Source organism: Mytilus edulis, chromosome 13 (assembly GCF_963676685.1).
Source record: "Mytilus edulis chromosome 13, xbMytEdul2.2, whole genome shotgun sequence".
Taxonomy (NCBI): domain Eukaryota; kingdom Metazoa; phylum Mollusca; class Bivalvia; order Mytilida; family Mytilidae; genus Mytilus; species Mytilus edulis.
The window spans coordinates 64243684-64366000 of record NC_092356.1 but is presented as its reverse complement, the minus strand read 5'-3'; the positions used below and the strand labels follow the sequence as shown (position 1 = coordinate 64366000).

Here is a 122317-nt window from a genome sequence, read left to right as displayed (position 1 = left end):
TCCTGTGATGATATTTTACCTTGAAAGTTTGAAAATGACTAAGACTTGACGTTTGACATAAGAATGACAACTTTTGTCAGAGCTAAACAGAAAGTAACAATTTAAACCTTAAACTTTTTTTCAAACTGGAAATTCACAGAACTGAAAAATATGACAAGAAAGAAACAGCGCTTTTATCAATGTTCTTAATTTCAAAGAAATCATGAGTTCCTCAACACTGAGCAACAATAATTCCCACACTGCAAGTTAGAGACAGCCCTTAGCAGTGGTTTGAGCAATATTTTATGCAAACAGACGATCATACCACAACTGCAGAGAATTGAAAAACAAAGCAGGTGTGTAAAATCAATCAACTTTGGTCTCTTGTAGAGAGATTCTCATTGGCAATCATACCACATCTTCTTTTCTATAATCACACAGATGCGTGCAAAACAAACCTAATATTTAGACAACTATAGGGGACATCGAGATATGTATAAGATAACAATAGATGATTATACTATAACCAAAGAACTGGCTAATTGGGAGCGTTCCTCATTTTAGTATTTTTTGGATTGTTATCTCGTGTAAAAATTAAAACCATAAAAGTATAGAACTCCGAGGAAAATTCAAATCGGAAATTCCGTTAACAAATGGCAAAATCAAAAGCTCAAACCTAAACATACACAGGGTCCAGTTTTAATGTACATCGTATTTGTATATCGATAATATATGTAGTAGTTAATAAGCAAAACCAGAAGAGTAGTTTTTCATTTCAATTTTATATATACGTCAAGAGAACTCCTGAGAATGAATTCATGTTCCATTCTGCACTACCATAAAGCGTGAACCCAGCGTACTTGTCGTGTGTACGAACCCAAACTCTGTCTCCCTGTTTCAGAACTAAAGGCAGGGTCTGTGTCATTGCTGAATCATTTGTACCAGCTCCATCAGCAAATATTGAAATCACTTTCTTTCCATTCAGAACTAAATCTAAACCTATTCTCTGAAGATCATTCATAGATTCCCAAAGAGTAACAGAAATTAAATACAGGCCTCTTGCAGGTGCAATGAAAATTCCTTGGGTTGCATCGTAACCATTTCCCTCGTTTGTTATTATGTCATTGTATTTGATTAATTGGTGTGCAGCAACGTGTGGGATTGTTGTGTTCAAGCTTGCAGCAAAAGCAAGATAATCTGGTAACGCTGAAATATAGAACTATATTCAACACATTGTCGTGTTTGTATTCATACTATACCAAATGCTGCCTTGTTTCAAGTTATGTGGGTATATTGTTTCAAATAAGTAAGACACCTAATCGACAACTTCCGGAATATTTCAACACAATTGTCAAACAATACCTGTAAACAAGGCCCTGAAAACATTGTAAAATTCATTTTTTTTATTCTGAGATATTGCTCAGTCTTTAGTTGTCTACGTTTTGTTTTGTGTACTATATATTGTTTGTATTTTTGTCTGTTTCTTATTTGTTTGTTTTCGATTTGTTGGATTTAATATCTCTCTTTTATATCTTTCTCCTCCCTTGTGTTGGCAAAATTGTTAAACTCCCGAAGTCGAAAGGTTAATAAAAAAGACTTACATGATGAAAGTAATCTTTTCGAATTTACATTGGAATGAATTTGGTAACGACCATTGGTCGATGCTGATGTATCTTCTATGGCCTCTTCAGTGGCAAGATTGGATATCTTGTCTATTTTGGCAGACAAACGTGCTATTAGTTGGTGCATATCTCTGTTTTCCTCTTTGAGCGCAGCATTTTCTTGTCTTAGTTCCTTCACATTCTTTTCAGTGTCTCCTGTAGAATATGAATAAGTGCATGAAATGAGATTCCATGAAGATAATTGTGCTAAGTGATGTATCATTAGAATAACTGATATGATTTCAAAAAAGTATTAATGTGTCAGGCTGCTAACAGTTAAACAATTCCACTTTAATGCTGCGTCTCCGATATGACATAGAGGGGATTAATCTCACTTCTTGAAACAAAATCATGATGCGTTATGAGAACACATTTTATCCACGAAATGCAATAAGAGATCTAGACCTCTTGAATTACTCAATTAAAAAAGGTTTTTGGGTAGGGTTTCCCTGATCCACACTAACCGGTTCTTTTCGGAAATATGTCGAAAACAACCGTCGCGTTTGAATAGTATCGTGATTTGCTTGAGGTTAGGAGATCACGGAGTCGATCTGACAATAGACCAGACTAAAGAATTGAATAATTATAAATTGCTCTTTGCTGCTTCTTTTCTACGTATGCAACATTTTAAAGTACTCGCAGAGGTGATATTTTTGTAGCGCACGGCTAGTGTACAAAATTTGAATGTTGCGTATCTGTGATTAGTTAATTTGTTAACCCGGATTTGAAATGATGTGTATTGGTAAAGTAGCATGTCATTCATTTATACATGCATACCACTTCAAAAACTGGGGGTAGTTCCGAACATCTAACTGTTCCGACGACTACATCTGGAATGCAATTTCTTTCTGATCATTGTCACGTTCTAGTTTTGATTCAAAAATCCAACGATATCGGTTACTTAGTCTTTAAACTTCGTACTTGTGTTTACGAATCGCAGTTTTTACATGAACATAAAGCGGACTTAAGGTAGATAGAGTGTCTTTTTTCATCTTGGATTTGGAAATACCAGAAAACAAGGTCTAGATCTTTAATAGAATGTGCAAATTTTTAGAGTAGTAGGTAATTCATGTGTTAAAACTTCCAATCCGATATAGAAAAACTCATGGTTGTACTTAATTTTTTTTCCCAACTTTGCCACATAAGGGGAGGCAACTCAAATACAAGGGCAGATAATTCAGATTAAGTTACTTTTACAATAGAATGTGTTAGGAATTTACCTATTATATAATTGAGCAAGAAAACGGGTCCGGTGACCCCATTGTTTCTTTTTTCTTAACACAAGTATACTATTAAAGCTGCATTGAAGACCTGTTGGTGACCTTCTGTTCTTGTCTGCTTGTCTGTTGTCTCTTTGACACATTCCCCATTTCCATTCTCAATTTTATTAAAGCCATATTCTCATATGTTATCTCAAAATTCTATGGTGTAGATTACGCTTTATTTCAGAAAATTAGGTTTTCCATGCATAATCTATACGAAACACTAAGAATTTTCTTATCCATGGCATAGATTACCTTAGCCGTATTTGGCACAACTTTGATATGAGCGTCATTGATGAGTCTCATGTAGACAAAACGCGCGTCTGGTGTACTAAATTATAATTCTGGTACCTTTGATAACTTATACAAAATTAGTCAATTTTGAACACCGTGTAGCGAGAAAATAAGCCCAGTGACCCATTCTTTTTATCATTTTTTTTAAAAAGTATGATATAAACTACATTTTGGCAAATTATTAAAAAATTCTATAAATTATAATTTAGACACCCCATCTATTAGTATAAGCTTGATAAACACAATTTACCTAGTCTTAGAAGAATATCTTTGTCACCAAATGCTGTTACACACAACGAAGTCACCACAAGTACAAGAAATCGGAGATATTTAGCCATGTTATATCGTAAATATTGTAGATAAGGAATTATAAACTATGTCCTTATCAAACCGTTAAGCAAAAATACGTGTTGATTGAAATGTCATTACATTGTTCTACTTAGATGAAGTACGCTACTTTCATGGCAATAGTTATCAAAGGTACCAGGATTATAATTTAATACGCCATACGCGCGTTTCGTCTACATAAGACTCATCAGTGACGCTCATTTCAAAATATTTATAAAGCCAAACGAGAACAAAGTTGAAGAGCATTGAGGATCTAAAATTCCTAAAAGTTGTGCCAATACGGCTAAGGTATTCTATGCCTGGGAAAAGAAAATCAGTAGTTTTTCGAACAATTCAACGTTTTGTAAACAGGAAATTTATAAAAATGACCACACTATTGATATTCATGTCCACACCGAAGTGTTGACTACTGGGCTGGTGATACCCTCGGGGACGAAACGTCCACCAAGAGTGGCATCGACCCAGTGGTGTAAATAGTTATCAAAGGTACTAGATTTATAATTTAGTACGCCATACGCGCGTTTCGTCTACATAAGACTCATCAGTGACGCTTATATCAAAATATTTATAAAGCCAAACAAGAACAAAGTTGAAGAGCATTGAGGATCTAAAATTCCTAAAAGTTGTGCCAAATACGGCTACGGTCATCTATGCCTGGGATAAGAAAATCCTTAGTTTTTCGAAAAATTCAAAGGTTTGTAAAGTTGTTACTGAAATAAGTAAGGAAGATATATGGACATTATTCTATCAAATATTATGCTGATGATTTGGTTACAGAAATCTTATGGGAATTCACTTTTTAATATACATTTACAAACTTCGTATCTTCTTCATCTGTCTGGATTTTATTACATAAACATTTGAGTGGAATACAAAAAATGCGGTTCATTTCAACGAATGAACGGTAGCTTCAACAACGCAATAAAAGACAACAGCAATCAAAACCTAGAAGTAAACAAAGACTCATAAAACCAAAAGACATTTACATCAACAGTTACAAATAAGAAATAAGAAACAACACGAACTCCACTAAAAAATGGGAGTGAAATCAGGTGCTCCGGAAGGGTAGGCATTTCCTGCACCGTATACGGCCCCCGCCGTGTTATTTATGTGATCAGTGCGGTAATGATGGAAGGTTATTATGAATCAGGAAGAATATCAGATATGATTTCTGACACACTTTTGTCATAATGGCCAATCAGCTCATAATGGCGACCGTGAAATTTCTTAAATGATGAACTTAATTTGATTGATGCATTACCCTGTCTTAGCAACTTTTGAGATAGCAGTATTCCTCGTTCAACAAAATCAACGTCCTTTAAGCTAGCTTTATAGTAACGTATCAATTGAGACACAAATAATCCATATGATGTTGCCGCTATGATGTTGCGACACAGAAATGGAAAGTTGACTATAGGGAAATTAAAATCATCGAAAAGATCACAGAAAAAAGCAATAATAGTACTTGTATCGAGTGTAAAAGAGGGACGAAAGATACCACGTGATATTCAAACTAATAGATCGAAAACAAGCTGACAACGCCATGACTAAACAAAAACAGGCAAACACACATATGATAGTACACATGATATAACATAGAAAACTAAAGACTTAGCAACACGAACCCTATCAATACCTGTAACACAAGCTCATTTTTACCAACAATTTATAAGGGCATTATCCATGATTAGATGTGAAACTTTAGTTATTAAAAAAAGGTAAAACAAACATATCGATCTCCAATGTATGTTCCAGAAAAGAAGGTTCGTAAAATCTGATAAAACGTTATCAACAAACGGAAAGAATGAGAAATAACTTTCCTAGAAAAGCAACAGTAGTATACTGGTGTTCAAAAGTCATAAATCGATTAAGAGAAATTTGATCCAAGTTACAAACTAAAACCGAGAAAAACATATCAACAATCAGATAAAAATAAAGAAACAACAGAAACACTTTACTCTGAGTAAAATTCAATACGTCCCTAATCAAATGGCAAAATCAATAGCTCAAAGACATCAAACGAATGGATAACAACTATCATATTCCTGACTTGGTCATTGAATTTGCTGATTTTGAAAATAATGATTGGTTAAAAATACAACCGACAGATAAAAAACATGAATCAGTCGTAGTTCATGCATAACATATTTCCGTAAAAGTGCAAACTATTTTGAGGTAGAAAATAGAAAATAAATTTAAAATAAAGATCGTATAGATAAAAATGTAATTTCAACGTTAAATTATGGGTTTAAGTTTAAAGTCATGAATTTATTATTATTCAAAATCAAACTGACTATTTGAGATATTTTTAAGATAAAATACTACAAAGATAGACTAACTTCAAAGTTGACAATTTGTCATATTAGGTGTCCTTTATATCTTTACAAAACCATTTTCTACAACAACCGGCCCAGGTGTGTGACATAGTAGTCTCCAACTGGCATTTTTTTAAATTTTCATTTCAATTAAGTTAAAGTACTTTGAATAAGAAATGTGAATAAAATATGCAACAGACTCAAAAGTAATTAAAAAGACATTACAGTGAGTTGACTGTTAGTGTTGTTCTCCACCAATTGCAACTCATTCAAAATTTTGACCAAATTGCAATTTGTTTTATTAAACCAAATTGTTCAACTGGTCAGAAATTTGAACCAACTGCGGTAGAAAACCACAGTCAAGTCGTGAAAGTGCAAGGTGATAAAATAAAACATACTTACAATCCTATAAGACTTTAACTCTCACTTTATTGATGGTATTACTAAAACAGTCTATCAATCTGTATAGTTATAGTATAGCCATTACCATACTAAAGGTGAACTGTTTTATTTTTAATTGCTATAAAAATGTCCAAACTAAGCTTTTATATAGTTTTTCTTTCGAAAAGTATTCTATATTCATAAGAATCACACATTATGTGAATAAAAAAATTTCATATTCAGTAAAATATTTGTGAAATTGCAATATGTTTGTAGCAAGGGGAGATAATCTTTTTTGGTTTCAAAAAATCTTTATTCAAAAGAATAGTATTTTAGGTTATCTCCCCAAGGAAACTTATCAATAGCATATTGTTATTTCACACGTATTTTACTGAATATATGATGTATTATTTTAAATGATATATGATTCTTATAAATATAAAATCCTTTTCGAAAGAAAAACTATATAAAAGTCTTATAGGATTGTAAGTATATTTTATTTTATCACCTTGCACTTTCACATTCTGACTGGACAATTTCTTCAATATTCTGAATATTTGAACAATTTGATTTTATAAAACAAATTGCAATTTGGTCAAAATTTTGAATGAGTTGCAATTGGTGGATATCAACACTAACAGTCAAGTCACTGTAAATTGTCCAAACTAAGCTTTCATATAGTTTTTTTTCTAAAAGTATTCTATATTTATAAGAATCAGACATTATGTGAATTAAAACATTTCATATTCAGTAAAATATGTGTAAAATTGCAATATATGTTTGTAGGAAGTTTCCATGGGGGAGATAATAACTTTTCTTTCAAAAAGTCTTTATTCAAAAGAATAATATTTTAGGTTATCTCCCCTGAAAACTTATCAATAGCATATTGTTATTTCACACATATTTTACTGAATATATTATGTTTTATTTAAAATGATATCTGATTCTAATAAATATAGAATACTTTTAGAAAGAAAAACTATATGAAAGCTTAGTTTGGACAATTTAATAGCAATTCAAAATAAACAGTTCCCCTTCAGCATGGAAATGAATTTAATATAACTATACAAACTGATAAACTTATTTTTGTCACAACATCATTAAAATGGAGTTAAAGTCTTATAGGATTGTAAGTATATTTTATTTTATCACCTTGCACTTACACATTTTGACTGAACAATTTGTTCAATATTCTGACCAGTTGAACAGTTTGGTTTAATAAAACAAATTGCAATTTGGTCAAAATTTTGAATGAGTTGCAATTGGTGGAGAGCAACACTAACAGTCAACTCACTGTAACAATAAAAAAAAGTCAAGAAATTTAACCATTCTTTGTTATTGTAAAATTTATTGAAGATATTTTTAAATCGAAAATGAAACTAGTTTGTGTAATGAAATAACATCGTTAAGTGAACATTGGCATCATTACATGTTTTCAAAGTAACATTACTAGAATACCTGCCAACTGTCACTATTTGCGGGGGATTTTCCCCATAAAAGCTCCCAAATGGAAATTTTGATTTGTTTGTTTTTCTGCGTGTGAAGCATCCATATCAGGGATGAATTTCCTTTTTCGTCTCTGCTGATTTTTTCGACGCATACAGTTGAGTAGCCATCTGTATGCTCTGTTCGGAGTTCTTGTGGCGTTATGTTGTCAGATATTTATTACATTGTCTAGTTGCATCTAGTGACGTTAGAATGGTAGGAGGTGACACTGACTTTGGTGTTATTTTCTGGCATAGGTGTATTCATGACAAATGTTAAAGGAGGTATTTATGGCAAGGTTTTTTTTATTTGCCTTGGAATTCAGTATTTTCTGCTAAGTATTTTTGGTATACTTTTTTACAGTGATGTTTGCTTGAGGTCTTACTGTATTGAAATTAATATCAGTATTAAACCATAGGTCTTATCCATTCTTTTGATGTGTTTGAGCTTTTGATTTTGAAATTTGATTATGGACTTTCCTTTTTTTAGTTTTCCTAAGAGTTCAGTGTGTCTGTGATATTACCTTTCAACTGCCTTCAACATTGTTTGAAATTATGTGTGGTGACCTCTAAATATTCATTGCAGTTACCTTGTTCTGGTCGTTCATCAAATCACGTCTTTTTTCAATTCCTGAGTTATAAGACCTTGAATTTAAATTTCAGGGCTAATCAAAATCAAGATTTATATATAAAACATTTTAATATTTCATTATAATATTTCAGTATATCATTACACTGGAATCATAATATTTTAAACAAATTGAATATACATTCATAGTTAAAAGATTAATGATGATAGAATCTGTATTACATAATTCTATCTTCAAAATTAAAACTCACTTTACAATATGCTACGGTCTGCTTTAAAGTTTAATCACAAAACTTAAGGCAACAATATATGCATCTCTCTGAATTGAATATTATGAATAAACTTTAATCCCAACTCTAATTCATCATCACTAAAAAGATTAAGATCTGCAAAAAAAGTCCTAAATATTATCAGCATTATCATCCATCAAAATGTATGATTGACTTTCCCTATCTATCTACTAGGATGTTCGACATTTAGATTCTAATATGGGCACATACCAAAAATATGTTAAAAGTGATAAGTTTCATGTTAAAATTGTTCACAATATAAATACACATACAAAATATGGCACATTGCAACGATCAATTTATATTTTATCTGCACTTATAATCTTACTTAACAACAGTTTTCTTATAACCTATTATTACTTTTGAAATCTACTGATCTATGATGACCAGTCTAAACAGGAGCTAAAACTTGAATAACAAGTAATATCTCTTTATATTATTTAAGTCACAGCATCAGTATAAGTGTGGATTAAAAGCAGTGATGTCATGATAGTCTTAAACAGATTATATCAAATTAACCATTATAAATATTAGCTATCTAAATACCAAAATACAAATTAATGAAAAAAAATTATCCCAAATAGTTGATGTGTTTTACATTACTTTTATCACTCTCTGCTATATCATGACACCAGTTTTCATTGGTGGAGAAAGACTCTCTGCTATATCATGACACCAGTTTTCATTGGTGGAGAAAGACCCTTAGAGAACCATAGGCCGTCAGTATGAAAACTGGCAAATATTAGTCTACAGCCTCTACCATAAGTAGCATTAGAAATCAATGCTGAAAGCCAAGTGATCAGTGTAAATAATTTAACTCAGACCACTCAGCCACTGGTCAAATATGGAAACGTTACTGACTGGCTTGTTCTAATCACAATAATACTGGCAAAATCATTTCTATAAAATTGTTGGATCACTCCTTAAAAAATTCTTTCCAACTGAAGATACAGTCCACATTTATAAAAAGTATAGTTAAATGATAAAATGAGGTCCAATTCCCCCTAATCTTGGTCCTTCACCTTTTTAGTCAAAATCCATTGCTTGGTATAAAATATACATATCACCTATAACATTTATCTGTACAAACTTAAACTTCTCAAGTATTTTTTTGTTTATAGTAACAAAACCAAATGTACTATGACTTTTGGATGATGATGATAACCTACAGATACCTAATCACTGAGCTCAGAATCTGAGAACTTTGTTTTCTGTGTAAACTTTTCAGGGCTGTAAGTCTCCATACAATATAAGGTGTTTATAAGGCTTTCTGTAACTGTGACATATAAAGGAATTTTATTTTAAGAACACTAATCACTCAAAACATAAAGCTTTCAACTCATTACTTACTGGCCTAAAAAGAGATTTTAAATATTGATTGGGCTCATAAAATAAAAAAAATATGCATAAATTACTGTACCAGAGAGGTTTTACTTCATACATAATAATTTTTTATGGACAAATCGAGATTAAAAGTAGAATATCATATTGGGTATAATTTGGAGAACATTAGCTGCATAAATTTTTCATAAATCCAAGTCTTAGGATAAAAATTGATTGTCCATTTGAGATATTTTCTAAAATTTGTGACAATTTGATATACTTAATTTCATCTTAACACAGTATCACTACACTGTTATTCAGGTGAATAACCACAGCTTCTTTTGAAAGGGAAGTAACTCCAATCAAAATAATAAAGAATTCTTAGCATGACAATGGAAAGAATTTACATTGTTGAAAAAACTAATAAGCAAATGTATGATACAAAATACATTACATAATGAATCTGATTGATAAATATGAGGTAAATAATATCAGTTATATCTGTCTTTTAAATACTTTTTTGTATTCACATAGTTTGACCATTTTTTTTTTTATTTTGAAAAACCAACTTAAAATTTGTTATGTAATTTTCCCACCATACCAATTCAGAACATTGCACTCAGCAATTTCCATTATTTTGAGAAAAAAAGATTATATCAATTTATCAGATTAACTACAATATATGTCCACTCTAGAAACTTTAAATTTTCATATATATAAATGCTTCCTTTGAGGTTTAAAAATTGAAAATATAATTGTCTATAGAGATAATTAATAATGTAATCATGGGGGTTACATGATAGAATCTCTATGTATTTACAAATAACAAAACCTCAAGTTATTCTTGCTTTAATTAAAATTATTAAACTTCAACCAAGTAATAGTCCTAAATAATTAATAGATGGCCTTTGGATACTTAAGAAAAGTTCTGTCATAAAAATACTAGAACAATGTCACAACCTGAACTGTACAAAATACAGCAGAATGATATATATTATGTACATAATCAAAATTAACAATAATTCAAATAAAATAATACCCATTATTCATATATTTAAAAAACAACTGTTGATCATTTTATATATAAATATAGCACATAAAATATCAATACTGTAATACTATGAATTTAAAAAATATAGAACAGCAAAACTTTGTACTTATTTATAAAGCATAATAAAGGAATTTGAATATAGACAGCTTTTTACCAACTCAGGTAGTTTTTAAGTAACACAAATATCGAACTTTTAGTGGTTGACCTATGTTGATATATGTCATATATATTTTCATAAATTGTTTCGTACATCAATCAGGCAAGACATTCAAAAGACAAAAGACTTGAAAGCCTGATTAGTACTAAAAACAACATCAGAAAACAATTATGACAGACAGCAATTAGCATGCAACAACCAATTGAAAAAAAATGCATCTATGAAAAGAGAAAAACATTCACAATGAGAAAAATTATCTTAAAATCAAAAAACCAATTTATCAATATCATATTTTATATCTTAAAATATTTCAGATTGGAACTTTTAACATTTATCATCTAGCATCACAGAAATTGACAGCTGAACTTGTCCTTCTGTGCTGAACGAGATGTAGTTCACGGTCATTGACTAGAACTTGTTGAATACATCCCATGAACCCTTGGTTATAATCTTCCGGTAATTCTATGTTCACACGAGTCTTCCCACCTGCAAAAAAATATTGGAAATTCAAAAATTATTGCAAGGCTTTATTTAATGCGAAAAAGAGAATATGCAAATAATGCAACTAGTTAAGTATCACAATAATAAGATCTAGCATTCTGCTTAATGATTCATATATAGGTATTCAGATTTTCCTGGAATAACAATATAAAATTTATTTTGTATATATAATTCTGTCCATTTTTTTTTAAATTGCAAAAATAAATGTAACCAATAATTTCTGAATTTACAGTACGATATAAATTATTAACATCAAATAACAAGTAGAAAGTCAGCACTGTAAGTCAAGGTCATGGTAACATTTCAATGTGTATATAGCTTTCATATATAATATTCTCTATAGATCTGTAGTGGGTGAGTATTGAACAATATAATAATTGCACACAGGACTTTTCCTGCCAAATTTTAAAAAAGATTGTGTCCATTGTACATGCATGCCCCACTGGCACTATTTTCTATGTTCATAGGTAGTTGGGGTCAAAACTATAATTTGGCATTAAAATTTGAAAGATTATGTCATAGGTAACATGTTTCAACTTGATTGGACTTCAACTTCATACAAACTATCTTTTTTTTTTTTTAATTTTACCCTGAAGCAGGACAGACTGAGGGAATGACAGATAAACAAATGGACACACAGACCAACAAGAATGTGTCCATACTACACGGATGCCCACTCGCATTATCATTTTCTATGTTCAGTAGACCGTGCAATTGGGGTCAAAACTCTAATTTGGCAATTAAATTAGAAAGATCATATCATAGGGAACATGTGTACTAAGTTTAAAGTTGATTGGACTTCAACTTCATCAAAAACTACCTTGACCAAAAACTTTAACCTGAACGAACGGACGGACAGACGGACAGATGGAAGGATGGACGGATGCACAGACCAGAAAACATAATGCCCCTCTACTATCGTAGGTGGGGCATAAAAATCATAATGCCCCTATAGCTAGGTGTGGCATAAAATTAAGCAATGAAATGCAATATCATTACTTGATGACGTTGTCATTAATAGTCGACAATGACATCATGATACTGACCCCCTATATATTGTTGAAGTAGGAGGTCGCCTCAGGTGTTGAACCAATCACAATATTACATGTACTAATTTACCAGAGTTGCAATAAATTCAATGTAAATGTAGTGCAGCTTATTTCAATTTTTTTTATATCATAATAATTAACTTTCATACTGACCTATTAGTAAGATACCATTTGTATCTAGTTGTGAAGCGCCCTCTGTTGAGGAATCTGTAATGAGTTTCTCATTGTCAACTTTTAATGTGCCTTCTCTCTCGTGCCTGTAAAAATAAAACAATTCATAGATCTTTGACAACATTCCATAAAGTAGAATTCAAGTATTATACAGGATTGCAAGCATGCATGTTCTATTCTATTACTTTGTACTTTGATGACTTGACCAGTCCAACAGTTTGATAAGATAAAACAAATTTCAATTAGCTCAGAATTTCGAATGAACTGCAATAATTAAATTAAACTTGCATAATTAAGTTACTGCAAAAGTAGGATAGAAAGGGCTTGATAAAGGCAAAATAAAGCATACCCAAAAATAAGTTGGTTTACTGTATACATATTCAGTAAAACTGTGAAGATACATTGCTCAGTAGACAGCCTGAATATTGTACATTAAGTTCCTGACTACACTCTATTTTAGGTTTCCAGTTAAATATAAAAAAGAAGATGTGGTATTATTGCCTATGAGACAACTGTCCACAAGAGACCAAAATGACACAGACATTAACAACTTTTTTTTCTAATATGCCATACCTGCCAACTTTCACGATTTAGGCGTGTTCTACACGATTTTGACCCTTAGTCACGATTGCACGATCGTGTTCCTGAAAAACCCTCTAAAACACGATTTGGTGAAAAACTACACGAAAAATATTGTTGTTCCCGATTTTGAACTGTGTCTAATGGAGGAAAATCGTGTTCAGCCAATCAAATTGTGTGTTTCTCATGATCAAATTAATCAGCCAATCAAAAACGTTTTCTCTCAAGATTGTTTTAACATGCTAGATATTGAACTTGTGTTGTATTCCACTGTTTGTTGATGTAAAAACGGGAACATGGCAAATGATTTTTCAACTGCAAGGAGGTTCTTACACAGAATAAGAATAAAAGCATGGCTGATTGACAAACTTCAATGATGCAGTACTGCCATAAATATAATAAATAGTAGTTTATTCACTAATTTATTGACATTACATATAGGCAGTGGCTATTTGAACGGCACCGGCTAAATAGCAAATTTGCTATTTAGCCGGTGCCGGTCAAATAGCCACTGCCTTACATATACACTTGCTGTAACATAATTTCATTTATGTATTCAATCATTTAAAGTATAATGCACTATTCATTATTTTTCACATGGACCCCCACACCCACATCAACATGAGGAATCCCTTAAATGAGGGACTACCCTTAGTCAAGGGGTCACTCTTGTAAAAAATGAAATAGAAAAATGTAGATTTATTAACTTTAAAATGGGAAATTCTGACATTATATTTGGAACAGCTTTTCTAAATGAAGAGTCCTATTATTTTGAATAATAAAGAAGATATAAGGCCAAGAACATATCAAAATTCTTGGACATGTGTTGACCCTATAATACCAGATAGGTCATAAGATGTATAGTTCTTTGGGAAAAGTTTCTTCAAATAATATGCACATGAATGTGTGCTCATTTGTACTTTAAAAGTGGTTTTTAATGTCCTAACATTGAGGGGGGATCCCTATGTGTTGTTCCCAACCTGATAAAGGTCCTTCTTTGTGTATAATTTTAAATTGGAAAAGTCAACAACTATTTAGTATCCTTACACATGAAAATAATTCCTGGTCTTACAGCTACATGTTCATATTTTCTGCTGATATAATAACTAGAATCATGCAAATAAACTTAAAAAAAAGGGATGTAAGCTCATCTTACAAATCATGCAAATATGACACTTTTTCTAGACTACAAAACAGCACGCGCAAAATAGTCGTCGCAAAGAATTTTAAACTTTGAAATTGTTGTCGCGCGCTAAAACCCCCATGGGCATTTTCAAAAGTTGGCAGGTATGATATGCATTATGGAATGGGAGAAATTTTGATCAATAAACTTGAGAATGAAAATAATGAATGTGTCATAGAGAAAACAAAACAACCGGACCAAAGAGCAGAAAACAGCCAAGACCACCAATAGGTCTTCAACACAGGGTGAAAATCCTGCACCTGGAGGCAGAATTTATATAAACTACCTACCTTTCAGCCAATATTTTATGCCATCCACCATCGTCAATATCAACAGCTGATCGAATAATATGTAAATCTTTCTCCGATTGTTTTCCTAGATTATAACTGAATTCTACTCTCCCACGAACAATAGCTATAGCTAAATAGTCACCTAAAACGTTACTTTTACCATTCTGATATAGTATTAATCCATTTGATTTTAATGTTCGAAATTTAATATAATATTTATTAGATCTCTGTGCTGCTGATCTGAAAAAGGAAAATGTTAAATCAAAAATAATAAGGTAAGAGTCATTGAGTGCACAGCTTCTTAATGATTTCTTTAAATTACAAAGTTTAACAGTTAATATGATGGAGTGGTCGCAAAAGCCAACTTTTCATAGTTTGTGATTGTGTTGTACTGTTATACCACTGTCCCAGGCTAGGAGGAGGGTTGGGATCCATCTTACATGTTTAACCCTACCACATTCTGTATGTATGTGCCTGTCCCAAGTCAGGAGCCTGTAATTCAGTGGTTGCCATTTGTTTTTGTGTTACATATTTGTTTTGGGTTCATTTTTTGTACATTAATAAGGCAGTTAGTCTTCTCCTTTGAATTGTTTTAGATTTATCATTTTAAGGGCCTTTTATAGCTGACCATGTGGTATGGGCTTTGCTTATTGTTGAAGATCGTATGGTGACCTATGTTTGTACACTTATGTGTCATTTGGTCTCTTGTGGAGAGTTGTCTCATTGGCAATCATACCAAATCTTCTTTTTTTATAATTATTCTTCTATTAATTAAACTAATCCTATGTTACTTCATAAAAGGAATTTATTTATTTATTATATTTTGATGAAATCAAATTTTCTTACATTGCATTCTCTGAATTGGCTAAATTTGTGAGGTCACAATAAAAAAGGACCATAACTCATAACATCTTTTAGATAAAACACATCTTATTTTGAACTGTATGAAATCTGAAGAATTTTTAATGTCCACAAAACATGTAGAAAGGCTAATAAAAATTACTTTAAAAACAGGCTTTTGATTTTTTTTTTTGTAATATTTGTCAAGGATGATTTTGCATTCGATTTCATGCTAACAACCTTTCACTAGCAACTGACTAAAATAATTTTTCAGTTGATCAGTTTGAAGTTAAAAATTCAAACTACTGCTGGGAAAAACCTATTGTAAATGAATAAAAAACATTTGGAATATGCACTATAAAAATATATGGAATGGGAGATAACTCTCTGACTGCATTACACTAAACAAAGTTCTACTTACTCTTCAGAAATCTCATTTGAATACTGTAAATAGGTTTCTCCATCAAATAATAAAGGTCTGTCTCTGTTGACAGAGTCTACTCCTGAACAAAACAAATAATCTTATCATAATTAACAATATATGAGGTGTAGATTAACTGAAATCACCCGTTTGTGGTGGGGTTCGTATTGCTTAGTCATAAATTTTCTATGTTGTGTCTTGTGAACTATTATTTGTCTGTTTTTCTTTTAACTTTTGAGCCATGGCATTGTCAGTTTATTTTCAGTCTATGAGTTTGACTGTCCCTCTGGTATCTTTCGCCCCTCTTTTAAGTCAAAATTATTGTATTTAAGGAACGACTGAAATATATTGGGACCTGCATAATTTAAATATAGGATTACCACAAAACTTTGAGGACCTTCTAAAGTATTTCAGGATACACTGAAATATTTCAGGAATACCACAAATAAATTAGTAAAACTTTATATTTAGGAAGTTCTTAAATATTAAAGTGACAGCAAAAAAAAAAAAAAGTTCAAGGAGAACTTCCATTTACAGCTTTAACTGAGTAAATTCAAAGGGAATGTCTATGATATTCACCAGAAAAATTTTCAAATCTAGATAATTCAAAATTAGAATGAAACTTACTTTTTTCACATTTTACTCCGATAAATTTGGCGGGACATTTACATTCCACCTGATCCATTTTGGGTATACAGACCCCGCCATTCAAACATGGATTTACATTACATGGAGCGCCTCGGTAGGGGAGAACATTTATCTTATCTTTGGCTGACAACATCAAATCATCATACAGTTTACCATTTATATACATCTGAAATAAAACATGTACACTAAACATAAGTCATGCCAGGACAAGTTATATAGCAGAATTGACCAAAACCATCTAATAAGCTAGTGCAAAAGATAAGCATTTCTATCATACAACCTTCTAGTCTTGAAGTCTTCATACCATTGTTTCAATATACTATCAACATTAAATTATACTGTACATATAGTTTCTACCATTGTATCAAGTGTGATACGATATTTATCCACTCAAGACAGGTAAATTTTCAAATTTAAAAGGAGCGGCTCACCATGCCTTTCAAATATTTTAAATTTAACTGTCGATAGTGGATAAATATTGTATTGAACAAGATTTGGCGTGGAATCTGTTTCTCTTATGATTTTAAGACGATCATGTAAACAATTTATTTAAAGCTATCTTTTCGAACGGCATGCAAAAAATATGTATTCTTTCTACGTGGGCTTCATAAGACATGATCCCCTTTTTTGTGACATTACGATAGAAATTAAAGACAAAAGCAAGAAAATATGACATCATAATTAAATTTTAACCAATGAAGATCTGGGATCAAATGAATTACACATTGATTAAATAAAATTCATCTACAGGTCGGGAAAATGATAAATTGAGTAAGAGTTAGAGAATACATAAATACAATATACAAACCCTTTGTATTACTCCTGTCAAATTATATGTTATATTAGAATCCACAGGGATATCAAATCTACTTTTAAATCCACCCAGGTATAGGATACTGTTGTCTAAATTTAATTCTGTTAAAAATCCCTGAAACAAAAACAGATAATTAGATTAATTCAAGTTAAATTCTTAGAAACTGGGAAAAATAAGATTTGTGTATTACTGCAATTTGACAAATCAGTGTCCTTATATTTTTACAGTTAGAGTTTTTGCTTGTGACATATTATATTAATGTTTTATTTCTGTGTAATTCTGTCTCTTGTGGAGAGTTGTCTCATTGGCAATCATACCACATCTTCTAATTTATATTATAAAATATAATTTCAAAGATTTGGCAACATATCTAACTTGTAACCAAGACAACATTAATATTAACTTAAGATACAAACAAACCTTCGACTCCCCTGTATAATTATACTGTAGATTTTTGTCGATCAGCAATATACCAAATTTCTTGGTTTTACATACCTTCGACTCCCCCGTATAATTATACTGTGGATTTTTGTCTATCAGCAATATACCAAATTTCTTGGTTTTATCAATCATCACTTCATGCCACGTATCAAGGGAAATAACTGCATCACTCCTACAATAAAAGTTGGAGTGAACTAAAAATTGATCTCTTATCACAGAGTCATTAATGACAGGAATTAGCAAATAGACTTTGGAAAGATACTTGTTATTTCATGGATCATTAAGAAATCAACACAAGGTCAAAATTAACTTTATTGTTGAAGGCTGGTTGCCATAATTGCTAACATCTACTTCATTTGAACTTTGGTGGATAGTTGTCTCATTGGCAATCATACATCTCCTTATTTTTATATGCGATGTAATAAGAATGTAAATGAACACTTATGATATAACAATAATACATTCTACGAGAAAACAATATAAATGCCTACTTACGATATAACAATAGTACCACTTCCCATGTTGAACCTGAATTCAACCCTTCTATCCACAATGTTTAGAGATATGAAATCTCCATTGCCTCCCGCATATGTACTGGCATAAAACAAAACTCCTGGAAAAATAACATACTTGTAGTCTATGATACAAAACAGAACTACAGGGAAAATAACAGTATACATTTATAACTTTAAACAAACCTCCTGGAAAAATAAAAACATGTTGTAGATTAAAAAACAACTTCTTGAAAAAAAAACCATAGTACATTTGTAGATCTTATTTGGTTTTTAAAGATTTCTATCTGTTATACTGCAGGTCTCAAAGTAATAGGTGGAAATGACAAAATTGGACGAAAGGTCATTCAAGGGCAATAACTCATATAAGTAGCCATGTTTGACAATATGGACAAAAACAAGTAGATCTTGACATTCATTTAAGACAATATACACAGCTTGCATTTTACTCTTTTGTTCTATTGCAAGTAATGTTTGTCTGTTCTTTGCTGGAATTATGTAGATGCATACAACTTACCGTTAGGTTTGGATGTCTTGAACCAGATAGTAAATGTCATGGCTGTACTCCCTATATCACCCAATGGTAGTGAAGATATATATAACTTACCGTTAGGTTTGGATGTCTTGAACCAGATAGTAAATGTCATGGCCGTACTCCCTATATCACATAATGGTAGTGAAGATATATATAACTTACCGTAAGGTTTGGATGTCTTGAATCAGATAGTAAATGTCATGGCTGTACTCCCTATATCACCCAATGGTAGTGAAGATATATATAACTTACCGTTAGGTTTGGACGTCTTGAACCAGATAGTAAATGTCATGGCCGTACTCCCTATATCACCCAATGGTAGTGAAGATATATATAACTTACCGTTAGGTTTGGACGTCTTGAACCAGATAGTAAATGTCATGGCTGTACTCCCTATATCACCCAATGGTAGTGAAGATATATATAACTTACCGTTAGGTTTGGATGTCTTGAACCAGATAGTAAATGTCATGGCTGTACTCCCTATATCACCCAATGGTAGTGAAGATATATATAACTTACCGTTAGGTTTGGACGTCTTGAACCAGATAGTAAATGTCATGGCCGTACTCCCTATATCACCCAATGGTAGTGAAGATATATATAACTTACCGTTAGGTTTGGACGTCTTGAACCAGATAGTAAATGTCATGGCTGTACTCCCTATATCACCCAATGGTAGTGAAGATATATATAACTTACCGTTAGGTTTGGATGTCTTGAACCAGATAGTAAATGTCATGGCTGTACTCCCTATGTCACCCAATGGTAGTGAAGATATATATAACTTACCGTTAGGTTTGGATGTCTTGAACCAGATAGTAAATGTCATGGCTGTACTCCCTATATCACCCAATGGTAGCTCAAGGAAAGAGTTTCCTGAAAACTCAGGGACATCTATTGGTTGTAATTTTTCTGAAAAAAAATTAAATTAGAACATTGTCAGTTGTTGTCAATTTGTTTTTATAGCAAGTTGTCTATTGAAATATTTGGTTTTGATGTCAGGTTTTCAGTGGTTTGTTGGAATTAAAACATAGTTGGTCTAGACTTTACACAATTAAGAGCTTGTTTTATAATATGAAGTAAATCAAGACTTTTGGTTGAATTTTAAATGTTTTTTTTATTGTATAGCTAGGCTAGGTTGCAGTCTCATTTGAATTAATACTTTTGTCATATCATCAATGTTGGTATTTTAGATACAGTAATTTAGAGCTTAACAAATGCTATACACTGTTCGAAATTGTTTCAGACATTTGGACTTATATCATCACAATATATATGTTAGACATTTCAAATTTATATCAGTCAAATAACTGAATAAAAGTTTTCAAGAACTCTTGGATAAGCTCTGCGATCTAGGTTTTTTTTTCTATCAGTCTGTGGCTATTTTCACTGTAAAAACTAACCAAATTCACAGAACTCTCCCTCCCTGTTAGAACTACAGATACATTTGTATGAGTTTCCATAGATCTGACAAGTAGAACTCTCATGACAGTTAGCCATCACACATGGATCCAATACTATCTCACAATCACGTCCTAAAATAACAATAATAAATAAATCAGATTATATGTAATTCAGCCAGAATTTCTTCAGGGAAAAATCTTATTCCTACTGGGTGTTAAAAAATTACTCTTTCACTCGTTTTTCTTTCTTTGTACAAGCAATTGCTCTAGTTCTTTGTTCTTATACATTGTACTATATAAGTATACTATACCTGCTATAGTAACAGTATTTTTAACACAAAATTTAAACATATAGTCGCCGTCAGCTGAAATTCGTAGCGGTTATCGGTAAAAATAATCTAAACTATCAATCGCGTTCACTCAAGATATAGTTTTTCACATTCCATTCATAAATCGCAAAAAGAAGAACCACTACTGACCTACCTTTTAAGTGATCGCACTGTAATAATCCTGACCTTCACATTTTCCAGAATGTTTTCCATTGTAATTCCGCCATCTTTGTTTCTATGAGGATTTTGTTTACATATGACATTCGTGACTTATGCAGTTTCCTGAACTGTTCTTTTCATTGATGATAAGGTTTCCCGCGCTTTATGCAAATTTTATGAAATTGAACTCCACAGAAACACTTCCGGTAAAAACAATGGCGGATTCCAACATTCAAAATTGTCTTGGAAAATGTGAAGGTCAGGATTATCACAGTGCAATCACTTAAAAGGTAGGTCAGTAGTGGTTTTTCTTTTGGCGATTTATGAATGGAATGTGAAAAACTATATCTTGAGTGAACGTGGTTGATAGTTTAGATTATTTTTACCGATAACCGCTACGAATTTCAGCTGACGGCGACTATAGTACAGTTTGCTTTCAGTATGCCATATACCTTGAAGATTCTGTCTTTTTCCAATTTCCTATAAATTTAAATCTATCCAACCACCTTTGTAGTCTCATGACAGTGTGTTCCCCTCCAGTGTGGGAGGTAATTTTGTATTTTTGTATTTAAGGACATTAAACAAGTAAGAGCAAAGACTGGTCAGAATCAGAGTCCAAATAATGTGTCTAGGTAGAATGACAAGTCTTTATGCGCTTAAAATTCTGGCTTGATCTGACTAGTACAATACAGAATGAATATTCATATCACACTGACATATTTTTTCCTCTGAAATATGCATTTAATTTGCCACTGGACATTAAACAGCCATACATCAATCCTTTTATATGTTACATAAAGAGGGACAGCCTTGGTAACTATCCCCTCTTTCTGACAAATGTAGTTCATTAAGGCATTTTTTTGTGAAAAATAAATTATGCTAACATTCTGAATTCAATACAAAGTTATTACATTTCTAAATTCTTTTTAACACTACATTGTATATATTGTGCACAAATACCTGTAAATCCATGTTTACACACACAGCTATAAACATCAGAATCTTTCGCCAGACAAGTCCCTCCATATTTACACGGTAAACTGTTACAAGAATTACTTCCACATTCAGCTGAAAACACATTTACAGAGTTATAGAAAATAAACAATCTACTGGTACAAATACATTGACAAAATCACAGTAAATTCATACTGTTCAACTTCTGAAAAATATTTCAATCTAAAATTGTAACATGATGCTTTTCTTTGTTTTAATTCCAAAAGTAAATGTGATGCACAATAGCTGATTATGCAGTATGGGCATTGCTCATTGTTAACGGCTGTACGGTGACCTATAGTTGTTAATTTCTGTGGAGAGTTGTATCATTGGCAATCATACCACATTATATATTATTTTTTATATACGTCTGTTCGTTATTCTTGTCATGAAAGAATGAAATCATTCTTAAAGAAAGTACACATGTATTATTACTTTTTTTATTTTGAGAAATAGTTGCTTTTCCTGAATATTTTTAGCTTCAATAACTAAAATTGGCTGTCTTTTTACTTGTCTCATAAGGCCATTTTGTGGTGAAGAAGTTCTAGAATTTTCTGTGAGAATCAAATTAATTCTTTTATATCATGCTCTAGCTAGCTATTCTCATGTAAATGCACAGTGAAACAATACTGATAAAATATAATGCCTTCTCTTGTTAAGGATATTTGCTCCTCTACCTTTTGAATTTCTAAACCCTCTGGTTTTATCCATGTATTAACATTAAAATAATTTGCCCACTAACCCCTACTTTTCTTTTCATATTTTCATTATGTATTATTTAAAAAGCCATATTTCAAAATCTTATGAAATCCTTGTTATTTTTTCATAGTTTTTTAAACAAAAAAGGTGCCAATGTTAAGTAAAAGAAAAATCTAGAGAGAATTATTTCCCGCCAAATTTTCAACAGCTTATATTGCGAAAAACAAGCACACTATTTCTGCTTTTTTAGTATTTTTATTTATATACATTTCAATTTATAACAGTCTCTTGTTATTTTTTAAACAGAGTAGCAAACATCCTTAAAATAAGAAGATGACCATACAGCTATGACCATTCATAGTTCTAAATTCTGTCTGTACTTATATTTTTGCATTGAACAAAATCCTGTGTTTCTTTGACAACTGTACACTAAATCCATCAGTTGCATATTGATTGATATTTAGTTAAGTTTTGGTTACATGATTCTTTTAATGGTTGTTATTGGCTTAGAAGTAGCTTTCAGTAATTGTTAGTACTCTAGATCTGAGATTAGTACTTTGTGTCATTACTTTTGTTTAGTGTTTTGTGTTTTTTTTGTTGATCTGATAAGTAAAGCCTTCTTCAACTAATTTTTGTAGTAATTGCTTGTTCAAAGTTAACAGCCACTAATAAATAAATGATGTTTTCCCATTCTACCTACCAATATCTAACCCTGACATAATATGATCTGATACTTGTGGGTAAGATAGATCATAAAGATGTGTTCTCAGTTTGTTCTTGACATGGAAAGTTTTAATACAGCCAACAAATCCCATTGGCAGTCTCTGTTTGAATTCCCTGAAAAATAAATGTGAAGTTATAAACATGCAATAGCTACTTCTTTGGCACTTATTCAGTTAGACACATGAGTTAAACAACTGTTTTCGCCAAATATGAAGACATGCTTCTCCATAGCATAGGAGAAATATGTAATAATTTTTCTTTTAATTTCGTTCAGCCAAACAGGGGCTATATATGTATCTGACACATCCAGAATTGTACACAAAGTACAACTCATTACTGTCAAGTTGGTAACCATTTATAAAGTCATTTTCTCACATCAGTTTCTGAGAACAGTGGTACGAAAATATGTTTGGAAAGAACAGGTAGACAGACAAAGGAATTGCCAAATTGCCAGACTAGGGGTAGAAAAAGTAGGTTTGAAGAATGAAACCATTTTTGCTGTTGTGTCTGTACTTAATTACTCTGATATTTCTTAAACATCTTATATCATTTGGTTTAAAATTAATCTATAAAGAGCTAAGGTTAAAACAAGAATGTGTGGATAGCACACTAATGCCCTTCTCACACTATCATTTTCTATGTTCAGTAGACCATAAAATTTGGGTCAAAACTCTAATTTAGCATTTAAATCAGTAAGATCACATCATAGGGAACATGTGTCCTAAGTTTCAAGTTGATTGGACTTCAACTTAATCAATAACTACCTCGACCAAAAACTTTTACCTGAAGTGGGACAGGCGGATGAAGGGACCAAAAACATAATGCCCCTAGGTGAGGTATATAAGTTAATACCTTCAACTAGTTTTTATAATGAATTTTTTTTTTAATACTCAAGATTTGACTATTAATGAAGTAATAAAATTGAGAATGGAAATGGGGAATATGTCAAAGAGACAACAACCCAACCATAGAAAAGACAACAATAGAAGGTCACCAACAGGTCTTCAATGTAGTGCATTTCGTTGGTGTAAGTAATTACGAAATTAAATTTTTAACCAATGACAAATTTCCAATAGGCTTGTATGCAAACTTCGGAAAATAAGTGAATCCACCGTGGTTAAATTCATCATTTGGTCTAAATACTCACTTATCTATTTCACTTTGTGGATTCCCTAAATAAAATGGTCTGTCTACTAAGTTGAGTGAGACCAGTGATCCTGGAGCTGTTCCTAACACTGGTGCTTCTTTGTCCACTGTCAGTGACCCGTCCTTACCGTCCCGACTGGCCGTCACATGGATAAATTGGTTCAGCTGTATCCTATGTCTGTTTCTCAGTATCATAGGACCACCACCTACGTCAAATCTTTAGAAATAATACAATCAAAAATATATATTTCACCATTTCCATGAATAATCAATTCTAAATCTAAATGATTTAATTAACCTTTTATGATTTCATTTTTTTTATCATGCATTATTTATTGAATGAGAACAGTAAACAATTTCAATAAAAATAGAATCAAGAATAAATAAGTTTATTGGTTATTGTACAAATCTCCTTGTAAGGTTTTCAACAAGTGGATGGGCAATAAAATATGAAAACTCATCACACAGTATATATTAACAACAATGTGTCCAAAGTACATGGATGCCCCACTCGCACAATCATTTTCCATGTTCAATGGACCGTGAAATCAGGTAAAAAATATAAATTTAATGCTAAATTTGATTTTTTTATTCCATACCATAGGGATCATGTGTACTAAGTTTTCAAGTTGATTGGACTTCAACTTCATCAAAAACTATCTTGACCAAAAACTTTAACCTGAAACTCCCACTTTCATTTTCTATGTTCAGTGGACCGTGAAATTGGGGTCAAAAGTTTAATTTGGCTTTAAAATTAGAAAGATCATATCATAAGCAATAAGTGTACTAAGTTTCAAGTTGATTGGAGTTCTGCATCTCCAAAAATTACCTTGACCAAAAACTTTAACCTGAAGCGGGACAGACGGAAAAACAAATGAACGAACGGACGCACAGACCAGAAAACATAATGCCCCTCTACTATCGTAGGTGGGCATAAAAAGAAGATGTGGTATGATTGCCAATGAGACAACTCTTCACAACAGCCCATATGACACGAAAATTAACAACTAAAGGTCATCATATGGCCTTCAACCATGAGCAAAGGCCATACCGTAAAGCATGCTCACATGAATCTTGATACCAAACTTCACAACGCCCTGATCTCTGTAGTTCATGAGAATAACTTTTAATACATGGTCATTATATGTAAGGAATTATAAAATACAGTAAATAGGAAAATGATGAACCATAAATCTGAAATGCACCACATCGTTAAGAATGCTCACATGAATCATGAAAACCTATTTTAAGAAAGATTATGTGATTAGTTGTTCTTGCACTGAAAATTTTATAGCGAGGAATGAATTCTTTGATTATCTGATCAAATTCTTTTTCTATTTTTATTTTTATTTTTCAGTAGTCAGGATTTTACATCACCCTTTAAGCACCTCCTGACTAAGGTTTTACAGAGTTTCAAGAATATACCAACAAAAGACTACCAGTATTGTTATTTAAAGATATAAACAAACTAAAATATAAATCATTTTCAGATCTCTTTTTGTCTCTCTGATTCTCTCCTTAATCTGATTACCTGAACTCTACATATGCATCTCTGAGTGACAGAGACAAGAAATCTCCAGACCCATTGGGGAACTGGCTGCTAAACAATAATAGTCCATCATAATTCAAGGCTTTAAAACTGATATCAATAATTATCTCATGGTCCGTTTGAATGTAGTGTCGTAATATTAACTGTGACATGCCAGAAAAGGATGGAGTGGTGATTCGTCCATCTGAAAAAAAGTTCATAATCAATGTTCTTGTCAATTATACGATGACCCAAAAATTAAATAGGACTTGATATAAAAGCAGTTCAATATTCACTCTCTCTTGATACTTCATTCAAATATGGAAAAGGTCCAATGTTTTCATTTGATATACATTATTGTCATAGCAATAGCTTTAAATTCAAGGATACAATTTGTGCAACATGATATGTTTATATATATCATTGATAAAGTAATACCTAGTAGCAGTCAAATCTTTAAAAAATAATCATTTATCAGATATTGCAGGTTATGAATTGCTTAGTTTTAAAATATAAAGGATTAACTGTAATTTCATGGTTTAGACCTAAAACTGAAATATTGTAACAGCTTTGATGTAATATTAGTTTTCGGGAAAATTGTCAAGACAACATATTATATGGTTAATACTTTTGAAATCATACTGGCTAGCTCAGCATGCATTGGATCCTGAAAAAGTGAATTTACACCAGTTTCATGTTTTAAAAGTCAGAAAAAAAACTTGTTGCCTAAAGAGACAAACAAAGAAATATTAGAAAAATGTTTAGCCAATTGGCTAAAAATATCAGTAAGTAATTAACAAATATCTATAGAAATATTACAGTCTTATGCTGCATAACAATCATTTTATACTTTCTTAGATGTATAGACAATGGTTAGATGTAAAACAAATCTATTTTGTTAGTATGACTTACTGTCTTTACAAATAGATCCAGATCGACCAATGGGGCATAGACACCTATAACCCAAGTCTTTGTCTAAGCGACATAAACCATTGTTACGACAAGGATTATTTATACAGGAATCGTCTGTTACATGTTCATCAGGTCGTAATGTTTCTACTTCTGCAAATATATAAAATTAAATACAATTAAACTCGTCTAATGCTGTGGGAGTAATTTTGAATAAAAATGTAAATGTAAACACTGTTCTGTAAACTGTATATTTGAACAAAGATTTAGCAACCTTGCACCGGATGCAATAAGCCAGGATGTACAAAATCATCATCCTTTATTTTGATTAGAGTAAATTAAGAATTTTCAGCATATTCCATTACATGAATCTACAGCACTCTATACAATTAGCAGTAGTGTGAACAAAAGAGACATTAACTTTATAGACCTCTTGTCTATTGATGAAGACAGTATGGTGACCTAAGGATATCTTTTGAGGATATTTGGCATTTAAAAAGTATCTTAGATAAAAGATTTTCTAATGTAATACCCTGATGAAAACGTACCATAAGGTGATATTGCATATATTTGAAATTTGATTCAGAAAATTCAGAAAACACAGCATAGATTTATGACATTATCAAGTGGCTTTTGAATGTGAAATGAAATCTGACCGTGTAAAACTGGTTAACACAGACTATATGGGAACTAAAGGTTTTTTGGCTTTTATTTGCAAGCAGTGTTAGAACAATTCTTAATAAACAATCAGCTTACCAACACATTCCTTCAGATCTGATGATGACATGTAACCTTGTTTACACTGACAGATTCCCTGTCGACATTGACTGTTACCAGCAGAACAATAGTCACCATTGAGACACCTGTCGAGTATCTTAACTGAAAAATAAACAGAACAATAGTCACCATTGAGACATCTGTCTAGTATTTTAACTGAAAATAAAACAGAAAGACAGAATTCAAATAAGGAAAGAAATCAAATATTCATTTTAAGCTTTTACTGTAAGATCTTTACATTTAAGTTTCACGATGAAATTTGAATTTTTGAACAAAGAATGCAAAACTTCAACAGTATATTTTGGAATTCATAAAAATATCTTCTTAAGAATTGCCATTAAGGGAATATAACACAATTTTTAGTTTCAACATAAAATATGAAGACCTGTTTGACCTTCAGGTTTTTCTGATAACCTTGTAATGTCTAACCTATAGGAGAAGATATAGGACCTGTATGACCTTGTAATGTCTTACCTATAGGAGAAGATATAGGACCTGTATGACCTTGTAATGTCTTACCTATAGGAGAAGATATAGGACCTGTATGACCTTGTAATGTCTAACCTATAGGAGAAGATATAGGACCTGTATGACCTTGTAATGTCTTACCTATAGGAGAAGATATAGGACCTGTATGACCTTGTAATGTCTTACCTATAGGAGAAGATCTAGGACCTGTTTGACCTTTAGGTTTTTCTGTTGACCTTGTTATGTCTTACCTATAGGAGAAGATCTAGGACCTGTTTGACCTTTAGGTTTTTCTGATGACCTTGTAATGTCTAACCTATAGGAGAAGATATAGGACCTGTATGACCTTGTAATGTCTTACCTATAGGAGAAGATATAGGACCTGTATGACCTTGTAATGTCTTACCTATAGGAGAAGATCTAGGACCTGTTTGACCTTTAGGTTTTTCTGTTGACCTTGTTATGTCTTACCTATAGGAGAAGATCTAGGACCTGTTTGACCTTAAGGTTTTTCTGTTGACCTTGAAATGTCTTACCTACAGAAGATCTAGGACCTGTTTGACCTTTAGGTTTTTCTGTTGACCTTGTTATGTCTTACCTATAGGAGAAGATCTAGGACCTGCTTGACCTTTGGGTTTTTCTGTTGACCTTGTAATGTGTCACCTATAGGAGATCTAGGACCTTTTTGACCTTTAGGTTTTTCTGTTGACCTTGTTATGTCTTACCTATAGAAGATCTAGGACCTGTTTGACCTTAAGGTTTTTCTGTTGACCTTGTTATGTCTTACCTATAGGAGAAGATCAAGGACCTGTTTGACCTTTGGGTTTTCTGTTGACCTTGTTATGTCTTACCTATAGGAAAAGATCTAGGACCTGTTTGACCTTTAGGTTTTTCTGTTGACCTTGTAATGTCTTACCTATAGGAGAAGATCTAGGACCTGTTTGACCTTTAAGTTTTTCTGTTGACCTTGTAATGTCTTACCTATAGGAGAAGATCTAGGACCTGTTTGACCTTAAGTATTTCTGTTGACCTTGTTATGTCTTACCTATAGAAAACCTAGGACCTGTTTGACCTTTAGGTTTTTCTGATGACCTTGTAATGTCTTACCTAGAGGAGAAGATCTGAGACCTGTTTGACATTCAGGTTTTTCTGTTGACCTGGTAAGACCTGTTTGACCTTTAGGTTTTTCTGTTAACCTTGTAATGTTTTACCTATAGGAGAAAATCTAGGACCTGTTTGACCTTTAGGTTTTTCTGTTGACCTTGTTATGTCTTACCTATAGGAGAAGACCTAGGACCTGTTTGACCTTTAGGTTTTTCTGATGACCTTGTAATGTCTTACCTATAGGGGAAGATCTGAGACCTGTTTGACCTTCAGGTTTTTCTGTTGACCTTGTAATGTCTTACCTATAGAAGATGTAGGAACTGTTTGACCTTTAGGTTTTTCTGTTGACCTTGTAATGTCTTACCTATAGGAGAAGATCTAGGACCTGTTTGACCTTTAGGTTTTTCTGTTGACCTTGTAACGTCAGCTTCTCCATCATCTGTGTGTTTTGTTGTTTTCCGAGAAAGTCTATTAGGATGCATAGGAGCTGTTGTTTTTCTGTTATCTGAAATGAAATTAAGAGCTAAAGGTAAACTCTAGTTAAGGTCTATTCATACTTAAAGCAAAATAAACGTACTTCATGCAGAATCATAACTGGAAACTTTCTTGTGAGTAAGCATTGATAACTAGAGGCTCTTAAGAGCCTGTGTCACTCACCTTGGTCTATATGCATATCAAACAAAGAAAACAGATCATCAGATGGATTCATGACAAAATTGTGTTTTGGTAATGGTGATGTGTTTGGAGATCTTGCTTTACTGAACATTCTTGCTACTTACAATTTTGTCTATCTATAACTAACTTGGCCCTTTAGTTCCAGAGGAATATATTTTGTAAAAACTAATGAAAATTGTTAAAAATTGACTATAAAGGGCAATAACTCCTTAAGAGGTCAACTGACCATTTTGGTTATGCTGACTTATTTGTAGATCTTACTTTGCTGAACATTATTGCAGTTTACAGTTTATCTCTATCTATAATAGTATTCAAGGTAATAGATATTGACTTGATAAACAATTTAAAACCTTGTCAGATTTGCTATAAAGCTTTGGTTTCAAAGTTATAAGCCAAAATCTACATTTTACCCCAATGTTCTATTTACAGCCATGGTGGCCATCTTGGTTAGTTGGCCGGGTTATCGGACACAAATTTTAAACTAGATACCCTAATGATGATTGTGGTTAAGTTTGGCCCAGTAGTTTCAGAGGAGAAGATTTTTGTAAAAGATCACAAAAATTTACGAAAAATTCGTAAAAATGACTATATAGTGCAATAACTCCTTCAGGGGTCAACTGACCATTTTAGTCACGTTGACTTATTTGTAGCTCTTACTTTGCTGAACATTATTGCTGTTAGCAGTTTATCTCTATCTATAAAAGATCTAGGACCTGTTTGAATATTCAAGGTAATAACCAAAAACAGTAAAATTTCCTTAAAATTACCAATTCAGGGGCAGCAACCCAACAATCGGTTGTCCGATTCATTTCAAAATTTCAAGGCAGATAGATTTTCACTTGATAAACAATTTTACCACATGTCAGATTTGCTCTAAATGCTATGGTTTTTGAGTTATCAACCAAAAACTGCATTTTACCCCAATGTTCTATTTTTAGCCATGGCGGCCATCTTGGCTGGATGGCCGGGTCACCGGACACATTTTTCAAACTAATTCTCTAAAGATGATTGTGGCCTAGTTTTGATTAATTTGGCCCAGTAGTTTCATAGGAGAAGATTTTGTAAAAGATTACTAAAATTTACGAAAAATGGTAAAAAATTGACTATAAAGGGCAATAGCTCCTAAAGGGGTCAACTGACCATTTCGGTCATGTCAACTTATTTGTTAATATTACTTTGCTGAACATAATTGCTTATAAACAGTTTATTTCTATCTATAATAATATTCAAGATAATAACCAAAAATAGTAAAATTTCCTTAAAATTACCAATTCAGGGCTAGCAACCCAACAACGGCTATCCGATTTATCTGAAAATTTCAGGGCAGATAGATCTTGACCAGATAAACAATTTTATCCTGTCAGATTTGCTCTAAATGCTTTGGTTTTTGATTTATAAGCCAAAAACTGCATTTTACCCCTATGTTCTATTTTTAGCCATGGCGGCCATCTTGGTTGGTTGGCCGGGTCACTGGACACATTTTTTAAACTAGATACCCCAATGATGATTGTGGCCAAGTTTGGATTAATTTGGCTGAGTAGTTTTAGGAGAAGATTTTTGTAAAAGTTAACGACGCCGGACAACGCTGGACGACAGACGCCGGACGCATAGTGATGGGAAAAGCTAACTTGGCCCTTTGGGCCAGGTGAGCTAAAAAGCAGTTTCTAAGGTTTGAAAAGGAAATACAGATGTTGCATAATATGAGACAGAATCTATAGGCAGAACAAATTTTAGTGAATGAAATTAATAATTTTTGACCTACCATTATGACATGGTGCTAGGTGGTGCATGTACAGATGTGTTTGTTGTTCACAGGAAGTTCTCTGTAGCTGACATTCTGACTGGTACGTTCTGCCGTCACTGCCACATACTACTGCTGAGTTTTTATGATCTTTTGGTAAACAAGGGAGATTACTGCAGTCACAATATGCCCGTCCATTTTGTTCTTTACACTCGCCACCAAATCCACAAACTAATTCCATGCAAGTACCTTGTATTGACACACCATCTGCCAAAAATAAAATTAATCAATATGATATCTTGACATGGGATAATTTAAACTTTAGTTTAGTTATTGTTAGATACTTTATGGAATTTGTGCCAATGATTCTTTGAAATTTACCCATAGCAAATTTTATTCATATCCTTATATGTTGTTTATTTGTGCTTCTTTGACCAATGATTGTGTGTTTATTTCCTAGTTTCTTCCAGGGTTTGTATAGTCTTTAGGAGATAATGTTGAACCACGTGTAGATATAACAGAGGGTATTTAGTATTTAGATTTACTGGAATTTTATTTTATTTCAAAGTGTAACTAAAAACATAAGCCAAAAATGACAAGATTTCTTAATTTTTTTCTGTGTTTTGAGGTTGCTGCTTCAATGATTTTTATACCTTTGCATTGTATCTAATATAAAGGAATACATACATATATCACATCCATTTATACCAATCTGTAGTCCATTAGTACACTTGTCACACTTCAGTCCGGTCATACCATGTCTACACTGGCATTGACCGGTACTCTGCTCACAATCAGTTCTTGTTGACCCATATCTATTACATTCACAACCTAAAATCATATTGTGTTTAAAACAAAATACTTTTCGAAAGATTGATCATTGAAACACTACAAACACCACATTAAAGTATAAAATACTGCATTGAAAAACTTTTTTTTTTTAAGAAAATAAAAAAAATTGTAAAGGGCAGGTGTCTTGCCTGTAATTACCTCAGATGTTAAAATTGGATAACAAAAAATATCTATCATATAATCTTGAATATTGTACTAACGTGAACATCCATTTATGCCCTTAAGATTCCAGTATCCAGGGAGACATAGATTACACTTAGCTCCTCCCACTCCATGTTTACATTCACATTTATTTGTATTTGGATGACATGTGTTGTCAATGGTGCCATAGCGATTACATGTACATACACCTGAAAAATAGGATTACTTTAAACAGTGGAGAAAAATTAGTTCTATGGTAACCGAAAGTTTGTTAGTACTTTGTCCAGAGTGTCTATATGCCATTTTGTTTTTCTGTGTTGTGATTAAAAACAATACACAATAACAAAACTTTTTGAAAATTTTATCTTTGATGGTGGTTTGTTTTGCTCAATAAAGGAATTATATGTGACTGTCATACAAGTGAGAGGTTTAGCTAGCTATAAAACACTGATAAAGGACTTTCTGCTTAATACTTTCCTTGGAGTTTGGTATTTCTGCTATTTTACCTTTCCCCCTTCTTTCAACAATATTTCAATATATCTAAAATGTTTAAATTTATATAATTCAATTTCATTTCAAAGAAGAGGGGTTCGCATAAAGTTTATATAAAAAAAATAGTTTTATCTCTCCAACTAGAAGGGTTAGTGTTATAAATGAGATCCTTTAAAATTACAAAATGTACAAAACAAAACAATACTGCATAGATAAATGAAGATTGGTGCCAATGAATTATAGCAACAACCTTTGACATTATTGCTTCTGAGAAAATACCATATGGAAAAATAAGGCTCTTTGCAAACATTACAGATTTGTATTGGAGAGATGAACAGACAGACTGAAATAGACTATTAATTACCCTTCCTTCTGAGTGGAAGTTTATTAAAAGTTATAAATGTAAATTATTGTTTCATACACACAACACTTTAAATCATTGTGGAATGGAAATATCTTTTGACCAATTCAAAGAATTGGTACTAACATGGGATCTAAAACAGCTCATGCCAGTACAGTGCATGCTAATAGTGCCTTACTATGCACTGTATGTAATAAATTATGTTGTTTTCATGACTTTTGTATGTGTGTATATATTTTATTATCCAGTCAATTTAAAAAGCTCACTTTAGCTTGTGTTTATTTAAGTAGACTTTAAATAAAACTTTGAATTGAATTGAATTGAATATATAGAAACCTAAGAACCTTAATAACGTGAAAAGAATATTTATTTCTCTATGTGCTAACAACAATATCATGTAATTATAAGCTCTCGTACCAATTATTTAAAACATTACAACAACACTAATGAAAGAAAGAAACACAACACACAAAGACAACATATAAAAACATTCAATAATACATAGATGTTTTCCCTGTAAAAATCAACACAATCATGGTTATTGTAAACAATCAGCATTGTTAATCGAAAACCAATTATTATATTGAGCACATTCTTAATACACAAATTACTTTAAAAAAATTTGGATCTCTTGACTTACATGTTAAAGAATAACAATATTCTGTCAAATTGACAATGAACTTTGAAGAATAATATTCCAACAACACCAGAAATTTGAGATGAGAAACTCGAAACTAATGCAAGTATAAAACTTGAATCTTTCTTATGATTGATTGGTATTTGCTTTACGCAGCATGAGCACAATAAGGCTACCGGTATATAACGGTAAGAATCTTTCTGATGTTCTGTCATGAGAAACTCAAAACTTGCCTATTTAAAATCTTGAATTTTTTTTATGTTTTGTCATGAGAGACTCGAAACTTGCTTTATATAAAATCTTGAATCTTTCTTTTGTTTTGTCAAGAAAAAAATAAGCGTCCATGGTTACTCACTAGTACATCCATCAAAGTTTGGTCCAGATGCTGCTGTAACTCCATCATCACAACATCCATACTGTGTCTCGCTACAATCTTCTATAACATCATTCTGAAATTCTTAAGTGTTTAAATAGCACAGGTGTAACATATAAACACTCAAACACACAAACAGTGTATTTACATGTAATATTCATAATGAAATGCATAATGAATTAAAAAGTTAATGAGTGAAACAAAGCTATTATCAGTAATATTTTATGACGTAGAGGAATTAGAAATAAATCATAACAAAGGATTCATCAATATAATTATGAAAATTTACAATGACATCAATCAAGTTCAACTTATTATGTATAATTTTAACTTCTAAAAATATAATTAAATCATTTCTAAATAAGAAAACAGACAATATTTTGTTCACCCGAAAGTGTCACAATGATACAAAAAGTAAGAAATTTGGACATGTAACAGAAAACGATAAACATCACACGAGAGATTAAAACATTAAATTGTAGAACATTTTTTTTTTAAATGTTGAAGTCCTTTCAGAAAATAATCAATTGATAATTTAAGTCATTTTATATTTTTGAAGAGAATTTTTCAGCACCTTGATATTCTTCATAGTGAACTAAAGGAGTAGGTAAGGACCGATTTTGGCCTCAAATTTCAGTTTCATCTGAAGAAAGATTTTGACCACTTTTTAAATACGTAAGTGTCTATTTCATTTGATTCAATTTTTTTTTTTGTGAAAGACTTTAACTCATTTGGTCATTAAAAACGATCTGATTCAAGCTAAAATATGAAAAATCTACCAAATATGCGAAAAAATGTCACTTTTCAGATGGTTTTTGTCAAAAATGAAAGTGGCCACATCCGTGTTCATCCTCAATCTTTATATATGTTATGTATTATCATCAAATACAACTTCCATTTCAATATTTTGGATGAACACGAATGTGGCCACTTTCGTTTTACACAGAAACCATCTAAAATTTAACTAAAATGATGGAATTGTTAAGATTTCAGTAATTTAGCATGATTTAATGGTGCTAGTACCGGATATATGTGCATTGTATTGTAAAAAAACAGCCCATATTTATGTAGCAGAACCATTCCTCTATCCAATAAATAACTAAAAGTTTACATTTTAACAATTTTGTAAAACTGCTATATTTTGGGGCCAAAAAGGGCTCTTACTGGACCTACTCCTTTTAATGTCCATTGGCAGATATTGCATGCATATCTGAACAAGAACAATTATAAGTGTACAGTAATATGAATATAAATCTAACTTCGAACTACTGGACTGATATTAAAGTAGAGCCCGATTTTTAACATAAGTGTTCACAAGCTTAAGGTAATAGTCCGAAGAAAGACATGTAGTTCTTCCTGGACACAGTAGTACTCTGACACCCAGTTGGTCAATCATGAAACTTATTCTAAATACTGCAAGCTTAGTCGAAAATCAGCAAATACCAATGATAAAGTCCATGATGTGACCCTTCTCTCGAGGCAAGCAAGCTATTAAAAGCCACTTAGGCAATTTTTGAAGAGATCGTTTCTAACACTTCATATTTTTAAATATCTTTAAGGAGTAAAAATCTAATAAGATGAATGGTAGATAATCAAATGATGATCTTTATGAGATAAATGTTTTCCTTTATCTTCTAAATTCTGTTTTTTATATGAGCATCCACTGATGAGTCTCATGTAGAAGAAACTCTTGTATGATGTACAGAATTATAAGCCTGGTATCTTTTATAACTTTTATGAAGAGATGACTTTGACTACTATATTCCATTTTGTCACATCCGTCATGTTTTCTAATGATATGTTCATACAGGATTTGATTATAAAAAAAAAAAATTAAAATGTAATGATGTTTGTGACCAAATTTGGTCTAGTTTGGCCCAAGTGGTTTTAGAGCACAGTTTTTTTTTCGGATTAAAGACAAAATATCACAATAACAAGCACCAATACATTGCATAGCTCACTTTAATATCAACTACAATAAGCACAAATTAATATTAAAAAATCCAGCACCATTTCTTAACTACTAAATATTTACAATAATATATACAGTACCTTCTTTGCAGCATTTATGGAAATTAAGATGACAGTAACTCTTTTCTGGGCAACTGTTCTCCTCTGTACAGTAATAGTCTAAATTGGTCACTGGATTAACCAATGGGGAAAACCCATCACAAGATGCTTCCTCCATTTCTTATAAAAAATAATCATTAAATTTTATATTCATTTGACAAGATAACATGAGGTTATCAACAGCAAAGCAGGTTTTACTTGCATTTAGAAGCTAAAATCTCATTGTTAAATTTTATGTTAATATGACGAGATAACATATATAAGGTTTCACTTGCATTTATTAGCTCAAATGTTATTAAGGTAATCAAGAGCCATAACTCCTGAAAAGCATAAGTTGGAAATCATTATAAGAATTGAAATTGCAGAGCTTGTGTTATCATGAATATTACATTTAATTTGAAACAAGCGCTAATTTCAGAATGACAAGAGACTGCTGTTAGCCAATCAAAATAACGTATTATAATGAAACATACATGTAATATAATTATTAAAAGTTAACCTATATTTCTTCTATTCATATTCTTTTTTCATGATTAAGTAACCGAGAGAGGCAAACCCAAACATACCATTACAGTTTTCTAAATCAATCTTGGCAATTTCTTTCTGTTGTGAACATGCCTCTTCTTCTAACTGACAAAGGCTGCCATAAGTCTTCCCATCAGATCCACAAACTGTTTGTCTACAAAACCGGAACTAAATTAACTACAATTTATTTCATGAGGATTTTCACTATTTGGACTTGTCTCTAGGACAATGTTAGAACTAAGAATCAGCCCAAAGTCTTAAAATTTAGTTCTTTTAAAACAAATTGGCTCCAGATCAGTGGCTCTTTTCATAAAAAGATCTTATGATTAAGGAGGCTCGAGGGTATGAAAATTTCAGAAAAAAATTAAACATTTGTTTTTCATTACAAATTTTATTTATTACCTTTTGTAGTTGTTACTTTATCATATGGTACACAAATCATTCAAACCAATCAATTCGTGTTGGCCCCAGATGACTTTTTAAATGTATACATCATTGAAAAAGTTTCAAATTATCTCCCTTTGGTGGAAAAATGCCATTTTTTGGCTTTAAAATTGAAATATCTTTTTTAACTCATCGGTGACCTATATTTTTTAATTTAATTTCCATATAAGCTGTACTTAAACTAAATTATTGTAAAATTTGAGCGATTTCTGTAATAAATTTCTCTTTTTATTTCGATATTATCTTTATTTCTTCTATTACTTCAACAGAAAAAAAAACACCTTTACACAAACGTATGCTTCTTTCGAAGGCAGATTGTGAGCACAAATGAACGGTGACCCCACTTTTTTATTTTATTTTTCTATTAACTATAAGACAAAGTTCATTTATAGAAAAATATAGAGAAATCCTATATAAAGGATTTAGACCCGCGAACCCCCTTAATATTGATTTTATGTTTTACTACAATGTTTTTTTTTAAATCAGTTGTAAGATAACAGCAAGTATATTTAAGAATCAGGGTTATCGATAATGCTAAAATATCAGAGGTAAAGAACATTTTTAATTGCACAATTTATTTCGAATCACTTTCTACTGCTAAGCTTCAAAAGTAAGTGGGAGTACTGATTACTGTCACAATAAAAATTTATACTGATGCTATTCACATTCAAACTTTCACCTTAAATATTTTTGACCAATGATATTCCCATTATAATACAGCTTATAACTAGTAAACATAAAGCTGAATGTTATGATCCATGGTGATAACACTGATTTATTATTATGGCAATCAGGGGCAAATCCAGGAAAGAGAGGGCCTAATTGTCAAAAATGGTAAAACAAAATTATTTTGGACAATTTCAAGCAAAACATTATATTTGTTCCGATCAAGGAGAGACATATATCCAATCAACACCTCCCCCTCTCCCTGAATCGGCCATTTGCAATTAACAATATTTCTTACCTGACAGCTTTACAGTTCTTGTTACAATCACATCTATAACCAAAGTGACCGTCTGCTACACATTTCCCGCCAAATCTACAGTTGACATTTTCCTCACAAATCAATAAGACTTCTTCATCACCAGAGCCTCCATCTGAGTTTTTGTTTTTATGATAAAAATTATATTTACAACATCAAAACAACATCAACATGCCGGGTTCTATAATATATGGTATTTACAAACATGCAACCAGTGACCTTAAATTACAAATTCACATGCAAATGAAGTTTCAATAATTTGTTACTTCTCATTTATAGGGAAGGATAAGTGATATAAGTATGTTGTTGAAGCATCTAAATAGAAATAAATTAAAATCTTTACAAATTCGGTCTTTTAATAGCTTTTTTACATCAAATTGTATGTATTTTCCTTACTGTTGAGAGCCGAACAATGACTGGCCCTGTACAAGTAGATAGTTTCACTATCTTATTCTTTCTTGCTTTTATTTTTGATTTTCTTAATGTCAACCATAGCACATCTATTAGTTGTTGTTTTGGGAACACATACTAATACAGAGGCCCTTTCCTAAAATTCTCAAGAAGAGCCCTAAGCCTCATGCAGTAAAATATTACCTCCAGACGTAGAGCCCTCTCGCTCATCTTCACATGAGCCTAAATCTACAATCTGTAGATTGGTGTTCAGTCTGCAGGCTTCCTTCTTCATTGTACATTCATTTATATAGGTCTTGCCATTGTTTGCACAAACCATTCTGACCGTCTCTGGACATTGAATACTTGGGTCACATGTTTCTGAAATAATAAACAGTATATGAAAATTTGACATCACAAAACATGCATGTTCACGTTATAACATCCAATGACACTTTTCCCCAAAATGACCTCAGGTCAACCTGGGCAGTTAATTCATAAAATCAAAATTGGAAAGTTGTCTATAAATTGACTATACCTTCACATCTGCCATTATGTTGTATTGTTAGATCTACCCTCTGTCTACACCCGTCTTTCATCATCTCACATTTGTTTCTGTACGTCTTTCCATTACTGCCACAGATAGGATCACCGTAGAGTGGACAGCTCCTAGAACACACACAATGGTCATTTCTACAGATCTCTCCAAACTTACACCGCCTTCTTCTACACATTGCTACAAAATAATATTAAATATTAGTAGAGTGGACAGCTCCTAGGACACACACAGTGGTCATTTCTACAGATCTCTACAAATTTAGACCGCCGTCTTCTACACATTGCTACAAAATAACATCTTTTATCGCTATTTTGTGCATTTTTCCTTTGATCTTTTTTTGCGATAATTTTTATATCATGCTACTCGTTTGAGATGGAAAATTATCGCTAGAAACTAAGCAGGCACGTGGCGTTGCTAACGAAATTGACATGAAATTGACAACGTCGTCATAAGTAAAATAGCGATGAACAGATTATCATTGATCATCTCAACTCGATTGCCTTTCTTGCTTTCGCCGTCCCGGCTCAAGCGAGAAAATCAATCTTGTTGAGATGATCAACGATAATCTATAAATATTAGTGTCAAATGTGTGATTACATATTGCATCACTACAATATCAAATAACATAAAATATCATTATCAAATGTGTGATAACATATTGCAACGATACGTTATAAAATAAATAACATTGTTAGTTTCAAAGGCATATTGTTTCCCTAATTTATAATTAACTGTACTGTATCTATATAATTAAAAATGCTACACAGTTTGCTAATTTGATATTTCAGATTCAGTTGCACTAAATTATATGTGGCCTTGATATAGCCTTTATGTGCTGATGTGGTGTTAAAGCAAATCAATCAATCAGTGAATTGCACATAATTTCAACAAAATATACCTGTTTTATGCATAGTTCTATTAAAACTTATTTTGGGTCTAATTCTTCCTCTTATTATTTGGTAATTGATATTTAATATCACATGAATGATTAATTGTTGGCGTTTAAACTCCGTTTTCAGAACTGTTGGCTATAATATGGCAGAGGGTTTTAATCCGTAGAAGAAGTAGGAGTACCGACATAGCCTCAACTTGCAATCAATATCTGAATCAAACATTGCCACAGTCAAAACTAACAAGCTCAGTGTTATCAGAATCACTACAGATAAACTACTAAGATTTTCTCATTGTGTTGACCCATTGGTGGCCTTCAGCTGTCATCTTCTCTTTGGTTGGGTTGTTGTCCCTTTGAAATATTCCCCATTTCCATTGTCAATTTTAAGACCACTCAGCCACCGAGAACCCTATACATACCTGTGTATCAATGAATTTACAGAATACCTACCATTGTAAGGATCCTTCACACATTCTCCATCCGAAGCCACAGTTATAAATGTAGAGTTCATACAGGAAGTTTTCCGTAATTTACACTCATTGTCATAAGTCCTTCCATCGGATCCACAAACCTTGGCTACTGTATTCTGCAAAACACAATAAAATTTTATCAATGAATTGCTTAACCATTTAATTACTCCCTTATCTTGTGTGAATTTTCTTTTATGATATAAAAAAATTAAAGACAAAAATTTAAGTACATATTCAAGCATTCTAAGGTTTGGTATAAAACCTTGATTATTGAATACTTTTATATCAAAAATAAAAAATAAAAAATTCTCTATACACATTTATTGTTACCAGAGTGATCACAGAGAGAGTAATGTCTTTCCAAATATTTTACAAAATACATACTTTTCCTCTTTATTCTTGGGACAAACTCATACAACACATAACTAGATCAATCTTGAGAGGACTTACAAAATGCATGTTATAGCTATTTGATACTAACCTCTTCACATGTTGGACAGACACATTTAGCACTGTTACCAGAACGATAACAGAAGGAATAATGTTCACATGTTTCTTGTTTCCCACAGCCATCTGAAAAAGTTTATAAAATGTAGTCAATAAATTATTAGCTTGAGAATTCTTTTTTTTTAGTTTCATTAATCACAAAAACTAAAGAAAAATGATAGCAGAACAAAACACTTGTTATGTTACCTTATTTCTGTTGGTTCAAATGGAAATAAAGATTGCTTTTTATTGCCTTATCATCCCTTTCCTCCATAGTGAAGCCTTTTGACGCCACCCACTTTACTCCATAATGACGCCTTTTGACGCCTGTGTAGTACCTCAGTTGAAAGGCTTTGACTACAAAGTGTCTGGAGTAGACTACCGGTAAATAAAATTTGTGTCCAATATGAAAAGGAATATCATAAGAATATCTGACTCAAATTTATTTGATGAAATATTTGTTTTTCGCAATGCATTAATACTTGAAAACATATTATCAGAGTTTTATTGAAAAATCCTATGCGAATCAAGTATGCAAAAAAAAAAATTCAATGGAGGAAAGGGTTAATAAAACTAAAAAAAACTGTACAAGCATTCACCAATTCTTCTTATGTCTGGTAATTTCAGGCTTTATTTTTATGAAAGCTACTAGCAATTTGTTTAGAAACTACTAGCTAGAGCTGAACTTAAGACCACTTCTACCCTTCATTGCTATTGTGTGATTTTTTTCCTTTAAACTTTCTTTGGGATAACTTTTCATATTAATCCCTTATCAATAGTCTTTTAAACTGGAAGTTGTTTCCCTGTAACATCTCATCTCAGACCTGTCACCTTTTGGTGAATAGAAGCTGAGAAGTACCCTTTGTTTAAAAAAAAACCATTGATAATCTACAATTATGTGACGTACTACAAAGTCCATCATGTTCCTTGATGATATTAGTTTTCTGGAGACAGTTGTATTCCTGGAGCCTACAGAAATTCTTGTATGTCTTCCCATCACTACCACATACCTGTCAAAATAAGAAAGATATATCAAATAAATTCCTTCATACTGATATTAAAAATTCATATACATGTATACATCACTGCCATGGAACTTTCATTCATATTTTCTGTTAATTAAAGGATGGTGCGGCTGCACAAATTCATTTTGATATCAAATTACAACCAAATGTGGCATCTGACTGTCATGTTTGCTACCAAATTACAACCAAATGTGGCATCTGACTGTCATGTTTGCTACCAAATTACAACCAAATGTGGCATCTGACTGTCATGTTTGCTACCAAATTACAACCAAAGGGGGCATCTGACTGTCATGTTTGCTACCAAATTACAACCAAATGTGGCATCTGACTGTCATGTTTGCTACCAAATTACAACTAAATGTGGCATCTGACTGTCATGTTTGCTACCAAATTACAACCAAATGGGGCATCTGACTGTCATGTTTGCTACCAAATTACAACCAAATGTGGCATCTGACTCATGTTTGCTACCAAATTACAACCAAATGTGGCATCTGACTGTCATGTTTGCTACCAAATTACAACCAAATGGGGCATCTGACTGTCATGTTTGCTACCAAATTACAACCAAATGTGGCATCACTGCTTCACAATCACAGATTAGTTGTATAATAAAGTGAGCTAAAAAGGCCTTAAAGAAGGATTATGGCAAATTAAAATAGAAAATAAATGGAATGTTTCCTCATTGACACAGATGATGCCAAGCTACCCAAATCTATACTTGATCTGAGTTCTGTGGAAATAAGTAGTGTGTATAGGTATCATTATGTTTGGTTGGGACAACTTAAGTTACAGAACGGAAACTAAAAATTTTGCAATTTTTCTATTTATAAATGGGCATAACTAGATAATGATTAAAGTAACACCATCAAAATTTAAACTTGATCTGTATTTTGTGGTAATCAGCATTGTGTATAAGTTTCATAACATTCCATTAAGGCAGACTCAAATTAGAGAATGGAAACCAATTTTGGGAGGTAAGTAAGTACATATAGATTGACAAGGGTAAAACTTTGTGCCCCTTCTCTACTGCTGGGGCATTAAAAAAAAGATTTGATAATACTGACTGGTTCAAAATATCCATCCTGGCACTTGTGTGGACAGACACATGTTTCTACACCATTTTGTTTTACACATCTGGCACCGTGCCCACATCGTGTTTTACAGTGTTCTCCACCTGCAACAGAAGATACAAGTCTACATTATAATGTATTAGACTTGTAGACAGAACAGCTTATACAAATCCTTACACTGTTTTTACTGATGTACAAAATAGCATGATAAATTATCTTAACTTTACATACTGATATAACATTTCCTATAAGGAAACAACCATTTAACTTCAAGGGAGGGTCTAGGTTTTTTCCTAAAAAAAATATTTTTAAATTCCAAAATTGATAAAAAATAAATGTTCTTTTCAAGCAGAGAACAAACAAAATATTCTGAATCCAGATTTTCCTCAACATGTTTTGGTGTATGCTTATGAAATCATCATCAAAAATGCATCAGGTTTTGAAAATAATTTTTTGGCTGATTCGGTTCAAAGTTTATAAACGAGCATATATCTTAGTTCTAACAGAAATATATCCTTTACCACATGCTCCTAAGTGCTTTATATCCACCACAGTTTTATTCTGGCATGCTCTTCTCCGTAGTTCACACTCGTTGTCATAGGTCACATCGTCAGTACCACACACTTTATTGATGACCAGCTGACAGGATGGTGGACATTCACAATGACCTTTGCCCTCATGGTCTATCCTACAGACCTCCCCGTAGTCACATTTGATCAGTTTACAAGGATTGTCCTCTGTAAGGGAGGTAACTCACATTTAGTATTAAAATAATGGACAAACTATAGAAATATATTTACAAGTATAAATGCAGAAGTATCAAAATTTTAGTTTTTATTCAAAAACTTAAAATTTACAGTATAACTTTAGAAAAAAAACCTCTGTAAGTGAGTAACTCATATTTAGTATTTAAGTAATGGAGAAGTAAATGTAGAAGTAGTATACCAATCTTAGCATTTATTTGAAAACTTTTATAACTTTAGAAAAAAAAACTAAACTTTGAAAGTTTAACTAGAGATATATCTAAATACATTTAGCATTGTTACTTTGAATTAGTTATACTTTTACTCATAAGGCCTACTGTAATACGAAATTTAATTAATCAAACTTAAGTTAAATTGTAAGCATTTTTTTTTACATGTATATATCTCTTGTTGAAGAAATATTTATGTGTTAATATTTGTAGACCATTTATGTTTTTGAGATATTTCTCGGTTGAGATATTTCTGTTGTTGAGATATTGCTGTTGTCTGCTCTTTGGTTGGGGTGACTGTCTATCTGACATATTCCCCATTTCCTTTCTCAATTCTATTAAACAGCTGAACAAAATCTTTGTTGTGAGATATTTATGTGTTAACAGCTGAACAAGCAACATTGTAGGCAGATCATTTCTGTTCAACGCATTTACACTTTTTTATATTAAGAAAGATTTACAGGTTTACAATATATGGTATTGTTATTTGTCTTATATTCAATCAAATGATATGTTGACCTCAGAATTATTTTTTTGTTATTGGTGTTCTAAGATTGCTGTCTAATTGGTGTATACTAACTTCACTTTTAAGCATGTTAAAATCAACTGTTCTGGTATTTGCAAAAAGTTTTACGTCTTGTATATATACTATTGTTAAAATGAATATTTTATGAACCTGATAATCAGTGGTTTTCATTTGTGGTTCATAAATGTTTCTCGTTTCTCATTTTTTTATATAGATTAGACCCTTCATAACCCTGTTTGAATGGTTTAACACTAGTCATGTTGTTACAGTTAATAAAGATATTTATGTGGGTTCGGTATTAATGTATTTCCAAGTTGACGATAATATAGAGTCCTGTCCATCGCTGAAAAAAAAACATGTGGGAGTAAATAATACTCAGGCAAGAAAACAAACTCTTAAAATACTGAATTAAATAATAATCTTCAGTAGTATTAAATGTAAGCGACAGAGAGTGACCACAGTTTTTTTTTTCTCATTTATATTTATCCCTAATATGTCTCAATTCATTATTATTTTAAAACCTGAACCTCAAGATAAAAATAAAATTGGAGGCAAAAATGGTAAGGCGGACATCAGATGATTTTCTAAACCCTTTAAAATGATAACATAACTCAATAAGAAGACAATGAGGTTAACATGGGAAAGATTTGAGAGGGGCTTATTGCAAAACTAATAATATCACAAAATCTTCCTGAATATAATTTTTTTTTAAATAATTATTAAAGCAGAATCAAAAGCAGGAAAATTTGTCAAAACAAATTTTTAAGAATAAGTTTGGCCCTTCAAATCGGTAAATGTAATCTCTGATGAAATCAGCCACTTTACAATATTATCCATTCACTCCTGAAATGATGATAAATTTAATACATCTTCAACAACTATAATTATACATTAAATGTTCTAAGCTATGATTAAAACAGATACACGTTCATGCAACCAAACACATTCTGTCTGTCTTTGTATCGATCTCAGACAGATCACATAGAAATCAACATGTTAAATGAATAATTAAAGAAAGATCAGATTTAAAGTCAGTGTAATGATCTTTGATGTGGCCATCTGTGAAGCTTTCTCATGTATGATGCATAACAGTATGAACTATCTTAACAATTATCCATTAAATGTATAGAAAATACAAAATAAGTCTTGAATCTTAATTCCCTGAAATTAAAAAATATCATTTAAAGTATTGTATTAAGGTTTTAAATGGTCATTCATATTATGATGTAATTTTAATGTTGCCAAGCAATATGTAAGTAATACCAACCCTTCCCATTACAAAATTAAAATAAACAAAAAATGTGTTCATAGTGTAACACGATGATGCCCAACTTAACTATTATATTCTATGTTCAGTGGACAGTGACATTGAGGTCAAAACTCTAATTTGGCATTAAAATCTTAATGATCATACCATAGGGAACATGTGTACTGTCAGAGTTTCAAGTTGGTTGACCTTCAACTTCATAAAACTACCTTGACAAAAAATTAAACCTCAAATCTGCTGCCAATTGCTTTTTTTTCTTCTTGTTATTAAAACAGTATAACTATGTTATTTTTTACTTGCAATGATGATCAAAAATAAATTTCAATAAAAAAAGGGCTAATACTATGGTATCATTATGCCAAGTTCTATTGGTATGTAAAGAATAAATGGAAACTAGTTAGCTCTATAATTCAAGCACTGTACAATGTGAGGAAAGCCTAAATTGTCTATAAATGAATTTCTGTGCAATGTTCTAGGATGTTATAAGCAAATCAAAACAGTGTTATTAACAACAAGTATTGTGTGCTAAAATAATCTTTTAAATTTAAACAAAATTAAGGTTAGAGTGATACAGCTAATTTGCCATGACTGCTCATGTTTTCTTGTGTAAAGCCATGTAGACCACTTAAGGAAAGTGCTTTATAACTCTTTAAGTGTGTATTTCTCTTCTTTAATAAAGTTTATAACATTATAGTATCAAACATTCATGTAGAAAAGCAACACAACAAAAATATAACATTTTGTGACCCAAAGGAAATACTGGATTTTTATCAGAATTTTGATGATGATGATTGAAAAAAATTCTGAAACTAACCTAACTGAATGAAATTTCCCCCCAGATGATGACTTTTAGAAGGGGTTCAAAACTAAAAAGCCATTTACACTCTTTATATTTACACTAATCATGCTCTTAAATATTTCTTCTATATGTCATTAATGGTAACTGCAATGTTTTTTTGTTCTCAATAGGATGAATAGACTCATTATGTGGCCTTTTATGCTTATTGTTGAAGGCCATACAATGACCTTTTGTTCTTAATTTGTGTCATTTTTGTCTCTAATGTGGAGAGTTGCCTCATTGGCAATTATACCACATTTTTTGTTTATATTCATTACACTCGGGGCCACAATTAAAAATATTTTGGTTTGCCCAAACCCTACCCAAAGGTTGAGACAGTGGGTAAGTAGGTAGGCATTTTCTTTTTTTTTCAAAAAGAGAAATTGAAGTATCGGGTGTTTATTAGTCTTCATGCCTATCTGATTAAAAAAAAACTTCTTCATATCAAAACAATAAAAGAATTTGAGTAGGCAGCTTTTTTCTGGGTAGGTAGCGTTTGGGCAAACAAACCTATTCTTTTTTATGGCCCCATGTATGTTTACCAGTATCTTTTGCGGATTCATTTATTTTAGTATTTCAATTTAAAGTGGATTTCGTGATTTGAGGTGAACCACAAATTTAAATGTTAAACAAAACAAATTTTCTAAAGGAATGTATGCAGACTTTGCAAAAAACTATAAAATTAATATCAACGAATATGCTAGTTTTCCTAAAACCACAAAATTGGTACCCACAAAAATAAATGAATCCACAGTACTCATTACAAATACACCTCACAATCATCAATTTGCATAAAATGTTATGTCTCATATCAAACTGTTGTTTGTCAGACAGATTTCCTTTTTTAAATATTTTTGGGAAATATAAATCTTAGTCAACGTGTATATCTGCACATACAATCTTAAATTTGACCTTCAATTCTCTAAAGTAAAACTATTCTGAGCTCATCCTGTCATCACAAACATTTTCTGAGCTCATCCTGTCATCACAAACATTAACAGTCTAAACTGGTGATATTTTATTTAAAATTGAAATATAGAATCTGATATTTGAAGAGTTTACAGTATTAAATGACTAGAAAATAACTATAATTTCTTCTAACAAAAAAGAATGCAAATAAAATTTGGGTTAAGTTTATATTATACTTTACCCTTACAATGGATGATTTCACTAAGGCACCAATATTTAAGTATACTATAACTGACTGACAACACTAATATTAAGATAATGTGTATAGGGTATATTGGTGTTTGGTTTAACTGTGAAATCTTATACAATTTTTCTTAACTAAAATCTTCAAGGCTAAAATTTAACTAAATTCAATAAATATAAATATCAAATCAATTTCAATATGGGCTGTATATTATACTACAAATCAATATAGTATATCATTTCACTCAATATCAAAATACCCTAAAACTATCTTTATCATTGAACATTCCTATGCCTAAAAATAAATCTTTCTTCCTAAAAATTTTTAAAATGTCTGCCATCTTTTGCTTTTACCAATTACAAAAAAGATTAATACATTATTCAATCAAAAATGCAAGATAAAGATAACATTACAAAAAAAACATTTAAAAGACAGAAAACAGAGTCCAAAAGGCTGACAATTTATCTTATAATGACTATTCCAATCAGACAAGAAAACAAAACAATTAAAAGAAACAAACTTGCTCATAACAACTCTTGGTTTATCTTGAATGAATTATAGATTCAAGGTAAAAAATAAAATTATTTCAGGATAAAAACCTTAAATTTGATTTAAAATGGTCAATATGACAATTACAGAAACAATAAAATAGTTACTAAATGTTGGGAAGATTTACATATTTGTGTTCAATGTGTACATTTCCATAAGGTCAAGTAGAAATTTTGAGTCTAGGAAGAACCTGAATTGCTAACCTGATAAATTTACCTCTTTTTAAAATTTCTCAAAGAGTAGACAACTTCTTATAATGAGGGTGTTTTTTTTCTTATAAATCACAAACACTTAACTTTCTTCTTTCAGATGCAAAGATTTTTTAAGTAGAAAACAGAATCAAAGATTGCCTCAGGAGGCCATGTTTACCAACCTAAAAAGATTTTTTTTCAGACCTGGCATGTTTTATTTCTGAAAAATATTAAATATAGAATGAACCACAACTGCAAGATAGAAAGAGCAGGAAGATTAGAAACAGTTAAAGTTGTTAGTGAAGTTAGAAGTGTCATGTCAAAGTGAAATGTTGTGTGGAGAAGAAACATAACAAGTGAAAAAGTAGATGTTTTAAGAAAAAGGGAGATAACCTGTATAAGATTTAAGTGAAAGGGAGATAACTTGTATATTTAAGTGAAAGGGAGATAACTCGTATAAGATTTAAGTGAAAGGGAGATAACTTATATAAGATTTTGGTGAAAGGGAGATAACTTGTATAATATTTAAGTGAAAGCGAGATAGCTTGTGGGTGCTATAAACAGTTTCGTATAAAAAACTAGGGGTTATTCCCCAACTAAAAATAACCATGGAGGGAAACAACCCCTGTTTATTTACTCAATTGGTGAAAAAGTATCATGTTTTTTGTATTTGATTGTAAAAATTAGTTAATTAGCTTTGAATTAAAACAGGTTGAATGATTGAAATAATTTTAAAAATTATATTAACTTTACATGTTTTGAGGGGAGACAACACTGTAAACAACCTGTTTTTTTGGCAGTGAAAATTGAAAACTTATTTGCAGCCACTGTAGCTCTTTTTGGAGCAGGAAACTGTACCCTGAAACAAGATTTTTTTGAAAGGCCAGGTAAAAACCTACAAATTTCATACAGTTTTTGATTATGTAAAAGGTTCATGGATCATGTCTTCATGGGTGTGCACATGACCAGGTTTCAAGTTTTTTATGTTCAAATTAGACCTTTTTTCCCCCATGTTCATTTGATGGGATATTTTTAATATATTAAAAGTACACATTTTTTTTTATTTCATTATAAACTAGAGAACATTCTGATTCCAGTGATATCTAGTTTTATACAAGTATCTTTATTAATCAGTCCACCACTAAGGGTCACTTATGCATGGTCCCTCAAAATGTGACGTCATAGAAAAAAACTGTTGATTGCACCCTGTATAAGATTTTGGTGAAAGGAAGATATGTATAAGATTTCAGTGAAAGGGAGATAACTTGTATAAGAAATAAGTGAAGGGGAGATAACTTGTATAAGATTTAAGTGAAAGGGAGATATCTTGTATAAGATTTTGGTGAAAGGGAGATAACTTTTTCAAGATTTTGGTGAAAGGGAGATATCTTGTATAAGATTTAACAGAAATAGTTATCAAAAGTACCAGGATTATAATTGTATACGCCAGACGCGGTTTGTCTACATAGACTCATCAGTGACGCTCAGATCAAAATAGTTCAAAAAGCCAAATAAATACAAAGTTGAAGAGCATTGAGGACCCAAAATTCCAAAAAGATGTGCCAAATACGGCTAAGGTAATCTACTCCTGGGGTAAGAAAATCCTTAGTTTTTTGAAAAATTCAAAGTTTTGTAAACAGAAAATTTATAAAAATGACCATATAATTGATATTCATGTCAACACCGAAGTGCTGACTACTGGGCTGGTGATACCCTCGGGGACGAAACGTCCATCAGCAGTGGCTTCGACCCAGTGGTGTAAATAGTTTTCAAAAGTACCAGGATTATAATTTTATACGCCAGACGCGCGTTTCGTCTACATAAGATTCATCAGTGACGCTCAGATCAAAATAGTTCAAAAAGCCAAATAAATACAAAGTTGAAGAGCATTGAGGACCCAAAATTCCAAAATGTTGTGCCCAATACGGCTAAGGTAATCTACTCCTGGGGTAAGAAAATCCTTAGTTTTTCGAAAAATTCAAAGTTTTGTAAACAGAAAATTTATAAAAATGACCATATAATTGATATTCGTGTCAACACCGAAGTGCTGACTACTGGGCTGGTGATACCCTCGGGCCGAAACGTAAAGGGAGATAACTTTTATAAGAATTAAGAGAAAGGGAGATAACTTGTATAAGATTTAAGTGAAAGGGAGATAACTTGTTTAAAATTTAAGTGAAAGAAAGATAAATTGAATAAGATTAAAGTGAAAGAAAGATAACTTGTATAAGATTTAAGAAAAAGGGAGATAACTTTTATAAGATTTAAGTGAAAGGGAGATGACTTGTATAAGATTTTGGTGAAAGGGAGATAACTTGTATAAGATTTAAGAGAAAGGGAGAAAACTTTTATAAGATTTAAGTGAAAGGGAGATAACTTGTATAAGATTTAAGTGAAAGGGAGATATCTTGTATAAGATTTTGGTGAAAGGGAGATATCTTGTATAAGATTTAACAGAAAGGGAGATAACTTTTATAAGATTTAAGAGAAAGGGAGATAACTTGTATAATATTTAAGTGAAAGGGAGATAACTTGTATAAGATTTAAGAGAAATGGAAAAAACTTTTATAAAATTTAAGTGAAAGGAAGATAACTTGAATAATATTGAAGTGAAAGGGAGATAACTTGTATAAGATTTAAGAGAAAGGGAGATAACTTTTATAAGATTTAAGTGAAAGGGAGATAACTTGTATAAGATTTAAGTGAAAGGGAGATATCTTGTATAAGATTTTGGTGAAAGGGAGATATCTTGTATAAGATTTAACAGAAAGGGAGATAACTTTTATAAGATTTAAGAGAAAGGGAGATAACTTGTATAATATTTAAGTGAAAGGGAGATAACTTGTATAAGATTTAAGAGAAATGGAAAAAACTTTTATAAAATTTAAGTGAAAGGAAGATAACTTGAATAATATTGAAGTGAAAGGGAGATAACTTGTATAAGATTTAAGAGAAAGGGAGATAACTTTTATAAGATTTAAGTGAAAGGGAGATAACTCGTAATAGAATTCAGTGAAAGGGTGATATGTATAAGATTTAAGGAAGATATGTATAAGATTTCAGTGAAAGGGAGATAACTTGAATAAGATTTTAGTGAAAGGGAGATAACTTGTATAAGATTTTAGTGAAAGGGAGATAACTTGTATAAGATTTAAGAGAAAGGGAGATAACTTGTATAAGATTTTAGAAAAAGGGAGAAAACTTTTATTAGAAATTAGAAGATTGGAGATTACTTGTATAAGATGCCACAGTAAACAGATTGTTTTACAACATTATATCTTTACCATAGAAATCATCTTGGGTATTTTCTTCTCCTGTTAAATTAACATACTATCTTTCAACAACATTTAATATGAAAATCAGTCCATTCTTGAGAAAACATCTGGCATGCAATGCAGTTTTTCTCCATATAAAATCATATCTTAAAAACATTCACAATGTATATAAGGAATTTTAAATGACCTTGACTGGCTTTACAGCCCTTGCACAATCAGTAATAATTCACAATGTTAGATTATATTTATGTATGACTAGTAAGTGATGAAAAGGCTAATATTGTGTGTCTTTTGTTTTTTTTACCTATATCATTCTACCCTTTTAAAATTGTTAAATCTGTTAAAAATAAATTAAATTCCATGAATATTAAAATTGGTCAATGTCTTTAAATTTGTTTTAAAATGTAGAAAATGTTACATATGAAGTATAGAACTGGTTTAATCAATTGCTTTTGTCTCTTACTCTAGAAATTACCACTGTTATTTTTTTTATCTTGCTAATACAAATTTTGAATAAAACTAAAATCAACAATTAAGTCTACATTTAATAGCAAAATATTGTGTCTGACAGACTTAACTTGATGAAACATAAAAACCAAAAGGACTACAAATGTATTCCTCTTTTCATGGTTCTAAAGTTTTGTTAAAAGATATAAATATAGGTACAAATTTAATGTTCATGGAATTAAATATCAACCAATAATTTACAAGCAGAAGTAAATAAAACCTTACCATCTAAAATAGATTTGGTAAATAAATCTGGAAATTTAAGATGATATATTATAGAATATGTAAGAGAAATCTTAGAGGCTAAGCTTACGTATATTGTATGTTTGCTCCTTATTCATTTTTTCTCTCATTTTTTTTCTTTCTTTTTTTTAAGTTAAATAAATTTCCTGGCATTTTTATTTCAGTGCTTATAATTGTGTGATTCATTATGTGATTCGTATCAAATATTTTAAAGGATATTTGCCACTGAACTTGAGAACAATGATATTTTCCCATAAAATTATTTTGGTATCATATATAGTTGCATCTGTCTAGTAAAATAAATAATTTAATACGAGACATGTCAGAAGCAAACAAACATTTAAAGACTTGTAGAAAAGCCGTAATATGGTAATACTGAAGATGAATAACAAAAGTCATGCAAGAAATGCAGATTTATCATAAGCCTAGATATAAAATCATATAGTTATATAAGACAATGTTTCCTATTTTTTATTGAAGAAATTACAACAACTTAAGAGAATTTCACTAACATTTAAACATCGCATACAACCAGCACAAGCAGTTTTTAGCACGAAAAGAGACACCATTGAAAAGATTTTAGAAGCCATTGCAAGATCTTATCAGCCAACGGACGTTATCTATTTGACACATTAATAAAAGTTAATTTGATTGTTTAAAGTATGTGTAATGAATTCATGGTATACCTTTACATCTGCCAGGGTGTAAAACTTTTAGGTCTGTCTGACTACGACACGCCTCTCTCTCTAACCAACACTGGTTACTGTAGGTATGGCCATTTGACCCACAAACCATATTGACCTCGTCTGGACATACAGTATTACATCTACAGGTGGGTTGTCTTTTGGCATCCAGCATACATGCTTGAGGATAGGGGCAGGAAAATCCAGCACATGGGTCTAGAATTAATGAAAAATAATATCAAAACCAAATAACCTAACATCATGCATACATATATCAAACTCAGAAAATCTTATTGGATAGTTTAATATTGGTCCCATTTAAAGAAACAGCATACTCAAGTCTCACTTCTAAGACTTTTGTTGCAGGCACGACTTAACTTTCCAGTCATATTGGCCTTTAACAAAGAGCCTAATGGCTCACATCAAACAGAAAGCTATAAAGGGCTCCAAAAATTACTAATGTAAAACCATTCTTACAGGAAAACCTGGATAATAAATGGTCTAATCTATATAAAAATGCAGAAAGGAGAGCCAGTTATAAACACATTAACCATCCACTTTTGTTCCTTAGAGCCAAAACTAAAGGAAGGGAATCTTCAAGTATTATAATTTCAATTGAATTCAAGAAACTTTAAAATAAAAGTGTTATGTTAGAATAACATTTAATATAACTGTTTTTACTTACTTAACAGTAAATTCATTACATTAAATTGATGTTATTTAATACTGACAATATATCATTTCACAATTTCTACACTTTTCATAATGTTCTTTGAAACAAACATGAAATCAATGTATCTCATTCAAACCAAAGATATTATCATTTTGTTGTATGCAGGATGAAATTACCCATGCATGACAAGTTCTTTTGTTTCTGACACTAACAGTCTAAAATTTCTCGCCATTTTTTTCGTTGATTCATTACAGATGTTGTTTAGTTGAATTTGTTTCTAAATTTCATGCGTGACAAAAACCATTTACTGGCAGCTTTAAAAATATAAACATGGCTGGTAATACTATCAGAGTAAATTTCATTTTAGCTACACAATCTATTTCAGCTTTCCCGTTTTGTAATTATCTCGGGATATTCTCCATTATCATCTTCTGAATGCGTCTAAATTCTCGGAGGATTAAACTTCTATGTTGGCCATGTATGTTTGATTTTTATCGGAGCATTGATTCTATTTTGATTGGATTAATGTGTAGATGGCCCACGGGGAAAAATTCTTTGATGTCGTAAAAAAGGAATGATCTACTCTATACACAGCTTTTCTCTGCAGACAATATTGATTTTTACTCTGTATATAAAATGAAATAGGGTGGAAATGATGGCTGCCAATTATAACCATGTACAAAATAATATTTTTCTGCCTCTTGCTACGAAAAATCAATTTCAACATAGCTCAATACACAGCATTATATGAAATTATTTCTGATAAAATGAAACTGTATTATTTCAATGGAACATACACAGCATTATATGAAATTGTTTCTGATAAAATGAAATTCTATTATTTCAATGGAAAAGACACAAGTCTGCCTAATAAAAAATCTCTGCAAGCTATCAGACTCTTTGTTAGGAGACTCCATAATATCAATATGTCATTTGTAAGTTTTCTTGCAAGTACAAAGACTTTATTTCATACAAGGATATATTGATGAAAGACTGAAAACTTCATAAAAGCAAACTGCCATTTGAAGGAAATAACTTCAGTATCATATAATTGAAATTGTTGGTAAGATCAATAATTCAGAAAAATATTTTTGAAAGATCTACATCTACAAAATGTTTATAAATTTCAGAGATTGTAACAAATATTTCAATATAATGCACATCTTTTAATGTCATAAAATGTTTTAAATTGCATTAAGTTTATACGTAACTTCTTTTCAAAGACATAACAATTTGTAAGATTGTAACGTTTCTGAACATTTCCACCACCAATCTTTTAAACTGTAGTATATCATTTATTTTGTAAATAGTCTTGTTTGCCAAACCTTAAACTTGACCCTGTAATTTCAGATCCCTTTTTAGGTCTTCTCCCTTAAAAAGGACATACATTTTGATTGACATTCTGGAGTTCCAGAAAGTGCTTCAGAAAATTACTTAACATGTTATTTAAATTTTTCGGAGGTTTTAACTAAAATATTCAAATTTTAAAAAGTGCATGTATTAAGAACATATCACCTTGGACTAAAACATTTATCTACTGGGCCTAGATATAAAAAAATCTTCCCAAAATATCAATTTTCATTATATCAAAATAAAATACCTATCAACTCGTCTGGAAATTAGCTGTATAAATTCTGTCACGAGTTGACGGCTACGAGACATTGGAACAAATAACGTAATTATGGATGACAAAGAATCTTGGATAATCAAATCATTCACCAAACTGCCACAGGGTGTACAATCATCAGGCTCAATAGTAAATCAATAAATATATACACAACAATAGAAAGACAAACTCATCTTCAAAATCATTATATCAAATATTGCATGCATTCACCGAGACAGCACAGATAGCTTCAATAAAAAAAAATTAAATCCACTAAATTGACATGACTCCAAGACAGTATAATAGTGAAAAAAATTATATATCTAATTCAATTCAGAGCATTTCAAAATTTAAAATTGCTCAGTTAAGGAAAACAAACTAAGCTGTTATCATTTCCCAGAAAAAGATATGTACTTCTTATTATGATCCAAATATGTATAGTAAAAAGCTAAGTCTTTTGACACTGAAAATTGTTCCAACTCAGAGCATGGAATATATAGAGGTAATTATGGGTTGAAATTTCCTTGACCAAGAATAATGTCATATTAAATATTTCAAAGTTCATCTACTCTAAGATAGATAAAAATAAATCAAAGTTACTTTGTTTAGTGGCAATTCATATAAAATTCCTAGCACCAAATATTACAAAGCTTACATATCACATTTTCAATGGAATGAATGCCCTGAGCACGAAAATATTGTAAAGCTTACATACAACCTTTTCTAAGTAATGCCCAGCCTTGAAAATGAATAAATTTTCCATACAACATTTTCCATGTTATGCCCAGCAGGTCGTAAAGCTTTAACAATAATCATACCAATGCACAGAAAAAAATATATTAAAGCTTGCATACCACCTTTTACTTCCAACAACAACAGAAAACCTTAAAGCTTAACTACCAAATTTTCCCTCCAATAGCTAAGCACAGAAAATCATATATCTTACATACCACATTTTCCAAAATATTTAACCGTAATGTTTCTCATCTGTTGAAATGCTGTTTTCCTCATTTCACAAGTGTTAGCGTAATCTCTATTATCATCACCACATACTGGTATACTCTCAATACTATCCCCGTAATTATCACAGCGGTCAGGAATCTTACATGTACTGTTTATACCGTTACTGGCAGGAACACAAATAGCCCCATAATGACAAGAAACTCCGTCACATGGGTCCTTTTTACCTTCAGGAAATTTGTAGCAACCTTCAGTATAGGGCACTTTGCTAAATAAAAGGCTCAGTGTGAAGAAAACAGCATAGAATTGTTGTAAATTCCTCATTCTCATACTCATATCAGAAACTATATACATTTTAGAATTTTAAAAACCTTTCAACATCAACCACCATATCTCCAATAATGTACAGAATCCTATGTTTTCCTCAAATTTCCCTGCCTGTCAATTCAGTTGGAATTAATTACCAAGTTTAAGTGCGATCTGTCAAGTCAATTTAAAGGAAAATCTTTCACATGAGTCTACTGGGGGCTGTGGATATGTAAACACGATGATCTGTAGAAATCTATAACAATAGTAGATATATCTCTCCAATGCTGTTATAATCCTCCCAGTAGGGGATGTATGTTACGGGCTTACCATTTGTTTTATGGATTTCCTCAACTCTTTAGTATTAATTCATTTCCAGATATTTTCTTCTTATATAGAACTAAGTTCTTAATTTGTTTCTAAATTCAAGTTAATTACAACTGTACACAATTTATCCAATCAAATAGATTTATTTTTGCATGTTATTCTGAGGTCTATTAACTTTTAACTAAAATCAAACTCGTAAGAATCCATGTAATTAAACTTTCATGTGGCTGATTTCTGATTTGCCGATGTTTCAACAATTCTTAGTTTTTGCTGAACGCATCTGATGCTTAAAACCATTGCAATAACTACATAATCAATATATTTCTGCACTTTGATGTAAAATCCTTCATGAACGCTGACGATTCTACCGTAATAACTATTAATCTGCTCCCGAAATGACAGCTTAATTCTAAATCAAAGCACCATTATGTAAAGCATTCATCTAACCCAGTATTTCATTGTGTAAATGTGTAAAACGAAACCCTGTGTTTTTTAAAGCGACGATTTGTTAATGGATAGGATCAGCTTCAAATTCACTTCATTATTAGAAGATTTTTCCGATGAAATGCATTGAAAATTCAATACATTTTGATCAAATCAATTCTAATCCATCTTTAATGGTGATCGCAGTCTGAGCTAATTAGAAAATAACACTCCAGTTTAGCCTGACAATGAATCAATGAAAGTTCTTCCTTTTCTGCGTAATCTCTCTTCAGGCAAACGTCTTGTACTAATTCTGGTATAAAACTGAACTTTGACTTTTCTTGGTCATTAATTCTACATTATCCCACTATTTTTCCCATAAGAGTAGTTTCTCTCCAGACGAATTCTTCCATTAGATTGTGTAAAAATACAATATATGACATGGTGCTTTGACGTTTCCCCTCGTCGGAAATCATAACCTAGGAACAATTATTTTATGGCTTTTATTCCGTGTTTTTATGGTATTGACATAAACCCTAATGGATATAGTCTGGCTGCCGTTAGATTGCTTTTACACCATGGAAAATTCCTCAATGCTTTAATGAATTTGTCAATGTTCCTTTTAACCAGAAGAATAACAATCTAGGATGTTTTGATTTTGTTACTGAAATCTTTGCAAAGTAGATGAAAATCTTTTCAGTCTTTGAATTACAATAAGTACAAATGGTAATGCCAGTCAAACTTTATAGGTAAATGATGCAAATATTACATTGCATTTTATAATTTTTTCCTTTAGTAAAGGATTTGATTTTTATCATTTTTAATTGATTTGAAAATCTTTCAGTTGCAAAAACTGATTATATCATATACACTGTATATATTTCCAAATTAATATATAACAGCAAGTGTGGACACATATAAATGTAGCTCTGTAAGAACTTGTGCCAGAAAGAAATACATATAGACTGAATCCAAAAGCAATCACTGACAATCAATATAAACAAAACTTTTGTAAAATCTCTCAATTATACACTGTTAACATCTATATGCAATTTTGATTTATAATGGAAATACATGTTCTTTTGTTCTTTAACATGTAAGCTATGACTAGGACACACATGCTACAACTCAAAACTATCACTGTAGTCAAAATATAAAATCATTCCTTTTCATTGAATCAAAAAAAAATTCCAACGTTCTATCTGATGTAAGAACAGAAAGAGTCAAACAATTACTAGACCTGCTTTAGCCTTCTGCAATGCAGATTAAAACTGAAATAATGACATTTGATAAAAGAGTAAATCAACAATTGGATATCACAAAAACCTTTTGTACATGTTTTCTTTCAAATTAAGTTTAGTGAAGGTTTAGGTTTGCTGAAGGTCTTTATGTATCAGAGAAATAAACTGAGATTTTAAACCAAGGTTTAATTTTGCTGAAGGTCTTTATGTATCAGAGAAATAAACTGAGATTTTAAACCAAGGTTTAAGTTTGCTGAAGGTCTTTATGTATCAGAGAAATAAACTGAGATTTTAAACCAAGGTTTAAGTTTGCTGAAGGTCTTTATGTATCAGAGAAATAAACTGAGATTTTAAACCAAGGTTTAAGTTTGCTGAAGGTCTTTATGTATCAGAGAAATAAACTGAGATTTTAAACCAAGGTTTAAGTTTGCTGAAGGTCTTTATGTATCAGAGAAATAAACTGAGATTTTAAACCAAGGTTTAAGTTTGCTGAAGGTCTTTATGTATCAGAGAAATAAACTGAGATTTTAAACCAAGGTTTAAGTTTGCTGAAGGTCTTTATGTATCAGAGAAATAAATTGAGATTTTAAACCCAAAGTCACAAAAGCAAGAACTGTGAGTCAAAGTCATCTTATTATGTTGGAGGTAATTAAACACATGTAAAGTTTTATTCATTGATTCATGTTTTACACCACTTTTATAAATTTGCTATTTTTTGTGGGTCAGTTTTTTATTGGTGGATGAGGCAGGTGTGTCTGGAAAGACCAAACACCTTTGGTAAGAAAGTTGACAATCTGAGTCAATTAAGATTGGATTCAAACACACTTGCTGCATGCAGGATATCAGACTCATAACCTCAGTGGTTATCTGCTAGTGACACAGTGATTGATCCAATTAGACCACTCAGCGACCCTTAATGTAAAGAAATGTAGGATATACTTCAATGATATATTAACTAAACAACACAAAGACCAAAAAGTAGTACAAGAGACTTCTGGATTTTTATGAAATTTTGTATGCATTTAGAGCTACTAGAGACGCATAATTCAAATTAAAAATAATTCCTTTTCTGGAACTTTTCAATGGAATTAATACATTTATAATTTAATATTTAGAAGCACTTCACCAACTCTCAATGTTTACTTCATAAAATACAGAAATTATTATAACTTCCTAGATTTAAGGATGCACACCATTAAAAATTTCTAGAATTCAACTTTTTTTCTTTACCTGATTTTTGTGTTATAAGACTGTAACAAAATAATTGATGAAGAAAAAATCATATGGTGGTGCACTTCTTTTTTTGCTACGGCCCTTTGAAAATACCCAATTTTAATGATTTTCAAATTTTTCATCGATTTTTACCTATTTTTGGGCTATTATCGTGAAAAATCATGTTCCACATTTAAACTTTTCTCATACTTTCCATAATGATGTAGTGAACCAATCTGAATAAATTTAACTTAAAAAAACAATACTACAGGTGGGTGTTAATATAAGAAAGTTTTATCATCATTTTGACCCTTTTTGTGTCAAATTGACCATGCTGTCAATTTTGTCAATTTGTGATTTTTCTAAGTTTTAAGAACAAAATGCATATTATTTCAATTTTTTTGTTATAAATGTTTGAAAAAAAAAATATCTAAGAAATTTGAAGAGACAGCTAGAGGCTCTAAAGAGCCTGTGTCGCTCACCTTGGTCTATGTGCATATTAAACAAAGGACACAGATGGATTCATGACAAAATTGTGTTTTGGTGATGGTGATGTGTTTGTAGATCTTACTTTACTGAACATTCTTGGTACTTACAATTTTCTCTATCTATAATAAACTTGGCCCTTTAGATACAGAGAAGAAAAAAAAATTAAATTTACAAAATTTGACAAATTAATGAAAATAAATTGACTATTTAGGGCAATAACTCTTTAAGGGGTCAATTGACCATTTTGAGCATGCTGACTTATTTTTAGATCTTAATTTGCTGAACATTATTGCTGTTTACAGTTTATATCTATCTATAATAGTATTCAAGATAATAACCAAAAACGACAAAATTTCTTTAAAAATTACCAATTCAGGGGCAGCAACCCAACAACCGGTTGTCAGATTCATCATAAAATTTCAGGGCAGATAGATCTTGACCTGATAAACAATTTTACTCAATCAGATTTGCTCTAAATGCTTTGGTTTCCGAGTTATAAGCCAAAATCTATATTTTACCCATATGTTCTATTTTTAGCCATGGCAGCCATCTTGGTTGGTTGGCAGGGTAACCGAACACATTTATTAGACTAAATACCCTAGTGTTGATTATGGCCAAGTTTGGTTAAATTTTGCCCAGTAGTTTCAGAGGAGAAGATTTTTGTAAAAGTTAACGACAACGACAGATATCGGACGACGGACGCCAAGTGATGGGAAAAACTGACTGCCTAAGAGGGGGCCCACTTCAGTCACGCTTCAATTTTTTTCCCAAAAAGGGGGGGGGGGGCTTGGCCCCCTGCCCCCCCTCCCCCACACACACACACACAAATCTGCCTCTAAATTACATCCATCAAACATTCATCTTTTTTTTTCATTTTTCTTAAAATACAATTTTCAAACAAACATTCTATCATTCACAAAGAAAAAGTGGACAAACAAAACCAACTAAGAATTCCTGTAAACACTTAAGTATCATTCTTCAAAGGAGAAGCATAAAATTGTTTATCAAATCATACAAATGTCTGTGATCAATATTGAATTTGAACCTTCCATCAATTCAATTTTTATAGAAAGCTTTTATGAAAAAAATGCTACAAATTATTGAAATAATAATAGCCCAAGAAAAACAGCATATGGTTTGTATACCAGAGTTTTTCTTCTGCAGTTATTCTGTAAATAGCTTCTCTAATCTAATAGTTGACAAAATTGTCTAGCTGGTAGAAAACACAGTCTAATTTGATTGGAATAATAAAACTGATACAAATCATCTTATCCAAAACATGGAAGTAATTGTTTTTTTCTTTCTCATTGATTATATTTACATTTAAACATATTAATAGTCACATATGTATGAACTTCTCAATGGCAGAGTGGTCTAAGTAGTTTATCTTCTGTGTCACTAGCCTGTCAACACTGAGGTTGTGAATTAGAACCAAGCATGTGGCAGATGAGATTGTTAATTGACGAGGGTTGTCTGTTCTCCTGCAATAGGTAGCTAATTCTCTCTGGGCACATATAGCTCCTCCACCAATTAAAACAAATGTCAAAAATATAATCAATAGAGCTGAAAGTTGGAGTATAATCATACCACATCTTCTTATTTATACTAACTAATATTCAATCAATATATAGAGCTGAAAGTGGCACAGAACACCAACAACAAACCAATCAATATATAAAGAGCTGAAAGTGGCATGGAACACCAACAACAAACCAATCAATATATAGAGCTGGTAGTGGCATGGAACACCAACAACAAACCAATCAATATATAGAGCTGAAAGTGTGATGGAACACCAACAACAAACCAATCAATATATAGAGCTGAAAGTGGCATGGAACACCAACAACCAACCAATCAATATATAGAGCTGGCAGTGGCATGGAACACCAACAACCAACCAATCAATATATAGAGCTGAAAGTGGCATGGAACCCAAACAACCAACCAATCAATATAAAGAGCTGAAAGTGGCATGGAACACCAACAACCAGCCAATCAATATATAGAGCTGGTAGTGGCATGAAAAAAAATCAACAACCAACCAATCAATATATAGAGCTGGTAGTGGCATGGAACACAAACAACAAACCAATCAATACATAGAGCTAAAAGTGTCAAGGAACACCAACTACAAACCAATCAATATATAGAGCTGGTAGTGGCATGGAACACCAACAACTAACCAATCAATACAGAGCTAAAAGTGGCATGGAACACCAACAACCAACCAATCAATATATAGAGCTGATAGTGGCATGGAACACCAACAACCAACCCACCAATATAAATATATAAGGAGCTAAAAGTAGCATGGAACACCAACAATAAACCAATCAATATATAAAGTTTAAAGTGACATGGAACACCAACAACAAACCAATCAATATATAGAGCTAAAAGTGGCATAAAACACCAACAACAAACCAATCAATATATAGAGTTAAAAGTGGCATGGAACACCAATCAATATATGGAGCTGAAAGTGGCATGGAACACCAAAAACCAACCAATCAATATATAGAGCTGAAAGTGACATGGAACATCAACAAACAACCAACCAATCAATACATATTTCTGAAATTGGGTTAAATAGCAACAATCAGTCATATATATGATCTTAAAATGTACTTATCCTATTCCTTATAAATTCTGTCATTTTTGTCTTGAGTGTGGATTTGCATTTAGGTAAGAGATGTCAATGCACATCTGCCTTGCTTAATAAGAACATCATGTGATTCCCTCTGTTAATTGCTCTTCATTTGTACATTCAAAATGGATTTATATTTTTTTAACCATGGAAAACTTATGTTGCAATTCATCAACACATACCAAGATATTATAAGTTACAACAGAAGTTTTCCTCAGATGAGTAATGTTTCACTTGTATTTCTAGTGATGATGGATTATTAGTCCCCATGGATATTAATTACAGTCACTTAGTCAGAGCTTCTGTAAAACTATGATTTATTATATAATTTTGATACATTTTCTGTTAGTTAATTTTCTAAAAACAGTATCATAAAATCATAAAAATATCAGCATTCCATATCATGTAACATATTTTTAAACTGTATTCTCAAATACTTTAATACTATCATATAGATCATAACCGTCATCCCTGTGTCAGATCTGAAGGCTCAGTGGTCTCCCTTAGATAAGAGAATGGAGTAATCCAATACTCAAGCTATCACTAGAGAATGTACCATATTTAAAATACATTGTTTATTAGTATAGTTTACCTCCTAGAATCTTTATGCATGTGTGGATCTATAAATATGACACCTCTTCAGGGAAAACTAATGGAATTATCTTTCATTTCAACCGCTATTTTAAAATTCTTTTGACAAAGTAATAAGATATACCTTCATAAATTTTTAATTCACACATTAGGCTTGCATCAATCTTCATAAATAATTCAGCTTAACTGTTCTTTTAACGAGAAAAATGAAATATTAGATGAAATAAACTTATGATAATGGGACATAACTCTGTAATCCTTCAATATAAATAAATAAAACTTATTGAATTGTCTCCCTTAGTATGATGCTATACCGTAATATGTATTGATTTTAAATAAATAGTAGTCAGTTATTAATTACATTAAGAAGTATGTTGCTGAAACTGATTAAATTCTTTAGATCTATATTGCTTGTTTAATATTATATGCATATTCAAGAAAAAAAATTACAATTTGCATTTGAAGTACAAAAGTTTTTTTACTACCGGGTACTCTGAAAACATATTTTTTTCTGCCTCTCTTTAGTTATCTTACCCTCAAGATACTTATCCTATTCCACAATTATTAGTCATATACTCCTAAAAGTGTTCATATTTACCCAATCAATTTCTTTAGATATTATTTTTTTGTAAATTGTGTATATCTAATCAAAAAATATCTTTCATTCCCTAAGAGGCTCTACATTATATATGATTTCAATGTATACAAGCAATTAATAAACCTATACACGATAGTCAATACTAGATGGCAGATTATAAATAATGCAATCTGTAAGCTATATAAACACACCTGTGAGTCAATTTTTGCTGACATTTTAGTCGTTTATGATATAAACCACCATCAGTACTGTAGAAAGCTATATAAACACACCGCCGTCAATATTTGCTGACATTTATAATATAAACCACGACCAGTGCAGTAGACAAACTGTATGATGTAACAGTACTTCATATTAATTAGTCTCATAGGACCCATTATCATATACCATACCAAAGATACTCAATTTATAAATGTCCAATAGTACCCTTATGTTTGATAAATCGTAGAATTTTCTCTCTATGGACTATAGATTATGTGTAATATCCTTATCAGGTCTTACTTGAACAGTAACATATTCCCCAAATACTGATTCAGACTTTATTATATTGTACTTTCTATAATAACATTGTGAGACTTGGTAAATTGGATAATTTATGTCATATAGATATAAATAATAAATAATGGGGTGGTATGATTGATGGCTATGGATACCCTTTCCATCATAGACCAAACTTATTAAATCTCCAGAAAACTTAAGGCAAACAACCCCAAAAGTCCAAATGACAGCCAAAAAATTCCTGACTCAATTGGTGGGATACTATCAGTACTTTAGTTTAAACATATTTATTTATAGTGGATTGGGAAACAAGTTTTGCAATTTATATTAATCCCTTTCCACTTTGCGGGTGCGAGTGCTGCCTAAATGTAGCGGCATTAGCCTACTCTTTTTCGAAATCTACAAGGGTGTCTTTAACGTGCAAGAGATATGGCTCTCTCTTTACACGGGTCAGCCATTTATCGTCCCCTTCCGACAGACTATCATCGTTTCTTCAAGACCATACTTTAATGTTAGAATATCATGATTCTTTTCCAGTGCAAGCTCTTGAGCTCAAATTGCTTATTCATGCATATACCAATCATCAAGGAACTGAGAATTCAAAATATGCAACAAAAGAAAAGTACCTTATGCTAAATATTGACCTTACAAAATCAGTAAGGGATGCTCAATATTGAACTTACCACATTCAATAAAACAGTTATCTTCCTGCATCCATGAGTCTCCACAGTAACGTCCACTAGGTGATGGTGCTGGATTCTTACAATCTCTAAACCTTCTTCTCTTCCCTGCTCCACAAGATACAGAACAGGGGGACCAGTCTCCCCATGCACTCCATCCTCCATGAACTGGTTCTACCAAAATATGTCAAAATTAAATAAATTCAAAAATGAATATTAGTATTGTTTGAATTGTAGATTGGTAAGTTAAACAAGCATTATGAGAGTATTGCATGGCAATACATAGTCCCCTACAAGTTAAAAATTCATTTTACTGGAACAAAATGCTAACTTGATCTTTAACTTTTCATGTTATAAACTATGTAACAAATATCAATTCAATATTTTCAAGCATGACACAAAAAAGTGTGGAACCTGATCATTTAAGTGAATTTTCAGAGATCAAGAACCATAACTCTGCAAAAAATCAACAGAACCAGAACAAAATTCCAACTTGATCTGTAACTTGTCATGATAAATCTATATACCAATCAGCAAATAAATAGCATTACCAAAAAAAATATGGACTGATTTTTTGAGTTCAAGGACTATAACTCTGCACAAAATCATAAGACCAATAAAACAATATATCAAATATCAATAAATATTTTCAAGCAAGAAGAAACAAGAATGTGTCCATAGTACATTGATGCCCCACTCGTACTATCATTTTCCATGTTTATAGTGGGCCATGAAATTGGGGTCCAAACTTTAATTTGGAATTAAAATTAGAAAGATCATATCATAGGGAACATGTGTGCTAAATTTCAAGTTGATGTGACTTCAACTTCATCAAAAACTACCTTGACCAGAAACTTTAACCAAAACTTTAACCTGAACTTCGCACTATCATTTTCTTAGTACAGTGGATTGTGAAATTGGGGTCAAAACTTTAATTTGGCATGAAAATTAAAAAGATCATACCATGGGGAACATGTGTATGAAGTTTCAAGTTGATTGGAATTCAACTTCATCAAAAACTACCTTGACCAAAAACTTTAGCCTGAAGCGGGACGAACAAATGGACAGACGAACGGACCAATGAACGAACTGACCTACAGACCAGAAAACATAATGCACCTCTACTATCATAGGTGGGGCATTAAAAAATGTCTGGAAAACTAATTTGTCAGACAGACAGACAGATAGACAGAACATCAGCATGTGAATGCAAAACATTGTTTCTAAGATAAAGAAATATTTGTTTTCTCCCCTAACATCCTTGTAACACAATTAGCCATTAAACATTAATACTTTTAAGATGTCATTTGAATGTAAAAAAGTTGGTCAAACAATCCAAATAAACTTGTTGCACTAAATTTAAGGTTTGTAATTAGAAAAGCAATATATATTATAAATGGTAATAGCCCTATATTATTTGGATTTGAGAAATATCTAGTTACTCTAGGGAAAATGTATTTGAATGTGTATACGTAGTATAGAGGAGATGTTGATTTATCTTTATATACAAAAAGTAAAACTTTGGGAAATTTAAGTATAACATGAGATATAAGTTTAAATGCACAAAACATAATGAATCCAGGTCAAATCTTTTAATTTTCAAAGCCATGATAAATGAGATCATTTAAAGAACATTTAAAACAGAACAATAAAGACTACATTTAAATATGCTGTACTGTTACACCACTGTCCGAGCTTAGGGGAGGGTTGGGATCCCCCTAACAAGTTTAACCCCACAACATTCTAGATGTATGTGCCTGCCCAAGTCAAGAGCCTGTAATTTAGAGGTTGTCGTTTGTTTTATGTGATCCATATTTGTTTTTCGTTTATTTTTTGTACATAAACTAGGCTTTTCTGTATTCAACAACTTAATAGTATGAACGTTAGTTTTCTTGTTTGAATTATTTTATATTTCGGGGCCTTTTATATCTGACTATGCAGTATGGGCTTTTCTCATTGGTGAAGGCCGTACAGTGAACTATAGTTGTTAATTTCTGTGTCATATGGTCTCTTTGTGGAGAGTTGTCTCATTGGCAATCAATATCAATAACACATCTTCTTTATTATATTCTATCAATGAACAATACCTTTTCCTTTACATTCACCAGGATGCTTGTTCTTGATTCTTCGCTGTTCCTTACAACTTGACCGTTCCAGATGACATTGTGTCCTGTAAGTCATACCATCATCCCCACATACAGGGGTGTGGCCGTTAGGACAGGGTAGGAGAGGACACCTACAGGCTGGACCATTGCTGACTTTGTCTATGTAACACTCTCCATAAAAGGCACAGAAATAGTTTCCACAGGAGGCTGAATGAAAAAAAAATCATGAATTATACTTTTTTCACTTATTGGCATTTATGAATATTTATCCAAAAATGAAACCTCTTAACAAATTCAAACTGAACTGAACGTAGCTGCATTTAAAACGTAACCTCACAACTAGCCAAGGTTTTTGATGTACAGCTGTTTCTTTAAAAAGTTTATTAGCAGCTGCACCAATGCACATTTCATGATCAGAAACTGCATAAAAACAAATTTAACACAATTTGATTATTGTTACAAACATTTGGTTTGGTATAATTGTCTGTGTTGACAGAAATTTAATCTTACAACAGGAATATCAAATCTTAATTGTGATTATGGGATTCACTTTTGTATTGTTTCAAATTTCTATATCTGTAGGCCTTTTATTCTATACATTACTGGATTTGTCCATACAGTATGTGACCTACATGTTGGAGTTTGTACAACTTTGGTCTCATGATGAATTAAGTTATCTCATTAGCTATTACATATCATAACCACATCTCATTATTTTCATGTTACACTTGGTATACCTTAATTTAAAAACTTATTACTAAAACTTCCCTAATATTCACTAAACTTCCAATTGTAAAAAATGTTTTGCAAAAAAAATTTAAATCTCGAAAATTCACTTAAAATTTTAAAAAAATGGCTTTATTTGAGGCCAAATATGAATATTTAATCATAGTGATAACATAACATTTAGGACATAGGTAAAGACCCTCACTTACATAACGCACCAATTTTTATGACATATTTATTCATTTAACAATAGAATTATTTGTTAAGTAAACCTCAGAAATATAAGCTCATATAGAATATATATATCATAACATCTTACAAGGGAAGAAATTCTATCCTTTACATGACTTAACTTACAATGAGGGAAATATTACGCTAAAATAGTAGTACTTTTTTTTAAATCGTGATAGACCAACGAAAGACCTTCCGTGACATATTATAGACGTTTTGAGATGTTTATATGATGGATTAGATTTCCTACTCATCGACTTATAAGATTCTCTGTTTACTGTAGGTTATTAAATCTATGGTCTCATTTAATACAGATAGTATTCTGGTCTAAATATGGCATTTTAATTATTCAAATGTTTAATGATGCAGTACCATTATATCTATATGAGTCACTTAAAAAATAACAGAATTTTGCACTGTAAATATATAGTCCGATATATGCCAAAAATTATTATAAGCTTCAAGTCTTACTATAAACATGATAAATGCCCATCAATGTTATTACATAATATATACTGCCATTTACATTTTTTCTATATATTTTAGAGAACATTCAATACAATTTCTTGTTCAATCTAACATATTTATTCCTGAGCCGGGGTAGGAGGGGTCCTGATCCCGAAATCCCAGGCTTTAAAACACCAGATCCCGAAATCCCAGGCTTAAAAACATGAAATCCTGAGGTCCTGAAATTTGAAAAAAGAATTCCCGGATCCCGAAAGGGTCAATCCCGAAATCCCAATGTTAAAAACACCCCATCCTGGAGTCCTGATAAAGGTCCTATCCCCACCTCATTCCTTCATCCAAATTATTTAGGAGATAACTGTATTATATTTTAAGCCCCAATGACTTCAATTGGTGATTTGATGGTCGCAAATTCAAAGTTTACGCGTGACATGTTATACATCTATAATTGCACATACATTTTTGTAGCATCAATTGTGAATTGATGCCATGAAATTGGTGACGTTATCCAATCAAAATGAACATTACAAACAAAGTTGCATTAGAATTAAATATAACCACTGTTGCTGTTAATGATCATGCTTAATAGAATACCTTGTTCACTTTAATCCTTTGAAATTAGACAGCACTACCACACAAGAGTAATGTTGTCTGAGTTTTACACTCTTAGAATGATAAAATGTTTTTAAATATTAAGAGGAGTAAACAGTCACCAATTTATGTTCAATTTATGTCTACTTTTTATCATCCTAAACATTATGAATTGTGAAGCAGCTAGATTATGTAACCATACAAGAACAGTCTCTACATTGATAGCTTTGGTAAATCAGGTTTCCAAACAGAATCAGAGACATATAATACTATTTATGTCTCCGACAGAATTAACCTTTTGAAAACCATTTTATTGGTTACATAAATTCAAATAAGTATAATCCTTTATGCAAATTATGGTGTTATTCAAAGGCAATAAATGTCTTTGTTTTCTGCTTTATAGCATTGTTGTGCAAGTCATTTAGGGTACCATACAAGATGAAGACTGCACATTTTTTTCCAATCCATTTATTCTAAATCAAATTTCTACTTTTAAAGACTTAAGAAAAGTTCTGGAATTTTATGATTTGAGAACTCAATTATTCTTAGAACCCATAGGCAAAAAAACATAATTAAAGGCTCTAAAAATGTCAAATTTGATCATTTCTATAACCCCTATCACACTAGGACTACATTTCTGCTATGACCTCAAAAATTACCAAAAAGATTTGGAGGTTGTTGTAAGATGGTCAGGGTCAGGACGTGCAATGGGCTTCATGATTGTTGAGATCCTATCCAACCAAATTAAAACATGCTCAAAACATTCTTAGTAAAATTGTAGCCAAAACAAGTTGTTGTAAACAATAGAAGGGTCAATACCCTTTGTAGAGGTCAAATTCCTCCAGAGACAAGCTGTGCAGATATTCAAGATATTAAGCGTAAATGTAACCTATTACTATTTCCATTAAGAAATAAATCATAGGTTGGCATATTTATGTTTCAGTATATTCCAAAATAAGAAAATTCCATTTACCGAAACCCAAAGCACAGAGGCAGCAATGAATTACCATTTCCAGAAACACATTTGTTTAACAAATTAAGGCAATTTACTTTCCAGAGGAATCCATGATTTCCATATATATAATGTAAATAAAGCCTCCTGACAAAGACTACAATTAAATTTTGTCTACTGTCTTAGAAACACCATTATGTATAAGAAAATTGCATTAATAACATAATTCTAACTTGTATACATATCTTTCAAAGATTTAGCTAGATGTAGTTATACTTTCCAAGAAGAAAATGACAAAATAGTTGCTTTCAAAACATATCTTAAAATAATTCTAGATGGTAAAGGGAAATTGAGTGGTATTTTAATATTCACAAATCTTAAAATTTACTTTTTTCTTATTAAATAGCACTGTTCTAGAAACTTGAATTTTAAGCAATTTTTACGAGTTTTGTGTTATTTTATTTTAGGTAACTATTTTTAAGTAGAAAAATTTTAATTGAGACCAATATTATATCGATCACCAATAATTCTTAAAAATGTTCAACACTTATAGTAAATCAAAATAAAAAAAACCATTGAATTTCAAAAGTGAACACTCAGACTGGAAAAATTGCTTGAAAGATAAAACTGAGCACTTTAAAGTTATATTCAAGCTTAGTACATGCCAATAGCAGTTGAGTAAACTAGAGAAACTCAAATGACAATGGGGATAATATCCCTAATGGGTACAAAAACATTTATAAATGTAAATAAAATCTCTCAATCTTTGATATTGGACATGCTGGTATTTCAATGTATTGACTAACAATTTCCATTTGTTATTTTTAAAAAGAATTAAAGGATGGCCAATAACTGTAATTTTTATAGATCAATTTCGTTACAGGAAAACTGGATTTTAATGGCATTATTTCACTGACTGTATTGCAAAAGTCATGTGATTTTAAATAGTATGATTTCAAAGAAAAATAAATTATATTTCATACAATGCAAATTACTCTATGAAATGTTTTTCTTTAGGATTTTTTTCTTTGCTGTGATTTATGAAGCAACATCAAAAAGTTCATCCATTATGATTTTATAGATTATTCAAAAGTTTAATTCCCAGAAATACAATGATGATCAAAGAATCTGACTGCATTTAAATTGAAAAATAAAATAAAAATGCACTAAACACACCTCTCTGAAATCAGATCTACAATAAGATTTTTTAAACATCTCAAAGGGAACAAAACTCATTTCAAACTTTCATGATTTTACAATTGAGTGATTTAGAAATGTTATACCCCATTTAATTGATGTGAAAGCATTATAGTATTGATACATCAACATTAATAATGCACTGATAATTATAAACTACATGTATAATAGTATATGTGATGACATTTTCATTTAATAATAATCTAAATTCAAATGTTATGGCTTTTCTTCAAATTAATATTTGTCAAGGATAAATCAATATAATTGAAAAAATCTTCATACGCAAACAAAAATCAGATCATATAAACATTATTTTGTTAATTTTAGCTCTATTCCTGCCAACTCAATAGGACAGTTTTTGTTAATAAATCCAATCACTGTTTGATCCAATGTGAACCATCAATTGGCTTTACTTCTTTTACAAAAAAATGGTATAAAACTTGATAGCCAAACACAAACACATATATATATATTTAGAATATTTAAATGTTTGTTGAATCAGTTTATTAAGTGCCTATGATAATTAGAATTGTTACTAATTGACAATTATTTTACAATTGTTTCACTCAAGGACATCAAAGCTAAAAAATTATTTGCTACAAAATAATTTCAGGCCTTGTAATTTTATAGCTTTTGAACTGAACAACTGAATGTAGACAAGAAACAAACCAAAATCAGGAGCATGTAATTCAGTGGTTGTCATTTGTTACTATATATCATATGACTTTTTTTTTATCATGTTTGTCCATAAATCGGACTGTTTGGGTTTTCTGTTTTCAATTGTTTTACATTTGTGACTGACCTTTCATTGCCTTAAATTTTATAACTTACGGTGCTTTGCTCATCCTTAAAGCCAGCTCAGTGACATGTTATAGTTGTTAACTTAATTAACTAATATCCTATACAACAACCACTGAAATACAGGTTAACCTGACTAATGGGACAGGCACATACAAAATATGGCAGGGTTGAACATATTTGCAGTCACCCAACCCTCCCTCCTAAGAACAGTTAGCACAACATATAAACAAACTATAAATTATGTATATGTCTGTAAGTGGTCAAGTTCTTAGTTGTTAGGTTGCTGTCAGATTCACACTGCACATGCTTTTGAATCACAACAATTTATACAACGAATTGCAAATAATATAACTGAAACTCCATTCAAATCAATAAAACAACTAAATACTGAATTATATTTCATTGTAGTTTCTATGAACCACTGTATTTCAGACAATTAAACTTTTTATCATGTTAGGAATCTTGGCACCAATACTTTGAGTGCATATCATGTGCTCATTGTTGTCCTTCTGTGCCATCCCATAATATATTCTGACAACTGTCCTTGGCATTTAGATTGATGAGATTACCACAAAGAAGACAAAGAGATTCTATAAAACAACATCAGGAAATCTGTATGGATTTACTAGCAGGTAAAAAAAAAGAACCATTGCATTACATCTAAAACCTTTTATTATATCCAAACTTGTCAAAACTAATTCTCAAAACCATATTGAATGACAGGACAAATTTCTATAAAATTGAAATGCCATACTGAAAATAAATTCTGGGTATTAGCACGGATATTGCTTTTTAAAATATTCATGAATATTTGCCGTTGGATATCGTTCCATCTCTTTCTAATAGTTACAAAAGTACGTTTGTTTATCTATACTTTCCATTTATTCATGGAATACTCACTGTACTTAACTAGGAGGATTAAGATTTCAATAAAACTTCCATGTCCAAGCACACAAACAGAAGTTACATAAAACTCCTTGTCAATCCTTCGGTAAGATGTGGCTTTTAATTTACTATCATAGAATACATTAATTAGTTAAAAAAAAACGGCAATGATGTCAAATCTTTTTTATTGCTAAAATAATGAACACCAAAAATGAAACAAAGAAGATGTGGGAATAATGTCAACATACTAAATGATTATGATATAAAATTTGAACTTTATTGGATAGTTCTTTAATTGGAAATCATACCCCATCTCCTTGTCATATGACATAAAAAGAAAAGTCAAACGCAAACTGACCGTTTTCTTCATTTTTTAGGATGGAGGGAGTTTAGCAGCTTTGAAATCATTTTTAAATCAAGGAATATATCTTTCTCTTGCAGCTCTGATTTCTGGCACAGCTTTGGCTATACTTTTCGTCTTTCTTGGATTTTAAAATACTTTGGCCTTAAGCTTAATTATTGTCAAAATGAGTATCTGGTACATGTTCAGTAAAATTGGAACTCATGTAAATGTAGTATTACAGACATCTTTAAGACGTACTATTATAATAAATTACAAGCTTCTTTAAAGTAAAAATAAATGTATTATACTAAGTCAATGACGTGCTAATCCTCCAATGCTTTCAAAATCAATTTCCCCTAACCATTTCTTTTTAACTTAATTGATATGTAAAAAAATGCGTTTTTTTTCCCTCTCATTTTCATTGGATTTGGCTGATTAATGACATTAATATTTCAGGATAAACTTTCCAATCTATCAAGATCTGGTTCATCTCAGATAATAGGAAATTAGAACCAATGATGACCCTGGAGACAAAACACAAATAGTCACAAAATGGTGGCTGGGTTTTCATTTTGAGTTAAATATGAATAAAAAAATCCATAAACACATTGAGACAATCACTGGAGATTTAAAGATAACAAAATGAGGTATGATTGCCAAAGAGACAACTATGAACCACATATCAATGCACAGGGATGTGAACAACCACTCTGCAACAGTCACATTTATCACTTTACAAAACCCATACATTATAGTGTAACTAGCTTTAAAAAAAGAATGACAATTCACAAGTCAAGGTCATATGAAATGAGTTTTTTTTAATTATAATGTGAATTCTGTATTGACAATTATATCTTGGTGGTAATTTAATACAAGCATTTTTACAACTGTCCTGCGCTGACCTTCCTCCCTTTGGAATGACCAGTTCTTTCCTCCCTTTGGAATGAACAGTTCTAGTAATAGTTCTCCTCAGTCCACTTTGATTACCTCTATTTAAGATCAATTTCGCAACTAATTAACAGAAATCTCTAGACATCAGAAAATCTCCCATTAATACACAGACTACACGAATGAATTTTATTTTTACAGGACATTCGGTCTGGTAAGCATCCTAGCTTTACCAGACCGAATGAAATCTTACCAGACCAACTTTTTTTTACATCTAATTGTATATTATCCGACAAAAAACAACAAACATATGACTTTGTTGTGCCCTACTCCTCCCCAAAATGCACAAAAACAAAATGATGTAACAAGCGGGTATATTGTTATGAAAGTTGTGCACAATTGCTTGAATGCATTACAGTGAAGAGTAATATCCCATTTTATTGGATTTTGACAATGTTTGTGAACTAAAAATAATTTAGAGTTTCTGTATAAAATATTATTCCCTGTTTCTTCTTTCTTTTTCATATATCTTTTGGTTTTCAATTCTAGTGTTTATATTTCATACCTGAATTTTGTGATTTGCTTGGATTTTTATTCATTTATTGTATTTAATCGGCAAACCCAGAATTATCCTTAATCGTTCTCAGAATCTGATCCGGTTTTATTTACATTTCCGGTTGTGCCAATGATGGCAGCCATTTTTGTTTTTGGCAGTCTATATGTTTTTACCGGGATTTACACAATACTGGTTGGCGATTTTCGGCATAAAGCTAGCGGTTTTACAAAATAAACATCGCTGTGATGAATAATAAAGATGAAAATGAATTTGAGATCGTTTGGCAATTTTGCTAGAATGTTAGAAAAATCCATGAAAAAAAACACCGGACATTCGGACCGGAATTCAACAAAATTTTACCAGACCGATCCATTATTCACCGGATTTGTCCGACGGTCCGACGTATTTCGTGTAGTCTGAATACATTTCCTATGGTCACTTAATATGTCAATGCTAATGCAGTTAAAAGGTCAATTACAGAGTGTAAATAATTCAGTTAACCTGATTTTTTTCTCAGCTGCAATTTTCTAAAGAAAGATTTTTTGGTTTAAATTTGAAATTCTCAAATTAATTTAAAACAAAAAACAATTATTCAAAATGAACAAATTATCAAAATAAAACAATCTTGAATCAGAAAAGATAGTACCAAACTTCCAATCAATATCTTTAAGCATGAAGAAAAAAAAGTCTGGAAAACTGATTTACCAGACTGAAGGATGGATTCAGACAGTCTAAAAAAGAGGAACAGAGTGCAAACCTTAAGTCCCCTTTGACTTTGTCAGTAGGGGACTAATAAACTGGTCAATAAAACTTTAAGAAATTATTTCTCTTTAGTGCCTTAACAATTAATATGCTTACTTTATCAGCTTGCTAAAGTGAATTATAAAAATAAGCAAAATTGTTGAACAACGTAGACCACTCAGTCATTCAGACCCCTAAAATTAAATCATTAATTATGATACAAAACTCAAAAGAGAATTCCAAATTCTGCTGCGAAATACCTACAGAACATGTCACTGAGTAACAACATTGAATTTTGTCCTGCATCTCTGTCCTTTGTATAAGACCGCCAAAAAAAATTTGCATTATATATATATAATTTTATTTATAGTGCAACCTGATATAACATTTATTTTACATACATTGATACAAAGTCAATCAGCCAGCCTTCAAAGGCTTACGAAGCACTGTCAATTAATATCTATAATTTGCGCTAATATAGAAAATATGAAATTAATACTTCAAGAACATTTTATAACAAGATTATCTAAATATCACAATGAGAGAGTAATTGAGTTCTGATTTTTGAAATATTGAATATATAGTTTGACACTTAGTAGTTTACAGTCTGTAGTTAGCAATTTAATGAGTATTTCGTCATCAGAAAGAACAGAATGGTCTATGTTGTTACGTTGCTGAAAGTCAGCGAAGGCATTGTTTCTTTCACTCGAATATAAAGGACATTCAATTAAAAAATGTTTTTCGTCCTCAACGGATACATTGTCATTACAAACTTTACAAAAACGTCTATTTGACGGGATACCACGATAACGCCCAAGTTCTAATTCCAACGGAAAAGTCCCACAACGCATTCTGGCTAAAGTCGATCTCTGTTGTCGTGTTATATTAGTGGTAATGTACTGCTGTGTTTTAAAGTTTGTTTCACGACATCTAAATGTTCGTAATTTTGGCATGTTCACAATATCCAGTTTCCATTTATCATGATGTTTTTGACGGAGCAAAAGTTCTGAGTAGTTGGCAATAAATTTTACACTTAGTCCATTTGTGTAGTTATTGTTAATTATCATTATATAATGCTATCATGTAGTTGTCTGCCTCATCGTCTGTGTCATGGTCCAAAGACGCATTAAGTGTCAGGATAATAACTTAAGTTTAAGAGAATGGATCTCTATAAATTTTTTTACCAGAAGGTTCAATACTACTATAGGAAGGTTGGGATTGATTTTGGGGGTTATCAGACAGGTCCCAACAGTTTAGGAATTAATTTATTTATACAATTATAAAAAGTATGTTCCCTATTGGAATTTTGAAAACAAGAATTAAAAAGTGCCAAAAAAGGGGCCAAAATAAGCATTTTTGTAGACAATAACTTGTGTTTAAGTGTATGAATCTCTCTGAAATTATACCACAAGTTTTCACACTACAAAGGATGGTTAGGATCAACTTTTGGGGGGTTATGGCTTAAACCATTAAGAAATTAGGGGCAAAAAAGGGGTGAAAACTAGGTTTTTCTGGTCAATGAATTCAAATTGAAATACATTTAGAATACAATGTTGTGTATGTTTAAATTTACTTCCCTTACACTACTTGTATATTATGTATAAAGAAATGTCAGGTTTTGGACTATTTGCAAAAAAAGGGGGGTCAATAGGCAACATCATAGTGTATTGCACAAAAGCAAAAATATATAAATTCAAATCATATAACCGATTCTAAGTTCTTTGACTACAGTTATTCTGTGTCAGAAACCTATTAAGTGTCAAATATTTAATTACAATCCTAATTCAGACCTGTATCAAGCGCAAATATTGTGTCCATTTTTGTCCCAACTGTTCAGGGTTGGACCTCTGCAACGTTTCCCGCTGCGCTCTGCTAAGCAATTTATTTTTTATTTATAGTTTATCCTAACTTTTTTTTACTTAAATATTGTCATCCTGCCTTTTTTATATGCAAAGTGTCTCATCCTGCCTTTTTTTTTAATCAAAATTTGGTCCTGCCTTTATTTTTCAAATTTCATCCTAGCCCCTCACCCCCTCCCAAAAATCTAATGGTAGCTGTCTAAGATCTCCAGACAACTTCAAGATGACCATACAACATTTATAACTAATTTGTCATCTGACTGAGATCATTTGTGATCTGTAGCTAATGGCTACTCAGAATATTAACATGTACCTTTGTTGACCTCTAAATGACATAACGTCACCATACTAGACAACTATTACACCAAAAGTGTGAAATTCATTAACAGAGGAAAACAGGCACAGCTTGATCAACATCTACAGAGACAACCACGAAGATTAAAAGTTGTCACATCAATATCCCATCAATATATCCTTCCCATCAAATAAGCATCATAATATATATTGCTTTTAGTATATTTCAAATGAACAGCCCAAGCAATGAAACCAGCACTTTAGGAGGGTAGTAATGCCATTTACTTTCAGGGGTTGAAGTCATAAAACTTTGCTCAGTGCTCGGAGCACAAAAATCATGCTCGAAACATGAAATCCAGCATTTTGATTGGTTGATTCTTGAGTCTGAGTACAAAAATCGTGCTCGAAAGTTTTATGACCGCTAGGCCAGGAGTCAAACAGTCATTACAGCTACTGTTAGTGTCAAATTGGTTAAAATTTTACTGTGATTTGCCAGAGGTCTAAAATAATCATTGTAATCATAATTTTTTATTTTATTTAACGTGATTCGTCAAAATCAGTTAATTTTACTTTCTTCTAAAAGAAATTAGCGTACATAATTATGCACCAAAATTTAGGATAAAGATCCTTAACCATTATTTGTCTTGTTAAGGTTACCCTCCTTTATATATTTCATGTGAACACTTTTCTGGATTATATACCTTCATCAGTAAAACTCAGTAGCAGATATTATTTAAAAGGCCAAGGATATATAAGAATCAAAACCATTTATCATCATCAGAGCTTATAATATGACCAAAATAGACCTAAAATACTAACTTGCATAAACATTTATTTAACATTCTTTTTCAGTGTGTTATAACAAAACATACTTTTTCTAACATTTGAACACATGCATGGACTTCCATATAAGTATCAGGAGTAAAACAATATAACATACTTCAGGAAGTAATTAGAAAAAGTTTTATCATTAAATGTAAATATTAGAGTTATATAGTAGTGTTACATCCTAGTAGTTATCCCTCAGCATCCATGATTCTCAATGCTATATACTTAATTGATAGTAGTCCTGGTTTTTAAACACAATTCTGTTATACTTACAATACATAATAATGATTTATACCTCCCAAAACAGTTTTAAAATATAGCAAACAGAATAAAGGAGCTAAAATATTAGAAAGTGATATTATTGCATAGCAATATAATATTTCCCACAGAAAGTAACCAAAAGTTAGCGTGCATTAAATTCTATTATTGTATAGCAATATAATATTTCCCACAGAACGTAACCAAAAGTTAGCGTGCAATAAATTCTAATATTGCACTAGTGCAATAAATCTTCAAAATTCATGACGTCATTAACGACAAAATCTTAGTTTAAACCAATTTTTACTTTCAAATATTATATTGCTATACAATAAAAGGGTTATTGCATGAATATTGGGGAATATTGTCCCTCGTAGAACATATGTTGCACTCGCAAGCTAGTGCAATATAAAATTCTACTCGGGACAATATTCCCCAATATTCATGCAATAAAAATTCTAATATTACACTAGTGCAATAAATCTTCAAATCATTTTTAACAAAATACAAATACAAAATATAGCAACAAACCACAACCTCTGAATTACAGGCTCCTGATTTTGGACAGGCACATAGAGAATGTAGCAGGGTTTAAAACATGTTATCATACATAATCAACATGGCTTTCAAAGTTGAACATGAGAGCCATGGTGTAGTGGTTAATGCATCGGACTACAGTAACACAAAGGTTCCTGGTTCAATTCCAGTTCCGGGATGAAAATGTCAGGGACTGAATTTTCGGCTTTCCCTTGACACCATTTGCCAGTATGGTCTTGAGGAAAGGAAGGGGATGATAAATGGCTGACCTGTGTTAAGAGAGAGTCATCTCTCTTGCATGTAAAAGACATACTTGTAGATTTGGAAAAAGAGTATAGACTAATGCCGCTATACAAGGCAGCACTCACACCTGCAAAGTGGAAAGGGATGGATATAAGTTGCAAAACTTGTTTTCCAATCCACTATAAATAAATATCTTTAAACTAAGTTGAACTTGATTTTTGAAAACTTTGTTTTGCTCATTGTTGAGGGCTGTGGTGTGGCAAGTTGTTGTCCTTTGCTAAATTTTGGTTCCAAATTTGTATGAAAAATTCTTCTCCTTTTGTAATTTGAAAGTTAATGCTAATCAGTTTACATTATTTATTAAGATTATAATTTACATATTCCGTCAATATTACCCATTAACTTTCTTTTCTGCATTCAACAACTTATAAATGGGATTATGTCAGCAAAAAACATATCAAAAGATAACACAGACACGGAAGTCTGCCCAAAGATTGACAAATTGCATGTTAAGAATTTAAATGCAGTTTATTTGCATCACTGTTGCATAATTCTATTTAAGAAATACTTTCTTTGAACTATCAAAGACAGAGCTAACAGGAGATGGAGACAAAATGTTATGAAAAGATCAATACAATTCTAAAAAAAAAAAAATATTAGTTATGTTTTAACGAAAGTGGATAGGATAAAATAATGCGGCAAAAAAGATCAGTTTTCTAAATAATATCTTCAAAATGATTCTAAAACATTTATGTCAAACACCGTTGTTTTAACATTTAACTATATTGAAATATATATAAAATACAGTCAGGAAAACAGGATGTCAGACTTTGTAACAATACAAAAGGTCATCACACAAAAACTAAGACAAATTTATTGGAATAAAAAAACAAAATATAGCTTAAACAAAATAAATCACTATTAACCAAATATATTTTACCATACAATTAAGTGACATACACACATTCAATTCCTACATTAAGATGCTTGAATACGACAGTAAACACTCCATCATGCAGTACATAATACCACAGTCCCACTAGGCCACGATCACACTACGATCTGTTAAAAAATTGCAAATTTTGATGATCGTAGTACGATCGTGTAGATCACAGTAAGGTCATATTAGGTCGTGGTGAGGGAGAGAGATTGCGCTACCATCTCACAGCGACGTTATCACGATCTCACTACGACCATCACGTTCTCACTGCGACCCAACTACGCTTCCACTACGACTATACCACGCTGTTCATGACCATAGTATGATTCAAGCACACCCTTGCCGTCCTCTTATGACCTGACTATGTTCACACTACGACCATCATTCTCATTGTCATTTTCACATAAAATTTATAAAAAAGCTCCCTAGATTTTGTTTGTCTGAATGTAATTATCCATTTGCTCTAACGGCTCAACCATGCTTCTCGTTTTTATATAGATTAGACCGTTGGTTTTCCCGTTTAAATGGTTTTACACTAGTAATTTTTTGGGCCCTTTATATCGTGCTGTTTGGTGTGAGCCAAGGCTCCTTGTTGAAGGCCATACCTTAACCTATAATGATTTACTTTTATATGATTATATGTTAACATTTATTGTTTTGTAGTAACCATAATAATTACTATGTATTTTGCCTCTTGTTGCACATGTAAATATGTGTCTGAGTGTTTCCAAACAAAGTATATATATATAAATTGTTACTTGGATGGAGAGTTGTTTCATTGACATTCATACCACATCTTCCTATATCTATTGACACATCTGTGTCATTTCTAATATCGTTCACTAAAATATCATCACTTGAGCTTTATGGATGAGCAATAGGTTGTAATTTAGGTTGGATTGGTTGGTCTGACATCTCTGCTTGATCAGAATTTGTTACTTTGCTCACTCTGTCTCTACATCACTCCCTACCATGACACCAACGTGTTCTAGTAGCTTTTGGTGGCATGACTGTATTGTTTCTGAGAAATCTACGTATTAATCAGAAATAGAAGGAATGGAACTGTATTGATATGGAAAACGATGTTGACGTTATTGCTGAGAACGTAGTAAGATCGCTGTATGAACGTAGTGTAATCATGGTAAGAACATGCTATAATCGCAGTAAGATCGTGTTGCAATCAGATAACTCGTGGTATGGTCGTAGTGAGAATGTGAGGAGCGTAGAAAAATCTTAATAAGCGTAGTGAGGTCGCAGAATAAGCGCGGCGAAAACGTGGTATAATCGTAGCGAGATCGTTGTAGAAGCGTAATGAGGACGTAGTTAAGCTTTGTGAAAGCAACGACAATTTACATTTTCATGCCGCTCATACCGCGACCTCACCACGATCTAAATTCATTTTAGATTGCGGTGAGCGTGGTGCGATCTTGGTTTAGTGGGACTGGGTCGTAAACTGATTTGTCTTCAAAATTATGTTCAAAGAAGTTTCTGAAGTCACGTTTTGATTGTGTGAAACACATTTTCCGTTTTTATAAAAATAAAAATATAATGTTTCTTTTCTTCATTCTGATTCAATCTTTATAAAACTTGGAATATTTAAAACGTTCGTACAAAATTTCAAGCACAAAAAAATGTGTTTACCATAGATTTCGCTGAAAACATTTAATTTAAAGGTTTATCATTAGACATCAATATCTTAGCTAAGTGTAAGCAGCAACTTCAAACTTGCCTGACTGTCATAATTTCATTTGGTAGCTTCAATAAATATAATGCAAGAAAGCCTGTATCAAAATCTATAATTTTAATGATTCTCTTTGAATTAGAATTAATAAAGGATACTTTCATAAAACTTTAGCTTTGATTTTTTACAAAACAAAAAACAGAATCTAGGTAAAACGACTTGCACTTAATTTGGGTCACCTATATGTATTTTTGATTTTAGTTTCTTGTGTATAATTTTGGAGTTTAGTATGTCGTCCATTATCACTGTACTAGTATACATATTTTTAGGGGCCAGCTGAAGGACACCTACGGGTGCGGGAATTCTCGTTACATTGAAGACCCAATTGGTGGCCTTCGGCTGTTGTCTGCTCTATGGTCGGGTTGTTGTCGCTTTGACACATTCCCCATTTCCTTTCTCAATTTTATCTTAATTATTATTTAGTTTGCATAATATCATCTAAAACGACAGATCAATGTCCCATAGGATTTTTGTTTCCCGTTTACAAACTATTTTAACAATCTTAGACTTTTCCCTTAAGAAGCTTACAGAAAATTTAATTACTTTGTTTCAATGCTCAAACTTTAATATTATAAACTTAAATGTCAACGTACACTTAATTGTGCTTTTCTGCACTGTTTGTGACCTGGCTGTGTGGAACAAATCTGAAGTACAGTTATTATAGTCACTGTTATAGGAACCATGAGTGTTACAGAGGTATAATTTCCAATATTAGTCAACAGTTATAGGAACCATGAGTGTTACAGAGGTATAATTTCCAATATTAGTCAACAGTTATAGGAACCATGAGTGTTACAGAGGTATAATTTCCAATATTAGTCAACAGTTATAGGAACCATGAGTGTTACAGAGGTATAATTTCCAATATTAGTCAACAGTTATAGGAACCATGAGTGTTACAGAGGTATAATTTCCAATATTAGTCAACAGTTATAGGAACCATGAGTGTTACAGAGGTATAATTTCCAATATTAGTCAACAGTTATAGGAACCATGAGTGTTACAGAGGTATAATTTCCAATATTAGTCAACAGTTATAGGAACCATGAGTGTTACAGAGGTATAATTTCCAATATTAGTCAACAGTTATAGGAACCATGAGTGTTACAGAGGTATAATTTCCAATATTAGTCAACAGTTTTAGGAACCATGAGTGTTACAGAGGTATAATTTCCAATATTAGTCAACAGTTATAGGAACCATGAGTGTTACAGAGGTATAATTTCCAATATTAGTCAACAGTTATAGGAACCATGAGTGTTACAGAGGTATAATTTCCAATATTAGTCAACAGTTATAGGAACCATGAGTGTTACAGAGGTATAATTTCCAATATTAGTCAACAGTTATAGGAACCATGAGTGTTACAGAGGTATAATTTCCAATATTAGTCAACAGTTATAGGAACCATGAGTGTTACAGAGGTATAATTTCCAATATTAGTCAACAGTTATAGGAACCATGAGTGTTACAGAGGTATAATTTCCAATATTAGTCAACAGTTATAGGAACCATGAGTGTTACAGAGGTATAATTTCCAATATTAGTCAACAGTTATAGGAACCATGAGTGTTACAGAGGTATAATTTCCAATATTAGTCAACAGTTATAGGAACCATGAGTGTTACAGAGGTATAATTTCCAATATTAGTCAACAGTTATAGGAACCATGAGTGTTACAGAGGTATAATTTCCAATATTAGTCAACAGTTTTAGGAACCATGAGTGTTACAGAGGTATAATTTCCAATATTAGTCAACAGTTATAGGAACCATGAGTGTTACAGAGGTATAATTTCCAATATTAGTCAACAGTTATAGGAACCATGAGTGTTACAGAGGTATAATTTCCAATATTAGTCAACAGTTATAGGAACCATGAGTGTTACAGAGGTATAATTTCCAATATTAGTCAACAGTTATAGGAACCATGAGTGTTACAGAGGTATAATTTCCAATATTAGTCAACAGTTATAGGAACCATGAGTGTTACAGAGGTATAATTTCCAATATTAGTCAACAGTTTTAGGAACCATGAGTGTTACAGAGGTATAATTTCCAATAACTGTAAATTCAGAAAATATTTCATAGATATAAGAAGATGTGGTATGAGTGCCAATGAGACAACTCTCTCATCCAAGTCGCAATTTATAATGGTAAACCTTTAATTAATGTAGGTCAAAGAACAGTCTTCAGACACAGTGAATTTATTTTCTTGCTGTATAGATCGAGGACCCATTGGTGGCCTTTCAGCTGTTTAATCTGCTCTTTGGTCAATTGTTGTATCTTTGACATAATTTTATATTCCCTGTTTCCATTTTCAATTTTATAATTGTGATTTTTGAAAAAAGGACAAAAATGTGTGAACAGTTACTGAGATTTTAGGAAATCTGCATCCAAATTTATATGTATCAGATATCATATTGAGAATTCTTACTATTGCAATTATAAAAACCAACTCCAATAATACTCACAGAAATAATTTTTGAATTTATATAAGCAGGTTAAGAATGTTAATACATGTATTGACATACATCAAGAAAAATCATTATTACTCTCTTTTCTGCATTCAACAACTTGATTATGCATAGCACTTTGTCAACCAAAAACATATTGAAAGATAACACAGACACTGAAGAAAGATTGACAAATTGCATGTTAAGATTTTAAATGCAGTTTATATGCATCACTGTTGCATAATTCTAATTAACAAATACCTGCTTTGAACTATCTATTTAGAGACAGATTTAACAGGAGATGGTAAAAAATGTTAGGATAAGATCAATACTACAAAATAAACTATCAAACAAGTTCTAAAGATTGGCTTAAACAAAGTGGATAGGACAAAATAATGTGGCAAAAATTTCAAAATTCATTATATTATTTACTTAAGTTACTGTATGGAAATATAGCTACAATCAAGAAAACATAACCCTAAGAAAACTGAGACATCATAATATAAGTGCAATCTTAAAAACAAAAATATCTCTGAAACAATAAACATCAGTATCAAACACAATACTCTGCTTTGAGTGACAAGACTTCTGAGAAATAAAATTTATAGTTTTCATCAGACATTTCATAATCAATTTTCCAGAATTCAAAATTATTCCAGTTTCAAATAATTCCTTGTTGTGTGATGTTGCAGTTAATTTGGGTCACATACATGTATCTTATTATTTAGTCAGCATAATATCATCTAATAAGAAAGACAAAAGTCCCACAGGATTTTACCTCATTTTCAAACTATTTAAACAATCTTGATTTTTCCCTTAAGAAACTTACAGAAAATCTAATTACTTTGTTTCAATGCTTGAATTTTATATTATAAATTTTAAAACGTTAACGTACACTTAATTGTGCTTTTCTGCACTGTTCATGACCTGGTTGTATAGGAACTATTCTGAAGTACACTCAGTAGTTGTTCTGAGAACCGTGAGAGTAGTGAAGAAGATAAAAATTTCCAATAACTGCAAATTTAGAAATTATTTCATGCATTTACTATAGTTGTTTTTTTTAAATTAACAAAAATGTGCAATTAAATATTGTGATTAAAGTAAATCTTAGCAGCATATACATATATTTATAGTTCTTATATTATGCTATAATCACCAACTCCCATTACTGGCATTATTAAAAATTTGTAATAATTTCTGAATTGACAATTATAGCAGATTAAGTATGTTGATCTTGACTTCTTATGGCAGCATTATAATGACAGCAAGTATTTATATCAAGTCTTTATTTGGTAATGTTTTACTATTGTAATAAAAAGGAAATTCTAATGAGTACTAAAAAATCTTTTTTAAATCTTTCCAAATGTAAATGGCAGGAGTCTCAATATTTAATGTCTTTATAAAAACAAGAAGATGTGGTATATAATTGCCAATAAGGCAAAAATCCATCAAAATACCAAAGGTCAAGGACTTAATTATCTATATTGAGTGTTTCAACCTCTAATGAACTGTTTCACACCTTCAAAAAAAAAATTTGTTTGTATCACATCTCTACATTGGTTAAAATTGAAACATGAATTTGGTAAATAGATGAGGAAACAAATAAATTGGCTTTTTAATAGGTGATTTATCAATATTAAGCATATTTTTTAAAAGAAGTTTGTTTTATAAGGGATTTATCATTTTGCTTGTTTTGTAAATTTGTTCAATCAAAATTAAACATGCTATTTCTATTTTTTCTCTGATACCATTATTCTTTTCTTAGAGTACAATAATGTCAACCTTAACAGTCATGTCAATATGTCTGTTTTTCTCTGATACCATTATTCTTTTCTTAGAGTACAATAATGTCAACCCTAACAGTCATGTCAATATGTCTGTTTTTCTCTCATACCATTATTCTTTTCTTAGAGTACAATAATGTCAACCTTAACAGTCATGTCAATATGTCTGTTTTTCTCTGATACCATTATTCTTTTCTTAGAGTACAATAATGTCAACCTTAACAGTCATGTCAATATGTCTGTTTTTTCTCTCATACCATTATTCTTTTCTAAGAGTACAATAATGTCAACCTTAACAGTCATGTCAATATGTCTGTTTTTCTCTGATACCATTATTCTTTTCTAAGAGTACAATAATGTCAACCCTAACAGTCATGTCAATATGTCTGTTTTTTCTCTCATACCATTATTCTTTTCTTAGAGTACAATAATGTCAACCTTAACAGTCATGTCAATATGTCTGTTTTTCTCTGATACCATTATTCTTTTCTTAGAGTACAATAATGTCAACCCTAACAGTCATGTCAATTTGTCTGTTTTTTCTCTCATACCATTATTCTTTTCTAAGAGTACAATAATGTCAACCCTAACAGTCATGTCAATATGTCTGTTTTTTCTCTCATACCATTATTCTTTTCTTAGAGTACAATAATGTCAACCCTAACAGTCATGTCAATTTGTCTGTTTTTCTCTCATACCATTATTCTTTTCTTAGAGTACAATAATGTCAACCCTAACAGTCATGTCAATTTGTCTGTTTTTTCTCTCATACCATTATTCTTTTCTAAGAGTACAATAATGTCAACCCTAACAGTCATGTCAATTTGTCTGTTTTTTCTCTCATACCATTATTCTTTTCTTAGAGTACAATAATGTCAACCCTAACAGTCATGTCAATATGTCTGGTTTTTCTCTCATACCATTATTCTTTTCTTAGAGTACAAGAATGTCAACCCTAACAGTCATGTCAATATGTCTGTTTTTTCTCTCATACCATTATTCTTTTCTTAGAGTACAATAATGTCAACCCTAACAGTCATGTCAATATGTCTGTTTTTCTCTCATACCATTATTCTTTTCTTAGAGTACAATAATGTCAACCCTAACAGTCATGTCAATATGTCTGTTTTTCTCTCATACCATTATTCTTTTCTTAGAGTACAATAATGTCAACCCTAACAGTCATGTCAATATGTCTGTTTTTCTCTCATACCATTATTCTTTTCTTAGAGTACAATAATGTCAACCCTAACAGTCATGTCAATATGTCTGTTTTTTCTCTCATACCATTATTCTTTTCTTAGAGTACAATAATGTCAACCCTAACAGTCATGTCAATATGTCTGTTTTTCTCTCATACCATTATTCTTTTCTTAGAGTACAATAATGTCAACCCTAACAGTCATGTCAATATGTCTGTTTTTCTCTCATACCATTATTCTTTTCTTACAGTACAATAATGTCAACCCTAACAGTCATGTCAATATGTCTGTTTTTCTCTCATACCATTATTCTTTTCTTAGAGTACAATAATGTCAACCCTAACAGTCATGTCAATTTGTCTGTTTTTTCTCTCATACCATTATTCTTTTCTTAGAGTACAATAATGTCAACCCTAACAGTCATGTCAATTTGTCTGTTTTTTCTCTCATACCATTATTCTTTTCTTAGAGTACAATAATGTCAACCCTAACAGTCATGTCAATATGTCTGGTTTTTCTCTCATACCATTATTCTTTTCTTAGAGTACAATAATGTCAACCTTAACAGTCATGTCAATATGTCTGGTTTTTCTCTCATACCATTATTCTTTTCTTAGAGTACAATAATGTCAACCCTAACAGTCATGTCAATATGTCTGTTTTTTCTCTCATACCATTATTCTTTTCTTAGAGTACAATAATGTCAACCCTAACAGTCATGTCAATATGTCTGTTTTTCTCTCATACCATTATTCTTTTCTTAGAGTACAATAATGTCAACCCTAACAGTCATGTCAATATGTCTGTTTTTCTCTCATACCATTATTCTTTTCCTAGAGTACAATAATGTCAACCCTAACAGTCATGTCAATATGTCTGTTTTTTCTCTCATACCATTATTCTTTTCTTAGAGTACAATAATGTCAACCCTAACAGTCATGTCAATATGTCTGTTTTTCTCTCATACCATTATTCTTTTCTTAGAGTACAATAATGTCAACCCTAACAGTCATGTCAATATGTCTGTTTTTCTCTCATACCATTATTCTTTTCTTAGAGTACAATAATGTCAACCCTAACAGTCATGTCAATTTGTCTGTTTTTTCTCTCATACCATTTTCTCTCATACCATTATTCTTTTCTTAGAGTACAATAATGTCAACCCTAACAGTCATGTCAATATGTCTGTTTTTTCTCTCATACCATTATTCTTTTCTTAGAGTACAATAATGTCAACCCTAACAGTCATGTCAATATGTCTGTTTTTCTCTCATACCATTATTCTTTTCTTAGAGTACAATAATGTCAACCCTAACAGTCATGTCAATATGTCTGTTTTTTCTCTCATACCATTATTCTTTTCTTAGAGTACAATAATGTCAACCCTAACAGTCATGTCAATATGTCTGTTTTTCTCTCATACCATTATTCTTTTCTTAGAGTACAATAATGTCAACCCTAACAGTCATGTCAATATGTCTGTTTTTCTCTCATACCATTATTCTTTTCTTAGAGTACAATAATGTCAACCCTAACAGTCATGTCAATATGTCTGTTTTTCTCTCATACCATTATTCTTTTCTTAGAGTACAATAATGTCAACCCTAACAGTCATGTCAATTTGTCTGTTTTTCTCTCATACCATTATTCTTTTCTTAGAGTACAATAATGTCAACCCTAACAGTCATGTCAATATGTCTGTTTTTCTCTCATACCATTATTCTTTTCTTAGAGTACAATAATGTCAACCCTAACAGTCATGTCAATTTGTCTGTTTTTCTCTCATACCATTATTCTTTTCTTAGAGTACAATAATGTCAACCCTAACAGTCATGTCAATATGTCTGTTTTTTCTCTCATACCATTATTCTTTTCTTAGAGTACAATAATGTCAACCCTAACAGTCATGTCAATATGTCTGTTTTTCTCTCATACCATTATTCTTTTCTTAGAGTACAATAATGTCAACCCTAACAGTCATGTCAATATGTCTGTTTTTTCTCTCATACCATTATTCTTTTCTTAGAGTACAATAATGTCAACCCTAACAGTCATGTCAATATGTCTGTTTTTCTCTCATACCATTATTCTTTTCTTAGAGTACAATAATGTCAACCCTAACAGTCATGTCAATATGTCTGTTTTTTCTCTCATACCATTATTCTTTTCTTAGAGTACAATAATGTCAACCCTAACAGTCATGTCAATATGTCTGTTTTTCTCTCATACCATTATTCTTTTCTTAGAGTACAATAATGTCAACCCTAACAGTCATGTCAATATGTCTGTTTTTCTCTCATACCATTATTCTTTTCTTAGAGTACAATAATGTCAACCCTAACAGTCATGTCAATATGTCTGTTTTTTCTCTCATACCATTATTCTTTTCTTAGAGTACAATAATGTCAACCCTAACAGTCATGTCAATATGTCTGTTTTTCTCTCATACCATTATTCTTTTCTTAGAGTACAATAATGTCAACCCTAACAGTCATGTCAATATGTCTGTTTTTCTCTCATACCATTATTCTTTTCTTAGAGTACAATAATGTCAACCCTAACAGTCATGTCAATATGTCTGTTTTTCTCTCATACCATTATTCTTTTCTTAGAGTACAATAATGTCAACCCTAACAGTCATGTCAATATGTCTGTTTTTTCTCTCATACCATTATTCTTTTCTTAGAGTACAATAATGTCAACCCTAACAGTCATGTCAATATGTCTGTTTTTCTCTCATAAACATGTTCTTGGATTAATTTGCACTTCTCATAAGTGCAAATTGGAACCACACTTTTTTTTGTCGTAGAATCATCAAATTTGGCAATAATGTACCTCTGGGGGTAAATAACACAATACAAAAATAAATTTGATATGGCTCGCCCGGTTCGGCAACTGGAGCGAAAACAGTGACAAAATCCTGTAGGATATTTTTTTCTCCCATAGGATTTTTAAAAATCCTACAGGATTTTGAGAAATCCTGTAGGATAAAGTCATAATCCCGTAGGATATTTTAAATATCCTATGGGATGTATAAATCCTATCGGATTTATTTATCCTATAGGAAAATGTATTTCCTATGGGATTAAATCAATATCCTATGGGATTTAAAATCCTGTAGGATTTTCAAAAAAAGTGTTTAATCCGATAGGATTTTTTTTATCCTTTAGGATTATCATGAAAGACTTTTTGACAGAAACTAATGTCCCTTAGGATATTTTTTTCTCCTAAGGGATTTATTTTGTCCTGTGGGATGTTTTTTCTCCCATGGGATATTTTTTTCTCCTACCGGATTTTTTTCTCTCCCTTAGGATAAATTTTGTCCTGTAAGATATTTTGTTTTCCCTTAGGATTAACTTTGTCCTATAGGATTATTTTTTCTCCCATAGGATTAAATTTTGATACGTTTTGTCATCTAAGATGGATTCGTCAGTTTTGTTGGTATCTTACAAACGTTAACAATTGTTGCTACATAGATATTGATCACTACGTAGCTACTACGATATTGAACTCAACCTTTGTATTTAGCCTAGCTGCTACATAGATATTGATACCAGGGATCAGTTCAATATCGTAGCAGCTACGTAGCGACTATGTAGCTGCTATCAAAATCTAAGTAATAACTAGTCTATAGCTACACGTTCAATAGTCAATATCTACGTAGCACTACGTAGCTGCTACGATATTGAACGCGTCCCAGGGTTGGGTTCAATATCGTAGCAGCTACGTAGCGGCTACGTAGCTGCTACGTAGCTGCTATCAATATTTATGTAACAACTAGTCTATAGCTACACATTCAATAGTCAAAATCTACGTAGCACTTCGTAGCTGCTACGATATTGAACTCGACCCATCTACGTAACCGCTACGATATTGAACACGACCTTGGGTTGTGTTCAATATCTTATCGGCTATATAGGGCTATGTAGATTTATGACTTTTGAACGGGTGGCTAGCCTAGCTGCTACATTGATATTAATAGCAGCTAAGCTAGCTTCTCGTTCAATAGTCATAAATTTACGTCGCACTACGTAGCTGCTACGATATTGAACGCAACCCTGAAAAGGGTCGTTATAGTTTCAATAATTATCGAAACGGATACATGGAAATATTACTTTATAGGATTGTGCAAATCTTGCCTTCGTATATGGTTTTCATGATATTAATTATTAATGAGTCTGTTTAATAAATGTTGTTTGTTTTACGTCCTGTGGCAAATATTACATGTATGTTCATAACGAGAACACAATAGGTAGGCTTTTCATAGCAAATATAAAAGGTCGACTGAGAGAATGGACATGGAACTTGGAATGGTAATGCAAAATGAGGATATATTGAATAAAAAAGAGAGCTGCCTCAATTAATTGTGCAAGAGTACCAAATGTGCAGAAGTCTTCCGTGCATGAAATCTATGCTTAAATCGACCATCGTTTTTCAAGTACAGTTTTTAATAATATCAACTGGTTAAATGCATTTTGATGGCTTAAATAAAAGGGAGAGTTCTTTTAGATTGGATTATTTATAGCACTTTAGTTTTTTTGGTATGATACTATATTTCAGATTTCTCTTGGTTATGTTTTTGCACTTAGTGCGGGAAATCGTGGGTTCAAATCCCGGCCTGGTCAATCCAAATACGTCAACATTTAAAATTGCTGTTCCTCCGCTAAGCAAGTGGAATTAATAATTTAATTACACCTCTCCTCCATTACATGATATATCTGTAAAAAAAGACTGGTATGCTTGAGTGGCTAAATGATGTCCAAATGCGGAGTGTTACCTTGTGAACTAGCACGTTAAAAATCTTTCTCGACACTATCAGTCTAGAACAGGGTTCATATTCAGTATAATATTTGGAACTTGAATTTGTCTCTGGACAGGTCTGGATATAAGGCATATTCAACGTTCATTATATATCTACTAAATCGTTAATAAATAGAGAAGTATTTTCCTTGTACTGATTTTTATTTCATGTACTTGGTTTGATTTCCACGAATTGATATTATAAAAATGGTATGGTTAAACTTTTCACAAAATATGTATGTGCCTTTTGTGATATTTTTAATGGCAGGTAATATGAAATTAGCTCCTTACTTTATTTATACATGGAACTTTTTTGTTTGGCTTGATAAGGTGTATAGGGATCTCTCTATAATAAAAAAAAAAAAAAAAAAGACTGTAAAAAAAACTTTCAATATCTTGATTGTCTGTGTTGTTGGGTTGTTGTCTCATCAATATTTACTCTTAATCCCTTTTTTCGAACCCAAAGGGTAGACTTGAGCACAAAAATATTGTCCACTCTTGACTTCATCAGCTCGACTTTCGACTTAACCTCGCTGAAAAAGTAAAGCCCCCCCCCCCCCCCCCCCCTATTCCTACCAACGTGAAAATTAGTTAACAGACAAAGAAGGCCACTACGATGCTTTATGCTGTTGTTTTTTAATCGCTGCCTATTGCAGCTATCATTCCCGGTTTTGGACAGAATAAAAGTAGATGTGGTTCGATTGTGAATGAGACAACTTCAAACTATTGCTTTCCACCAAGGTCCACATGAAGCTGATGAACGCAAATTTATATAAAAAAAAGAAGATGTGGTATGATTGCCAAAGAGACGAATGACATAGAAATTAACAACTATACATGTAGTTCACCTTACGGCTTCCCACAATGAGCAAAGCTTTTGTATCTAATTTTATTTTATATGATTAATGTATTGCCTTGTGTCGTTTCTTTTGTTTACTAGTATATTGAATGTCTCTGGTGGTATGAATCTTACTTCATGAAATTTAAAATTATACCCTTTTTCAATAATAGGCTACCGCAATAAAGATATAAGCTTATTAAAATAATTATTTGAAATTTTCACTCGTTCAGGAAATGTCATACGGGACAAGAATGAGTTTTAATGGCGAAAAATATTTTTTTAAACAAATGTGCATGTGTAAGCTGTTTTGTGATGTTCTATTCTATCAGGAGTTTCAGAAAAGGGGGAATAAAAACAATTATGCCAAAAAACAGTTTAACTTGCGAAGCTTTCTTTGGTATTCAATGTTATAAAAATAGTTATTCTTTTGTAGATTTAGAACTTTGAACACAATTAAAAAAATGTCTATTGAAATTGGTAGATGGCAAAATAGTTAAAGAGAACATTTTATTTATTATATATACTTTATGTAAAATTAGGTGAAATTGAGGACGAGTTTCATTATAAAGTTGAAACAAAACGAAAAGTATATTTAACGTTTTTTGTAAATAGCTTCTCAAATATTGAATTGATTTTATCAAAACAAAAAGTATAAGATCAAAAATTAAATTTTCTATCAAGATTCTTTATTTCTTATAAAACCAAGTTTAATGGTACAAGGAACGATATTTTTACATATAATAACATACAGATTTTGCGCATGACAAGTTTGCACAAAACGAGCAACAAGCATGAGAGATTGGGGATCAACCTGGAGAACATACGTCTATATTGATATTTCTAATTAATTTACACAAATTTTTCAATACACGAATATTTTTTTAAATAAATAAAGTGTCGAATGCATATCTATACCACATCTTCCTATATCTCACACTCACACCACATCTTCCTATATCTATAACTTGCCTTGGGTATACTTTTTATGTCCCTATTCGTACAGGAAGTCCTGTGTTGTTATTTAGACGTACCGATCCACAATATCTGACACACATTTGCAAAACAGGTCATTTGTAATATAAGCTGGAAAAATTTCATAGTTTTAGAATAACGCGGAGCATCGCAATTGCGTTAAAAATTAATATTAAATTCCTACCAAAAGATATTGGTTTTTGTTTTCAATTCTTTCTCAACTTTAGATATAGAGTTGACACATTTGTTTTTGTATCAGGTTTATTCCACTCAGGAACTATAGAAGGAATAAACGATTCAGGGAAAGCCTGCAAAATGGAACCACAATTCAAAATTTTTGTGTTTACTTTGCCTTTGTTTTATTTTGTTTCTAAGGAAATTGCTATGTAAGCTTCTTTGTTTATTTAAAGAAGCCAATTTTGAGATACAAAGTGAGAAACAAAGCTTTTGCGATTTCATTTCCTTATTTACAACACTAGAGTTTACAGACTATCATTATACCTTGAGAGACATATGAGAGTATGTGGCGTCCGTGGGGTTCTTCAAATTCGATTACAGAAGTAATATAGAAAAACTCCAAGGGGTAAATACTATATTACGTTTTTAAAAGAGAATATAAATCATAACTGTCTTCTATGAACAATAACTTTAAAATTGATGTCAATGCTTTTTTTTTTTAACAATTCATCTTTATTCAACAATTGAAGATGAATACCATTTTATTGTATAATGTAATAAGCAGTGATGTAAGAAATATAATTCACAATGTGCATGGGAGAACTAAATAATTTAGTAAACTTAATCATATGACTCTAAAGCCCGTTCTGTCATTATTAAGAGACGCTAAAGAACTGGACAACTGTGGAAATATAAGATTTTAAGATTTGGAAATAAATGAAATTGGTGTCACAAATGGTATGTCTGCTTGTATTTGATTTTTTTTTATATAAATATATATGATGCTCTTATACACAATTATTAATGGTTGTTTTACTTCGCTTAGTTATAGCATTTAACAAATAACTCTTCGTATTCTTATTTTCGGCATCAAATAAAATTTATAATGGAATATTTTTTAAAAGACAAGGAAAATGAAAAAAAATATCTACAACAAAAATAAGCAAAAGGAGATGTGGTAGGGCTGTCAATGAAACACCTATCCACAAACGTTGAAATTGAAGTAGCTGTAAGAAATAAATAAGTCATATTTACAGTCTAAAAATGTGTTTAGCCGGGGCCTGAACATCAAATTACACATATCTATACTTGTAATGCATTTGTAAACAAGTTCGTACCCTAAATATGTTCCTCTCCTAAACATGTCGAGGAAAGTGTTTAACCCTATATGTATTTAACCTGACCACATGTTAAAGATAAACATGTTTGGTACTGCCTCTTATAAATAAGTGAAACATTCTCAGTAAATCACATCAGAACTTAGATCAGACTAAAACCTCACTTAAACTGAATATATTTGTTTTTGTAGAACAGGAGTTTAGTATCCCATAAAACATAAATCATTATATAGAGACCTAGGCAGCAAAGATAGTCATTAGAATCTTTTTGCATTTGCCTGTGTTCTATCCTTTTAAAAACCTTGCGGTGAGGCATGGTTTCTGACATCAGAAAAAAAAGTGAAGTATAGGCCACTGGACGTTAAGCAACCAAGTATTAAACCTCACCTTTCCGTGAAGTGTTTACAATTATTTGTATTTTTAAAATAAAAATAAAAAAGGATAAACATTTTCAAAAACTGAAAATATTTGAGAAGACGCTATTACCTTAGAAGTAAAAAATTAACCAGACAGAAACAAACAAACGAAAAAAAACCAAGAGAACAATTTGAAATACCATATACATGTTAAAATCGGTATATACAAACGGATTATAAACGGGACAGGGTTGAGCGAACATGAATTTCTACTGATTACACTAAAGGTGGCAATCAACCGATTGAAGCACGTGTCGAGAAAATATTAGATAACTTTCTAATTAAAAATGACATAATTATAAAATTTGATTTTATGATTTTTTACAAAGTCTTTTTCTAGATGCCATATCCGTTGTGATAGTATCTTTCCATCAGGTCATTAGTGTACAATTTTGTTCTTAGTGCACTAAGGAGGTCCTTTGTAGTATTTCTACGAATCCCATGATTTACATGTATGCTGAGGGAAAAGTCGCACATGTTTTTATAAGTAGGACGAAAGTCACAAAAATGTAATTAAAGTGTACACGTTGGGAAAAAGTCTGTGAGAAAGGTTTAAATAATTTTATTTAACATCTTCATATTTTTTTCTGCGAAATCATAACTTTGCTAGCCGTTAAGACGGAACGATATTCCATACCACAAATACCATTTAATGATAGACTTTGTAAATTTTGTAGTTCGAACTGTGTGGAAAACGAAATACATGTTTTAATGGCCTGTCTTTTATATACAGACTTCCGATATGAACTTTTTAAAACATCACGTGAACATATTAACTTTGACAGAATGAACACAGAGAAAAGATGTATTGCTCATATGAACTGTAAATACAAACAAAAGTTTTTGGCTCGTACAATAAATAGTTTTTTTATTAGAAGAAAAAAGTTTTTATGAAATTATGATTTACAAACAATATATCTTCAGTATTATTTTTGTCTTTCTTTGTGCATATTTGTTTCTTACATAAAGGTTACTGTGATGTGTTTCAAATAAAATCCCAAGTTTATATACCTTTATTTTCTTTTGCAAAGATAATTTCAATTGACAATTTTATTATAATATCCATCATCAGAATATTAGCATTTTAATAAAGATTTTATTCGTTTATTTTGTTACTTATATCAGGGACATATAATACATATGTATTATATGTCTCTGCTTATATCAAATGTGGATATTATCAAAGATTTACTAAACAAATCCTGGATTTCATTGATAAAGATGTGTGTGTAACTATACAAATCCTTGTTGTAACTAATTCATAATTGTATATATTTTAATTAATTTTATTGTAACTTTAGTGTCTCGTAATTTTATGAAGGCTGGCTATCGATCTTTGTTTTAACTGTAAGACCAATGTGCGACACTATAATGAAATAATCATTATATTCATCTTTTATATTTAATCTCAATTACCAGATTAAAATTTCACACCTAATTGAACATTGCAGATGTACGCTGACCACTATGTGTATATACCAAGAAACTGCTAGGTGTGAAAATAAGATGTGTCAATTGTATGAGGACCTGTACGGGGGTCCTTAATTCTATAATTGTTCAGTCTTTTTCTGTGTTCTTTATATATATAAGCACTTCGTCATTCTCTATTCCTTATCTTTTTCTCTATGTTTCTGTAGTCATTATTTATTTTCCTTTATTCGGCACTTTTAACCCATTATTCACTATTCACCGACCCCATCCTGACCCTCTTTTTTAATGAACCGTTAGCAAATACGTCTCGAAGGTGGCAGCATACATCACAGTCCACGACATTATAAACTAGTAAGGCACACATACTGCTGGTGATCAACCTTTGATTTATAAACTAGAATAAATATACTAAAAAAATTTAAAGATGATATATATTTTTTACCAAATTTTTCGTCCGTTTTTTATCGACAAATGGTTCAGTTTTTTTTTCGCAGTTTTAAGTAACGTTATAATATATATATTTTATAGAATAGCTTAAAAGCAGATACATATCTTTATTTCGTGTCAAACCATTTCTTGGAACTTGTGAAGCTTTTTATGATAAATGGAATATTTTTTTCCCCGATTGACCTATTGATATCCATAATTTGTTTTATAAACCAATTGAAATACCAAACACATGACGAAACAAGAATGTGTCCAAAGTACACGGATGCCCCACTCGCACTATCATTTTCCATGTTCAATGGACCGTGAAATTGGATAAAAAATATAATTAGGCATTAAAATTAGAAAGATAATATCATAGGGAACATGTGTATTAAGTTTCAAGTTGATTGGACTTCAACTTCATCAAAAACTACCTTGACCAAAAACTTTAACCTGAAACATGCACTTTCATTTTCTATGTTCAGTGGACCGTGAAATTGGGGTCAAAAGTTTAATTTGGCTTTAAAATTAAAAAGATCATATCATAAGGAACATGTGTACTAAGTTTCAAGTTGATTGGACTTCAACTTCATCAAAAACTACCTTGACCAAAAACTTTAACCTGAAGCGGGACAGACGGACGAACAGACAGACGGACGGACGGACGGACGAACGGACGAACGGACGCACAGACCAGAAAACATAATGCCCCGCTACTATCGTAGGTGGGGCATAAAAACAGTCGCCGAAAAAACATATTCATAGTCAAACTGTTTGTACACACGTGCGTGATTAGCGGTCCATGGTTGAATGATCATGAATTTCAATCGATTACACAGATTGCAATCAATATTGAACGTGGCATGTGTCGATAAAACATTAAATTTTGTAATTTTTAAAGATTTTATTAATATAAAATACTGAATTATTTATTTTGAAATAGTTTACTTCTATAATTCATTCCCTAGTGCCAATTATATCATATCGTCTGGTCCCTTGTACTTGCATCACTTTTTATTAAAATTGTCATAAGAATCTTTCGACAATTTCGATCACACAGATGAAGCTTTAAAAAGTTGAAAAATATTTTCACGAGTCCAACAGTTGACGTGTTTTTTTTATCATGTTTAAGCATGCGAAAATGTATTCTTAAAAAATCTAAGAGACACAGAAAACGTAATACTACTAGTATACGAAATCATTCAATTTTGCATAAAGATGATAACTCTAACTTTAAAAAAAAAACGTTCAGAAATATGAAAAGGAAAAGATGGACTTCTTTCTTGACCAAAATACAAAACTAGTAAACGGTGAATGTATATGTACTACTGTAGACTTTGTTATGATGACCTTTAACTTAATAAATATTTATTTTTTTATTATTTCAATCAACAGGTATTCCTTAATTAAAATTTTTCCGGAATAGTAATTTCTTTTTCTGGAAAAGTAATACCAATTTGCGGAAACGTAAAAACGCTGCTACTTATTTCGGAAAAGTAATGCACGAAAATGCGGAAACGTGAAATTGGACTTTTGGAAAAAAAAAATAACTACTAAAGGACATGTTAGCGCCGACATGAGTTGTAAGAAAAGATTTCCAAAACAACCATATCATTAAGAAGGAATGTTTACATGCTATACTCTCGTACTAGTATTACAGGGTTCTTGTGGCGTTCACCTTAGACACACATCTTTTTAACGATGTTTAACAAGAAAATCCCTATTTAGCGGACAAGCAATTTTTTTTTTCTGTTATTGAATATCGAGAAAGAAAATAAATCCCGAAATTAATTTGGAACTTTGATACTCAATAGTTTCCCATCAAAATATTCACAATTAGTGTTCGTCCAGTGGCATACATAACAATCTTATTTCTATATGCAATCAACAATGAGCAAAACCCTAACCTTGTAGTCATTTATAAAAGACCCGAAATGATAAATGTAAAAACAATTCAAACGAGAAAACTAACGGCCTGATTTATGTACAAAATGTGAAAATTCCTTGATAACCTGAATTTTCTTAATTATTTGCCTACAATATATAAGTCACTGTTTATGAAAAATAAAAAATAAAATTCTGGGACTATTATATTAACGTTAGTATAATAGTCCAAGAATTAAAGTGTTGATAAAATAAGAGCCTCACATTTGAAAGTTTTAAAACATTTCGAAGATAAAAAAAAAAAAAGTAAAAAAATATTCAAAACAGACTTTTTCGTTCATTTTGTAACATGAATGAGGCAGTTAGTTTTCTCGACTGAATTGTTTTACATTGTCATTTCGGGGCCTTGTAAAACAGACTATGCGGTATGGACTTTGCTCATTGTTGTAGGCCGTACAGTGACCTATAGTTGTTTATTTTTGTGACAATTTGGTCTCTTGTGAAATGTGGTCTCATTGGCAATCATACCACATCTTTTTTATATATTTAAATCATTTTACAAGACATCAAATTGTTATTTTGTGTTACTGTTGCAGACAATTCTTTTCAAATATTAAAAAATATTTTAATTAAATGGAATTTTGCATTTGCACCCGCTTGAAAAAAAATAAAAACATATAAAGAAGCAACATCGAAATTCTCTGTATTTTAAGCGGCATTTTCACATGAGTAAAATATAAGGTCAACGTTTGAAACTTTTTCAGTCTTGTTCTGTCTTGTTCCATAACTTTCAGTCTTGTTCCGTCTTGTTCCGTATTTTTCAGTCTTGTTCCGTAACTTTCTACCCAGTCGTATAAACGAATCGTCGACAAGTGCGTACACTTTTTGGAACAACGTCAAAATCGTTGTTTTATTAGGAACGTCGTGAAACGCTAAGTGGCACCAATACCGTGCGTAACGTCAATATAAATCTGTGATTTTACTATGTCCACAACTTCGATGAACCAAAGCAAGTTAAACATCGACCTGTATCTAAATCAAATTGGTTCTCTTCTTCTTCTTCGTCTTCTTCTTTTGGTATACAATAGTCTATCGACATTCGATGATTACATACTGTTGGCATACGTGGACTAGTCTATTTACAAAACTTTTACCCCAATTTATTCAAAATATATGTTTTTTTCTTATGTTTAATGTATACATGTATATATTTTAAATTGCGCTATAGTTCCGTAACTTTCTACCCAGTCGTATAGACGAATCATCGACAAGTGCGTACATTTTTTAAATCAATATTTCTGGTATGTTCCAATCTGTCCTTCACTATTGACATCGAGTATATATTACATTTTCCCAAAGTCAACCTTGGAAAAAATATTTAAATAGATTGTAATTTCATCAAATCTTATTTTTTGGGTATTATTTATATTTTTATTTTACACCAGAAATGTTATTTATAAACAAGCGTATGAGTTTAGTTATGACAAGTAAGACAGAGTTGTATATTATACATCTGATAGTTCAAAATGGAAAGTTATAAGTTATCGGCCGTGTACACTGAATATTACCTGCAGAAGTGAAACGATGCATGAACTTGCAAGTCCGACAGGAAATCGCTTGAATACCTGGAAGTGTCACCTCACACCCCTTACAATACCTTTGGAAGTAATACCTTAAGCCATGCTGGTGATCAGATGAGGGAAGATCAGAATTTATTTGAAAAAAGTTTATTACTTTAAAGAATTATGAACAAATTATATTTTCGAAAACAATTTTCACGGAACACTTATTCATGATTTCAACTTTGACTCTTTACTTAATTCCAATATTAACAGTTTAAAAACAACAGACCATGGTAATTTAAAAAAAAATGCAAAAATTTTCCGTATAAAGTTAGTTAGTCGAATAAAACAACAGTACGATTGACAAGATAACGACACGCAATTACGACTACATCCTTATTCTTTCAAAAAGAGATTCCCAGGCAACCTCAGAATATAAAGTTTCAGGTTTTGTAAATATTAGTAGACCTGTTACTATTCTTGCGGCCTCTAATTGCAAATTTTCTAATTTCCAAGGATCCGTGTTGAAGGCTGTTCTTTGACCTATTCAATTTTTAAATAAAATATGTTTTAACTAAACGCAGCCTTGGCTATAAAAAGCCTCAAATGTTGAAGACTATTCTTTGACCTATTAAATTTTTAATAGTCTTCAAATTTCAACAAAATTCCGCGTAAGGGACCACAACTTGGAAATGGAGATAGGTTTTTATAAAAAAAAAAATCAAAGAGAACACAGAGTGTGTAAAGTTTTAAAATGTTTGATGGATACGAACATTTTTCTCCATTGCCAAATCAACTGTAATATTAGCACTCATACCACTAATTATATTTATATCTATTTTCAGCATAGAATATCTCAGTTTGTTATTGTCGACATTTCTATTACATTTTCTTGATAAAACTTTTTAATACATGTACATGTATAAAGATTTTAACAAGCTCCCCATATTCTAATTTAAGAGTTGGCGCCCATCAAAGCCATGCACACGAAAATATTTATAGGAAGAGAAATAAAACAAAAGCATAATGATTTGTCCTTTTAATCTTTGAAATTATCAGCAATAATGATTTTTTTTTAAAGTTTTAGTTACGAATGATATTCTGGGTGTGTCTAAACACTGCTAAGGAGTCCTTAGTGCACTAAGGACTGATAACATGCCACTAAGAACTAGATGGAGAGCTGTTACATGCAATTTCTTTTCATATTACGGTAGAAATTGATATTTAATGCATAAATTTCAAATTTTATAGAAAAATAATAATAAATTGAGGAGATATTCAACATTATTTAGACACGTGCCTGTTTTTCTTTGATATGCCGAAAATCCATGAACCGTTTGACACGTGTCAAATTACATATTAATTGATTACACGGGAATCCTTTTGGTAAAGTTGGATACTAATAAATGAATTGTTGTTGAAATTTTATTAACAAAATAATCTGAATGAAGAAGTATTTTCTCAAGTGTATATTTCTTGTAAATAATAAATTTGTCACAAGAGAAATATATCTAATGTCGGATTTTTATTTGATGTTCATATTAATAAGTGACTGAAATACTAATTTTTATAGATATTTAATTCACATTTATATATAAAAAAATTTTAAAGTACGTGTTGAAGTTTGGATAACCGGCAGATGCTTGTTGCGTTTTCATTAAATTCATCTTGTTATTGGGCTGTGATAAGCCCGGTAGTACCGAACAATTAATCTAATATTTCGTAGCGTTCTTTGTCTCTTGAACCAATTTTATTTTTCAGATGGTCGGACACATTATCTATAATGTGTTTTGTACCCGTATCTCTATTCTGTTTATTTTTTCTTGCAAGCGTGCTTTAATGTGGAGACAGGCGACGACGGACATGCGTTTGAACAATAGACTGGTTTGGAGCTGGAACACTTTAGTTTGTTTCTTATGGTGCACTGTTCAAAATTTATTTCCATACATGAAGACATTTTAAGAAATGTATAACTGGACAAAACGAAACCAATAAGATAATGCATTTTTACTACATGCAACACACTAAGTTCATATATGACCCGTTTGAGTAATATATTTCGGGCCTTCAACAGTGAGTAAAGCGCATAGCACATAGTCATTATTTCATAAATTATTTCGTACGATATGTTAAGCAGACAATTTGTTAAAAACAATACAAATCGGATTTCCTTCTGACATACTTGCCACAGGCATTTGTCTCAGAAAAAAATTCCTATATACCTTTTCTGAGACAAGTGCCTGTTATACTTGTTCTTCTTTAAGAAAAGTAGATTTAAAGAAATTATAGTTGAAAATATTTCTGTCGGCTTTTTCTTTTTTTCGCGTTATATATTTAGGTTTAAATATTCTGATTATATTGCATTACAAAAAATAATTATTTACACATCATGTGGTAAAGGCATATTTTCAAGGCATTCATACGAAGCATTCTCTTTCTCTGTCAGAATTATATCTTTAGCTCTAAATTTACACATACTGAAAAAAAATTCGTGAATACTGTACTAAAAACTGTGGAACATTTTTAAAACATTTGTCTCTTTTATATATTTGAAAATGAAACTTAATCTGACTTAAAATCGGGAAATGATTTTTTTAACTTCTTTTACTTTTAGAAGAATAATAAAATGTCGAAATATACAAACAAATAAGTACCGTATGAAGCCTTTGTAAACAAATATCAAGCTGGTTGAAAACTAGTGGTTTGGATAAACCCCAAGAACGACACATAATTTTCTCTCTCTCAATTCCATCGTATTGTTTTAGTGAAACCATTTGTATATATACACGCATCTTTGTCGAAATCAAAATAAAAACAAAACACTTATCAATATATATATTTATTTTGTCTTACATAACAAGCTGACCACACTCTAACTTATTAGTCATTTAGTAGGCGCACATCAAAGTCGTGCACCTGTGGCAAATAACTTTGTCGGGAAAGAAGTAAAACAAAAACAAAATTATTTGTTCTGTAATCATTTTTCATAAGAAGAACACATTTAATTATAAATATTAAGCATACATTTTTTTAGATACAATTGTTTATTACCTAAAATAAAAAGATTATGATTGTTTAATGAATTGTTTTGTCATTTGGCACGTGTCAAACGGTTCATTGATTTTCGGCATATCAAAGAAAAACGGGCACGTGCCTAAATAATGTTGAATATCTTGTTTATTTATGATTATTTTTCTATAAAATTTGAAATTTATGCATAAAATATCAATCTCTAACATAATATGTAAAAATAATACACACAACAGCACTCCTTCTAGTCCTTAGTGGCATTGTATAGTCCTTAGTGCACTAAGGAGTCCTTAGCAGTGTTTAGACGTACCGTGATATTCTAGCCTAACGTGTTGATGTGTCTGTTGTCAGAGATGCACATAGACCTAGGTGAACAATACTGTCTTTAGTTACATCTAGTGTTTAGTTCCATAAAATTTCAGTTATTATCAAATTTTGTTGAAGAATTTATTGGTGAAAGTTAATGTAAATGTTCAGTTGCAAATACTACATGCATATTGAGGACACAATAGAAGAAGTATGGTTACTGGCAAATCTATCCAGGCATCTCCACAATAAAAATATCTTCACGGAAAGCAAGCTATACTAAATAAAAAAAATAAAAAACACTTATGTACGATTTTCAAAGTTGTTTAAGTAATTGTAGTGTATTGGATATACCCGTTGGACGCATGTTTCTGTCTTGTCATTACTTTCAATGAAAAGCTGGTGGTATTCTTAGCCCCAACACCATGTGTTGTTTTAAAATTGCTTCTGATTTTATTCACAGTTTTTGTTCAGATGGTGTCACAGTCATGTCTCAGTACCCAACAAGTCGGTTGAGTACAGGAACCCTGATGAGTTCAAAATGATGAGTCCTCTATGCAGAAAGAAAATTCCGCACATAGAGGCGGGCCTCTTTTGGTCACTAAACAATAATGAATAATAGTTCAGAGAAATGGTTGCTACACTAAACACTAAAATGCACTTTGAACTTAAATTGAAAAAAAGCACATGAGATTACCAAAGGATAAAGGTTTCTGCTTTGAGACAGGCGATGGATGTATACTCATGACTTTTGATATCTCAACCGGCCCCTATTCCTTTAGCAAATGAGGAATAAACAACCACAATGCATTAAACAAGAGAAAACTCGATTTTAAAGAAGCCAGAGTCAAATGTAGAAATAGGTAACAGAAGAAACTAGGCAAATGGCAATAATAAACATAAAATAACAAACGGACCAGTAGCAGTAACTCAATGCAAGCTCCATGTTTGAAGTACACTTATCGGTAATTTGTGTCATTGGTAGAAAAATTAACAATTCTTAAACAATAATATCTGGGAATATTTGGCTTGCTCCAATAAAATAATATCCTTACCTACTACAAAAACATATAAAACTATTCTCTGTTCTTTGGTTGAGTTCACAAATAGATTTTTCTCTAAGATATTTCATTCTCCCATAGGATATTTGTTTCTCCTATAGGATATTTATTTCTCCTATAGGATATTTCTTTCTCCCATAGGATTTTTTTCTCTCTTATGAGTTGCTTTGATCTCCCATAGGATTTTTAATCTCCCTTAGGATTTTTAATCTCCCTTAGGATTTATTTATTACCCTTAGGATTTATTTATTACCCTTAGGATTCTTTTTTATCCCACAGGATATTTTTTCTGTTATGAAATCCCTTAGGATATTTATTAATCCTATCGGATATTTTTAATCCCATGGGATTATTTTATTAGACTAATATCCTGTAGGATTAAAAATATCCTATAGGAAATGATTTTATTTTTCCTAAGGGATTTTTTTAATCCTAAGGGCGAAACTATATCCTATAGGATATTTTTATTCTCCTAAGGGATTATAAATATCCTATCCTGTAGGATATAAAAAATATCCTAGGGGATTATGACTTTATCCTATAGGATTTCTCAAAATCCTGTAGGATTTTTAAAAATCCTATGGGAGAAAAAAATATCCTACAGGATTTTGTCACTATTTTCACTCCAGTTGCGGAACCGGGCGAGCTACACCAATTTTTTTTTTGTATTGTGTTATTTATCCCCAGAGGTACATTATTGACAAATTTGATGATTCTACGACAAAAAAAAGTGTGGTTCCAATTTGCACTTATGAGAAGTGCAAATTAATCCAAGAACATGTTCATACCATTATTCTTTTCTTAGAGTACAATAATGTCAACCCTAACAGTCATGTCAATATGTCTGTTTTTTCTCTCATACCATTATTCTTTTCTTAGAGTACAATAATGTCAACATTATTCTTTTCTTAGAGTACAATAATGTCAACCCTAACAGTCATGTCAATATGTCTGTTTTTCTCTCATACCATTATTCTTTTCTTAGAGTACAATAATGTCAACCCTAACAGTCATGTCAATATGTCTATTATTCTTTTCTTAGAGTACAATAATGTCAACCCTAACAGTCATGTCAATATGTCTGTTTTTCTCTCATACCATTATTCTTTTCTTAGAGTACAATAATGTCAACCCTAACAGTCATGTCAATATGTCTGTTTTTCTCTCATACCATTATTCTTTTCTTAGAGTACAATAATGTCAACCCTAACAGTCATGTCAATTTGTCTGTTTTTCTCTCATACCATTATTCTTTTCTTAGAGTACAATAATGTCAACCCTAACAGTCATGTCAATATGTCTGTTTTTCTCTCATACCATTATTCTTTTCTTAGAGTACAATAATGTCAACCCTAACAGTCATGTCAATATGTCTGTTTTTCTCTCATACCATTATTCTTTTCTTAGAGTACAATAATGTCAACCCTAACAGTCATGTCAATATGTCTGTTTTTTCTCTCATACCATTATTCTTTTCTTAGAGTACAATAATGTCAACCCTAACAGTCATGTCAATTTGTCTGTTTTTCTCTCATACCATTATTCTTTTCTTAGAGTACAATAATGTCAACCCTAACAGTCATGTCAATTTGTCTGTTTTTCTCTCATACCATTATTCTTGTCTTAGAGTACAATAATGTCAACCCTAACAGTCATGTCAATTTGTCTGTTTTTCTCTCATACCATTATTCTTTTCTTAGAGTACAATAATGTCAACCCTAACAGTCATGTCAATATGTCTGTTTTTCTCTCATACCATTATTCTTTTCTTAGAGTACAATAATGTCAACCCTAACAGTCATGTCAATATGTCTGTTTTTCTCTCATACCATTATTCTTTTCTTAGAGTACAATAATGTCAACCCTAACAGTCATGTCAATATGTCTGTTTTTTCTCTCATACCATTATTCTTTTCTTAGAGTACAATAATGTCAACCCTAACAGTCATGTCAATATGTCTGTTTTTCTCTGATACCATTATTCTTTTCTTAGAGTACAATAATGTCAACCCTAACAGTCATGTCAATATGTCTGTTTTTCTCTCATACCATTATTCTTTTCTTAGAGTACAATAATGTCAACCCTAACAGTCATGTCAATATGTCTGTTTTTCTCTGATACCATTATTCTTTTCTTAGAGTACAATAATGTCAACCCTAACAGTCATGTCAATATGTCTGTTTTTCTCTTATACCATTATTCTTTTCTTAGAGTACAATAATGTCAACCCTAACAGTCATGTCAATTTGTCTGTTTTTTCTCTCATACCATTATTCTTTTCTTAGAGTACAATAATGTCAACCCTAACAGTCATGTCAATATGTCTGTTTTTCTCTCATACCATTATTCTTTTCTTAGAGTACAATAATGTCAACCCTAACAGTCATGTCAATATGTCTGTTTTTCTCTGATACCATTATTCTTTTCTTAGAGTACAATAATGTCAACCCTAACAGTCATGTCAATATGTCTGTTTTTCTCTCATACCATTATTCTTTTCTTAGAGTACAATAATGTCAACCCTAACAGTCATGTCAATTTGTCTGTTTTTTCTCTCATACCATTATTCTTTTCTTAGAGTACAATAATGTCAACCCTAACAGTCATGTCAATATGTCTGTTTTTCTCTCATACCATTATTCTTTTCTTAGAGTACAATAATGTCAACCCTAACAGTCATGTCAATATGTCTGTTTTTCTCTCATACCATTATTCTTTTCTTAGAGTACAATAATGTCAACCCTAACAGTCATGTCAATATGTCTGTTTTTCTCTCATACCATTATTCTTTTCTTAGAGTACAATAATGTCAACCCTAACAGTCATGTCAATTTGTCTGTTTTTTCTCTCATACCATTATTCTTTTCTTAGAGTACAATAATGTCAACCCTAACAGTCATGTCAATTTGTCTGTTTTTTCTCTCATACCATTATTCTTTTCTTAGAGTACAATAATGTCAACCCTAACAGTCATGTCAATATGTCTGTTTTTCTCTCATACCATTATTCTTTTCTTAGAGTACAATAATGTCAACCCTAACAGTCATGTCAATATGTCTGTTTTTTCTCTCATACCATTATTCTTTTCTTAGAGTACAATAATGTCAACCCTAACAGTCATGTCAATATGTCTGTTTTTCTCTCATACCATTATTCTTTTCTTAGAGTACAATAATGTCAACCCTAACAGTCATGTCAATATGTCTGTTTTTCTCTCATACCATTATTCTTTTCTTAGAGTACAATAATGTCAACCCTAACAGTCATGTCAATATGTCTGTTTTTCTCTGATACCATTATTCTTTTCTTAGAGTACAATAATGTCAACCCTAACAGTCATGTCAATATGTCTGTTTTTCTCTCATACCATTATTCTTTTCTTAGAGTACAATAATGTCAACCCTAACAGTCATGTCAATTTGTCTGTTTTTTCTCTCATACCATTATTCTTTTCTTAGAGTACAATAATGTCAACCCTAACAGTCATGTCAATATGTCTGTTTTTCTCTCATACCATTATTCTTTTCTTAGAGTACAATAATGTCAACCCTAACAGTCATGTCAATATGTCTGTTTTTCTCTCATACCATTATTCTTTTCTTAGAGTACAATAATGTCAACCCTAACAGTCATGTCAATATGTCTGTTTTTCTCTCATACCATTATTCTTTTCTTAGAGTACAATAATGTCAACCCTAACAGTCATGTCAATATGTCTGTTTTTCTCTGATACCATTATTCTTTTCTTAGAGTACAATAATGTCAACCCTAACAGTCATGTCAATATGTCTGTTTTTCTCTCATACCATTATTCTTTTCTTAGAGTACAATAATGTCAACCCTAACAGTCATGTCAATTTGTCTGTTTTTTCTCTCATACCATTATTCTTTTCTTAGAGTACAATAATGTCAACCCTAACAGTCATGTCAATTTGTCTGTTTTTTCTCTCATACCATTATTCTTTTCTTAGAGTACAATAATGTCAACCCTAACAGTCATGTCAATATGTCTGTTTTTCTCTCATACCATTATTCTTTTCTTAGAGTACAATAATGTCAACCCTAACAGTCATGTCAATATGTCTGTTTTTCTCTCATACCATTATTCTTTTCTTAGAGTACAATAATGTCAACCCTAACAGTCATGTCAATATGTCTGTTTTTCTCTCATACCATTATTCTTTTCTTAGAGTACAATAATGTCAACCCTAACAGTCATGTCAATATGTCTGTTTTTCTCTCATACCATTATTCTTTTCTTAGAGTACAATAATGTCAACCCTAACAGTCATGTCAATATGTCTGTTTTTCTCTCATACCATTATTCTTTTCTTAGAGTACAATAATGTCAACCCTAACAGTCATGTCAATTTGTCTGTAATCAATTTTGTATTATACCATCAGCAATGATCAGTAATGGTGCATGCATCTATACATTAAGGTAAATGCCAGGTTCTACAATCAAATCTGTCTAATGCCAAACATTTACAATGTCAAAATTACATTTGGTCTAATGGATAGAACTAAATATGAATCATTTATCTTATAATAACTATGGTTTATTAAAAATACCATATTTGTCTGAACGATAATTGAGTATTGTAATTTGATTTACTGCATGCAAACAAGATAAACTATAGACTATTTTATTTGGATGAAACAAGAAAAAATATAATTTTCTTAATAAGATATTTCTGCTCAACATTTCTCTAGGTAATTATTATAGTAACATGCAACGAAATTAGAATACTGTGGATAATCATTACTATTCATGGGATACCAATTTTCATGATTTTATTGGGTACTGTAAGTCGAACCACAAATTTAAATGTTCAATGAATAAGAAATTGTCTATACATATGTGTGCAGACTTTGGCAAAATCACAAAATCAAATATCAACAAAAATGCAAGACGACATCTTTCCACAATATTTGGTACCTACCAAAATATATACATATATGTCAGATCAGTAATTTAGTCCATCTATACCTACATTATAGTGAAGCATAAATAATGTACACAAATTTACCAAACATAGATTTTGTCTTTAAGAAAACCCTAACTCGGCAGACCGTGCATATTACAAGCAGGATGCCCATTTTACAACTAATACCATTGAGCTCTGACAGAAAATGTACATTTCAGAGATGTTTTACAATAATGAATATTAAGTTGCTATAATGGGGTTAGTGACAAATTTGTCTTTCTAACTTTTGTATATATCGATGGTAGATTTTTAAGATTATTTTTTTCTAAATGAATAGCTTCACCACAAAGTGTACATTGTACATATCAGTTTCCCATTTACTGAAAGTGATTTTTAAAGCTGATGAATTATTAATGATATCAAAACTGACCTAAAATTGAAAATGGTAATGGGGAATGTGTCAACAAAATGTTTGGAAATACTAGGTTATATGTTGCCCATATACAAAAATTTAAGCAACCCTAAATTGTGCATAAATTGAGTCTTAGAGTGTTTAAACAGTACCACAGTCTGAACCAGCCAGAAACCTCTTGTCAAAGGAATGAATATGTGCATTTATTTTTTCAAATGTTTAACCTTAACAAGATTCCAAAACCCATCCATTTCTTAACCTGCATATATTGAACTGTTCTGGGGATAATTATTGCATTAGATGACTAGTGATAGCAAGCTGACATGAAAAGATGTGGTATGATTGCCAATGGGATAACTCTAAGTTTGTAGTAAAACAATGAAGTATCTATTTAAATACGTCCATTGATATCAGTATATACAATAGCAAATTTTATAGAGGTCACATCATATACAGAAAACAATCAGGGCAGTATCTGAGCTAGCATGACCAAAGAAATATGGAGAAATTTATGATGAATTTAACAGCACATTGATAATATTTGTTGATTTGAATGTCTTTTCTCCTTGCATTATTTCTTTAACAATAAATTGTGGTGAGAAAGTATATTGCTTTATTGATGAAAGCAAGTTTAATAGTCTCAGGACAAAATATATAAAGAACAAATACACCAGAAACATTTCATAGAAAACCAATAACACAGTGTCATATATCACTGGTCAATATTTGGAACTATTACAGTGTAATACCCCTGGTCATTGTGATACAAGTTATTATTTGTATGATTACCCTATATACATCATCGTCTAGCCCGTCTAGCCCAAACATTTAACTAATTAGTCTATACAACAGTATTGTCATCACATCTCATGAAAACAAAATCCTGGTCAAACTCAAACTACTATAAATTCTGATATTATTGCGTGCATTTATTTAAGTGATTTTGTCATTTAATGCTAAAATGCAATTTTAATGTTTGCATCTTTTTTTATTTAAATATGTCAACTTAAAGCTTGCGTCAGGCTATTCCAGGAAATGTTACATAAAATTTTATAAAAATCAGTCTTTATTATCTGTTTTAATGTCAGTCCATAATAGATGCAATAGATAAAACGCTCATGGGGAAAGACTTCAAATGTTGTTTCGTCAAATCAAAATGTCCATGAGCGTGATTTCAATTATGCAACGATTGAAGTTTAACTTGACAAGTTCTACTGTAACTAACAATGAAGCATATTGAAGTCTTCTGTGTTTGGACATGAGCCTGTAAATTGTAAATTTAATATCCCAGACAATTCTATTTCATTAACTATTTATAGGCAAATCATTATTTGCTATTCCCCTAGTAAACTCGCTAAAGTCAATTTAAGTCACTTCGACATAGTCCATATCAATCAAATTAGACAGATTCACCATTAATTGAATAGTTGGTTCATAATCACCAATAAAAACTTCTTCCAGAAACAAAAAATATAAATATAACGAAAATTAAATGTTTTTATCAATTTCTAATTCCACTAATAAAACTTTATAACTTTTCACAAAATATTTTGACAATTAAAGTATAGTTACAATGCTAAACTTTGATTTGTACTTATAAATCAAATTAAGTTGCCTGTATTTGAGTATAGATATTTTCCCTCCCTGTGACACTTCATGGAAATGTTAGAACGACTGAGTAGGATGATCTTCACTCAAAAATGTCAATTCTTGACAGACCTGATACTTCAGATGGCTACAATACAGATGCATGAACGAGATATCAACTGGTTTAATGCAAATACAAGAGTCCATTGGATTAAAAAACAAATGGAATAACTAGGTCAGTATTATGAACAAGCATACAAATCTTATAGAAATTGAGTGTTGGTCATACCTATATAAATATTTGGAAAATAAAAAAGAATAAAGATAATGTTACCATAAGATATGAATGATAACTGAAGTTACTTAAGCATGAAATATAGGTCAAGGTGACCCAAATGCAAAATTGATTTGTTACATACCTAAGACTGTATCAGTAAAATATCAATAATGTAATGTTTATAAAAGGAACTCAATGATAAATGGGCATTATCATGGTATACCAAATTAATTTTTCCTCAGAATTGTAGTGGGGAATCAATGATATTTGTATACATTTCAGAGAAATTGACTAAAACACAAAAAATACAGGGACATATTTATCTTTATTTGTCAAAACTAAATAAATCATATCAATATAGAAAAGAGAAGATGTTGTATGATTGCCAAAGCCAGACATACTCCATACGAGACCAAATGACCTAAAATTACAGATAACCGTAGTTTTTCAACAAACAAAAAATCATAATCTGATGATTCTGATCTATTCATTAAATAACATATTCAGTTTCAAATCATCAAAAGCCATAACAATAATACTAGACAAATCATCAGCATACAAAACAAACATAAAACACCATGACGGCCACATCATCTGACATATTACATTAAAGACACTCACATCCAAGGTTAAGGGCAAAATACTTTATACGAAATCCATTCCAACCAATATGTAACGATGTAAACTTAATTCTATTCTCATCAGAATTTAATTTAATCCTTAATTACACATTTTACATGGAGGTGATTTCCAGACAAACAGCCTTCTATTGAAGTTTTCTGACTGTCAAATATATCATGATAAACCGTGATGATCAATTTTCTACTTGAGCGTCATCTTCACAGTGACTCCCCATAGGATGAAAACCAAATCAACAGCCGTAACAATTTAATTTGCAACGTAAAGTTCCTTCATTATGGTTGTCAACAGTAAAAGTGAGATGCTGCGTACCAGAAAAATAACGGAGTTTATAAGGTTGTTATCGTTGATGAGAGAGGATAAAAACTTTCAATTTTCAATATTTCACTTGAAGTTATATTTAAACAGGCTATTTTATAAATCTAAAAGGTGAAGCGATAAAATTCAGCCAAATCTATACATTTATAGACAAGTGATCAGATAGATAATGACAAAGAAGTAATCTTAGACTATGAGAGCTATCATTTCCTTCAATGGATATTTTACTATTAAATTTCACTTTACAATTCAATCAACAAATTTCAAGTCTAATATAAAGTAAGATAACAAGACTTTATATCTCTTTATAACTTACTTATTTTATATTAAACCCTACACAATGCCACCTTACTTTTCAAATAACAATTTTCATTATTTAAGACTATATTCTATATGGGATTGATTAAGTCTTTGACCAAACCTTGCTATATAAGGACATTTGCCACTCATACAGAAATTATTATAGCAGTAAGGATTACAGAGATTTATTTTTGCATTCATCAAATCTCAATTTATGCATTATAAAGGACAAGATATTTTGGAACATTTCTACAAACCAGTTAAACTTTTTTATTTCTAACGATAATATTCTTATTGATAAATATGCCATATCATATTTCCCTTGTAAAACATGAATGACGAACATTATATCATCTTAGATCCGGTAATGAATTGTAATCTGACAGCATGTGCAGATAGGATTCCGATATTTTGCTCTTTATGATGAAATTTTCAAAACTTAATTACTCTTCTATATGGTTTGAATTTTCTTCCCTGCAAGCTTAAGATAACATCAAGTCAACTTTCGCTACAAATCAATTCAATCAAATTTACAGGGAAGAATGTTTAAACAGCCAAAATAAGCTCCGATTTGACAGATATGGAATTATTTATTTGTCATTTTGTCAAATTTTAGACAAACAGTATGATGTAATACAGAATTACAAAAGTTTTTGCCTCTTTCATTGATATTGCAAAATTTCCTATCTTAACAGGGTGTGTTGAAAACTAATGATTATTATACAGCATGATGTTTACTCTCAAACTCATTCAAATGTCTCAATTAATAAATGTCAGCTTTGGAATCTGTAATTATGAGGCTGGGGAGACTCTGTACAAGTACATGTATGACTTTTCATGTCAATAAAAAGGATGTATACAAGGGAGGGGTTTAAAAAGTAAAATCACAAAAATACTGAATTCTGAGGAAATTCAATCGTAAAGTCCCTAATCAAATGGCAAAGTCAAAGGATAAAACACATCAAACGAATGGACAACAACTGTCATATTCCTGACTTGGAACAGGCATTTTCAAATGGCGTGTACTAAAAGGTGGAGTGGAGTGGAGTGGAGTGGAGTGGAGTGGAGTGGAGTGGTGGAGCGGAGTGGTGGAGTGTTGGAGTGCTGGAGTTTTTGAGTGGAGTTACGGAGTAAAAACATGGATTTAGGAAATTAAACCAAATTATAAGATATTTTTGTATACATATGTAGCTATAAAAATCATAGAATAAATGTTTCAACAGCATCTAAAAAAAATAAGATTAATGTTAAATGATAGATTTCTATAATTAAGGAGCAAGTTTCAGCAATTTTACCTTAGTTAACAACATTCTGATGAAATAATTTGAAAGACAAGACACTGAAGTTCAAAGACATGATTTAACTAAACAACCATTCCATCTTACTTTCGTAGCTGGCATAATAAGAAAATGATTCGGCTGTGGACAATCATTTTCAGATTAACAATGAAATGTTCCAAATGATCTTATGTTAAAAAGATTATGACCAAAGAATGTAATTAAGTCAAAGATCTAAAATCTTGAAACAATCTTTCTTCACAAAACACATATTTTCATTTAAATGGTGACCGTGCAAGAAAAAAGGATCCTCAGTTTGAATTCAAAGATGTTTGAATCCATAATGAAATAAAGCAAGGTTTGTCAGATGAGCATTTGCTTTTACTAGAATCGCTTAGAATTCAACATTAAATGTTCAGGACAATCGATAAAGTCAAATGTATTGAAAATGTTTTCATTGTATACTTATATCAATATGCAGAACATATAATGTATGGTTTTTACTGATTTAACATCTGTTTATTTTGTCAAATTACTAAAAAAAAAAACATTTCTCATCTATTAAAGCTATTTAGTTTCAGCGGTTACAGTAATGACAGATTTACGGGTTCTCTGGACAGGCGATGGTGGCTAGATACAGTTTCCTTATCTATTTTTAATTGGAAGAAACACACTATTTTAAATAGTACATTCATTAAATTAACATGTAAGATAAAATCAAAGTGAAAATGTTGATTGACAATTTTTTATTTTATTATATCATAGTCCATTGATAACAAAAATATTAATAATTTTAATTTTTTTATCACAAGATGTTTTTTAGTCTCTGTTTGATTCTAACATATTTAGACATACATTTTTTTTAAATTACCGACTGAACCTAACACAATTTGAAAATTAACATAAGCACTGTGTGTATTTTGATAAAAGTTTTGTGAGCTCGTCCAAACTTAATTTTAACTGCATAGATTACTCGGCCTTTGCTTTCCCCCTTCTTATTAGAAATACACTATAATTCAGGGCAGTAAAATAAGTTGCACGATAAACAACATTATCCCCCTCCATCTAAGCTGTCATAAAATGCTACCCAAAACATTGTCCAACTTTGATGAATTAATCAAATATGTCAAATGAAATAATATAAAATCGTCCTGTGCTGCAATTTAAAAAAAAAGCAATTATAAATTATTTTTAAATTGATATTGATTTTTGGATATATATAAAGTATATTTCACTCCATGACTCCACTCCACCACTCCACTCCACTCCACTCCACCTTTTAGTACATGCCTTTTCAAATGTAGAATTATATTAATAGTTTATATCTTGAAAAATAGAATGTAAGCTGGGGAAACTCACAACCTGAGTGTAGACTGGCTAGTGATTACAGTAGTAGCACTACTTAGACCACTTGGCCACCTGAAAGCCCCTTTGTATCAAGAAGTATATCCAGTTAACATAAGGGATGATTTTTTTTTCTTTTATTACATGAATATAAGATCTGTGGAAAGAAAAATCTTAACAAAGCCAAGGAAACTGTTATGCAATTTGCTCTGTTGAGAGATTGTTGTTATAGTTGTTTTAATTCTTTTCTTTAGTTAAACTGAATACATGTATCATAATCTATTTATTTTCATTTTCGTTAACAGATACATCTTTTCATCTAAGAATTGAATGCTTCTGTTTGTAAATTCATAATAAGGGTATTAAAGCATGACCAAATTACATTTTGTATGAAGCAGGCCTAGGAAAGCATGGATTATTTAAAATTTGTGATAATAATAATAATAATATCAAATACTTTATATTTTTGTGGATATGGTGGGTAAAAGCTATCCATGAATTAAAGTTTTCTCAATTAACAAAAATTTGCATAAAATGAATCAATAGCGGAAGCGCTTCATTCTAAAATTGTGCGCACGGTCAAGGCTTTACAATTCCTTATGAAATTACTAAAAGAAGCATTCAATACTTATAATTACATTTTTTCGCTATGATCATGAAAACAGGAATATAATCAATTTTTTTCTTTTATTTACCTGTGCACTTTATTGTGGCAGCAGAGGTCATCATGAATGTTTAAATTCAATTGTGTAATGAAGGTTAATTTCAGAATGACTCAAGATTGATGTTTAAGCCAATCAAAATAACATTATAATGAAACATGCATCTAAAAATTAAATGTAATTATACACTTTTAAAGTCTAAATGATAGAAAAATGAAATCCAATTTGTGCTGCCTTAGTATGGTAAACAAAAGATTGTATACATAAGTCATGTCTATGAGTATTATCATGATGACATAAACAATAAAATGTTATTGACTGTGGACATTAGAACTACAATTATCAGTAAATTATATTGTCAAAGCAATTCACATTCCTGAGACTTTTACATATTAGGCCTATACAAATATATGGCCTATAAAATTAATAAAATTTGCGGATAACACAAAATTTGTACAGTCAACAATTTCAATACATTTAGAAATACATAGAACAACATTTATTGACAAAATACTTTTTTCTTCAAATCTCTGCTACACAATAAAATATATTGATTTATTAAATGTTGATGTTTTAAGCTACTTTTGGGCTATTTCGTGGTGGCCAGTTTTGTATTGATGGATTCCCAAGAGAAATCTGATGTTTGATAATGAAAATCCTAGTCAATTAAGATTGAGTGCACGGCCTGCACAAGCGAGGTTTGGACTCACAACCTCAATGTTGATTTTGGCTAGTGATTACAGAATTAGAAGTATTTAGATCACTTGGCCACTGAGGCCCCCAATAAAATATATTTTGCGCTAACCAGCTTAAATGAAATATTAAAATCTACTCTGGACAATATTCACCAAAAATTCATGCAATATATATATATATAACCCTACAGTACATTGTTAGAAAAATATAACCAATCAACTGGCAGCAGACCATTTAGTTCTTAAAAGTTTAGACTCCATGTTTTTCACACATGATAACTTGTATCTTTAATGCATGTTTTAATAAAACTGTCAGAGTTTTAAAATACTCATTTCATGAGACGTAACATTGCAAAGAGTATAATGATACTAAATGCAATAAAGCATGATTAGTTCTGTGACAAGAAAACTTCATTTTGTAGACTGGATTCTGGGTAACAGATACTAAGCACATCTCTTTTCTAATTGCTATTACATGAAGTGTGAAACCTATACAGTTGCAATTTAAATTTTTGTTCATGAATCCTATAGTCAAGCATATTCAACATCACAGACTTAAAGGGATGAAATCAGCCATCACAAAAGGAAAGTCAATTACTGTGGAATATATTAATTTTCGTTGGATATAAATTTTCCTGGATTTCGTGGGTACAACAAAGAGAACCATGAATTTAAATGTTCCAACGAATTACAAATTTTCTAAAGGAATGTATGCAGACTTTGTCAAACCACAAAATTAAATATACATGAATATGCGAGTTTTCTTGAAACGACCAAAATTGGTACCCATGAAAATTGGTACCCACGAAAAAATAAATGAACCCACAGTAAATTATTCTAAAAAATTAAAGTTATCCTTAATTAAAGATAATGTTGCTATCTCTATTCAAGTCATGGACATAATTAACAAAATAAATCAATATTGCACTAGGCACCATGAGCCTATGACTTTATATCTTCACAAACACCCTATAAAACAAATCAGTAGACTCTCTGGTGTAGGATTTAGCATTGCCATATCACATACTTTTTAGCCATACCTGTCACATACTGTGGATTCTGACATTTTTTTAGGGTATGAAATTATCATTTTTCATGGATATTTGATTTCATGGTTGAAGTCTATTTACATTCCTATATAAAATTAGTTGGACATTGGAATTCATGGTTCTCAGGTTACCATGAAATTCACAAAAAAATTATCTATATATATATAACAAAATATTATGAATGCATTAAAAGTGAAGACATTTTTGTTTACTGCTGCAAGAACAATAATTTAGATCTATAGTGGATTAAATTTTGAAATTCAGTTATTGGACAAAATAGACTCTGGTGTATAAATTCATGACATAAAATCACTATAAAGCAGACTACATGATAATTCATACTTACTTTGTTGTTCTGCTTTTGGAGGTTCAAATGGTACATCTGGAAAATAAACAAATATATAGTTATATATGTATTTAATTCATTACATTTTTTAATGGGAAAAAAAACAGCAGTTTATTCTTTATGTAGTTGTGATTTTTAATTTTTAAGTTTCACTATGCTTAAAACCTGTTTTGAATGACAAGCATAATTGGTTTTCATTGATTGAAGAAATTTGTATTTTCTTTGATAAATGATTTTGTGGTTTTGCAAAAGTTTCCATTCAAGCCTATAATATAATGAAGTTTATACTTTTATGGACATTTAAATTCGTGGTTCAAAGTCACAATTTATAAAAGTAAACCATTATAGGTCAAACTACGGCCTTCAACACAGAGCTTGGCTCGCACGGATCAGCAAGCTATAAAGGGTCCAAAAAACGTTTATTAAATTTTTCGGTGGTATCATTCATCTGAGGTATTAAACATTTCACCTCTTCCACTCTATAAAAATATCAATTATTTCAGTATACTTAATAACACAGTTCAACCAGATGAATCTCCATAGGACATTGTGCCCTGGTCACACAATCACATTTTCATGTTCAGTAAAGAGCCAAATTGGGTTTGAAACTGTTATATGCCACATTCATTGTAAAGTTCACATCATAATGAGCAGGTGAACTACACTATATATTTTCAAGATGATGTTCATTGTATACAACCTTATACCAGAACTTTAATTGGATGCAGAGCAGAAAGACAAACTAACTAACAGATGGACAAACAGACAGACAGACAGACAGAAAAATAATGCCCACTTCTATCATGGGCAGGGCATAAAAGGTTAAAGGTGGTGAATGATAAAAAAAGACCCAGTGTAGTTAAATCATCAAAAGTTGTGGTCTTGATGTTTTAATTGAGCCTGACAGGACCTCATGATCTATGTTTATAAATTTTTAATCAGAACTCGGAATACAGACTATATATACTTGAAACAGCAAATTCAATATTCTGATTAGTTGACTTCTGAGTACAATAAATCATGGTAGAAATTTTTAAGAAAAAAACATCATGATTGGACAATAACACAACACTGAAAATGATGAGCAGCAATTAGAGGGGCACAGGACGTTTGCGCTTTTTTACCTGTAAAACGATAGGACATTTGCGCTTCAAATACTATGGACATTTGCGCTTTTAATTTTGATTCACCTGTAATAAATTCACCAGACATTTGCGCTTTTTACCTATAGTCGACTACCTGTAATCTTAATGAGAAGTAAATCATTACGTAAATAAATTTAACTCATATTTGTCATTAGTTAGTTCACATTTACACAGTGAACATGGATTTTAAAGTTATAGTTACTAGTAAAGAAAAAAAATGAATATGTCTTGATGGATTTTTATATCGTTTCGACCAAACCCTAAAAATTGGAGACCTTTCAAGGAGAATTGTACCGTTGAAAAGGAGAAACTCGATCATTTATTTGAAATGTGGGCTAAGTACCAATCAGGACAGTTAACAAGAGCAAAATTTGTTCACTCATTGGGCTTCAAATATCAAGCTAAAACTGACCTGTAATTGTGATGACAGTACTTGATTTTATTTCTGTACATACACTTTAAACATATATCAACAATGTGCTATGACACATGAAGGTGCTATGAATTTTAAACTTTTAACCATAAAGAATGACTTTAACTCTGCCAGGTCAAACCTACCGGTCCCAAGCCCGGATAAAAGAGGAGGCTGGGAAGTTATAGATATATATATAAAAAAAAGCGCAAATGTCCTATGTAAAAAGCGCAAATGTCCATTTTTAAAAAGCGCAAATGTCCTATG

At 31.3% G+C, this 122317-nt stretch overlaps 2 protein-coding genes across 3 annotated transcripts; both read right to left on the bottom strand.

Moving 5' to 3' along the window:
* Nucleotides 1–662: 662 nt before the first annotated feature.
* LOC139499925 (complement C1q-like protein 2) lies at nucleotides 663–3555 on the bottom strand. The gene is made up of 3 exons (XM_071288566.1): nucleotides 3447–3555; nucleotides 1581–1796; nucleotides 663–1185 (listed from the first exon to the last, which is right to left on the bottom strand). Exons 1-3 carry the CDS (start codon nucleotides 3532–3534, stop codon nucleotides 761–763), a joined length of 729 nt encoding a protein of 242 aa, XP_071144667.1. The 5' UTR covers nucleotides 3535–3555; the 3' UTR covers nucleotides 663–760.
* Nucleotides 3556–8405: 4850 nt separating this feature from the next.
* LOC139499924 (agrin-like) lies at nucleotides 8406–58537 on the bottom strand. 2 transcript variants are annotated; one of them, XM_071288564.1, is made up of 34 exons: nucleotides 56985–58537; nucleotides 53759–53971; nucleotides 53055–53081; nucleotides 44072–44287; nucleotides 43545–43654; nucleotides 42357–42459; nucleotides 41445–41536; nucleotides 40944–41079; nucleotides 39581–39778; nucleotides 39247–39423; nucleotides 38635–38767; nucleotides 37268–37380; nucleotides 36684–36821; nucleotides 34614–34715; nucleotides 32828–32977; nucleotides 32463–32606; nucleotides 31797–32042; nucleotides 29724–29864; nucleotides 27767–27889; nucleotides 27014–27163; nucleotides 26105–26306; nucleotides 24575–24790; nucleotides 23405–23541; nucleotides 21973–22080; nucleotides 20525–20656; nucleotides 19911–20033; nucleotides 18567–18684; nucleotides 18126–18243; nucleotides 17625–17744; nucleotides 16796–16982; nucleotides 16169–16250; nucleotides 14908–15147; nucleotides 12838–12941; nucleotides 8406–11620 (listed from the first exon to the last, which is right to left on the bottom strand). In XM_071288564.1, exons 1-34 carry the CDS (start codon nucleotides 57346–57348, stop codon nucleotides 11469–11471), a joined length of 5115 nt encoding a protein of 1704 aa, XP_071144665.1. In that variant the 5' UTR covers nucleotides 57349–58537; the 3' UTR covers nucleotides 8406–11468. The 2 variants fall into 2 exon arrangements, with proteins under 2 accessions (XP_071144665.1, XP_071144666.1); XM_071288565.1 differs by lacking the exons at nucleotides 34614–34715; nucleotides 36684–36821; nucleotides 37268–37380; nucleotides 38635–38767; nucleotides 53055–53081.
* Between the last annotated feature and the right edge of the window lie 63780 nt (nucleotides 58538–122317).

Bases quoted from the DNA above. Each gene is read 5' to 3' on its own strand.
- LOC139499925 (XM_071288566.1), bottom strand. From the start codon at position 3,534: ATGGCTAAATATCTCCGATTTCTTGTACTTGTGGTGACTTCGTTGTGT. The intron at 1,797-3,446 runs GTAAATTGTGTT...CATATTCTACAG, and splicing joins AGATATTCTTCTAAGACTAG to GAGACACTGAAAAGAATGTG. The intron at 1,186-1,580 runs GTAAGTCTTTTT...TCTATATTTCAG, and splicing joins GAAAAGATTACTTTCATCAT to CGTTACCAGATTATCTTGCT.
- LOC139499924 (XM_071288564.1), bottom strand. From the start codon at position 57,348: ATGTATATAGTTTCTGATATGAGTATGAGAATGAGGAATTTACAACAA. The intron at 24,791-26,104 runs GTAATCAGATTA...TTATTTCTAAAG, and splicing joins GATGCATATGTAGAGTTCAG to ATTTGACGTAGGTGGTGGTC. The intron at 16,251-16,795 runs GTAAGTTTCATT...TGTTTTGTTCAG, and splicing joins CGGAGTAAAATGTGAAAAAA to GAGTAGACTCTGTCAACAGA.